We start from the raw sequence: 144179 nt of genomic DNA, 5'->3' as shown, positions 1-144179 counted from the left end.
TTTTGTTGAGTGGCGGATGCAGTGCCGTCTGAGGGATTGAAGATCATGGGCGTTCAGCTTAAGCTTGCGCCCTTGGCCTTTACGCACAAAAATTCCTCCTGATTCCTTGAATCGTTTAATGATATTATGCACTGTAGAGGGAGAAATATGCAAATCCCTTCCAATCTTTCTTTAAGGTACATTGTTTTTAAACATTTCAATAATTTTCTCACGCATTTGTTGAGATCCTCTGCCATCTTTGCTCATCAAAGACTCAGCCTTTCCTGGATGATGCTTTGTACCAAACCATGATTACAATCACTGTCCCAACATTTTCTGATTTGGGGTTGTATATGTACCCCCCAAAAAATGAAATCTGTTACAAAGTAATGTGTTTTTCTGTTTACAGTACTCAGACTGCAGTCGTGCATTTCCAAACAACACAGCCAGAAAAGCTCAGGCAATCCAAAAGGCATTGCAGAAGCCGGAGTAGAAATTATCCTGAATCTGCTCACTTATCTCACCAAGTGTCCCATATTCCCTGGCCTCAGCACACACCCCTGTCACAGCACACACCAATGTCTCAAAACACACCCCGGTTTCAGCACACACCCTGGCCTAAGCACACACCCCAGCCTGTGCACATATCTCGCCTTCAGCACACACCCCAACCCCAACCCCAGGATACATCCCTGCATCAACAATCACTCCTGCTCAAACACACACCTCAGTCTGAGCACACACACCGGCATGAAAACACACCCAGGTCTCGGCACCAGCCCGAAGAGACACAACAGCAAACAGCATGGTGGACTCTACAAAACTCCCTACATGTTATACATCCAGGAAAACTTCTACAGAGGATACTTCCCCCTTCTTTTCGCCTAAGCTCATTCACATCAAGCAGCACAACCATGGGCCAATAACAGACAGGTACACAGACCAAGTACTAGCTTTCAACCTACCTAAAAGTACAAGCAATTACTGTTTACTCCACTGGTTAAAAAAGTGACTTACTTCAATGCACCAACTACAGGACCACTGTGCTGGTCTTACATCCTAGCAAGATCTGTTGCGAGTAAACCTAAAAAGAATGCAAACCAAGCATAACATATTGCCCAAGAGCAATTTAGGCAAAGAGGCATGCAGGATCAGATCACAAACCTCCGGATCATCATCGAGAAAGCAAGAAAAAGAAACCAGGCACTATATTTCACAAAGGCATTCAATATGGTACAACATGACCAGTTATGAATAACCATGCCTGACATAGGTTTCCCCTCACATCTGGTCCAACTACTGACGAATCTGTTTAGTCAACAACAGAACGGCCAATCACACATCAGCATGGTTCAGGGTAAGAAATGGTGTACAACAAAGGTTTAACATCTCACAAGTCTATTTAAATACAGTGGGGCCAAAAAGTATTTAGTCAGCGACTGATTGTGCAAGTTCTCCTACTTAGAAAGATGAGAGAGGTCTGTAATTTTCATCATAGGTACACTTCAACTATGAGAGACAAAATGAGAAAAAATCACATTGTAGAATTTTTAAAGAATTTATTTGTAAATTATGGTGGAAAATAAGTATTTGGTCACCCACAAACAAGCAATATTTCTGGCTCTCACAAACCTGTAACTTCTTCTTTAAGAAGCTCTTCTGTTCTCCACTCGTTACCTGTATTAATGGCACCTGTTTGACCTCGTTATCTGTATAAAAGACACCTGTCCACAGCCTCAAACAGTCAGACTCCAAACTCAACCATGGCCAAGACCAAAGAGCTGTCGAAGGACACCAGGAAGAAAATTGTAGACCTGCACCAGGCTGGGAAGAGTGAACCTACAATAGGCAAGCAGGTTGGTGTGAATAAATTAACTGTGGGAGCAATTGTAAGAAAATGGAAGACTGTATGATAATCAGACCATTGATAATCTTCCTCGATCTGGGGCCCCACGCAAGATCTCATCCCGTGGGGTCAAAATGATCATGAGAACGGTGAGCAAAAATCCCAGAACTACACGGAGGGACCTGATGAATGACCTGCAGAGAGCTGGGACCAAAGTAACAAAGGCTACCATCAGTAACACACTACGCCGAGAGGGACTCAAATCCTGCAGTGCCAGGCGTGTCCCCCTGCTTAAGCCAGTACATGTCCAGGCCCATCTGAAGTTTGCCAGAGAGCATATGGATGATCCAGAAGAGGATTGGGAGAATATCATGTGGTCAGATGAAACCAAAATGGAACTTTTTGGTAAAAACTCAACTCGTCGTGTTTGGAGGAAGAAGAATGCTGAGTTGCATCCCAAGAACACCATACCTACTGTGAAGCATGGGGGTGGAAACAACATGCTTTGGGGCTGTTTTTCTGCAAAGGGGACAGGACGACTGATCCGTGTTAAGGGAAGAATGAACGGGGCCATGTATCGTGAGATTTTAAGCCAAAACCTCCTTCTATCAGTGAGAGCATTGAAGATGGAACGTGGCTGGGTCTTCCAGCATGACAATGATCCCAAACACACCGCTCGGGCAACGAAGGAGTGGCTCCGTAAAAAGCATTTCAAGGTCCTGGAGTGGCCTAGCCAGTCTCCAGACCTCAACCCCATAGAAAATTTGTGGAGGGAGTTGAAAGTCCGTGTTGCCCAGCGACAGCCCCAAAACATCACTGCTCTAGAGGAGATCTGCATGGAGGAATGGGCCAAAATACCAGCTACAGTGTGTGCAAACCTGGTCAAGACTTACAGGAAACGTTTGACCTCTGTCATTGCCAACAAAGGTTATGTTACAAAGTATTGAGTTGAACTTTTGTTATTGACCAAATACTTATTTTCCACCATAATTTACAAATAAATTCTTTAAAAATCCTACAATGTGATTTCCTGGATTTTTTTTTTCTCATTTTGTCTCTTAGTTGAAGTGTACCTATGATGAAAATTACAGACCTCTCTCATCTTTCTAAGTGGGAGAACTTGCACAATCAGTGGCTGACTAAATACTTTTTGGCCCCACTGTAAGTGATGCGAACAATGCTACGATTTGCCAGAGGAAAGATGCAGGAATGGTGTAAATCTTTCAGGTGTGTTGATGGCAATGACATCAAAGATAGCTGAAGGTGATTAATAGAAATAATCTCTTATATCTTCTGCAGGAGAACAATAAAGAGCAATTTTCATGGGGTAAAAGGAAAGAGGTGTGGAATGATATGAAGCTGGTGTCAGGATTGATAGTGGGCCATTTGTAAACACAATTACCAAGACATCTTTTCAGAACACCCTTCTAGTGTGTTTTCCCCAGCTCACAAACAATGATCACCTCTCAATGTCTCACAACTCCATTCCTCATGCAGACCTCTATATCACAGCTGATGAGGTAAGACCGTGCTTTGGAACACCTCCTGCATTGTTCCAGTGCCAAAGACTAAGAACTCAAAGGAAATGAAAAACTACCAAGCAGTAGCACTGACATCACACCTGATGAAGTCAATGGAGAGGCTTGTGCTTGGTCACCTTGGGACACAAGTGGGAACAGCACTGGACCTCTTACAATTTACAATCAGAGCTGGAGGTTGATGATGCTGTTATTTATGTGATGCATAGAGCTTACTCAAAGCTGGAGATAGCAGGTATCACTGTGAGAATCATGTTCTTTGACTTTTACAGTGCTTTCAACACCATCCAGCCCCTGCTGTTGAGTGTGGTGCAGGTAGACTTTGCCCTGGTGTCTTACCTGACCATCAGGCCCCAGTACCTGAGACTTCAGAACTGTTTGTTCGAGCAGGCTGAGAGCAGCACAGAGGCTCCTCAAGGGACTGTTCCTGTTCCCTTTTTCTTCATTTTTACACCTTTGATTTCAGGTATGCATCTGATACACGTCATCTACCAATGTACTTGGTAGGTTAACACATGTGGTTAACACCTACAAGCACCTGGGTATCAAACTGAATGATAAGTTGATAGACTGTATAAGAAGGGACAGAGCCAACTCTACTTCCTGAGGAGGCTTAGGTCCTTTGGTGTGAGAGGCATGCTGATGCAAACTTTCTGAGTCTGTGGTGTCAAGTGCTATCTTTTATGCCACTGTGTGCTGGGGCAGCAGCATCACAGCCAAGGACACCAATAGACTACAGGAAGGAACACTTCTACAGGTCGTTTCTCCCTGTAGCCATCAACCTGAACAACTCTGGACTGTAATTTATCTTATCATCAGTGCATAATTATCTGCATTGTCAGGGATTTCTATGTCATGGCTGTCTTGGGTCCATTTTCTGGAAGAAAATCGTTCAGTTTCTTTGACTAAATGATTTAGTTTCTTTGCTTTGGACTAAACAAAAACTTTCATCAGCTTCTAATTTATGGCAGACCTATTTTTGCTGGTCCATAGATGAAATTTTACTATCTGTACAACTTTTTCCTCAGCACAGTGTGACTGGTTGGGATTCCTTTCCAAACAAACCACTTTTACATGTGCAGCCGTGGTGAAAAAAAAAAAAGTGCTCTGAGCAGTTGTATCTGACCTGAAATAAAGGAACAAGACAGAACGGATTTTGTGTTGAGAAGTGTTCCTAGATTTTCTTTCTTGGATTTTACAGAAAATTACTCAGTGCTGTTTTACAAATGTAATGATAAAGTGTACTTTATTTAGGGTTAGATTTTTCTCATATATTCAGTGTCCAGTTCAGATAAACCTTTTTCATAACTATTTTACACATCTATACTGAAAGTGTCAATAATTCTGTAGCTGACTGTATGTGTTTATAATTAGATTTTTAAATTAGAAAACATTTTTGTAAGCACATTTTTGTACATCTATGTAAAACAATCTTTGTTTAGGATTCGAATGGATGATGGTAATGGAAACACTATAGACTGCAGGCCATGTACAGTAAAAGTCTGTTTGTTTCATGTATTGCATTATAGTGTATATAATTCATTTACTGTTTGAGTCATACATGTAATGCTAGACAGCAGTTATTAAGCTTCCTTTTAACGTCCTATTTTACTGTTGGTGCCAATGTCCCTCCAAACACAGCATTAAATAGTACTTTAATAAACTTCAGGAAAACATTCTGGTGTTCTTATATGAACTTGTCTTGTCTATGTCAAACATATTGTATTTGTTTGAGTTTATACATAAACAAAGGTTTTTTCGCTGTTTATCCTATGTTCACTTTTACCTTTACTAATGCATGCTGTACTCTTAGTCTCTACAGGATTCTCATTCTCATAAACAGTAGCAGCAGTACTGAATTTACTACATTTGTAAACAATTTCTAACCCAAGTCTTCAGAGGTACTTTTGTAATCTTTTTCACTTTATTCATCTTTACATCTCTTATTCTTGAGACCAGTGAATATTGTTTTAATTGGGGCAGACATTTCAGAATGTACATGAACTTTAATTTCTCGAAATTGGTGGAGGAGTTTGTCTAAAGCTCTTTGTGTCATACTCTGGACCACTACATTATTTCTTTCTCTAGTAACCAAAAATGAGTGCACCGTGTCATAGTGGCGGAGATAAAGCACGTACTCTATTCCTATTGGTAATCATCACATTGTTTTGCTCCTAATTAGCATGAAGTTAAACTTTGCTCAGCTTTGTCGTTGCAGACTCTGCCCACTTCATGTCATCAACATTCACCCTGGCCAAGCTCTGAGTGAAAATGAATAACATCAGTCATTGTCACATTGTGTGGCTGCCTGTGTGAATGCAGGGTACTCAGGTAATCAAGCACTGTGATTGATTGCTCAGCCAAGGGTGGGATTAAATGCTCATCAAGCCTGCTTTACATACTGGTCGAGCTTATTTACTTTTTGCACAGCATTGCACCTTTTTGTGCACCATATTCTTAATTATTTAGCTATTATACAACCCGAAGTCAAAAAAGTTGGGACAGTATAAAAATGCTAAATATAAAATGCAGTATTTTTGCCTTTACTTTGACTAAATTCTACTGTAATTCAGACAGAATTAACTCATTTTAAATTGCATTTTATACTGTCCCAACATCACTGGTTTGAGGTTGTAGATAGTATTCATTGTTCTATTGTAGTAAAATGCATATTTTTTCCATTCCCGCAAACAGGGCATCCATTAGTCTAGCACAGGGGTGTCAAACTCATTTTCACCGAGGGCCACATCAGCATTATGGTGGCCCTCAAAGGGCCGATTGTAACGTATCCTGCTGTGATTGCAGTCACATTGCTGTTTTTCTTGGAGGCTGAATTCTGCATTTATATTGTTCTACTTTACCACAGACTCGGCCTCATAACACGAGACGCACCGGTTTCTCTTCCTGAAGCACAAACTTGTTTTCACTTTCATTAAATTTCCTCCTCATGCTTAATTTTCTTAATTATCTTTTTGTACATTTTAGGATCATGTGTAAATATTTGTAACATCATCTACTGGCGGGATGTGTCACTTTGCAGGTCACAAAATCAGCATGCATTTTGAAAGATGCAGTTTATTTAGGATTTTACAGTGTATTTTTAAGACAATCATTCTGCCCTCACTAATAGTTTATCCCCCTTTCTCAGCTAGACAGACAGACAGACAGCTCTCTTCAGAATACAGTCGGTTTATTTGCTCCCCAGCTGTGTGCATCAAAATGAAGTAAAAATACAAACAATAAAAACAATAAAGAACCTAATACAGTAAAAGCACGCAGCTGTAGTCAAGTGTTACATCTGGTACAATATGAGATTTAACCAAACGTAAAATAACGAGTTAAAATTGTGTGTAAAGATACTAATTGCTAAAGTAATGTAACAACAGTATTTAATTACGGTAAATTTGTAACTAAAACGCTGTGATATACTCACTAAACTCTAAAGCTCTCGCGGGCCGGATCAAATGACGCGGCGGGCCGGATCTGGCTCGCGGGCCGTGAGTTTGACACCCCTGGTCTAGCAGGTAAGCTGGCAACCATGACCACTGCAGCTTCAACCAAAGACGAGGAGAAAGTGACTCAGTTGTCTCATCATATCAGCTAATTTCCAAACTGGCTAAACACCATGTTGGCTTACTAGAAAATATTACAGTTATAATTCAAAACCACTTTAAGAATTTACCCTTATCGGAGTGTGACCTTGTCAAGACATTAATCATTTACTGTTGAAAAAGAGCATCTGGTTTCAGCTGTTATACCCAGCCCGATTGTGACTACACTTCAACAAATAGACATTTACTATTGACTTTCCAGACGAAACTACAAGGTTTTACAATGGTCCGATTTCTCCAGTGAAATAATAACACTAAACACAGACTTGTTGGGGCCTACCAGATCAGCTAAATGGTTGTCAAGACAAGTATAAACGGACGTACACAAAGGTAACTCATCAAAATTCTGAATGATCTTGCTTTTTTGTGTATAACAGGATAATTCATGTTTGACATGACACAGTAGGCACTTTATTTTTCTATAGACATTTTAGTATTATTAGGCCTTGTAGTAGCAGAAACTATCATTATTATTATTTGGTGTCTATTATTTTTCCTAATAAAGTAAATGCTAAATCTAACAGGGGTGAAACCGTTTTTCACTGTGATAGTGGGAACAATAAAGGTTTTAATGGACCTGTTAATAGAACAAGGCTTTTACTAATCTTCAAGCACATAAGAATAAGATATGAAGTTATCTTTTTACAAGAAACACAGACTTGGAAAATGCTGGATTGGTTAAATTTTGAATTCCAAATCTAATGCACGGAGTTGAGGTATTGCTATCTAAATACAAAGAAAGTTACTTTTTTTGCTTAAAAAGTCATTTCTGCTCCTCAGGGAAGATTTTTTTATGGTAGTTGGCTTACTGTTTCACACTCCTGTACTCCTAATAAACATTTTACGCCCCAAATTAGAAAACTGTTAACTGAGGCACACAAAATTAAATCACTATTATCTAATAGAAATAGATACTGTCCAATATTTGGAGGCGATTTAAACTGTGTAAAACCCTGCACTAGATTGCTCTAACCCCAAACCATTTACCACATCAAAATTCACTGAGACCATACCAAACATTCCGTTCTCAAATTGGTCACTGATCCATGGTGTTTTCTCTACCATGACCAGAAGTTTTTTTAATTTTTCTTGCATGTACACTATTCCTACTCAAGTATAGATTATTTCTCTGTGGACAAATTATACTATTAAAAGAGCAGAATACCACACAATAGTGGAATCTGATCACGTTCCCATATCCCTTGACCAACTATAAAGCCCACTGTCCTTGGAGACTAAATCTCACATTATTATGAAAACCAAAGATTTTGTCTCTCGATTGGTTGCTTTGGATAACATTGTATTGGAAAATCTCTCCCTTAACTTTGTGGAAACCCTATAAGTAGTAATAAGAGCTTATTCTACAATGCTTAATAGAATGAAAACACTTTAACAAAACACATTCACAGGTGAGGTACGGAAACTAGATCACCAATATTCAGTGTCCCTCTCCACATTTATGTAAGAAATTGATCCAGCGAAAGCGCTGTGATGGACCAGCACCCTATCCAGGGTGTCCCCCCCGAACATAACTTAAACTCTTGAAACACTACCCCTAGTGGTACAGGGACTGGTGCCTAATTTATTTACTTTAAAAAATACTTATTTATATGGAGACGCTGTTGGGTCCTTGAGCAAGGCCCTGAACCCTGTGGCACCATACAGTGGCTGACCCTGCGCTCTGACCACAGCTTCCCAACAAGCTGGGATATGAGGAAAAAGAATTTTGTTGTACTATACATGTGTATATGTATATATATGACATACATATAAATACATACACACACACACTCACAAACACAAACACACATGCATAAACTCACACACACACACACACAACCAACACAGTTTTGTTCCCTGGACTCTGACATATTCAATACATACAATTACTTAGTGACTGTATTACTAGAATCTTTGCTCAATATTGTATTTGCACAATACTGTATTTTTGCACCTTACTCTTGTCATATCTCTGCTGCTATAAAAACCCTACACTGCTAACTCAGATTATGTTTTTTACCTCATTTATCATTTACTGGCCAACACTACTTTTGTCTTTGTATTTATTGTACTGTTTTTACCTGCACTGTGTATATAGTATTGTTTTGCACAGTATTGTTCTGTTGCACCCTGGTCCCTGAAAATCGTTGTTTCGTTGTACTTGTATATATCTGAAATGACAATAAAGCCTCTCTTGAACTCTTGAAAATACATGTATATAAATGCAAACATACATACAGTGGTGTTCAAAAAAATAGCAGTCCAACATCATTAACCTGATAAATCACTGTTTTTAGTAAAAGTGATATTTCTACATAGCAAATAATTTACTTGAAAGTGTAGTAGAGTAATAAAAACAAAACAAACCCAACAATTAGGACATGCATGCCACTCATTCTGAGTAATCGAAGCATTGATTGAAAGGGGCTTGTTCAAAATAATAGCAGTGGGGAGTTTAATTGGTGAAGTCATTCATTCTGCAGAAGAACAGGTGTCAATTTTGGCCCTTATTTAATGTAGGAGGGTGGCAAATGTTGCACTGGTTGGTCATAGCGCATTTCCTTTTGAAATACTGGGTAAAATGGGTTGTTCCAGACATTGTTCTGATGAACAGCGTACTTTGATTAAAAAGTGGATTGTAGAGGGAAAAACATACAGAGAAGTGCAGCAAATTATTGGCTGCTCAACTTAAATGATCTCAAATGCCTTGAAGTGACGACCAAAACCTGAAAGATGCGGAAGGAAGCGTGGAACTGCTGTTCGAATAGATTGAAGAATAGCCAAAATGGCAAAGGCTCAGCCAATGATCACCTCCAGAAAGATCAAGGAACATACCAGTGACAAGTACAGAGTACAGAAGATGATTAAGTGAAGCCAAATTACCAGCAAGAACTCCTTGCAAAGTCCCGTTGTTAAGAAAAAGACATGTCCTGAATGGGTTCAAATTTGCCAAGGAACACATTGACTGGTCCAAAGAGAAATTGCTCAACATTTTGTGGACTGATGAAAGCAAAATTGTTCTTTTTGGGTCTAGTGGCCGTAGACAGTATGTCAGACGACCCCTGAGCACTGAATTCAAGCCAAAGTACACTGTGAAGAAAGTAAAGCATGGTGGTACAAAATTATGATATGGGGATGTTTTTTATACCATGGTGTTACGCCTATTTATCGCATCCGAGGGATCATGGTTTGAATATATCAAAATACTTGAGGAGATCATGTTTCCCTATGTCGAAGAAGAAATGTCCTTAAAATGGGTGTTTCAACATGACAATGACCCAAAACATCTTGGTTACAGACAAACAAGATTGAGGTAATAGAGTGGCCAGCCCAAGCCCCTGACCTCAATCCCATAGAGAACTTGTGGGGTGATATCTGAAGCGCGTTTTTTTTAGGCAAAACCCAAAAATACTGTGGAATACTCATCCTGGACTGGAATACCTGTTCAGAGGTGCCATAAGTTGGTCGACTCCATGCAACACAGATCTCGGAAACAATTGTTATGCCACTAAGTATTAGTTCAGTAATTTAAGTAAAGCGAAACCTTAAACATTTTTTTCAGTTTATACAAACATTTTTTCATGTTATAGATACATTTTTAAAGTTTTTAAAGGAAAAAGCTGGCACTGCTATTTTTTTGAACAGACTAGTATTCATTTTTCTTTACTTTCTGTAAAGGACTAACACAAACTGGCTAAATTTTGTTAATGTTTTGATTTAGAATTGAAAGTGTAGTATTTTCAGTGCATTTGCATTTGTGGAAATAAAAGTTATTAGAATGATTTTGCGCTTTATTCACTTTTTTAAAATCACTGCTATTTTTTGAACACTACTGTATAAATTGAATTCTGAAATCAGTTGAATTGGAATCTTTGACTAAAAATCACTGTTTTCTGACTTTTATTGTATCATACCTTTATTATAGAAAAACCAACAAAAATCCTTTCTTATCTATTATTCCTATAATAGAATTACTTTTGTAATGTCAAGATCATATTGATCTCGACCTAATAGCAACCACAAAATGCTAAATATTTTTTAAACACTTCTTATAGGGAAGTTTTAAAAGGTCTTTTACCAGTTTCAAAGTAATTTTTGATTTAGCATCCACCTCCGTTGACAAGTGAAGCTGCATTTAGTTTTTTTTTTTTTACCCAAGCCAGGTCTGCATCCTCCACACTCATGCTGGTACCTCATGCTGGTACTCATGCTGAGTCGCTGTTGCAGAGGTAATTAGTATCATTATTTCGTGTCTGTTAAGTGCCTGACCAGGCCAGGAACACCTTTGAGACTCGAACTTAAACTAGGCATGGCTGGATTACTGACCGGGCCAGTGGGGCCAGCGCCCAGGGGCCCTTGAGGTCAGGGGGCCCCGGGGGGGCCCTGGCCCAAAACATTTTGCGATGCCTATCAACATTTATGATACAATATATTTTTATTTCCGAGGGCCCTCTATTTTAAGGATCCTCTGACTATTAGGGACTTTGACCCCAGGGCCTCTTGGGGGCCCTAGCCATGCTTTTGGGGCCCCTAGCCATGCTTTTGGGCCCTAGCCATGCTTTTGGGCCCCTTATGAAAATGGATGAGGCGTTGTGGCACTGCTGTGACTTCGACTTCTGGCTATTAGGGGTCCTAGGAAAGAGGGCCCTGGTTATGAGAGCCCCTACCAGGGGGCCCTAGAGAAGAGCAGGGCATACCATTAGAGGGCCCTTGATCACGAGGGCCCCTGCTATGGGGCCCTTGACTTCCATAGAAGTCGTTTACCATGGCTCCTTGACTTTCTAGGGACCTACAAATTGCCAGGCAAGCTACCATATTTCATAACAGACGTTTTGTTGCAAATATGCGATTCAGGCCCTTACTTAATGCTTCTGAATTTATATTGTTTCAAAATTATTATGTTCAATTTCTCTTAAGCACAGAGACACAAATTAATTTAGCAATTTTGCAATTATTTAAATTTAAGACAAGCAATTTGTCTGATGAATGCTATCTTTGACACCGATTAAATTGAGTGAATTTGGCCAAGGGTGTGATTTCACTTATGTGAAAACAACAAGCCATTTGACTAGTTTCATGTTTCCCCTTTAATAAACAACAGTAAAGAGACCAGTGGTCACTCTAGCTCTAAAGCAGGGGTGGGGAACCTTTTATCCACCGAGGGCCAGATTAATAATTACATATCTGGTCACGGGCCACATACTACAATGATGCAACACACAGCCAAATAATACAGGCTTTATAAATTATGCTGATGGCATGTAGTGCTTATATTTGATCCCAGACTTACCTTATCATCATTTCAATGTGACGGTAGTGAACTCACCACATAACTCACCTCAGTCACACTGTCCAGTTCCTTTCTGGGTCGTGTGAAGGAAGTTTGCTGTGCAATCAAATTATGTTTGAGCACCTTTATTTTCTCCGCTCGTTCCGATCCCTGCAGAGTGCTATACTTTGCGTGTTTGGTGGTATGATGTCTTTCAATATTATTTTTCTTTAGAACAGTGAGAGATTCTCCACAAATTAAACATACTGGCTTTCCTTTCACTTCTACAAAAAAGAAATCCGTTGTCCTTTTTTCTTGAAAGAAAACTTTCCTGCGCTTCGACATTTTTACAAACTTAAACCAGAAAGACGCAGCTAACTGGACGAACCTACAGTCACGGTTGTCGCAGCTCATTGGTTAATTTGATATACGCGTCATCATTAATTGCGGAGACAGAGATGCCTGGGCGGCTTTGTTTACCTTGTTGCTACGCGACACTGAAACGGATTATGCAGAGCGGTAGAGAGAACAGAGTGGCGACACTCCCATAGGGAACCGTTGGAAAGGGGGCGGGACATTTTTTCTGCCCAGCTTCCGGGTTGTGGAGCTCTGTATAGTTCCAAACAACCCATAGAGCCCCATTCATTTCCACTACTTATCAAACATTTTTAGCTGTATGTTGCTTTGTTTTAAAAAAATTATGAATTTAATGTCATTAATATACTTAATACTGTTATTGTTTAGCATTTGCTCAGCACTAAATGTTACATGTTTATCTTAATTAATAGGTATAACCCAATTTAGCTTAGTCAGTTAAGCTTAATTAATGACACACGAGTCTTTTCACCTAAAATGAGTTGATTAATCAAGATTCTTGTTACAGAAATGATCATAAAACATTAGAACCACAATAAATCATTATACTTTTACTTTCATACTTAAGTACATTTGAAGGTAAATTTAGTTTAGTACTTTAGTGGAGGTAAAGAGTATTTTTACTTTTACTACTACTTTTACTGGAGTAATATGTTACCTTGGATATCTCTACTTTAACTCAACTACATGGTTTGTCTACCTTGTCCACCACTTACATTAGACAAAATGAACTAGTGCATATTCATAATGAATTCATTAATGTATTACATGTAGGAATCAATTATTAATCACTCATGAAATAAGAGATGAATGAATGCTTTTTCATGTACCTGCACTATAATGTTTTTGGTACGGTAATGTGTTTATCAATCTGTTCATTCAGTGCAGGTAAACCTTATGAATCCAGCACATGACTTAGTGTTTAGCAAAAATGATTATTATTATGAATCCTCAGGAAAGTGAAGGGAGATTAGTTTATGCAAAAATCAAAACATAAAAAACTTTAATGTCTATACTGTATATTGTCTCTACTACTTAAGGATATCGCATTATGTAATGTATGCTAATATAATGTACTGTGTGTTAACAAGAACGACCTATTAACAAGTCATTATAAACATCAATCTTCCACTTTATATACCAAATTGACATTAAAGCAGATGCAGTAAATGTAAACGCAGTTGAAAATACCCAGAAATTGTACAAATGTTTATTATTTGCCGTTTAATATTTCATTTACTGCTGCCTGTCCCATTTGAGAACATGACAGCGCCGGGTTTGTTTGGAACTATTGAGGGTTACATGAACCACGTGACCGCGTAGCGGCGAGATCAAGGAGTGTCGCAACTCTCTCTATCTACGGCTCTGGGATTATGCGGAACAGATGATTATGATCAGGGGCGGATCTAGAAAAATATTTATGGGGTGGCAAGAGGGGGCAGGAATTTTTGAGGGGTGGCAACATATGGCAGACATATTTATACTGAATTTAATCACAGTTATCACAGTTTGACGAGAAATAGTATGTACACACTACAAAAGGGCACGGGCTGCCATTTACTCATACAGACAAACTTAATCTCATGTAATCAATGTCTTGCATTTGAGGTTTCATGTGAAACAGTTCATATTAGAAATAAGTGACCATACAATGTGATCTCACTTAATAGGAGATAGAAGTATGGTAACACTACTGTAGGTGAGGCATTATCAAAGGAAAGGCATTAAGGTAAGACACGGGTGATGAGTGGCAGATGTGTGAGAGGGAAAGCAAACAGTTTTTGACTGTGTCAGAGTGGCAGCGTTGCAGGCAGCATTTGTACAAGAAGAAACTATCCAAAGAAAAACTTACCCATGAAGATCTATGGACTGAGCTGTACTAAGATGAGCATAAATACACTGTGGAAATAAATGGGTCATGGCACTCAAACAAGGTACTGGACATCGCTTTTATTGTTTACTCAGAACACACATTCCCCCCATTTGTCCCTCAGTAGCTTGAACAGATTTATACTGTATATACAAAAGAAGAGACATTAAAAACAACAACAAAAACAACAACACTATAACAGCTGTGTGCTTGTAGTGCTTGTAACTTTTAGTGTTCATTTGTATTCCTGGGTAAGGTAAGCTTCTGGTTAAAGTGTATATTTTTTGCTGTAACTTGTTCTAGACTTGTTATCTTTGTAACTTTGATTATTAACATTGCTAGAATTGAAGTAGCATTTAAGTAGCATTTAACTATTGTTAAAAAATAGTCTGATGCAATAATCTGTGTTTTGCTGATTGGTTAAAGTGGCTTCAGGTGCCTTTTGTTAGAGGCCTAGGTGTGAATTGAGGGGCAGGGCTAAGCTTAGTATAAAATTAAATCTCCGCTACAGACTGGTCTTCTCTATCACTAGGTTTTTTCTACTAATCTAAACTAACTTGGGTAAGTACTATCAGTCTCTGACATTGTTTAATCCATCAAACTTTTTCTCAGCATGTGCTACTCAATTATTCCTGTGCTTATATCTCACAGACCCTGCAGACATCAGAGGGCACATTATAGGAACAGCAACGCCAGCAACCTCATCTACCCCCAACTGTTGCAACAGTCTCAAACAGTGGTGGTAGGTGGGGTCTGGAACTGTCAATCAGCCGTCCAGAAAGCTGACTTTATCTCAGCTTTTGCACTTTCTCACAGCCTTGACTTCCTGGCACTGACTGAGACATGGATCACCACCGAGAACTCAGCAACACCAGCAGCCTTATCCTCTGCCTACACCTTCTCTCATACACCGAGAGGATCTGGTAGGGGTGGTGGTACAGGTTTGCTCCTGACCAGGAAATGGCAATTCACTACTGTGAATGTTTCTCACCTTAACATTTCATCTTTTGAATTTCATGCTATTACTGTTACTTTTCCGATTACTCTTCATATCATTGTCATCTACAGACCACCTGGCGCACTGGGAGACTTCATAGAAGAGCTGGATGTTCTTCTGAGTTTCTTCCCTTCAGATGGAACTCCTCTAACTCTTCTTGGTGACTTTAATCTCCCTACACTTCAGTCCTCCTGCCTTCTTCCTCTTCTTTCATCTTTCGACCTCCTCTTTAACCACAGCCCTCCGACACACAAAGGAGGCAATCTTCTGGACCTGGTCTTCAGCCGTCCAGCTTCTGCTCTGGACCTCACTGTCACCCCACTCCACCTCTCTGACCATCACTTTGTGTCCTTCTCTCTCTGTCTCCCAACTCTTCCTACCTCCAACCACACTTTCACCCTTACAACACGCCCCAATCTTCACTCTTTATCTTCCTCCCTGCTAATCTCCAACATCCTAACTTCACTACCTAACCCTGACATGCTTGCTACCCTTCCACTCAACTCCGCAACTAATACTCTACTCTCTTCTCTTTCAACATCCCTCGATCAGCTCTGTCCTCCTACCCTCAAACGAGGAAAACCTTCTCACCCAGCTCCTTGGCTTTCAGATGCACTGCGCAGCAACAGAAGAGAATTAAGGGCAGCTGAGAGAAAGTGGAGGAAATCTAAGCTCAGTGTTGATCTCCACTCCTACCACGATCTGCTGTCCAGGTTCTCATCTGACGTGACTGCTGCAAAAACATCTTTTTACAAAGCCAAGCTTGAACAATCTGCTGCTGACCCACGTAAGCTTCATGCTATCTTTTCCTCTCTTTTAAACCCTCCTCCCCCTCCCCCTTCTGCCTCTCTCACTGCTACTGACTTTTCAACATTCTTTCAGGACAAGATCGACAGAATCAATCAATCCTTCTCTCCGACTGACCCACTTTCAACTGACTCTCAACCCACCAACACACTCACCAGCTTCACCCCACTCACCATGGATGAGGTTACACAGCTCCTCTCATCCAGCAATCCCACTACATGCGCACTTGACCCTATACCATCCACCATCCTCAAAGACATCTCACAGGACCTAATCCCCTTCATCACACCCATCATCAACAACTCCCTGACATCAGGTGTTGTCCCTACTGCTTTTAAGAAAGCTCAGGTCATTCCCCTTCTTAAGAAACCTACACTAGACACTACAGACATTAACAACTACAGACCTGTCTCACTCCTCTCTTTTCTATCCAAAATTCTTGAACGTGCTGTCTATAACCAACTATCTGCCTTTCTCACTCAGAATGACCTCCACGATCCGTACCAGTCTGGCTTCAAGGCAGCGCATTCTACGGAAACAGCACTTGTAGCTGTTACTGAGAAGCTTCATGCTGCCAAAGCAGCCAAACTGTCATCTGTCCTTATTCTTCTTGACCTCACTGCAGCCTTCGACACAGTGAATCACAGCATTCTCCCGACCACTCTCTCCAACCTTGGAGTAACAGGTTCAGCATGGCAATGGATGGCCTCCTACCTGGAAGGCGCTCCTACCAAGTGTCATGGAGGGGATCCATATCTCCCCCATGCACTCTCTCAACCGGTGTTCCTCAGGGCTCTGTACTTGGCTCACTTCTTTTCTCTATCTACACCTGCTCTCTGGGCAAGGTCATAGCCTCCCATGGCTTCTCCTACCACTCCTATGCAGATGACACTCAGCTCGTTCTGTCATTTCCTCCTTCAGACACGCAAGTCTCAGCTCGCATCTCAGCATGTCTGCAAGATATCTCACAATGGATGTCGGCTCATCATCTAAAACTTAATCCCAGCAAGACAGAGATGTTGCTCATTCCTGGAGATCAGTCTCCAACCCAGGACCTAGTAATTTCTCTGGATGACTCCCAGATCAGACCATCTAATAAGGTAAGAAGTCTTGGTGTTGTCCTTGATAACCAGCTGACATTCTCTCCTCATATAGCCAACATGACAAGATCATGCCGGTTCCTCCTGTACAACATCAGGAAGATTCGTCCATTTCTCTCCAGGGAAGCTACCCAGATTCTGGTGCAATCACTTGTAATCTCACGGTTGGACTACTGCAACTCCCTTCTGGCTGGAGCTCCCATGTCCACGATTAAACCCTTACAGCTCATTCAAAATGCAGCTGCACGTCTGGTTTTTAACCAACCCAAACACTGCCACATCACCCCACTGCTACGTTCTCTTCACTGGCTTCCTGTAGCTGCACGCATTCAGTTTAAAACACTGACGCTCGCCTACAAAGCCAAAAATGGACCAGCCCCAAGCTACCTTCGTGGCCTAATCAAACCCCGCTCTGTACCACGCAACCTCCGAGCCTCTAGTCTCGCTCGACTTGAGCCCCCATCCAGGACTAAAGGAAGACAAGCATCAAGGCTGTTCTCTGTTCTAGCACCGAAGTGGTGGAATGAACTTCCTCTGTCTGTCCGAACATCTGAGTCTCTTGCTGTCTTTAAAAAACGATTAAAAACCCACCTTTTTACTAAACACTTAGGCTGACTTGTACTTATTTACTAACATTTTGTTCCATTCTTTTCCATTAAAAAAAAAAAAAAAAAAAAAAAAAAAGGCACTTTGGTTCTAACAGGTTTTAGCAGATTTGTGTTCTTTGTTGTTTTCCTAAACTTGAGAAATTAAATGTTCACTATAGAAGCACTTCTTCTGTAAGTCGCTCTGGATAAGAGCGTCTGCTAAATGCTGAAAATGTAAATGTAAACAGCTGAATGCGGCGATTTCCATGTTGCTCAGCAAAACGCTTAATGAATTTATCTACAGTTATAAACAGTAAGCTGAATCTTTCGACTGCGAGTATTCTAACCAGGGATGAGATTTGTACCAGTCGCTGTGGAAGCTTCACCCTGCTCCTCCCTGTAGGGAAACTCTCTCGCATTGGCTGCACTGGCACCTCACACCTGGACTTGGATACGTCTAGAAAATGGAGGGGAGGAAAGATTCAAACTGCATTACATCTGAACTAATTATACATTATAACAACTAGTAAAAACATAATCAATTTGGAACAGTCATTGATTAGTTATAACCATCAGACTGTGTTAACACACACTAACATTTTAGCCTGGGAGAGTATTTTTAGGTTCATTTCTGTAAGATTCAAAGTAACTTTACAATGTTTTCCTTGACAGACGTTGAATCAATATTAGCTTTTATAGCCTACTTTACACAGAACTAACGTCAGACCTAGCTAACATTACATGTATAGTTAGCGAAATAACATTCTTCAACCTGATTTTTATCATCTCAATCAGCATTGCGACTATACTAGCACTGTGCTTTCATTATAATTTCATTTCTTGATAGATAGTTAATCAGTTTTTACCTTTTTCCTCCCGTGTCTCCTGGCTCCCTCGCTTTGCGCTACTCTGACGCTTCGCGCAGCTCTGACGTTATCTCGTGCTACGTTCACTGCAGTCGGACATTGGAGATTCGCGCTCGTAAATGTCAAATTGGCCATAACTTTTTTTTTATTCGTTGCTGCCAACTGGGGTGGCAGCAGGGGTGGCAAGGCTTTCTTTTAGGGTGGCATTTGCCACCCTATGCCACCCCGGTAGATCCGCCCATGATTATGATGATTAATAAATTATTAAATTTAAAACAATAACATGTAGGAAATATATGGCAGGCCACATTTGATTGAGCGGGGGGCCGTATACGGCCCGCGGGCCGGAGGTTCCCCACCCAGGCTCTAAAGGAATGCATGAAAGGAAAAGTGCCTTTTCATACAACAGAACTGCAAGCTAATTTTACTGAGTAGCACAATTTTGGTTTGGTGACAGACGATGAAACAGCAAGTGGTTTTGTTGTAGTAGCTGTGGCTGCGTATGCGTGTAACCAAGCCCGGAGTGGCTAATCGGGAGATTCGGGAGGATTCCCGATGGGCCGGTTCATGTCAGTCTCGAGTTTGGGCCGGTTGGATGGAAAAAATAATTTTGACATTTATCTGTTACTTATCTAATCTTCTTCTTACATTCATTCATTCATCTGACAGCGCAGCCCCTACCTACATCGCAGTAGATCAGATGGGTTCTACCATCTGAGGGAATCCCCCCCTCCCAAATGTTTCAGTTGGTTTGGCCCACGAGTCGTCTTTTCTTGAGCTCCGGTAAAAATAAACTTACAACAGAATAGCGCAAACCAACAGTCAGTGGTGATTTTCGCAAATCATCAGTCGGTGTTTTTTTTTAGAACCCAATACGCAGCATTAATCACAAATATCCAGTTTCAAGCTGAAAATAATAAACATAATTTGAAGTGTAATATATTAAATAACCTAACTCATTAATGTAATGTTTTTGTTCCGACGCTGCTGTACTGATGATTCATGACTACTGAAGGGACAGGTAGTCTAACAGAGTTATTTAAACTAAGATAGTTATTTGTAATGTAAAATATAACGTAGAGAATATACGTACATGATATATGTTAAATTGTTCAGACATTCAGAAAGATGTCAGCATGATAGCCTAATTTATTTTAACAAATGGAGACAAATAGCCTAAATCACTATCAATTTTACACCATCATAATATAGGCTAAAAAAAATAAAAAAAACTTCAAGCATGTTATGTTATTCAGCAAAATAAGCTAACCCTTAATGAATTTTTTTTTTAGCCAGTCTGATCCTGCTGGTGAACCGAGTAGGCATGGAGAGGCCAGGACTACAGAGACAGGTAGAGAGGATAAAAATGAACTAAAAAAACTATTTTATGTAACAAGTTGCACACAGAACAGATGTGATGGATAGATTCTAAATGATACCCAGTACCCAGATATTCAGAATGCTGAAAATGCATTAAAATCAGCCCAAATGAAATAGGTAAACAGGAACTCTTGGAGGCCTTCATGTTAATGTACACAGAGAAGGAAATTCTCATGTCTATAGACAATCACACCGTTATTAATAAAGTTGCAGAAACCAGTGCACTGCTTAGGAGGCTTCTGATGCTGTAGGTAGCCTACTAAATATGCATGTAGTGAAGCTACTTAAGAGTTTAGTGTAAACCTAACAATAGACCTCTCTGTGGGGAAGACAAATGCAATTTTAATTTCATATTATTTTTATTTCAATTTATTGCTCCTGTACAAATGTAAATACGTTTTCATATTTATAACATTTTTTACCTTTTAAATCTTTATCTGATTTAAATTAAACATGTTTAAGTCAAGTGTTTTCTGTTAACTTACCAACATATACCTGAACTTATACCCAGTAAAAAGGCATTGTAAGAGCTAGCTGCTGTTTTATTTATTCAAATTCCTCCTCCATGGAAAAAGTGGGCCGGGTTTGGGAATGAAACTCCCGGGCTGAAAAAGGGTCCCACTCCGGCCCTGCGTGTAACCCTGATATTTTGTTTAAGGATTATTTATTAGAAAACATATTTTATTCAGCTTGTTATTCAATGACTATTCAATGACAGTTTGACATGACTTGACATGTTTCAAGGCAGTGTGAAGGGGTCTCGACAATAATTAAACTTGATTTAATATCATTAACACAGCATTTTTAATATACTCAAAACCTTCCCCCTGTCTCCCTCTTCATGCCTCTCTCTCTCTCACACACACACACACACAAAACAGCATTTTTTGTAGTAGATAGTGGCTGCCCCTCCCCCACTCTCTCACTCAGTGGTGAAAAATTGTTACATTGCCCTAAATTCCCACGGGGGCTGAGCCAATCAGGTGTTGCGAGAACTTCCAAGTGAATATGCAAGATCTATATAAAACCCCCTGCCAGTATCAAAACTCCTCACATTCAGACAGTTCAGCTTGCGAACTTGCTCTGTGCTTTTACTACAACTTTTACCTTGCTATTACCAGATCAGCAACCAACAGCCTTTTTAAAGGCTCATTGCCCTTTATACTGCATTATATTATTTTATAATATATATAAATATTTTTATATTATATTATACTATACTATATTGCATATATTCTGTTACATTCTTTTCATAGTCTTTTCAAAGGCTTATATATTATATTATATTATATTACATGATATAATATTATATTACTATATATAATATATTAAACTTTGAAAGGTTCACAGCCTTTTTCAAGGCTAGTGTAACGTTGCTAATTAGCAACTCAGCTTTTTTAAAAGCTTATTGTTATTTGCATATTACATTATTGATAATAGTAGAAGTGTAAGCTTTATAATATTAGTACATACATACAATACATTTACAATAACAACAATTTATAGCTAAATAGTTATAGGTCAGCCTTTTTTTTATTACATATTGTATCTGGTTCTACAATTTTGTGATTGTATTTTTTTCCTGAACATACAACATAGAAACAACATAGTAAGAATTGGATAGGAATAGGAATTTGCAAGACAAGCTTCTATATTTGCATCTTAAGAAACACTTGCCATTAATAACATGGATCCCAAACAAAAAAGTGGTGCCTCAAAAAGAAAAGCAAAAAAGAGTAAGGAAGCAAATCAGGCAGATTTCCTGAAATCTGATCTCAAACTTCTTTGAGAAACCGCTGGATATGAGTGAGACAAGTATTGTTAATGTTAGCAGTGATCAGAGTTCTAGCAATGAAGATGTGATCACCACTGGCTTAGTGTCACCTGTCAGTGACTATGTACCTTTGCAGACCCAGTCAGGTGCAGAGCAGGAATGCCAGCCCTGCCAGGCTACCACAGACCAGCAGCAGAAAGGCCATGAAAGGAAAGTTGCAGGTGTGTCAGACCCACAATCAGACCAGCCAGCTGCATCGTGTGAGTGTCGTTTTTCAAATGAGGTGGGCAAGGACCCCAACTCCTGGTGTGAAACGGTCAACGACCCTGCTTTATGGCCCAGTACCATTACCGACCAAGCCAAGTCGATTCTTGTTAGTAGAGGAGAAGCTGCATTTCAAAACAGAAGTGCTAAGTACCCAGCCTCAGTCAGTGATAGAGGCATTGGGGGTACCAGTAGGAGCTTTACAAATGCTCTACTCAGTTGCTCTCTACCCAACGGGCAAACTGTGACTAGGCAGTGGCTACTTTACTCTCCTTCAACTGGCTGTGTGTATTGTTTTGCTTGCAAACTGTTTTCCAGTAAGCACAATACTTTTGTTCATGGATTTTCTGACTGGAAACATTCAGAGTGGATTGGTGAGCATGAGGGGAGTGTGGAGCATAGGGCTTGCATGCTAGCATTATATAATCGCACAGAGGCACAGCAACAATTGATTCTGATATTGTCAAACAAATTGATGCAGAAAGACAATACTGGCGGGAAGTTTTGAAAAGAGTTGTTGCAGTCATCCAGTTTTTGGGGGAGAGGGGACTTGCTTTCAGGGGAGATGATGAGCTATTAGGATCAGCCCACAATGGTAATTTTTTGGGCATCATAGAACTCTTTTTGAAGAGAAATTCAAAATTCAAAAAAGAAATTTGACCCATTCCTAGCTGAGCACCTCCAAAGGTTTGGAGGTAAGGGAAAAGGTTCTGTGTCTTTCTTATCATCGACAGTGTGTGAAGAATTTATCCATTTGATGGGACAGAGAACAAAGCAGGCAATTGTTAATGAGATCAAAGAATCAAAATACTTCTCTGTTATAGTTGACTCCACTCCAGACCTTGCTCATGTGGACCAACTTACTTTTATTTTCAGGTATTTCAGGTATTTCAGACTATCCTTAATCCGTCCTTGAAACTAGGGCCCATGAGCTCCTAATTACGCCACTGAAATAATGTCTTAAAGCAAATGTGCATTCACAGTTCAATTACAGAAAGTTTAGGGGGAAAAAAACAATAAATTTTATTCCAAGCTGCAGTAAATTGCACCTTTATTGATAAATTTGTGCCCTATTACTTATTTACTATTAAGGTAGGTACACCTAGGTACATTAGGGGGACTGAAAACTGTCTAGTGTTGTGGTGCATCTTATGACCTAACCCTTACCCCACCGTAACATTTATTCTGGTTCAAAAGTCATAGAGGGGTCCTCAGAACCCACTTTTGAGAACCACTGCTAGGAACACCATCAGAAGGCGTGGCAATAACCTGCTTATACCAATAGTGACCAATCAAAGCGATTGCTACCACCATGTTTAACCAATCATATCGCGTTTGCAGGATCGACCTGTCCAGTTAGACCAATCTGCGCGGACAATGACGTCGCTAAATGAAACACATAGCGATTGCAGTGTCTAGTGAAGTATCTTTAAGTGAGAGCAGATGACAGCCGCGAGGGGTTCAATGACTCGGCGAGTGTGTTACTGCTGTTCATGCGTACATTGAGTAACGTAAAAGAACAGCTATCATTTCAGCGTCTATGGAGAGCAAGTACTCAGTTCTGAAAAATGGCGGTGTTCTCTCCCTAGTGTAGCGGCTAGCTGGTTTCCTGGTCCCGGCTTCCCTGTTTGTGATTGGGATTAGCGTGTAGCAGCGAAGGACCTGGCTAATGTAAGTAACCATTCACTTTTAGCACAGTTCATACAGACATGCTAATTGCTAGCTTGTTTTTTTTAGTAACTTATTTGCAGATCCTACAGTCAGGAACCGTTCTTGGTATACCTCAGGGAAAAATATGTATTTGAAATAACACTTCATAAGAAAATGTTTAGGAAAAATGTAAAGTATTTAGACTCTATATACAGTATATTTTAATATAAATACTGAAACGACAAGAAAATGTCATGTGCAAATTGTCCTGTCATTACTGTTCAATTATCTACACATGCAAAGTTACACGAACCACAAATTGCTCTTGGACGGAGTCACCACAGCTTTTCACAGCTGTATCTCAAAGTAATGATAAGGAAGGTAAGAAAAAAAGCTAAAGTCAAAACCTAGTTTGGATATACTCAGTTCCCAAAGCAATCTGGCAACCTCTTCTGGCTACAGACTCCAGCTCATTGGGCAAAAGGTCTTCCACCTACCTCTTTACACAAGCCAGCAGTGGATTTTTTCAGTCAGAGCACGTACCACATACTTATCCACATTATTTTTGTAAAGAAATAAAGTTACATGTGTAGCTAAACATGCAGTCAGAATGTATACTTCTTTTTTCCTTTAATATAAAAAGCAAAAAAAAATCATACTGTTATTGTACCCCTATGTTGTGGGTAATTTTTCCTACAGGCACCCTAAAATGAATTTGCATTTACCAGATAACTATCTGGTATGTTCCAGCTGCTGTTAGAAAGCAGCACTGCAGTTCCACAATCGTGTTTTGTTGGCATAGTTTGGATCTATTTATACCCTTAAGTGCTTTTAAAAGCTGTATGTATTGAAAATATTTCTGACTGAGACAGCTGTCAGAATGTTTATTTGCTAGTGTTGTAGTATCCGTGGACAGCATACATCCTCTTTATTTTAGTAAACATGCTTAAACCACTTCTTATTTCTGTAGGTTTTTGTAACACCTTGCAACACCCCAGCATTAATTTGTTTGCTAAATTTTAAACTCATTCCACAGACTGTAGTACACCTGTCATATAAAGCCCCACTCCAGATGGGGTTAGTTTACTATGGTTTGATGGTTTTTTTTACAGGCGCCCTAAAATGAATTTGCATTTACTAGATAACTATCTGGTATGTTCCACCTGCTGGTGTAGGGGACACTTTGCTGGCAAAGTTTGGATCTATTTATACCCTTATAGTTATATATATTATTGTATAGCTTTTACAAGTTTGGTCTCCAGTGCATGTCCAAAGACTTGTATAATTTATGCCATCAAAACAAGTGGAACAATTGTGTAATGCACAATTTACCAATTTTGGGTAATGTACAACAGATATGATTCTTTTCCAGCATTGCTTCACTTCCTAATAGTGCCTTCTTGTTTTAGTCATATTTTGCAATATACACTTCGCTTTTTGATTTTTTCCAGAATTTCTATTTCATGTTTTGCTGAACCAGTTGCAAAGTTGCTTTCTAGAAGCCACATTCCCAGCTAAAAATCCACTAAGTAGCAATTTCAATAATATCTGTTGTACTTTTCTGCAGAGAACCGATTCAGATGGAGCGTTCCGGTGAGGCAAGCTGCATGTTAAAGTCAGAGACATGCCACTCGAGTTGTGGTGGAAGGGAGACTTCCAATTCTGGAAAGGCCGGTCGGCGTAAAACCAAATCCAGGAGCATGTCCACCTCAGCTGTGTTCAGCTGTGCAGAATATCGGTAAGACCAGGTCAGGCTGGACAGACTGATTCAACTACATGCTAGTAATGAATTAGCAATTTTAATTAATTTAAATAAGCTGACGGTTGAGTTTAATTAACAGTGATCATGCTGATCACACATTAGTAGCATAAAGTTAATCATGGTTTACTAACCAGATATTCAACACCTCTAACGCACATGCTTTTAAAAGCTGTATGTATTGAAAATATTTGTGACTGAGACTCTATATGTTTAATTGCTAGTGCTGTAGTGTCTGTACATCCTCTTTATTTTAGTAAACATGCTAAAACCACTTCCTATTACTAAAACCTGTAGTTTTTCGTAACACCACACCTTGCAACACCCCAGCATTAATTTGTTTGCTAAATTTCAAACTCTTTCCATAGACTGTAGTACACCTGCCAGATAAAGCCTCACTTAGATGGAATTAGTTCACTATGGTTTGATGTAATAACAACCAAACTATCTAAATATTCTAAATCTAAATGCCTTATATACAACCACTGTAACCAAGGTCTGCCAACAGGCCTGATTTATTTAAGACCCTTCTGGTATCATCATATGTCACCTGACCTGCATATACACTGTTTTTAAAAACTTAAGCTCTACTTTCTTCAGATTCAATGTTTTATATATGCTGTTACATATGTTATTTCTTTTTAATTAATATATAAAATTGTACCGTCAACATTTTCAGTCTGATAGTCAAGAAAGATATCAACAATAGAGGCTTCAAAAGGTTTTGTGTTAGTTAAAACAATGAAATTACCACACTTGTAAAATGTTTAGAATAATAAGCTTTCAATAATAACTATGTTGCCTAGACTGAATTTCCCCAATTTACACCTACACGGGTAAGAAGTTAAAGCAGACTAGAAGGTATTGAAAAGCAGCACATGCCATGCTCTGAAGACATTTTAATACAACTGCAAAACAAACTCTGGAAAGGGTTACAAAGTCATTGCTAAAGCTCTGGTACTCCCATTATCCACAAATATTGCCATTATCCACCAATAGAGAAAACTTGGAACTGGAGTGGCTGCCTACCAAATTTTTTATTTCCAAAACTTTTTGGATAACAAATTGACCACAGCCACACTGTTGCTTGTACGAAGGTAATGTCCCTGTATTAAATGCTGCTTTTTCCGCATTAGATGAGAGTTTTTAGACATTGAACCCAGCGATTTTTAACCTTGTTAAGAGTTTTTAAATAAAAACTGTTAATAAATGAAAAATAATACATTTTCAGTTTAAAATGTATTTTAAATGTATTTCCAATCGTTGCCACAACATGGGGCCATGCTTCACCCATGGTAATGCAAAGAGGCCATCTCTCAAACTCTCTTGTTAAATCAGTCCACAAGTCCCTTTTTAGAAAGAATTGTTTGTAGGCAGAGATGTCACTTCAGAAATGTTCATGGCTCAGAGCTAGATAGTGCAATCACAAGTCAGAGAGGAAGTTCCTCTCATAGATAGATAGATTCATAGATATATAGATACAAATATGTATATACATTTATACACAGATATGTAGCATATACATTTAATAATGATGAAGATGATAACAATACTATAAAACAATAATAATAACTGTAAATGAAGAAAACTAGGAAATAAAGTAACATTAGTTAGTATATAAGTGGCCTAAGTTTTAGAAAAAAAAAACCTCAACAGTTTGTCCAGAAAAAAACAGTCCAACCACTAGATGTTTGAGCTGCCTTGGCTGTAGGAAAACTCATTAGAGAGTTTGATGGCTGTGAGTAAAAATGATCCCACAGTAAGTGCACCACAGTAAGTAAGAACACACTTACTTACATGAATAACTTACTTTACAAAACAAATGAGTGATAAGTTTAATTCCTCCTAAGAAAAGTTGGACTTTTGCAGATGTGATTGGTTTACTTTGGTCAGCCTGATGTATCATCAGTATCTCCTCAGTATCTCAGGAGCAGTTTTTGGCTCCCTACAGGACAGGAGGTACTCAACATCATCAGGGACAGTACACACCCCTAACTAGGGCTGGGCGATATATCGAGATTTTATAAAATATCGATATATTTTCATACGCGATATAAGATAAGACAATATCGCATATATCGATATAGATGTTGCGTTCCAGTTAGATCCGACAGTTCGTCTTTCTCTTCTCCCAGTTTGTCTCTGCACATGTTCACCTGCCCCGCCTCTCTCCCTCACTGAACACAACTCGCCCCTCCCCACCGCTTCACCAGTAAGTCCTGCAGGCAGCGATAGCATGGAGACGGATAAAGACACGACAGAAGCTATCGAAGAGGAGCTGCTTACTAAAAAGAAAAATAATGGCTCTTTTTGGAATTATTTGGAGATGGTTCGAATTCAAAGTGTCAGATGAGCAGCAGAATAATGTATTCTGTAGAGAACGCCGAAAACAAGTCCAGACAAAAGGTTCCAGCTCCGTGTACCTTCATTCGTTTTTCACTTCAGATCCCAAAGTTAAAAAAACAAGAAAACGAGTCGTTATTTGTTTTAAAAACCAACACAAGCGCATGCACGTGCTGACATGCACGTATTTACTTCACATTAAGTGTTGAGAAAGTAATAATAACGTAGCGGTGCGTCTCCTGTTGTTCTGACTCTTGTGTTTGTATATGTGATGTGCATATACTTGCTCTATCTGTAAAAACAAACATTATGGGGAGTGATTTCTGTACTGGATGTTGTACGTGGTTGTGTTAGTTTATACTGGATGATCGCCCGACGTCCGACACGTCATTTATTTATTTATCTTCTATTATAGTATTACTTGTTGTCGGCCAGTAAACAACCAAACATTATTAAATTGCATGAACTAACTCTGCAGTAAACAAGGAGCAAACAGCAATTAAACAACAAATAAAGCTGTTAAATAATAATAAAGTGCATGAAGAAGAACGCTGATTAAAATGCATTAAATGTTGTAATAGTTACACAGTAACATGTACGATTAGTTCTGCCTGTATTACAGAACTGAGTTCTATACAGTAAAAGAAAATGTAAATGTTAATGTTGTGGCGACATATACATAAAATAATGTATAAAGTCCAAACATGGGGGGGGGTTAACGAGGGGTTTACTTTAACGGGGTTTTACTTTTAATGTTACACAAGCTCAGCCGGAAACCGTGTCATTCCAACATCTTCCCTACACACTCGCTCCCTGCGCCCTATAGTACACTTAACATTATTAAAGGGCCAGACAATATATTTGTAATTCACATTAGATGACAGGAGATGCCTTAGAAAACAACTTTTTTTTTTTCTTAGAATAGCTCTTTTTTTTTTTTTTTTTAAGGAAAAATAATTCTTGTGTGAAGCTTCCCCAGCATGAATATTAATAAAAGTGCCTGTAAAAAAATTGGAACATGTAGCTTTGTCTCAGAAGTGTCTTTTTGTTATTACCTTATGGGATAAAAAAATATCGAGATATATATCGTATATCGCCATTCAGAAAAAAATATCGAGATATAATTTTTGATCCATATCGCCCAGCCCTACCCCTAACACTGCCTTTTTGCACTTCAGGAGTGTGAAGGCCAGGACAATAAGACTCACAAGCAGTTTTTATCCACGGGCCATCAGGCTTGTAAACAACTCCATCAGCACACAGCTCCTTTCCATCACTCTGACTGGTTGAACTGGTTGGCCGTCTCACACACACACACACACACACACACACACACACACACACACACACACACACACACACACACACACACACACACACACAGACATCATTATTAAACCCAACTATACTTACACACTTACATTTATTGCTGCTGTCATACTACGTTTTGCATAATGCGCAATGGACATGGCAATGTTAACAATACAGACTACCTATTATACCCAGCTTTTATATATCCCTTACTCATGTTCCTGGTTTAATTATGCTTATAGTTTTTAAACTTATGTTATATATTGTATTTATGTCTTAATAGTTGTATGTGCAGGATTAGCAAAGTAATTTATTGTACAGTGTAACTGTCTGTTTACTGTGCATACGACAGCTCTTGAATCATTCATTCATTGTTTTGGAGCTTCACCTACCATACAGATAAAGTTTGTGGATATGCAATTACTTACTGAATTCTATATGTTGCTTTATACCCTTTGTCAACCCCTGTACCCCTTTCATCAATCGAAAAAGACCCCTACTGACAGGATGTTTTTAACCCGATAATGATGTTGCAATGGGTGTTGTAGCGATATGAGTGTATCATGTGTAGAATTGTTGTATAAGAAAATAGAAAAAAGAAAATAGTTCTAGTCTCTAGCTGTACATCTGCAACAGGTGCTAACAGTAAATGTTTCTAATAAGGAGACCATTTTGTGTAAACAGAGTTGCAACAGTGTTGTTAGGATTTTGAAACAGATACACTCATATCAGTACAGCACACAGTACCACGTCATTAACATTTTAGCAGTGCTGTGAACGGTTCACCACCCAAACATTGTCTGGTTTGTGGGTTTCCTATAACGGTCCTTTTTAGTTGATTAATGTAGTACAGATTGTGAGAAAGCATACAGATCAACAGATGAGCTACAATCAGTTCATCTGTATGGTAGGTGTAGCTCATACAATATTCAAGTGTATGAACTAGCTAGGTGTACCTAATAAAGTGCCTAACAATTCCTGCAGGACTAGTAGTGTTCATGTTTGTGTTGGTCATTGTTCTAACCTCTTATTGTTTACCATCATTCAAAATTCAGTCTTTGATCCAGTTTGTCTTTTATTGCAGGGTTTTCATGTGTAACAGGTGTCCTATTGCTCAGTTGCATGCTTAATTACAAGCGTAAAACGTCGTCCTTGTGATGTAATATAGAAAAGGATTTTTTTTGACACGGTAGCACGTTGAATTACAAAATAGAATGCTCTGTTCTCCCTTTTGTTAGCTGTTGTTTGTTGTACACCTGTTTATTTATTTTTGTCTATCAATTTTATTCTCTTAGCTGCTCCTGTATTAGGGGTTGTCACAGCGCACTAATGGGGTATTTCAGCATTTATTATTGTAAGGTGCTCAGCTGAACCAAACTTTATTATGTTGTGTAGTAACTCTGTCCTTCTGTATACTTATTGTACAGTGGACATATAACTTTTGTGTTAACAATGTGAAAAATTAAAAAATTGATTAATTCATAAATCCTCAAAACACACATACATTCGTCTCTGCAGATCCTCTCAAGCTCAGTCAGGTTGGATGGGCAGCGTCAGTAGATAGCCATTTTTAGGTCTTTTCAGAGATGTTCAACTGGATTCAAGTCCGGGCTCTGGCTGGGCCACTCAAGGACATTCACAGACTGCTCCTGAAGCCACTCCTTTGTTATCTTGGCTGTGTGCTTTGGGTCATTGTCATGTTGGAAGATGAATCGTCATCCTAGTCTGAGTTCCAGAGCACTCTGGAGCAGGTTTTCTTGAATAATCTCTCTATATTTGGCTGCTGTCATCTTACCCTCTATGCAGACTAGTCGCCCAGTTCCTGCCGCAGAAAAACATCCCCACAGCATGATGCTGCCACCACCATGCTTGACAGTAGGAATGGTGTTAGCCAGGCGATGAGCAGTGCCTGTTTTTTCTCCAGACTATAGTTCAGGCCAAAAAGTTCTATTTTGATTCTTCTGGTCTGAGAATCCTTAAGCGGGCTGCCATTGCCTTTTAGTGAGGAGTGGCTTCCATCTGGCCACTCTACCATAAAGGCCTGATTGGTGGAGTGTGTTAGCAATGGTTGACCTACTGGATGGTTGTCCTATCTCCACAAGGGAACACTGGAGCTCTGCCTTAGTGACCATTGGGTTGTTGGTCACCTCTCTTACCAAGGCCCTTCTTCCCCGATTACTCAGTTTGATCGGGCGGCCAGATCTAGGGAGGGTTCTGGTGGTTCCAAACTTCTTCCATTTCCGAATAATGGAGACCACGGTGCTTTTCGGGACCTTCAATGCTGCCGGAATTTTTTTGTATGCTTCCCCAGATTTGTGCCTTGACACAATCCGGTCTCGGAGGTCTAGAGACAATTCCTTTGACTTCATTGCTTGGTTTCTGCTCTGATATGCACAGTCAACTGTGAGACCTTTTATAGACAAGTGTGTGCCATTCCAAATTATGTTCAATCAACTGAATTTACCACAGGTGGTCTCCAGTCAAGTTGTAGAAGCATCTCAAGGATGATCAGTGTAAACTGGATGCACCTGAGCTCAATTTTGAGCGTCATAGTAAAGGGTGTGAATACTTATGTACCTATTATGTTTAAATGTTTACATTTTTAAAAGATTTACAAAAATGTCTGAAAACATGTTTTCACTTTGTCATTATGGGCTATTTCGTGTAGATGTTTTAAAAGAAAACTATACTCAAATTGGATTTCGAATATGTCTGTAACAAAATGTGGAAGAAGTGAAGGGGTGTGAATACTTTCTGATGGCACTGTATGTATATATATATACAGTGTATCACAAAAGTGAGTACACCCCTCACATTTCTGCAGATATTTAAGTATATCTTTTCATGGGACAACACTGACAAAATGACACTTTGACACAATGAAAAGTAGTCTGTGTGCAGCTTATATAACAGTGTAAATTTATTCTTCCCTCAAAATAACTCAATATACAGCCATTAATGTCTAAACCACTGGCAACAAAAGTGAGTACACCCCTAAGAGACTACACCCCTAAATGTCCAAATTGAGCACTGCTTGTCATTTTCCCTCCAAAATGTCATGTGACTCGCTAGTGTTACTAGGTCTCGGGTGTGCATAGGGAGCAGGTGTGTTCAATTTAGTAGTACAGCGCTCACACTCTCTCATACTGGTCACTGAAAGTTCCAACATGGCACCTCATGGCAAAGAACTCTCTGAGGATCTTAAAAGACGAATTGTTGCGCTACATGAAGATGGCCAAGGCTACAAGAAGATTGCCAACACCCTGAAACTGAGCTGCAGCACAGTGGCCAAGATCATACAGCGTTTTAAAAGAGCAGGGTCCACTCAGAACAGACCTCACGTTGGTCGTCCAAAGAAGCTGAGTGCACGTGCTCAGCGTCATATCCAACTGCTGTCTTTGAAAGATAGGCGCAGGAGTGCTGTCAGCATTGCTGCAGAGATTGAAAAGGTGGGGGGTCAGCCTGTCAGTGCTCAGACCATACGCCGCACACTACATCAAATTGGTCTGCATGGCTGTCACCCCAGAAGGAAGCCTCTTCTGAAGTCTCTACACAAGAAAGCCCGCAAACAGTTTGCTGAAGACATGTCAACAAAGGACATGGATTACTGGAACCATGTCCTATGGTCTGATGAGACCAAGATTAATTTGTTTTGTTCAGATGGTCTCAAGCATGTGTGGCGGCAATCAGGTGAGGAGTACAAAGATAAGTGTGTCATGCCTACAGTCAAGCATGGTGGTGGGAATGCCATGGTCTGGGGCTGCATGAGTGCAGCAGGTGTTGGGGAGTTACATTTCATTGAGGGACACATGAACTCCAATATGTACTGTGAAATACTGAAGCAGAGCATGATCCCCTCCCTCCGGAAACTGGGTCGCAGGGCAGTGTTCCAGCACGATAATGACCCCAAACACACCTCTAAGACGACCACTGCTTTATTGAAGAGGCTGAGGGTAAAGGTGATGGACTGGCCAAGCATGTCTCCAGACCTAAACCCAATAGAACATCTTTGGGGCATCCTCAAGCGGAAGGTGGAGGAGCGCAAAGTCTCGAATATCCGCCAGCTCCGTGATGTCGTCATGGAGGAGTGGAAAAGCATTCCAGTGGCAACCTGTGAAGCTCTGGTAAACTCCATGCCCAGGAGAGTTAAGGCAGTTCTGGGAAATAATGGTGGCCACACAAAATATTGACACTTCAGGAACTTTCACTAAGGGGTGTACTCACTTTTGTTGCCGGTGGTTTAGACATTAATGGCTGTATATTGAGTTATTTTGAGGCAAGAATAAATTTACACTGTTATATAAGCTGCACACAGACTACTTTTCATTGTGTCAAAGTGTCATTTTGTCAGTGTTGTCCCATGAAAAGATATACTTAAATATCTGCAGAAATGTGAGGGGTGTACTCACTTTTGTGATACACTGTATATATATATATATATATATATATATATATATATATATATATATATATATATATATATTTATATATATTTATATAGATAGATAGAGAGAGAGAGAGAGAGAGAGAGAGAGAGAGAGAGAGAGAGAGAGAGAGAGAGAGAGTCAACTTGTTCGTGACATCACGTGTTTCGTGAATTTCGGTTCGGAATCCCAAATTTGTTCGTATGTTAAGTTGAAAAAGATCGTTCGTAACCCAAAATGTTCGTATGGTAAACCGTTCGTATCTCTGTGTGTGTATGTATGTATGTATGTATGTATGTATGTGTATATATATATATTAGGGCTGTCAAACGATTAAAATTTTTAATCGCGATTAATCTCAGAATTTCATATAGTTAATCGCGATTAATCGCATTAAAAAAAATCTGTGTAAATGTTATAGAAAACAAGGATTTTTAAGTGAAATGTTACAATTAAAATGGTGAACACATTTTATGCTAAATGTACTGATGTTAAAAACTGCTGGGACAAGAGAAAACTGTAAGGGAGATTTATTCACTCACATACTAGGCAGTAAATGTCAGATTGTAGGTTAGAATTTCTCCATCAGCAAACATTGTAGATCAGCGGTGCTTTAGGTGGGATAAGGTGTAGTTATTGTAACAGACTTTTCTGTGGTTGTATCGTGACAATGGTTTGATGGCCGTTTCTACACGAAGTGAGTGTGTTTTGACCCTTTGGGGCTTCCATAGTGCATGGACTAACGTGCTTGACTCAGCTTTCCGGTATTTGGTACCTTAACAGAATAAGTTAATAAAAGTGTTCTGCTCCCGACAACTTGTGAATATAGCGTGTATTTATTTCTTTATAAGTGCATCACTACAACGCTCGGTTACATTATGTTAACAAACCGCAAATGAAAAACGGTGGCAAGTCCGACATTAAAACGTTTGTTCTACCAGTCAAGTCTCAACATGAACTAGAATTTGCGTTAACGGCACTATTATTTTTAATCGCGTTAAATTGAAATTCCGTTAATGCGTTATTATCGCGTTAACTTCGACAGCCCTAATATATATATATCTATATATATATATACGTATATATGTATGTATGTATGTATGTACTGTATGTGTGTGTGTGTAATCGTTTTACAATACATTTAATAGGACGTGTTCACACAATAGAAAAAAAGCAGTCACTTTAAAAAGCTGGCTTTCGAACACCTAATGTGTGGGCCTCACAGATTGTAGATATAATTTTAACACAGGCCAAAATCTGCAAGTTAAATCATATTATCCCCATGTGTATTGCATGTTATGTTTTGCCGTAATGGTGTCTGTCCTTACACTTCCTACAGTAGGTCATGTGACTAAATACTAAACTAAATAATGCTAATGTCAGATGACCTTGCTTGTGTAATGTGATTAGTAAATAAGTAGGTTTTGCAGGATTTGACTCATGCTGTGGTTTGTTATTATGTCATAACCTCTGACATTTGAGAGTGCTTGTAATAATAAACGACGACTTTAGGGTTTGGAAAGGTATTAAAGGATTTACTTTTTCTTTAAGTTATTGGGCGTAATCCCTCTTGACAGTGTGCTTAAACAATCACTTAGTTATGATGGAACATATGTTTTAGTTTTAAGTGTTTATAATAGTAGGTTTAGCATTTGCCAGTATTTTCTGGTAAGTGTGCCCAATAATGAAGTCCATTTTCGTTGAAATTGTATTTTTCTGCTTTGCGCCCAACCTCGTGATGAGTGAAGCGCAACGCATTTCTCATCTGATTGTACCCTAAGGGTTTATTTTTGCACAGTCAAATTATATTTGAGCACCAGATTTCACCACCAGCTGTTGGAAAAAAATTAAAACAAACTTTTGATTTCACAGCGTTAATCAAACAATGACTTTTGTTGGCTCTTGTTTTGTTGAATATTCATTAACATCCCTAGAAATAACACATTAAAAAACATTTATTGCACAGTGCAGAAATGATACACTACTCAATCTGTAGTTTGTAGGGATTTGGCAGTAATCTATGTTAAACAAGCCTGAGTGCACACTCTTGTGTCTGGACCAAGATAAAAACAACTAAATGTTAACGATGAAATAATTTTTCTAACAAAGCCTAATGGTTTGTGTTTTTGTAGTCATTAATGCAGCTTTTTCTTCTTTCTTTCTCTTTTCTTTTAGGCGAACCCAGTCACTGCATGGACCAAGCCCTGTCACAACATTTGGGCCAAAAGCTAGCATGCTGAAAAACCCCAAAGCAGTGATGTAAGTAAGACTGTAAATGTTTTGGCGTTCCTGAATTTTCTGAAAGTTCTGCTTTTATCAGACATTTTTTCACCATACCTGTATCACTCAACTGACTGAATTGTAAGGGTAATAGTTTTCTTAGCTTTTAAAAGTGTAAATCCTGTAAATAATGGGTGGATTGGACATTAAATGTGTTTCGTTGTTGAAGTGCATTTTGAAAGAATGTCATTGGAAGAACCTTTAGAGTTAAACCAGACAGTCATTGCCTTTAATCCAACATTTAAGCAACCTAATGTGAACAACCTAATAATTAAGAGGGGTGTCTACATATTTTTGAGCTTATCGTGTATTTCTTACATTTCTGTGTCCGTTAACCTATTGTGCAATAAGGTGATTAAAGCCTTGGTGCCAGACTTGCTGGATAAAATAGAGGAAATTCTTTTAGAAACAGGTGAAACTAAAACTTCACAAGAGGAAGCAAACGAAGCAAACGTTGTCATCACACCGGGAAGTCCAAGTTACTCGAGCAAAAGTTTCCTTGACATTAATCATTGGAAGTATAATAGCTACGTGACCTTTTTTCAATACCACACTTACCCACTTTCACAGACACTTGTCTGTATCTGGCTTTTTTTTTGTTTGCATCGAGCTGCAAAATATTTTAATGGACTCTGCCCTATTCTGACACTTAAAACAAAAAAAAAACTTATTAACATAAAAATAACATGAATACCATTTCAGAAGTGACTTTTTTGGTCAGTCATGGTGTTTATAAAATAATTTAAAAGATAAAAATTACTGACAAATTTTACTGCTGATCATAAAACTTGCACTCTTTATGTACACCTCTGGTGTATCAATTCCAAAAGATTCAAAGTTTACCAGTTCATAGGGGCGGCACGGTGGCTCGGTGGGTAGCACTGTCGCCTCACAGCAAGAAAGTCCTGGGTTCGATCCCCAAGTGCGGCGGTCTGGGTCCTTTCTGTCTCTGCATGGGTTGTAGATACAAAATTGTCCAGGACTGTGTTTGATATAACCTTGTGAACTGAAGAACCTTGTGTAATGAGTGACTACTGTTCCTGTCATGAATGTAACCAAAGTGTAAAACATGACATTAAAATACCAATAAACAAACAAACAAACAGATCAGTTCATAGTTAGAGATGCAAATGACTATCATTCATCAATAGTTAATAATTACCTGACAAGCTTATAGCATCAACTGTTTGGAAGTGTTTTAGTTACAGTTGCTTGCTTAGATGCAAAAATACTTAGTTTAATGTTTATTTAAGCAATAGAACACGAGAGGGAGTGTGTTATCGCCTTCGGCTCGTGCCTGCGACCAAATCACAGCCGTGATGTTATTCGCGATAACACACGACCTCAAGTGTTCTATTGCTTTTATACAACAGTTTTTACAAAATAAATAAAGAAAATAAATCAAAGAAGCCCTGAATTTCATATTAAATATGCTTTAATATTGACAATACCTTTCGCCAAAAAGTAGTTCCACAACGAATATAAAGTTTAACACTACAAAGCAGACATCCCAAGTTGCAAAACTCATTTCAGGGAGGTAAGAACAACAAGAAGAAAAAGGCAAGAACCTCCGAAGGGAAAAAAAGAAATAAAAAGCTCTCACACACACACACACCAAAGGATATGGGTTATAACAGAACTCTTAGGAGCTGCTAACTGTTCGTGTTACAAACACATTAAAGTTCCCTACATAGTGCACTAGATTGTGTATCAGATCGCGGATTTATGTTCCCTACATAGTGCACTAGATAGTGAATTAGACAATTGGTTATGTTCCCCACACAGATAGTATATCAGATAACGCATTCATGTTCACTACATAGTGCACTAGACAATATATTAGACAATTGATTTATGTTCCCAACACAGTGCGCTAGATTGTATATCAGATAACGGATTTAAAACGCGATTGGGAATAAAGTGTGTGTCGCCTGCGTGCGCGTTTGTGTGCATGAAGCTTGTCGTTACTGGCAACGCGTCAGCGGAGTAATACAGTTGTGGTGTGAAAAGGCCGTGCTGTTATCACGAATAGCAGCACAGTTAGAACGCTTCTCAACCAATCAGATTGTAAGGTCGGAACTAACTGTTGTATAAATGTTTATACAAATGTTTGATCATATGGTGTACCTGTTATATCTCCATGTTTCAAACATCACTCAGCATTCTACCGGTGAGGTTATGTGACAGTTCAGACACTCTTAAATAAAGCTTTTGCATCCAGTTGACATTTCATCTGAAACGACACGGCTATATTTATGTTTACTTTGGTTAACTGACCTTAGACCCATTGGTCCAGTTGGTCAGGATGTACTGGAATGTTCTCTCTTAACTTGACATTGATGTATGAAGTAGGTATTTTGAAATTCAGCCTGGGCTTTGCAGCTGCCATTTTGACATATATGGTTAGGCCTACTCTCAACAGTGTTACCAAGCCTGTTTTTTTCTAATAGGCACACTCTTTCATTGCAGATTATTGATTTGTGTGTAATTTAATAATAAATATTTAAAAAAAAATTCAGAAACAATTATGTTGACGTTTAAACATGTACATTAACATAGACTACAGTTTGGGTCAGGTAAGTCCTAATACATACAGTGCCATCAGAAAGTATTCACACCCCTTCACTTTTTCCACATTTTGTTATGTTACAGACATATTTGAAAACCGATTTGAGTATAGTTTTCTTTTTAAAAAATCTACATGAAATAGTCCATAATGACAAAGTGAAAACATGTTTTCAATTTTCAATTTATTAAAAATGTAAACATTTAAACATAATAGGTACATAAGTATTCACAACCATGGCTTAATATTTTGTTGAAGCATCTTTGGCAGCAATCACAGCCTCAAGTCTTCTTGGGTATGTCTGTACAAGCTTGGCACACCTGTTTTTGGGCATTTTCTCCCATTCTTCTCTGCAGATCCTCTCAAGCTCAGTCAGGTTGGATGGGCAGAGTCAGTAGACAGCCATTTTTAGGTCTTTTCAGAGATGTTCAATTGGCTTCAAGTCTGGGCTCTGGCTGGGCCACTCAAGGACATTCACAGACTGCTCCTGAAGCCACTCCTTTGTTGTTTGGTCGGGCGGCCAGATCTAGGGAGGGTTCTGGTGGTTCCAAACTTCTTCCATTTCCGAATAATGGAGACCACCGTGCTTCTCGGGACTTTCAACGCTGCAAATTATGTTCAATCAACTGAATTTACCACAGGTGGTCTCCAATCAAGTCATAGCAAAGAGTGTGAATACTTATGTACCTATTATGTTTAAATGTTTACATCTTTAAAAGATTTACAAAAATGTCTGAAAACATGTTTTCACTTTGTCATTATGGGCTATTTTGTGTAGATTTTTAAAAAGAAAACTATACTCAAATTGGATTTCGAACGTCTGTAACGTAACAAAATGTGGAAAAAGTGAATACTTTCTGATGGCACTGTAGTTTTTGCCCCAGGAGAGTACTTTAATACTAATTGTGCTACCAATACTGACCCAACACTGGACTACAAATACTGGTGCACAGTTTACACTTGGGGTACATAAGATGTAAAAAAACAAAACAAAAAAACCAAATATACATGTCTGTTTAAACCACATGACCCTTTTGCCCCCCAGCCCCATATCAGACATATGGTTATTTATACACTGTATCTTGTGTTTAGTTAGGTTTATGATATATATGTCTCATATCATTTATTGAAGAAAAAAGGTAGTCAACACCAGCCTGCCATGTGTAGACAGTTATTTTCCACTTATACATAACTGGTTGTGCCACATTTAGGGGGCAACTCTGCTGCAACCAAACACTTTCAGTAAATGCAGATTAGTCCTTCACAACCCTTTTTAGAAATGCTTTAATTCAACCACATTAAAGGGGTTTCAAGCATTAGTTGCCCATTTGGGTATCTCCCACAATATCTCTGTAGGGTTAGACTTTAATTAAGCCATTCTTTTGAGCTATTTTGAAAATGTGCTTTATTTTGTTTGTTGCATAACCCAGTTTCACATGAGCTGCTTATTACAGACAAATGACTAGACAGTCGTGATTCATGGTAGAGGGCAAAATTCATGGTTTTATCAATTATAGCTCATTGTGCAGTTCCTTAAGCATCACACATTATCACAATGCCATCGCCATGTTTAAATGTTAATTACATGATGTGGTAATTTTGTCATGTGTAATCAGATCCATGTCTACCACAGAACATTTTTCCATGATTTTGGGGTGGAAGGCCAATTAAGGGCAAGTCTTTGTTTGTTTTGGTTAGCATTGATTTTTGCCCAACAACTCTTCCATTATTGCCAGCTTTGCTTGGTTCTCATTTTACTTTAGTTTTTCTAATGGTGGAATCATGTTTTTTGAGACAAGTATGGTCTGCAGTTCTGGTCTGGAGATAAGTGTGTTCACTGTGGTTTGCTTTAGTCCCAGTGCCTTAGAAGTTGTTTTAAACCTAAAGTTTCTGAAAAGGTTGGAAGTAATCAAGCCTGATTGTGTGTAACTAAATTAAACCCATTTTTCAGTAATGTTTGGTTAATTGGTTGACAAAGGGACAGTTCTTTTTGATTGTCTCACATAGGACAAATTGATTTGTATTTTTTTTGTAAATAAATAAATAAGAACCTCTACAAATGTTTTGTGTTTAAACTTAAAACTTAAGTTTGCTTTGCTCTTATCATAGATTTCATTTGATGATCTGAAACAATTAAGGGTAGCGTATATCCCAATAAGCCTCAACATTATGACCAACACCTAAAAATGCAAATGGAAACACAAATTTTGTTACGGTCCCTCAAGGTCAGGTGTATATCAGATGTTGGGCTTAAGTTTACTGGTACTAGTGTTGTGAGTGGTCCAAGTAGGGACAAACTGCCGACAGACTGATAGGCAGCCGAGACATTGATGCCTAGGGACAACAATAGCTTTTACATCTGATACAGACTAACAGAGGTGCCAATAATTCTATTCCTGGGCATATGAGGCATGTATCACAACGCACAGTGCATCAAACCGTTTGTGTATGAGGCTGCATAGTCAAAGTGAGTCAAAATGTCCATACCAACTCTTGTTTATTGTTGAAAGCTCCTGCAGAAGGCACATGAACATTGGAACTGGACATTAAAACAATGAAAGAAGGTTGCCTAGTTTGATGAAACTTGTGGTACTCCTTGATGACTACTAAAATAGGCTTTTTCTTTTGGTAAAACTCTTGTTCCCACCTGTCATTAGTATGGTAATGAAGGATTTAGCATTTGACTGAGTTTGCTAAGCATGCACACTTGGGAAAAGGATTATTTCAGACACAACATCAACAGTGTTTACAAATGTGTGCCAATAAAAGTATACAACAGTATTTGCCCCTCTCTAGTTTCTTCTACTTTCTACCTGCATTTTTGTCACACTTATGTTTCAGATCATCAAACTGCTTTTAATATTAAAAATGATAACCCAAGTAACATAAATTGTTTTTAATGATGATTTCATTTATTGAAGGAAAAATGCTGCACTACCTGGCCCTATGTAAAATAAAAATAGTTTCCTGCTTAGCTATTAAATCAGCCAGTAACCAAATTCAGTTAACAGTTGGGTTCGGTTTCTCTAATTTTGCATAATTTTGCTGCCAGACCTGTTAAATGTAAGCACCAGTTAAATAGAACTTGTCTGGCAATGTGAAGCAGGCTAAAGGCCCTAAAAGCAGCACATGATACCATGTTCAAAAGAGATACAAATACAGGTGTGAAACAAAGCCATTGAAATCTACCACTCCAAAAAGTTGTACCTAACTATTGCTAAGGCTCTGGGACTCGCAGAATCAAAGTATTCAAAAATTGAGAAAACAGGGAGTGGCTGGCCTCTTAAAATGTTGCCAAGAACGCATTGAACCCAGACGACTATCTAAAGGAATGCAGACCTTACTTGCCTCATTTGAGGTCAGTGTATACAATTCCCCAAAAAGAAAGACTCTTAGCAAAAATGGCACCTTGGAAGAGTTGCAAGCTGCAAAGCACTGCTGACCAAAAAGAACACAAAAATTAACCTTACATTTGCCAAAATAAAATATGTAGATGACTCGTAAGACTTAAGACTGCAATAATAGTCTGTGCAGTAGTCAAAGGTAAAACTTTTTGAAGACATGGGTTTTGTTACATCTGGCATAATGTAACTGCATTCCACCATTACACCATAAGAACATCATACCAAAAGTCAAGCATGATGGTGTTAGTGATACAGCTCTCTGTGAGACTTCGCCTCTGGCTGGTGAAAATAGGCAGCTGGTGACTGCATATGTGTCAGAGGGGCTGTGTGATGGTCTAGAGCTCCACTTTGTCAGTGCAAGCAGCAAGGAAATAGCAATGGGGAATTGGCAACAACTAGAGAAAATTGGGAGGTAAAGCTTGTCATTTTTATTTATGTTGTTTTGTTTTTGATTTAAAAAGTATTTGATGCAATTTCTGTTGGAAGTGACATGGGTGGACAGAATTAGGTACAAGTTTATTAGAGGCAGAATGTTTTGAAGACAGAGTTAGAGAGGAGAGATTGAGATGGTTTGAACATGTGCCGAGGAGGGATGAGAGTTCCATTGGGAGAAGGGTGCTGAGGATAGAGCCACCAGGCATTTTACTTTATGACCAAAAGTATATAGGCACCTTTCCTAGTTGTTGAGTTCTGGTGTTGGTTATGTGCATTGCCAACAGGTGTGTAAAATCCAGTATATATTTTAATCTTTGTGGAACAGCATTTTGGGAGTTTTTAAATTGCATCAATTTGGAATGAAGAAACAGTTATGGTTTTGTACCTTTTAATGGGTCCAGTTAAACTATTTTTTTGTGGGGAAAATTTTTTACCGTACAAGTGTATGTAAAGTTTTGACCTCAACTTAAGTGCATTTTATGTTTTATGTATAAGTCTTCTTATTACTGCCCTGCTTCCTCTATTCAAAAGCTTAATTTATCCTGTGTTAGGGCCAATGTCCGATAAAAACCAACCCACTTTTGCTTGTAGGTACTTTATCAGCTGTGGACTTTAAACTGTCTCATCTCTTTATTTAGCTTGCATTGTTCCAGCTTTCAATATTGTAAAACAATTCACTGTGTTAAAATAATAGTATGCATATTTGTTATATAATGGACTTATAAAAGAAAAGATTATCAGTTGGTATCTTGTTTCTTTTAAAAAAGTCACTTTTTTCCACACAAACACAGCCTATTGAGGTTATGCAACTAGGTAGAAAAACCTTTAGGGAAAATCCAGCAGAACAATGCCAACCAATCCCAGGCTGTTTGGGGTTGGACCATGTGTTGTGTGGGCAGGGCTTAGATGGCATGGTCAGTGAAGGGTTGTTTTAGGGATCAGTCAAGAGGGTTTTCTCAGTCAGAGAATCCTCTTTAGAAAGCAATCAGATAGGTATGCATGTGCTGAACTGGTTGTATGGAATTAGAAAAGGAAAAAAGGATCAAAACGCCATGCTAAAGTCACTTGCTGATAAAAGCAGGTGGAAGGGGATGGTTGTTTCTCAACCATTACTCAACCAGAAGTAGATGGAAGAAATGGAAACTGTCTAAAGCAACTGAAGAGCTTCTTGAAGTCAGTATTTTGACAGCTGTAAATGTGCACTGCACTTGGCACTTTGACTGGTAGCTACACTGGATGCTGAACACCATGAAGTTCAACATGTGTGTCCAGCAGCAAGCTCAAACCAGCGGCAACAGATGCATGTGGAATTGGTAAGAATATCTGCTTTCTTATCTGCCAGATCTACCTGGGAGTTTTATGTTACCTGTAGACACTGTAGACCTGTAGACAGAAATCATGATTTAAAAAAAATCAATGGTCTAACAAGAGTGGGGGACCATTCCCAGCACAGTAATGACACTAACATGGTATTAACATGTTAGTATGTGTTATACTGGTATAAAACTATACTGGTATATTGAGTGCATCAAGTGCAGCAGTGTTGTTGGGATACCTAAGCAACTCCCTGTCAATTCTGGTAAGAGAAAAGTGCTCCAATCTGAAATATAAAGCCAACAGCGTCCTGTGATCAGAAAGTGTTTGTTTATAAAAAGACTAGAGGAAGATTAACACACATTGAGCATGAAACTAGAAAATAGTTCGTCTTTAACCCTGCTCTCACATTGGCAGCAACACAGCAAAGCAACCGTCAACTGTCATTCTTTTTGATTAGAGCTGGTGATTTCAGGCAACTAGGGAGCACGAGCGTTGTTGACAGGAAGTGGGCAGAGTCAAAATGGAACAAGTCGAGCAAAGTTTAACTTTACGCAAATTAGGAGTAAAGTAAAGTGGCAATTACTAATAGGAATTGATCATTGAGGAGCATGCTTTTCTGTCTCCGCCAACGTGAAACAGTACTCTTCATTCCTAGATGATTGTTTCTACCAGAGATAGAAGAGAAACTTATTGTTGTGGCGTCTTACTTCTGCAAATAGACAGCAGCAATCACAATTCCCATTTCTATTCGCTCTGTAGATACTTGTAGGCGACAAGAGACAAAAAGTCACTGCTGTTTAAGCACAGGGTAACTGTACACCTACAACGAGTGCAGGGAGTGTGTGTTGCTAATAAGAAGGCCAGTATGTTTTAAAAATTCCAAAAACACTGCTGCTCCTAATACACTCATACAGAACAACACACACATCTATGTCATTACCTGGTTGGCGTCATTGCAGTTTTAAAAATTGTTCACCACACAAACAGCATCATGTAAATTGAATTTAAACTGTGCTTGCATCTACCTCTTTTGGAGTAACCTTCTAAATATGGATGACTAAATGGCTTGCAAGCCAGATCCATGAGATGTTTCATGTAGAATAAGAAGTAACTGTTTAAGCAAAAAGACAGAAATAAACATTTCTTTCTTAACAGTAATTGTATTTATAAATAAATCTATACAGGGCCAAAAATTTTTAGGAATGTAGAAACTGTTTTTAGATGGTTGTAGAAACATTGCAGTTTTCTAAGGAAATGCTGGTCCAAATGTCTGTTTGGTTGTCAGATGAGACTGCTGGCTTTTCCTTTCTTCCTTATTATTAGTCTGAGAGCATGTTGGAAATCTTGTTTGTTGTACCTTTTCAGTCTTTGGGTTAATTCACGTATTAATCAGGGATCATAGAACTCGTAAACGATAGGACCCGGTGTACCAGCAGGGATGTTTTAGCTGTTTGCTGTGTCTATGTAAATTGTTATGCATTATATGGGCAAAGGTATTGCGGCACTCCATCTAATGATTAAACATATGTGTTTCAGCCACAACAGTTGCTAACAGGTATCATAAATCAATCATATAAAGAAAATTTAATGCTTTGAACTTTGCAGCATCAGTTAAAGCTTTCTTGACCAACATCATTGCCCAGCCATACAAATGCTGTTTTAAGTTAATAGGCACAAAGTCTTGTGAAAAACATTCTTAGAAGAGGGGCTGATTATAGCTGAAAAGATCACATAGAGGTCACTCTAATACAGTTTGTTTTTGATGGGTTGTCCAACAAGCTCATGGTTAGGTGTCCAAATATGGCTTTTGGACATATAGTATAGTGAATTGAGTGTTTTAAAAACCTTATGATTTCTACTCGTTGTGTGAAAAGAGTTTAACATTCAGAATGCAGATTTATACAGAGTTGGTAGAGAACTGTTCATTAGAAGCACTAAAGTTTTACCTTAATACTAGAACATAATACAAAATATCAAACAAGAAATAATATCAGTATGTGTAGCATAGTCAGACTCCGTTCTGATGCTAACTTGGCTTACCGTTTGTGATTTTATTGTGTAATATTGTAATAGTTATAATTAATTATAAATTAAACCAATCCTGTTTGGATTAGAATTTCTGAATGCAGCTGTACACAGGGCTGGTGCATAGCATACATACTTAAGATCTGTACAGACTGTAGCTGCGCTTGTAATTGGAATGAATATAAATGACATTTTTAACTGACAGCATTAATCAAATTCTTTGTTGGTTAATCATTGATGTTCATAGAAATAGAATCTAAAATCTGATTTATCTTGATGTACTATTTACAGAAATCATTTTCATAATAAAAGCCTATAGTGATTGAATCCATGTTCACACTTTATCTGTTTGCTTTTTGGAGCACATTTCTGTGTTTGCTTAAGAATAGCTACCTTTTGGTTTTGATATTAAAGTATAAAGCGAAAGGCACAAAGTGCAAATTTGAAGTAGGTATATGCACCGGAACTATACTAAATAATGAAAACAAGCATTTAAATGCTTGTTTTTTTTCATTGTAAATTACTGTGAGTCATTGGTACCTTATTTGTGTTTGTGGTAGAGAGTTAATACTGATTAGTGTTGTGTAATAGTCACGTTTTTGTCCAGGCTTAAACGTCTGTAGGGCCACTTGAAGGCTAAGCCACAGGCTTGAATCTGTCTGTGTTTAGCTGCAGGGATTTGTCAAACCAGGCATGGTACAAAGTTCGTAATGTTAAGGTTTCTACAGTTTTAGCATTCTTTTTGCAAAACTCATTTCACTGGTGTACATAAATCCAGTGTCAGATTATTGCAGAAATAAAATAATTGTATTTGTAATGACTTAATACTTGAAAATATATTAAACTAATATGGATTCTGAGGTTGTTGCCCATGTAGTGTTTTTCACTTCATTTAAATGAGGGGGAATTATTAGAAAAAATCTGAGTTTCTTTTTGAGCCTTGTTTTATGTGGATTATATTTTAAGATTATGCCCAAGAGATCTATGTATATTTACATTAATGTGAAATTGTATTGCCCCTCACCCGATTTTTTTCTATTTTTCTAATTTGTCACATTTTAATGTTTTACGTTTAATGTTTAAACAAATTTTAATATATGATTAAGTTTTTAAAAACTTGGGTTATTCCAGATCTATAGCACCCATGTGAAAAAGTAATTTCCCCCTAACTCTTAATAACTGATTGTGTCACCCTTGGCAGTAACAACTTTTACATCACTGTGGAGGAATAAACTGTCTGTTTAAGGTCTTGCCACAGCATCTCAATGGAATTTAAGTCCAGACTTAAGTTCAGAAGTGGACCTGGTTGTGTGCATCGGTTCATTGTCCCGCTGCATAACTCAACTGCGCTTCAGCATTAGGTCACAAACTGACACGCACACATTCTCTTTCAGGATTTTCTAAAAGAAAACAAAATTCATGGTTCCATTAGTTGACAAGTAATCCAGGCCCAGCAGAAGCAAAGCAGTCTTAGACCATCACACCACCACCATGTTTAACTGTTGGTATACGCAAACTTGTACTCAACTAGCTTTACACCAGATGTAACAGGACATTATATGTCTTCCAAAAAAGGTTTCACCTTTGACTTATCAGTCCATAGAATATTATATCTTAAGTGTTGTGGGACATCTAGACATTTTGCAAATGCTAAACAAGTCTTTTTGTTCTTCATGGTCAGCAGCAGTTTGCGCCTCGCAACTCCCCATGGATGTCATTGTTGCCCAGTCTCTTTCTTAATGTGGAAACATGTACATTGACCTTAACTGAGGCAAATGAGGCTTGCAGTTCTTTTGTTGTTTTTCGAATGAGTCACTGTTGTGTGTATAATGGCTTTTACTGTGGTTTGTGTTGTATCTGTGTTTAAGTCTCTTCAGAACATAATATCACATTTAGGGATGTCCCGATTCAATCTCAAAGATCGGAATCGGGCCCGATCAAGGCATTTTTTAACTGATCGGTATCGACTTTACTAGGCCCGATCCTAAGCCCGATCCTTCGTTTTACGTCAGCGGTCAAGCAGGTGTCGTAAACGGAGAGTCCAACAGCGAAGTGTAATGTCTGCAATGCGAGCGTTTCACGAGGCGGTAGTAGCAGAGCTGCGTTCATTACTGTAGAATTTTACTATTTATATGGTGTGTGAGTCAAGAATCACACCGGTTTACAAAACAATAACTTTTAATCCGAGTATGAAAGGAGCATAACATAGAGCACGAGTTACAAGACTGAACGACATCTCAGTATCAAGCACTCAAGCTTAGTTACAACACGCCTACAAGTACGGTGGCTCATAAGAAACAAATCAGATATCATTTAACCAAACGATCTACCAATTTGATACGGCACCTAAGAAATAAACACTCAGCCGAATACAGCGAGTTTATTATTATGTGATGAGAAGAGGAACCGGCTGTCCGCTAACACGGCAGAGATGCTGATTTTCCTCAAAAAGAACCTTCACTTTATTTTGAGTGTTCTAGTTTTACTACTACAATGCTGCACTAAGTTTGTTTACTTTTATTTTGTAAAAATAAATGAATATTAAGCAATAGCTTGGATGCAGGCAATTTTTTTCCTACAGCACTGCAGAGCTATTCAGTTGTTAAACATATACAGTGGGGGAAATAAGTATTTGATCCCCTGCTGATTTTGTAAGTTTACCCCCTTACAAAGACTTGAACAGTCTATAATTTTTATGGAAGGTTTATTTTAACAGAGAGAGACAGAATATCAACAAAAAATCCAGAAAAATTTTGTTTTAATTTGTATTTAATTAAGGGAAATAAGTATTTGATCCCCTACCAACCAGCAAGAATTCTGACCCCCACAGACCGGTTATGTGCCCATGAGGCACACAAATTAGTCCTGTCCCTGTATAAAAGACTCCTGTCACAGAATCAGTTTCTTCCGTTCAAATCTCTCGACCACCATGGGCAAGACCAAAGAGCTATCAAAGGACGTCAGGGACAAGATTGTAGACCTGCACAAGGCTGGAATGGGATACAAGACCATCAGCAAGAAGCTTGGTGAGAAAGAGACCACTGTTGGTGCGGTAATTCGAAAATGGAAGAAATACAAGATCACAGTCAATCACTCTCACTCTGGAGCTCCATGCAAGATCTCACCTGGTGGGGTAAGAATGATTCTGAGAAAGGTGAGGTCAGTCCAGAATTACACGGGAGGAGCTTGTCAATGATCTCAAGGGAGCTGGGAGCACAGTCACCAAGAAAACCATTAGTAACACACTTCGCTGTAATGGATTGAGATCCTGCAGTGCCCGCAAAGTCCCTTTGCTCAAGAAGGCTCATGTACAGGCCCGTCTGAAGTTTGCCAATGAACACCTGAATGATTCAGAGAAAGCTTGGGAGAATGTGATATGGTCAGATGAGACCAAAATTGAGCTCTTTGGCATCAACTCCACTCGCCGTGTTTGGAGGCAAAGAAATGCCCGGTGGGGATGGTGTTCTTGGGGTCATATCCAGCATTTCTCTGCTCCCAGCTCCCTTGAGATCATTGACAAGCTCCTCCCGTGTAATTCTGGACTGACCTCACCTTTCTCAGAATCATTCTTACCCCACCAGGTGAGCTCTTGCATGGAGCTCCAGAGTGAGGGTGATTGACTGTGATCTTGTATTTCTTCCATTTTCGAATTATCGCACCAACAGTGGTCTCTTTCTCACCAAGCTTCTTGCTGATGGTCTTGTATCCCATTCCAGCCTTGTGCAGGTCTACAATCTTGTCCCTGACGTCCTTTGATAGCTCTTTGGTCTTGCCCATGGTGGTCGAGAGATTTGAACGGAAGAAACTGGTTCTGTGACAGGAGTCTTTTATACAGGGACAGGACTAATTTGTGTGCCTCATGGGCACATAACCGGTCTGTGGGGGTTAGAATTCTTGCTGGTTGGTAGGGGATCAAATACTTATTTCCCTTAATTAAATACAAATTAATTTATAACTTTTAATGTTTTTTTTCTGGATTTTTTGTTGATATTCTGTCTCTCTCTGTTAAAATAAACCTTCCATAAAAATTATAGACTGTTCAAGTCTTTGTAAGGGGGTAAACTTACAAAATCAGCAAAGGATCAAATACTTATTTCCCCCACTGTACATTGGATTAATTTGAATAACTGTAATGTACTTGAAGTGTGTACTGTGTGAACAGTATTATCCAGTTCTTATCTAGACAATATCTAGAAAATACAAGTATCGGTTTGAGGCTCGGTGTCGGATCGGGATCAAAATTAATGATCGGGATCGGGAACAAAAAAAACGTGATCGGGACATCCCTAATCACATTATGCTTTCTAAGACGTTCTAGCCTGTTTCACATTACCAGACATGTTTTATTTAAATGGTTTATTATGGTAAATAATATGGTAAATGAAATAAATAAAATTAAAATGGTAAATTAAAGTTGGGAGAGAAGCCTTTTACCACTGTGTTATCTTTCCTATTAGATAAATAGATACATACTTTATTGATCCTTTGCAGGAAATTTCTTACAGTTACAGCAGCTCACATCAGACAAACATACATCCACAAACACAGTATAAAAAACAACATTTACGGAAATATCTATGTACATGTAAGCATTAGACGTTGATGTATGCATAGCATACAATAATGGTAGGTATTTATTATAAATTAATATGATTTATTAAAGAGTCTGATTGCAGCTGTTAGGAAAGACTTCCTGTAGTGTTCAGTCCTGCATCTAGGTGGAATCAGCCTATGACTGAAGGTGATCTGTCGAAACACCTCCAGGCCATGAAGTGGGTGTGGATGATTTGTTATTATTGAGTTTAATTTTATGAGCATTCTTAACTCTGCTACCTGCTGAACTGAATCCTGTTCGGACCCAATTTTGGAGCTGTTTTTTTTTTTGTTTGTTTTTTGTTAATTAATTAATTGATTTTGAATTTGTTAAGTTTGTTAATTCTGTGTCCATTGTTCGAGCACCCTCACCCCAGCAAACCACTCCAAAGAAAAGAGCACTGACCACCACAGACTGATATAAGGTGCACAAAAAGGGCCTGCTGATCCAAGATGGCTTTCCATGATGGTTAGGACAGTGGGTAGGGTACTGGACTAGTATTCAGATAGTTGCTGGTTTAATCCCCACTACCCTTCTAAGTTCTACCACCTCAGTTGCTTGCATGGTATTCAGTCATAACTGTAAGTCGCTAAATGCTATGAATGTAAATATAATATACATGATATGCTATTCATTGTCAATAAAAGACAGATCTGGAATGCTGGCAGGCGGTCAAGCACACACGCTCTGTCTACAAAGCCATGCTGTTGTTGTTTGTCCTTATTGAGATCTGGCATTGTCTTGCTAAAATAACCATGAACTTACCAGGAAAAGATGGCAGCATGTGTTTCTTTAAAATCACAATATATGCCTCCATGTCAATGGTGACTTCACGCATATGCAAATCACCATGCTGTGGCACTGATGCCCCCCCATACAATTACATGACAATTTTATTCAAAGTATCTTTGCAGTTGTGAACAAATACAGTGCAAGCAATTAAGGGTTAGGGGCCTTGCTCAGGGAATCAACACTGGCAACTTTGCAGTAGTGGGGCTTGAACCAACATCCTTCTGATCATTAGTCCAGTACCTTGATCACTGAGCTTTCTAAGTAGCAAACATTTCATTTCACTGGGTAGCAGTGGGTCTGGTTCGACTGGAAACCAGACCCAGAAACTTGTCCAGGAACCAGAACCTTGTCCAGAGTAGAAATACTCTGAAAAAGGTTCCAGTCAATCACAAGGCCCGGCCAGCCGACAGCACCTCCAAGACTCGAACCTGGATCTCAGTTGTGGCGGGCTAGCGTAATAGACTGCTTTGCCATCCGAGCACCCCCATAGCAAACATTTCATTACAGGTACTAACTAAAATGCTAATCATAATTAATAATAGTATGGCTATTATAAGCAGAGTTCTACCTTTTTACTAGAGCATGGTGCTAAATATCCACAGTTTTGTTAAGGTTATTAAGGTCTCATGTTCATAGTTAATCAGTGTGTTTGTGTGTGTGTTTTACAGGCACATTCAGGACCCAGCAAGTCAAAGGTTGACCTGGAACAAGCCGCCCAAAAGTGTCCTTGTAATTAAAAAGATCCAGGATGTCAGTTTACTGCAGCCTTTTAAAGAGCTCTGCATTTTTCTTACTGAGGTATGAATACTTGTGGCTTTGCAAGGCCATTTAGGGCTGTGAAATTGTGATGTGTAAGTCAAGCTGGTGCATCATGCTAGTCGTTGTGGTGGAATTTTTGCTGCCAATAATTGTCACACAAATGTATATGGTTAATTTTTTGTCCCCTTGCACTTTTCCCCCCGTCATATTGTCCCAGTTTGTGCAGGGGGGCTGCAAGGTAGCGCGCCTCCTTTGCTGTAAGTGAAGCCTTTGGTCAATTATTTACACCCACACACACACAGTGGGAGCTTTAACACATATTGAAGAACACAATATGCTTTTCATATTCCTTTACCACTCCTGCTGGTGCGTCGACCAGACGGTAAGGGGTATGATTCCCTGTCAAAGTCACACAGCTGAGACTTGTACTTGGGTCTACTCTGTGGTGGTTAGAATGCAGTGTACTATGCAATGGACCCTAATAGACCAGTTTTTGTTTTTTTTTCATTTATAACAATAGTATACTGTTAAATTAAAGGGCCTGCGTTTTAGGACATGGTGTATGGGTGGCAGCAGTGACAGAAGAGAGATAGGCTTTAATTGGACACAACTGGATTGAGTGCAATGTGGAAAAATAAATAAATAGACGAAATAAAAAAAAAACCCACAACGTAATATTACACATGTAAAACTAAAAATATAGCTTTCACTTTGTGATAAAACATTCTCACCCAGGTCATTTATTACATTAGTTCTTTGATATTTATTTTCCATCTTTAAATATGAAAGTAGATAATACTTTCCAGCCGTGTATACTGTATTCCTAAAAAATATCAATGACATCATTAGCACTCATGCTGTGTTTATTTATAATATTTAGAGCATGTAGCAAATGGTTTTGCAGAATTGAACTCATGCCTCTTTTCTGTCTTGAATTGATGTACCTCAGCAGAAAAAGATGATTGTTTACCTAGAGAGGAAAGTCCTGGAAGATCCCGCGATTGCTAACGATGAGAGCTTTGTGGCTGTAAAAAAAAACTTTTGCACTTTTAGAGAAGGTACATCATTGTTTATTTCTCATCTAACAGTCCACTAATTTTCACTTAAAAATTAAATGATCTGTTGTGTATTGTTTAATTAAGCTGCTGTATTACCCACAGATTACGATGACATCTCCAATCGGGTAGACTTTATCATTTGCCTGGGAGGCGATGGAACATTGCTGTATGCTTCCTCGCTGTTTCAGGTGTTTATAAAAGACTTGTTACTTAATTTTCGTTTCATATCGTTTGGAGAATTTTGGATTAATTTACGAATGCCATTTATGCAAAACGATTGCTTTCAGTTAAGGTTATGCAATCATTTTTAATTGTGTATTAGGTGTGTTGATAAGTGTTTGAGTACATTTGAGAAGGACGCTTTAAGGGTAAAACGTTCCTTATATAAGATAAGATAAGATGAGACTTTATTGATCCCCTTGGGAAAATTAACTTGTTACAGCAGAAATGAAGGCAGGGAAAAAAACTGAAAAAAATACAACTAAGTGAAAGATATTGCACACATAGTATGTAGTTATTTACTTAAAAAATATGTGCGTTTGTGTGTTTTAGGAAAGTGTTCCACCAGTCATGCCCTTTCATTTGGGCTCCCTTGGCTTTCTAACACCCTTCAGCTTTGACACCTATCAATCTCAGGTTACGCAGGTTATTGAAGGTAAGTGTCGCAGGTTTTTGCTCACTGTGCTTAGGGTGTTATTTGTCCCATTTGTTCTACAATTACAAGTTCCTGGGGTTTTTCTCAGATATACAAGGTGTTTACTTTTTTATCGTATCCCTTCCTGGTTTGGTGTCTTTCCAGGAAGTTTTAACTATTTAATTACTTCTTTCCCAAGTCTTTAGTGTTATTTTTGATTCACAGTGTGCTTTTACACAAACAGCTATTACTCATTAACTAAAATATACTACCAAACAATGACAAGGAGATCAATAGCCATCTGAGCCTGGTTGCTGTTTTGCTGATGTTTATGAGACAGTGCTTAGTTTAAACTTTATTAAGCAGCATGTCTGCCAAGACACCTGCCATCAAGTTCACACTACCATTACCAACGCAAATCTGTGAGTGCTTTGTTGCAAAATTACCATCAAAGTCTAAAAAAAGCTGTTTTTTCATTATTACAATTTCTTAAGGCTTAAGACAATTAAGGCACCAGAGAATACAGTTTGTTATCTAGCGAACAACTGCAATTTTATTTAATTGTTTTAAGGTAAAACTGTGGTTCCTGTTCCTTATTCCACTTAGTAGTAGAAATAGAAGCAGAAATAACTCATAGCACCAATAAAGATCAATGTATACAAAGCACATCTGAATTTACCTTTAATAGTTATTTTATGGCACTGTTTACTCAATTGAAAAGTACTCAAAGACTACATTACAAAATTCAGCATTCAAAATTTATTATATTATACAAATCTAATTTACAAAAATGTTAGAACATTGTAAAATGTAATAAAACAAGTAAAGTCATTTCTTTCTACATCTGTCAGTTAAAGATTCAAGAGAATTTTTTGCTATTGACATTTTTGTTTTTACCATGATGGTGATAATGAATTGGTAGAGAGAATCAACAGACTTTACTGCTGTTGGAATTAATTAGGAATATGACAGTGGTTTAGTGGAAAGTGCTGTCGTCTCACAGCAAGAATGGTATGGGCTCAATTCCCCAGCCGTGTGCAGGGTCCTTTCTGTGTGGAGTTTTCATGTTCTCTCTGTGTCTGTGATTTTCCTCTGGGTCCTCTGGTTTCCTCCCACAAGTCCAAAGACATGCAAACAGGCCCATTTTTAGTAACCAGTTGGCCTTAGTGTGAGTGTATGTGTGTATGTTAATCTTTCTGCTCTGTGATGGACTGGCGACCTACCTGGTATTTCGTGACTCTTACCCAACGTGACCCTGACCAGGGTAAAGCAGTGTTAAAACAGTAAATGAATGGTACTGATTAGCAAATGTTTTGTGTCAACTGTATCTATATACAAACTGGTCCAGAGAGTACATCCATATGTAATCAAACAAAATGAATTCATAAACTTTACCATTATTTACTGTAAATCCACTTTTTACTGGTGTTGAACTCGGCCAAACAAAAGTACTTTTTTTGTTGTACATCATTGACACTTTTTGCCACTTTTTGTGTTGTAACACAGCATGTTGTGTAGTTTTTATTTATTTATTCTTTTCTTAAGATAAGACAAGGATTGTATTTACAACCCTCAGTCTGTAACTAAAATAACAAAAAACTTAAGCTTGTATTTTTTTCCCTTAAGTATTCGGAGACAGCAACTAAAAATTAAGTGAAGGAAACTAATATTAAATACAAAGCATCCAATGTTTGGTTTTCTCATTTGTTTTTGTTTTTTTTTTCTTCATTTTTGTTAACAGCTGTGTATTCACTGTCTCACATCAAAGTTATTGATATATTTTTGTAGTATTTTTAGTACCGCGGTGCTCAGGTGATGCAGCGGTAAATTGCGCTAGCCCATTACCACTGGGGATTAGAACCTTTGATTGGCCAGTCGGGCATCTACATACAGACATAATTGGGATGGTCAAGGCAGTGTTAAAACATAAAAAAACATGAAAATGAAAAATGTTTGTGCCATAATTCAACCCTGGTTTAAAGATTATTTGTCCATTTGTCAGTGGTTTGTAAATGTGTCTACAGGCAACGCAGCCATAATCCTGCGAAGCAGACTCAAAGTAAAGGTGGCAAGAGAATGCAAAGATAAAGACCGATCGATGGAGAAAAATGGGATCATTGCCAATGGGGATTCTGAGTCTGGCCATAAAACTATGCAATATCAAGTAAGTGGCAGCAGTGACATTCTCTTTAGACTACTAAAGTATAGCATTGCATTTCAGTGGACAGTTACAAATTTTTAACATGACCCCTATGTAAGTGCACTATTTGTAGTTGCCCACAGATTTCAGGAAGATGATAAAATAAGAGATTAAAATCTATCCTGTTCTATAAATAAATTTAAAAAAATGGCAGCAAGGACATCAAAAAATATAACATGCAAACTGCACACCTTGCAATTATGCAGCCTTTGATCATTCACTGTTTTAAACAGTATATGCAAATTGCTGTATTTAATATTGTGGATTTTTACTGGGCCTGAAAAAACAAGACAATTTTGCCAAGATTAGGCGTGGTTAGTTTGTGGTGTGACTTTTACCAATATGAATGTTAAAATTATGTTATATACAAACTCCGTTTTAAAAAAGTTGGGTAAGTTTTTGTAAAACACAATAAAGAGAAGAATTTGTATTTTGTTAATTCTCTGGAATCTTTCTGTAACTGACAAAAGTTGTCCAATGTTTTCACTGATCAACTTCATTGTATTTTGTAAATAGAAACATATATAGAATTTGCCTGTAAAACACTCCAAAAAGTTGGGACAGAGGCAAAAAAAGGGTAAAAACTTAATTAAGTAAAAAATATTTAAGTTACAAGTTGTCGAATAGGATTTACACAAATCATACCTACACAAAATGAAATTAAACAAGTTATAACCAGCAAAAAAATTATAATAAACAATTGGATTTCTTTATTATTTACTAGTGTCACTGCAGTGCTGAAAAAAGACGATTACCCAGATAGGTAGGTAAGGGTGGGTAGAAATTATGGTCAGCCATTGGATGCCGACAAAGTGCATCTTAATGTAGGGGTAGCTTATAAAGTAAGTGTGAATCTAGTAAAGCAATTGGTGAGTGTACTTTGGGTATGTGTGGTGTGGTTGGGGAAAAAGTGTGTTTAAAAAGCATTACCAACATATGTTTTCATATCTAGTCACCATGGTGTTTTCAGGTTAATGTGTATGTAGGCACTAATCTAATAAATAAAAAACATGATGTGGGGGCCGTTTCCTCCTGAAAAAGATTTGGTTTACCACTTTCATCTAATTTCTTTTGCTGGGTTTGTGCTTTTCAAAAGAATTGAATCCCAGGGCATTATGCTGAAGAAACATCCTCTTCCTTTTTAGGTGCTAAATGAAGTCGTTGTGGATCGAGGTCCCTCTTCCTACCTCTCTAACGTTGACCTTTTTCTGGATGGACACCTGATCACCACCGTTCAAGGGGATGGTCAGTCCTTATGTCATGCCCTACCTGTTTAGCACTTACTTTACTTTAAGTTATCTTGATTCTGTATTAAATTGTGTCCTGTGTTTTGTAGGAGTGATTGTGTCCACTCCAACTGGCAGTACCGCATACGCAGTGGCAGCAGGGGCCTCTATGATCCACCCTAATGTTCCCGCCATTATGATCACCCCCATCTGCCCTCATTCACTGTCTTTCAGACCCATTGTAGTTCCTGCTGGTGTCGAACTTAAGGTACTACAACATTTTTACAGTCGTAAATTGTGTCTGCTTTAGTTTTCATGGGATAACAGTTGCAGCTTAGTAAAAGTAAGGAACAGGTACACTGTATGTCCAAAAGTATGTGCATATCTGGCAGTGAGCGTGTTAGATATCCCATTACAAAACTATAGGCATTAATATGGTGAACTGTTATAAATTATTAATGTTGTGGTGCAGAAAGTTCTATTATTTAAACTTGGTGCGTGACGACCCAATTATAACTTAGACATTATTGTGTTTTTATTGTGTCTGTATAAATAGGGTAAGTTTGACTTGGGAAGCCCATGTCTTAAAAACTACTGTACAAGAAAATATGCTTACATTTTGCAATTTCTCAGCTTTCAATGTTTTATTACAAATCATATAATCACCATAACAATGAGTGAAAGGTATTTTTTTAAAATACTAATATTTCCGACTTTCTTACTATGTTACACTACTGAAAAAGCAAGTAAGAGCATTTGTGCAATTGAATAAGTCAGTTCCTTTGTTCTTATCCTTTCTATTGAAGCACATTCTCAGACATGTTCAGAGCAGGTGGATTTGTTTTTTTGCATCAAAAGCTTGTTTAAGCAAAAAAGTTGCAGCCCATACCAAATGCTAAAAGAAACTATAAATGTATGTAAGTTTTTTTTTTTTTTTTTTTTTACATTAACATTTTTATTCAAATTGTTTTGCTGCTGAAATTATTTGTAGAGAAAAAAAATCTTGTGTTAAATTGGGAGGGGGGGGTTGTGTGGTAAAAGAGAAGCTTGAGACTTTTGCCCCCATTGTATGTTCCAGCAGCTCTTCATTTCTGGGAGCCCTGTGTTTTGGAGGTTCTTGGATTACATTTGATGACTTTTACCAATTACCTCTTGGCCTATTGTGACAGTTTGGGTTTTCTTGCTGACCTTGGCAGGAGACCACTTTTCATGTAGTTTTCAATTGGTGCAGACAAACTAGGCACAGAAAAGTCACCAGCTTTAGTCAATAATAGCCACTAACATAGAATTAAAGGAGCTTGCCACAGATTTAAAAAACATTAAAGATTCTGCACCACCAAATTATAATCTTAAATTGCAGTATGTATAGTCGTTATAAAGGGTTTTGTAATACTGTGTGAGTAATATCATGCTACATTAATAAATCCCTTTAATTTGTACCTCTGGCCTTGGTTGATGAAATGCAAAAAGTTATAAAACTTCCTGGAATAAAACAGGCAGGAAAAGTGTATTTCCAAAGATAACGACTGTTTAAACAGAACAAAATGTCAATAAAACCAGAACAAGTGTAGATTGAAAACCTAAATTAATTATTACCTTATTATCAGGATGAGGACAACCATGTTAGTCACTCATCCTTTATTGTACATGTTGCTATAATATCATAGTTCCTGGTCTTTTAATATTATAAAAGCTTAAGGCCAGAAGTCCACTATATGTCAACACTTAACCATTGGATTGTAAACCAGATTTCTGTGGAAATTTGTGCCCATTCAGTGAAACCAGCATTTGTGAGATCAGATACTGATGTTCCTTATAAATGCTTCCCAGAAAGTGTGAAGCCAGTTTTAGCTGCAGCTGGGCAATTGAATGTTTAATGCTCATGGTTTTGGAATAGGATGTGTTCATGGTTTTAACAATCATGTTTTTAAAAATGTCCACAATCCATGTTATTTTTTTCTTTATTTCAATGTCAGATGTGGTATTAGTATGAAAAACTGCTGGACAGTTACTGACATGGCCTTATGTTCTTGATTTTTAGATTATGTTGTCCCCTGAGGCTAGAAGTAATGCCTGGGTTTCCTTTGATGGAAGGAAACGGCAAGAGATTGGACGTGGCGATAGGTGAGTCATTTCTCGAACTATTCAAAAGTACTGTTAGTGCTCTATAGAACAAATATAATTGTAAAAAACACACACACAAAAAAACTAATTTAAAAACCACTTTGACTTATTTTATTGCAGACAGTATGAACCCAAAATATTTCATGTTCTGATCAGGTTTTATTTGTAAATATCCATCCATTCCTGCATGTCAGGCCTGCAACACATTCCAGAAAATGTTAGGATGGTTTCAGTTACTACTTTGTAATTTTGCCATTCTTTCTCACAACACTTAAAAGACATTTTGGCACTGAGGATACCTGGCGATGAAGTGTTACAGCTGTTATTTTGTCTAATTCTACTGTCTTAACTTGTTTAACAGTATGGCGTTGCCGTCGTCACTTTTTTTGTTTCAAAATTCTCCACACACTTTTGGAGACAGGTCAGCACTGCAAGAAGTACCCTCTTCTTCCACAGCCATGCCTTGTGGTTTTGCATCACAGAAGTGTAAATTATCTTTGCCAAGGTCACTGACACAGCCCTATACCATGACAGACCCTGGCTTTGGACTTTGGTTGGTCCTTTTGTCTTAGGTAGAGAGCAGACAGCATCCGTTTCTTTCAAAAAAGACCTGGAATACTAGTTTGTCAGCGTACACAATACATGTTTCCACTGTGTGATGGTCTATACCAGATGCCCTTACTCTGATTCTGGGCATGGTTAACAAAGCTTCTTTTTTTACAAGTTTCAAGTGGCAGTTGTGAATGTAACTATGTATTGTAATTTTTGACAAAGGTTTGCCCATTACAAAGTAATCCCTTGCCCATGTGGATCCATCAGCTATTGATGAATGATATTTCAGATGGCACTGCATCATGGGTGTTCAGCATAGGCTTGCGTTTTTGCCCTTTACAAATAGGAAATTTCACCCGATTCCTTAAATTGTTTAATGATATTATGCACTGTACAGGGAGCAAAATGCTTATCCTTTCCATTCTTTCTTTGAGGTACATTGTTTTTAAACATGTCTATGTCAATGTTTTTTTCACACATTTTTTGACAAACTGGAGATCACTGGAGATCAGTCTTGCTCCTCAAAGTCTCAGCCTTTTGTGGACATTGCTCTTGTACCAAATCATAATTACGATTACCTGTTGACATCACGTGGTTTAAATCACATAAATATAATTTTTTTTTTACAAGCCCGAAATTGCTACCATCCAAACTTTTTGGAATATGTTGCAGGCCTGAAATGCTGCAATAGATATATTAACAAACAAAATGAAGCTGACCTGACAAAAAAAAACATGAAATATCATGAGTTTATACTGTCTGCAATAAAATTAAAGTCAGAGTAAATGTAAGAAACTCTGTGGGCTTTTTTTCATTTTTCATACTGTCACAACTTTTTTCTGATTGATTAGATTAGTTTTAGTAAAAAAAAATGCACTACATTGCCAAAAGTAAGTGAACACCTGACCATGAGCTTGTTGGACATCCCCTTTGAATGTGTGGTTAATAATTTTCCATAAACTTGTTAACAGTTTTATTTCATTTGTTTCATTTTCTATAACTCATTGATCCTAGTTGGGGTCGCGATGGGTCTGGTTTCACCAGGAAACACTGGGCAGAAGGCAGTATACTGAACAGGGTGTCAATCCATCACTAGGCTTTGTGCAAAGAGGGCCAAAAGACACAGTTTAAGCAGATTGGTATAGAAGGAGTCCAGTGGTCTTCACAGAGCCCTAACATCAACAGTATTTTATATCTTTTAAATAGTTATTCCAAAGATGTGAAATAAATGACTCCTCCAGTCCAACCTGACACATGCTATTTTGATGGAATTGGCACAAACCCCCGCACACACTCCAGACTCTTTCGGTAATCCCTCCCAGAAGACTGATTATGGCAACAAAAGGGTGTCACATTAATGCCTATGGATTTGTCTATTAGATGTCTACATACATTTCTGCTTAAAGTCTATGCAATCAAATCTCATTTTTAATTCAGCAATTTATGTTTTATTTCTCTTTTTTCCAGCATCACAATCACTACTTCATGCTTCCCTGTTCCATGTATCTGTTTCCGGGACCCAGTAAATGACTGGTTTGAGAGCCTGGCTCAGTGTTTACACTGGAACGTGCGCAAGAAGCAGAGTCACTTGAATTTGGAGGAAGAAGAGTACTAAAGCTAAACCTTGCCATGAAGCACTTACTTTGATTTTTTTTCAGGCCTCTCTGGGACCATTTATCCTAACTTTGATGACAGGCTTTTGTGAAGCTTTTTCAGTAATCTTTTGTGCTTTCTATGTAACAATCTTTTTTTAATCTAATTTGTAGAATGTTAAGGACTTTTGACAGTCATAAGCTGCCAGTAAGTCAGGAGTCATAGTGGGGTTTTATGATTGGACAGCATGATGGGTCCAAAAAGAAATGGCAGGTAAAGTCAACTCATGCACAGAGCAATAACCAATATTAATTGTGCCTTAACACAGGTGTGAGTAAGAATGTCTTATATTTGTCTTGAAGGTACAGATATTCTGTAAATGTGTGAAAGGAACTTTGGGGTGGGGTGGGGGGGGGGGCAGCCCATCTACACATTTGTTTTAGTCTGAAGTGGTAAAACTGTTTCCTTTTGAAAGTCTTACAGGTAGACAGCTGAAATTCAATATCTGATTCCCAGTATTACAGCTGTTCCATTCCAGGTCTATGAGGATAATGTTTTTTGTTGCTGTAGTTTTTTTTTTATTATTATTTGATCAGAGTTTAACAAGATAATGAGCAATATTTTATTAAGAATCATATATCTTAATGGCTTTATCCATTCCATCAAATATGTATGTAATCTAATTTATATATTTTCGTGAGTTATAGTTAGCTATTTAAAGTGTCCTTCAACTGATGAACTTTTCATGCGTCATGCCTATCCACAGGATGAAGACTTATCAAAGGGACAAATTTCATGTTACTACTTTTTTTGGGATCACGTGCACTTTGTCTGGTTTACCACTACAGAAAAAGAAAACTTTTACAGGTAATTTTAGCCATGAAAACTTGTGGAACAAGAAAATGACAACTATGTTTACACTTAGCTGAATAATGAAATATTGTGTGAATATTTTGGGTTTAGGTTTTTTTTTCTTCTTTTTTTTTTACTCAGTGTTTAGACCAGTCTTTCTCAGCCGTGGTGCCATCAAAAATATTCTGACATTAATTCCAAAAATCAATATTTACACAATTTTGTAGTCTCATACATGGGCAACATATTTTGCATGCCCTTTCTTAATGTGATATTTTCATATCACAATATCAGCACTGGGGTCAGTCTATGACTAAGTAAAGCCAGTTGTAAATAGCCAAAAAAAAAAAAAAAAAATTTCCCCAAAACCACACGATGAGTGTTTTATGAAGCACACAAACTAGCATGGAACGTTTTTTGAAAAAAAGGCTAGTCAATCTGAGCCGTGAACTTCATCATCCAGTGGTCTTAGGCTCTGGTTTCTGATTGATAGTAGTGTCATTTGCCCAACACTTTTGACCACTTACTTGTGGTGTGTGTTTGTTTGTTTGTGTGTGTGTGTGTATTTGTTGAACGACAGACTGATGCAGTGTAAATTTTTTTAATACAATGTAGACTGGGGTGACTCCAGAGTTTGCATACTTTTAAAGGGGTCCGTTCTGTGTCTGAAAAAAGGTTGAGAAACGCTGGTTTAGACCACAGATGAAGTTACATAAGTTCTTAAATACAAACGTACAACTTTAGGCAGTGGTAGCTCAGTGTGTAAGGTACTGGAATAGTTATCAGAAGTATAGTTGTCAGTTGCTGGTTCAAGCCTCACTAGTGGCAGTTAACAGGGCACTTAACTCTCGGTTGCTTGAATTTATTCAGTCACAGTTGTTTGTCGCTATGTCGTATGTGTAGTAAGACCATTTTAGTTAGATAAACTTATTATTGTTATTTATTTAGTGTACCCCTCAGTTTACACTAGCTGGTGACAAATCATTAATGTCTCTTATGGTTTGTCTTCAAAGGCCTTGCAGAGAGCTTTTGCTGTTTTGTAGCGAATAGGTGAAAGACCAAAAGGAAAAAAAACAGCAATACATAACATGATTTATTTAAATACATGAGATGCAATTTAAGTAAACTTTCTTTTTTGTTTACATTTTCGTCACCTTTTTTTTTTTTGTATTCATGCATTTTCCCACAACTTTCTCTTAATTTAGTTGTATCCAATTGCCTGATAATATTTCACCTCTACTGTTGCAAACCTCCACTTCTGACTGAGGGGTGCCAGAACTAACTCTGACACGTGTGCAGTAAGCCAATGTTAAGGTGAATGTGTCAATGCATCAAATCCAGTTCGCTGTCTAAAGCATTTTAGTGGACATACAGGCATCAAAACTTTATTTTGTGGATGACAATTTGTACAGGGTGAGTCAAAAGTCGCAGGACACTCTTTTATTTCAGAAACGAAAGGGAAAATGACATATCTGAATACCCCAGCAAGTAATGGGTGCGGGGGCCTATTTTTTAGGCTATGTCCAGAACATGGCCACCATCTTGAAAGCCGCCATATTGGATCAAGGGCAAGTTTTTCCAATGGGAAGGTGGTCATGTAGCATATCAACGAAGATCAGAATTTGCAATATCTCTTGTGGTTCAAAAGTTATCAACACAGAAAGTTGCAACAACAACCGGGAACGTTCCCTGTGATGCACAGCTATTTGACGTGTTCAATGTGTTGTCCCTGGTGCTGAACACAGAGCTGAAGGCGCTGGATCCAATCGTTATGAACCCGCATGAGAATCTCTGGAGAAATGCTGTCACAAGCCTCCACGATGCGGTGCTGAGGTGGTGTTTGTTGCGCATATTCTCAGCATACACAATTTGTTTGAGATTACCCCAGAGATAAAAATTGAGTGGTGTGAGATCAGGTGATCTGGGCAGCCATTCCACAGGACCACAACGGCCAATCCAATGACCAGGGAATTGAATATCCAGCCACTGACGAACACCTGTTTCGTAGTGTGGTGGAGCCCCATCCTGTTAGAAATAACTGGGGAAACTGCCATCTTCAGTCACAATGGATGGGAACACTGTTTCCTGTAGCATTGTCAGGTAGCGCTGAGCATTTAGGGTCTGGTCGATGAAAATGGGTCCGATTACACGGGTGCCCCATATTCCACACCATAACCTTCACATCACCTACAACTTTGGTGTCTGCCGTCCAGTGAGGGTTTTCGTCACTCCAGTATCTCATGTTCTGGTGGTTGACCTCACCACTGACATAAAAATTGGCCTCATCGCTGAACAGAATGCCCTGTGCGAATGCGGGATCCTGTTGATGTTGGTCTAACGCCCAGGTGCAGAACTCGACACGTCTATCAGGGTCATCCTCTGATAGTTTCTGCTGCAGCTGGATCTTGAAGGGGTTATTGGTATGAAGAATCTGTACAAGGGATGACTGGCTGACACCACATTCTGCTGTGAGACGTCGCGTGCTGCTTCGTGAACTTTTCGCAAAGACCATTGACCAAAACCATTGTTGAGGTTTCTTCGTTGGTAGCAGTCTTCGGACGACCACTACGTGACTTTTTTGACCACAGTCCCGGTTTCTCAGAGTTTGGCTATGAGGGATGCAACAGTGCTGTGTGGAATTGGTGGTCTTTCTGGGTGTCGGTTGTTGAAGTCTGCGGCTATGATACAGCAGCTGTGTTCCCTGGAATCCTCTCTTCTTTCATCATCTTCAGTTACCTGTAACGAACAACAAAAGTTTTGAACTTTCTGTGTTGATAACTTTTGAACCACAAGAGATATTGCAAATCTGATTGTGGCAATCGATTTCTGAGAAAATTCTGGTCTTCTTTAATATGCTACATCAGGGGTCATCAAACTACGGCCCGCGGGCCGTATACGGCCCCATTCTTTAATTTGACCGGCCCCTTTAACCACAGCAGCAATACATGTTGTCTGGCCACTGTTCATCTTCGAACTCACAGTATTATAACAGGGAAAAAATAACAGAGGAAAAAAAAATTGGCCACCCGGAGTCTCAGTAGATTATACGGCAGCGATCCAACGGGTGGCGTTCCAAGCATGAGGGGAGTGATTGGCGCATCAATAGAGAGATGAGTGACCGCAGCCACTGAACTGTGTTGCAAAGCAGTTAAGTGGGATTTCGTTATGAAAATCCTCATGTCCTGTGTTAATTTCATTAAAGATAATGCTCTTGACTACAGGCAGTTTCAGGAACTCTTGTCTGAGCTGAAGATGTGCTTTACTGAGAGTCGGGGCGAGTTTTGAAATGTTTTAACGACCTGCTCCCGGCGATCAACGCATTTATGCAGTCCAAAATCAAAACTCAAGCACATTGTTTAATTTTTATGCTTCTCTTTCCATTGCTCCCCGATCTCAATAAAACATGCACTCAAAGTAACTACCGTTTTCGGGAGCATCTATTTCTGTGTGCAGACTTTTTCGAAGTTGAAACACCTTAAATCTCCAACCAGATCCAGACTCACTGATCAACATTTATTAGCTATTATGACATTATGGCAGTAACAAATATGGAACCTGACGCTTACTGCCGTCAGGCAAAAGCAGGCTCACAGTTCACACTGATTTTTTAAGGAAACACTATGAGGTAGGATAATGGAAATTATTAAAATAAATAAAATGTCTGCATTATCATTATGAACTACAATTATACAAAGCACAGACAATACATCCAGTATACAAAGTAAATAGCTTTTTGGGTGTGTTTACTATTTCACCTGCGGTCCAGCCCCCCGAAACACTGAAGAACAGTAATCTGGCCCTTTGGTTAAAAAGTTTGAGGACCCCTGTGCTACATGACCACCTTCCCATTGGAAAAACTTGCCCTTGATCCAATATGGCGGCTTTCAAGATGGTGGCCATGTTCCGAACATAGCCTAAAAGATAGGCCCCCTCACCCATTACTTGCTGGGGTGTTCAGTTATATCATTTTCCCTTTTGTTTCTGAAATAATAGTATAAAAAATAATTACATTTATTACAATTTTGGCTTTATTTACCACTCATATTTGCAGATGAATTAAGCAAAATAAAAAAATATATAAGTCCACAAAGTTGAATCAGTTCATCTGGACACAAGCTTGTGTCCAGATGAACTGATTCAACTTTGTGGATTTCTGTACCTGGATTATTGAGCATGCATCAAGAGATAAAAATATAAGAAATCCTGCTTATATTGCAGTGCAACTGTTTAAGGGATTTACTTTGAAGGAAAAAAGGTAAGTGTTTTATGTTGGTTTTCTGCACTGCACTGGTCTATTAAACTGGTTCGAATTTCTGCAATGCTATCGGCCAGGTGGGTGTCTACACAGACATTATTGGCTATGGATAGGTGCCTTGTCTAGGGGATCCCTGCAATATGCCTAGTGTTTCCCAGTGGACCCGGACCTGCTTCAACCTTGATCAGGATGAATGTAAGAAAAAAGGAGAAACAGAGAGGTATACCTAATCTTTGTAATTCCTATTTTTGCAAAAACATTCCAAAAATATGACCGTTGTTTATGAGCAAGGATGGATCAAGGTTTCAGCACTTTGCAAAAAAAAACTGAGCAAATAGTCCAAGTTAATTTTACTATCTACAGTTTATATAATATTATATATAAACTGTAGATAGTTTATATAATATTTTAATGCCTGTGACCTTTGAGCCCTATGGCAACACCAGTAAAAAGTAACATGGTTATGTAAAAAAAAAAAAAAAAACACAGATCATTGCTGCATATGGACGTGCAAGTTAAAGACTTACACAAAATGAAAGCCACATATCAACCACATCTAGAAATGCTGAAACTTCTACTTATCTGAGATGAAAAGTGGAAATGTGTTGTGGTCTAACATGTCCACCTTATGAAAATAGTGCATGTTGTGTAATCCTTGTCAGAAAGGAAAAGTACTAGCCTTACAATTACCAATGCAAAGTTTAAAATCCAGTTTCTGTCATGACAGTGTAAGAGTACAGGTGCTAGACCAATCTGTTGGAAATTCAGACCTGTCTACTGAACACTGATGGTTACTCTAATCTGACCACATTTTTCAGTAACGAGTAATCTAACGCGTTACTATTTCCAATCCAGTAATCAGATTAAAGTTACTTATCCAAGTTACTGTGCGTTACTATTTTTGTCATTTTCCTTGGTAAAGATATATTTTTGCTTTCTTCTTGCGTCTCGGGGAGTGACGTCTGTCCTATGCGACAACTAAGTCACGGGCTGCGTCCGGAATCGCATACTTACAGAGTCTGTACTACAGTAGATTGGAGGAAGTATGCACTACTCGGCTGGTAAAGAAGTACATCTTACCCAGAGCGGTAGAGAGAACAGAGTGGCGACACTCCCATAGGGAACCGTTGGAAAGGGGGCGGGACATATTTTCTGTGCAGCTTCCGGGTTGTGGAGCTCTGTATAGTTCCAAACATCCCATAGAGCCCCATTCATTTCCACTACTTATCAAGCATTTTTAGCTGTTTGTTGCTTTGTTTTAAAAAAAATAATGAATTTGATGTCATTAATATACTTAATACTGTTATTGTTTAGCATTTGCTCAGCACTAAATGTTACATGTTTATCTTAATTAATAGGTATAACTGAATTTAGCTTAGTCAGCTAAGCTAAATTATTGACACTAGAGTCTTTTCACCTAAAATTGATTAATTAAAAGTTGATTAATCAAGAGTCTTGTTACAGAAATGATAATAAAACATCAGAGCCATAATAAATCATTATACTTTTACTTTCATTCTTAAGTACATTTGAAGGTAAATTTAGTTTAGTACTTTAGTGGAGGTAAAGAGTATTTTTACTTTTACTACTACTTTTACTGGAGTAATATGTTACCTTGGATATCTCTACTTCAACTCAACTACATGGTTTGTGTACCTTGTCCACCACTTACATTAGACAAAATGAACTAGTGCATATTAATTATGAATTAATTCATGTATTACATGTAGGAATAAATTATTACTTACTCATGAAATAAGACATGAATTAATGCTATTTCATGTACCTGCACTATAATGTTAAAGGTATTGGTACGGTAGTGTGTTTATGAATCTGTTCATTCAGTGCAGGTAAACCTTATGAATCCAGCCACATGGCTTAGTGTTTAACCAAAATGATTATTATTATGAATCCTCAGGAAAGTGAAGGGAGATTAGTTTATGTAAAAAACAAAACATAAAAAACTGTCTAATCTCTGTACTGTATATTGTCTCTACTACTTAATGATATCGCATTATGTAATGTATGCTAATATAATGTACTGTGTGTTAACAAGAACGACCTATTAAGTCATTATAAACATCAATCTTCCACTTCATATACCAAATTGATATTAAAGCAGATGCAGTAAATGTAAACGCAGTTGAAAATACCCAGAAATTGTACAAATGTTTATTATTTACTGTTTAATATTTCACTCACTGCTGCCTGTCCCATATGAGAACATGACAGCGCCGGGTTTGTTTGGAACTATTGGAGGGTTACATGAACCACGTGACCGCGTAGCGGCGAGATCAAGGAGTGTCGCAACTCTCTCTATCTACGGCTCTGATCTTACCAACGTCAAGTGAGGACGTGATGACGTAATATCACCATAGTTACAGACTCATTACAAACCCCACTCGCCAAAATTTAGGATATTTATCGTCTTTTTATTATTTATTTGTCTTTAAAAAAAATTATTTTATTTATCTTACTTACACTTGTGAACAGAGGACTCCGTTTTCCGCTATCTTTCTTGTTTCTTATTCCGCTTCAATCGCCTACGCAGCTCCAGTTGCATTATGGGATACATTAGCGGACCGCATTATATAACTAATAAAGTAACTTGTAATCTAATTTAGTTACTTTTAAAATCAAGTAATCCATAAAGTAACTAAGTTACTTTTTAAAGGAGTAATCAGTAATCAGATTACTTTTTCAAGGTAACTATGCCATCACTGCTACCGACCACCTAAGCATAATACTGATTTTATAAATGATTTTTCTACTTTCCTAACTTCACTCTGCTCTATGTCACCGAACACAATAGTTCTGGGAGACTTCAACATCCACATTGACAACAAAAACAATACATTTACAAAAGATTTCTTGTCATGCATCGATGGTTTTGGCCTGCAGCAACATGTGGACTTTCCAACCCACTGCAAGGGGCATACTCTAGATCTCATCTGCTGTTCTGGAGTAACCCCTCTGAATTGTACAGCTTCAGATCTTCCTATCTCTGATCATCACCTGATTTCTTTTACTGTGACACTGTCATCAGCTAAAACGAGTCCTCGGGCCATCTCATTTCGTAATATCAAGAACATCGATCATACTGCCCTATCATCGGGAGTCAGTGCTCTCCATTGGAACTATGGATCTGCTTCTACCCAAGACCTCATCTCTCATTACAACACAGAGCTGCATAATCTCTTGGATAATCGCACTGCACCATGGTACACTACTGAACTACGACAACTAAAAATCAAGGGCACGACAGCTCGAACGCCTATATAGGAAAAGTGGACTTACTGTGCACAAGGAAATGTACATAATAATCACCTACTGCATTATAAAGATGCTATCTTGGCTTCCAAATCTACCTACTATGGATCACTATTTAGGGCGTTTGAGGGTAACACCCGTGCACTTTTTTCTACTGTGAATAACATTTTGCAGCCACCGGACACTTCACCTAACCACATGTACTCAACTGAACTGTATGACAAGTTTATGTCATTCTTCAATTCCAAAATACAAAATATTCACCAGCAGCTGTACTCTCCACCTGTTAATATTATAAGCTATGACTGTATACAACAGCTCATGTACTATGTTCTTGTTCCCTATCTACTTTTGAACTTCCTACTATAACTGAAATAACCCGCCTTATCCATAAATCTAAACCTTCAACCTGCATTCTTGATCCTCTCCCTACAAACCTTGTCAAATCTTGCGTTTCCTCTCTGTGTACTCCTATTACTGCCATTGTTCAATCATCTCTTCTTTCTGGTTCTCTTCCTGCCCCTCTCAAGATGGCAACTATTACACCCATACTTAAGAAACCTAGCTTGGATCCCAATGACCTAAATAACTTTCGTCCTATTTCTAATCTACCTTTTATTTGGAAAATTGAGAAAGTTGTTTTTTGCTCAAGTTCATAAATATCTAATAGACAACAATTTATATGAGGCTTTCCAGTCTGGTTTTCTACATAGCACAGAAACGGCACTTCTTAAAATAACTAATGACCTTCTAGTGGCAGCTGACTCTAGTGGTTTGCTAACCATTCTCATTCTTCTAGATCTGAAGGCGGCCTTCGATACTATCTCACACAAAATCTTGCTGGACCGCCTCAAATCAATTGGACTTACTGATACTGTTTTTGCATGGTTTTTCTCCTATATTAATGGTCGTAGCCAGTTCATTCAACTCAAACATTTTCAGTCTCACCCATCTCTCTTATTTATAATTTACCTTCTACCTGTTGGTCAAATATTTAGGAAACATAAAATCCAATTCCACTGTTATGCTGATGACACCCAACTATACTTATCCACTAAACCTAATGCCTTCCTCCCACCTTCTACCCTATCTGACTGCTTAGACGAAACTAAAAACTGGTTCTCTAAAAACTTCCTGAAGGTTAATACAGATAAAACCCAAATTCTCCTTGTAGGAACTAAGACCACTCTCACCAAGACCAAATCGTTTACTTTGAACTTTGAAAACTCCGTCATTTCGCCTTCTTCCCAGGTTAAAAGCCTGGGTGTTGTTCTTGACAGTCATCTTTCTTTCAAAGCACACATCAATAACATTACACGATCTGCCTACTTCCACTTAAGGAATATCAACCGCCTACGCCCGTTCCTCAGTCAAACAAGTACTGCCATTCTCGTCCATGCGCTGGTAACATCCCGAATTGACTACTGTAATTCAATCCTATTCGGTTTACCTCATAAATCATTACAAAAACTCCAACTAGTCCAAAACTCCACTGCACGGATTATCTCTAGCTCACCCTCAACTAATCACATCACTCCAGTTCTCCGACAGCTTCACTGGCTCCCCGTAAATTATCGCATACACTTTAAGATCTTGTTATTCACATTCAAAGCTCTACATGGTCTAGCATCCTCTTACATCTCCGATTTACTCCAATTCTACAATTCTACAATCCCACCCGCACTCTTAGGTCTTCCTCAGCCTTCCAGCTTTCTATTCTTTCTGTCCGCCTATTTGTCGACTATGGGTGCAAGGGCTTTTTGCCACTCTGCCCCTTCTCTCTGGAACACCCTCCCAATGCATATTCGTACTATCGATTGTTTCTCTACTTTTAAATCCCAACTTAAAACTCACCTCTTCAAGCTAGCCTACTACTACTCTTTCAAACTTGATTGGTACTACTACCCCAATATTTGTTTTATAGTGATTACATTTGACTGTTTAGAGATTGTATTGATTTTATTGTATTTATCTTTATTGATTTTTCTATTAGATTTTAATGGTTTATTGATGTCTGTTACTTTCTTGCTTTTGTAAGGTGTCCTTGAGTGTTTTGAAAGGTGCCATAAATAAAATGGATTATTATTATTATCCCAAACTACTACTGTACTAAAAGTTAGTATTAGTTAGTCCACTTCTAATGGGTTAATTTGTTTTCTGACACACTATGTAGAACACAGTTTGACATTTAAAAAGGAGCTTTTTATTACAGCTGATAAGTGCTAACTATCTAGCTTGCATCTGTAAAATCTCTAAGTAATGTATTATATAGTAGCCAAAGTTGTTGAAATATACAATAATAACTGTAATTTTCTTGTTAATGTTAGCATAGAGCTAACAGGCTGGTAGATAGCAGGCCAGCTAAGTGTTGATGAAGTAGTTCAAATGTTTAGGAAGACTTTGTTGTCAAAATTTCATTATCAAATATATGAAGTCTCAAGTGAAGATGGACCGGTCATTTGTAAGGTCGATACAGAATCTGGACATGACACAATAGTGCAAGACTAGTTAGGCCAAAAGGCCAAAAGCCCAAAATTTACTGATTAAAACAGTAAGTAGCACAGCAGAGTAGCATTTTGTTGTGCAGTGCTAACTACCTGAATCATAAGATATTATTTATGGATAAACATTGATGTCAGCAGCTCATTGACATTTTAACACAACAGCTTCCTAGTTTGATTTCCTAGTCTGTTATTCTGGCAGACATTCCAGTTCTCACCAACAGCAAACAATACATTTATTAATTGTCTGTTTTACCACTGCTTCATCCTGTTTGGGGTCACTGTGGGTACAATTTACCAAGCAAAAGGTACGAAACAACCTGGTTTAAACCAACAACATTTTACTGGTTAGATCAAAAGTTGTTAAATCATGAATAAAAACATTTATTTTGAAAACATTTATTTTCTGACTAACTAATGAAACATGTTAAAAGAGTTACTAATATGCATAAGTTAAAAAAATAAAGCATAACAAGCCAGTAACTGATAACATGTGAGGTTCTCTGTATTGGTCAAATGAAAAAAAAATAGTGGTGGATCACTGATTGCATATTTTGCATCTGCTTGATCTGTAACCACTCAAATCTCCCTCCCTATATTAGAGTGACAATATTACTTAAGATCATAATATAACACACCTAAAATGATTCCTTTTAGCTTTTAAATACTAAAAGTTTGTTAATTTGGACAGCCACACATCACTGTATAAAATTAAAGCTTTTGAAATTGGGGTACTTTTTTAGTATGCAGGTGATTGAATCCCATAAGAAGTCAGGGTGATTAATCTATGACACTCCATTAGTTAAATTCATCAGATGAGTAGCAAAACTAAACCTGGGTGACCTTATATATTACTCATTAATAAAACAAAAGCAGCTGTGCTAAGACTTTTTGAGAGAGAATTAAGTACACAATTATTTTTATTCTTAAGCTTTGTAATTTATCTTTGCATTAGAATATTATTTTCAACACATTTCAAGAAGAAATTCATACATTATTTAAAATACAGTTTAAGAAGAAAATGTCTTTGTGACTAAATGGGAGAAATGGACACAATATGACACAGTGAATGATGCCTAAGGATTGACTGATTTACCTCTATGTACAGTGTATCACAAAAGTGAGTACACCCCTCACATTTCTGAAGATATTTAAGTATATCTTTTCATGGGACAACACTGACAAAATGACACTTTGACACAATGAAAAGTAGTCTGTGTGCAGCTTATATAACAGTGTAAATTTATTCTTCCCTCAAAATAACTCAATATACAGCCATTAATGTCTAAACCACCGGTAACAAAAGTGAGTACACCCCTAAGAGACTACACCCCTAAATGTCCAAATTGAGCACCGCTTGTCATTTTCCCTCCAAAATGTCATGTGACTCGTTAGTGTTACTAGGTCTCAGGTGTGCATAGGGAGCAGGTGTGTTCAATTTAGTAGTACAGCTCTCACACTCTCTCATACTGGTCACTGAAAGTTCCAACATGGCACCTCATGGCAAATAACTCTCTGAGGATCTTAAAAGACGAATTGTTGCGCTACATGAAGATGGCCAAGGCTACAAGAAGATTGCCAACACCCTGAAACTGAGCTGCAGCATAGTGGCCAAGATCATCCAGCGTTTTAAAAGAGCAGGGTCCACTCAGAACAGACCTTGCGTTGGTCGTCCAAAGAAGCTGAGTGCACGTGCTCAGCGTCACATCCAACTGCTGTCTTTGAAAGATAGGCGCAGGAGTGCTGTCAGCATTGCTGCAGAGATTGAAAAGGTGGAGGGTCAGCCTGTCAGTGCTCAGACCATACGCCGCACACTACATCAAATTGGTCTGCATGGCTGTCACCCCAGAAGGAAGCCTCTTCTGAAGTCTCTACACAAGAAAGCCCGCAAACAGTTTGCTGAAGACATGTCAACAAAGGACATGGATTACTGGAACCATGTCCTATGGTCTGATGAGACCAAGATTAATTTGTTTGGTTCAGATGGTCTCAAGCATGTGTGGCGGCAATCAGGTGAGGAGTACAAAGATAAGTGTGTCATGCCTACAGTCAAGCATGGTGGTGGGAATGCCATGGTCTGGGGCTGCATGAGTGCAGCAGGTGTTGGGGAGTTACATTTCATTGAGGGACACATGAACTCCAATATGTACTGTGAAATACTGAAGCAGAGCATGATCCCCTCCCTCCGGAAACTGGGTCGCAGGGCAGTGTTCCAGCATGATAATGACCCCAAACACACCTCTAAGACGACCACTGCTTTATTGAAGAGGCTGAGGGTAAAGGTGATGGACTGGCCAAGCATGTCTCCAGACCTAAACCCAATAGAACATCTTTGGGGCATCCTCAAGCGGAAGGTGGAGGAGCGCAAAGTCTCGAATATCCGCCAGCTCCGTGATGTCGTCATGGAGGAGTGGAAAAGCATTCCAGTGGCAACCTGTGAAGCTCTGGTAAACTCCATGCCCAGGAGAGTTAAGGCAGTTCTGGGAAATAATGGTGGCCACACAAAATATTGACACTTCAGGAACTTTCACTAAGGGGTGTACTCACTTTTGTTGCCGGTGGTTTAGACATTAATGGCTGTATATTGAGTTATTTTGAGGGAAGAATAAATTTACACTGTTATATAAGCTGCACACAGACTACTTTTCATTGTGTCAAAGTGTCATTTTGTCAGTGTTGTCCCATGAAAAGATATACTTAAATATCTGAAGAAATGTGAGGGGTGTACTCACTTTTGTGATACACTGTATTTGTATTTTGATTAGGGATACCTGTAACCATGACTGTTATGTTTTTGTTTTTCAATTTCTGTTTGCAACATATGTTCTAATTTTCTCTGTGACTGAATACATACCTCAAATATGTATCTCTTGCTGTATGTAAACATTTCAATAAAAATGTGAGTTTAAAAAAATAAAAATAAAATAAAATACAGTTTAAGTCAAACATTTTTATAAATATTGGGACGGTATATGATTTCTGCATTTGTTCTTTTGTGGGAATGAAACACTTCTTCATTACAATTTCTGCAAATAGCGTGTATATTGGGTAAAAAAAAATAGACATACAACTTAAAATATGAACTTGCTGGTATTTGATTGTGTAACTCAGTATTGTGGCATTGGCTTTTGTAATTCCTTGTTTGTGATTATGATTGACTATACCTGGTGACTCTGCAGTTTCATTTAAGTACATGAAACAGTGAGAAGGAAAAGCCAAACTGTGATCTTGTGCAGAAAGAAAGTTATGAATGGACATTTTAAACTACTCCAAGAATTTATAAACTACCATTATTTAAAAGCTGTTGCACAACAAAAAGAAGTCAATTAGAATGAACAGATCATGAGCTTCTGTCCAGCATGACAGTCATAGTCAAACATACTCACTTACATAAAATTTGGAGGCCATACCACCAAGTAAAATGTACACAACCAACTGTAAAAAACTGCAGCAGATTTTTGGAAAACACAATAATGCTATAAAAGTACTCCTTGTTAAGAAAAGTATGTAATCCAATCATTCAGTCACATAAAAAAACATTATAGAAATCTCTAGATTTTCATGACATACATGTGCCTTATGAGTGCATGTAAACTTTTTTTATTTACATTTAAAACAACTGAAATCAAAAGTGCTGCATTTAAATTTAGACCTCTGTCACCATGAATGCGATATATACACATATAGTTTTGTACATTTTAGGCACTTGGCTGCAATATATTCAAATAAATAAAAGCATATAAAATCACAGTCATTAGTTTAAAAGAAACATTCTGTTAAAGTAATTTGTTGTTAGCTACACAATAACAATGATTAAAAAATAAGATTTGTCATTGTTTGCAAAGCTAATATTTTAAAGCACAGTGATAAACATAAACAGATTATGTGGCTAATTTGTTTTTGTTCCTTGGCCCTGCAGCATAATTGATTTTGCACTTAATCCAACCTGACCAGGTTAAGAAAAGAACAGAGTTTCAGAGTATTTGTTTCCTTCACTGATTAAAATAAATTGAGTCAAGTTAAGTTAAATTAAAGATAAATTAACTGTGAACTGTGTGCTTTTAAATGCACTGCAATTTAAGCAGTTGAGTTGGAATTGGCACAAGTTTTTAGACATGTGTCATCCATTATCCCTGATGACACTATAATCTATGAAAAGACTCAGATTCCACACTGTTATCATACTTCTGTCATGGATAAACCAAGGACAGAAAATATTTAGAAGCCAGACCATAATGAATGGTAATCAAATACCTCCGAACTAGGCACTAGTTAAATGGGAGAATCTGCAACTGTTATTTTAAATAAAATCTAAACTAGTTTGTAAATGTTCTAGTCAGCAATGCTGTTTTATCTAAGCATTTAGTACATTTTAGGCAGTAAGTGCTCTCAAATTTGTTCTATTGCATCCAAAATTATAAGTTTATAAAATGTACCACAAGCTAAACTTCTGTGTTGTTTGCTCACGATCACTTTGTGTCTAAAACTAATTTCAAAACTCTTTTTCAGTGATGAACGTAGCCAATAAAAGTTTCGGAAGCCAGCACTAAGTGCATTAGTAACAGCAATATTGAAAACATTAAAAACAAATCGGGCGCATTGTAGTACTTCAGGCTGGCTGGTCTTAGCGCAGATCTCATGCTAGACCTCCACAGAAGGATTTTCACTGCCTGTCTGAAGCAAACACTAAAAAGAAAGATAAAGACACAAAATGATCAAACATTACATACATTCTGGAAATAGAATGAAAATTAATTCCTTTAAACACTGTTTTAAATTCTAGAGCAAATCTGTTGCTCGGGTGGCACAGCTATGTTTAATAGCCTGGTCAAGTGCTCTACAGACACAACTGGCAGTGTCTGACAGAGAAAAGGCCAAATTAAAAGTCAACAGCAACATTCACTGCCTGGTTGAAAAATACAAAGAGCATTGCGTGTTCCTCCATACAGCTGTTTGTGTTAAGACTCTCTGCAGGAATCTGTCTGCTGGTGCTAGCCAACAACGCTCCTTGGCTAGCATAATGGTTGTGCATGCAGAAAAAAGTGCCACAGGGAATTGGATATAGGGAATTTAAACAAAAATGGAAAAAGCTGTACAAACTTAACAATCACAGGGCACCTAGAGTATTTCAGAAACATATCAGATACAAAGACAACTCGTATTAAAAAACTTATTTCTTCAAAACCACAGGGTAACTCTGACCATTTTCAGTTACATACGTCAGAGTAACATGAATGGTTTTAAGTTTTTACCCCTTAATTTCCTATCATGTTTCTCATTTTTCTGTGTTGAAAATGGAGAATAGCTCTTACTTCTCTCATGCAGGCCTTGACCAAAGCTGCGATACAGGCGGAACAGGCTCCAGAACAGCACACCTTTGATGGTCACTGAGATCACACAGCCTGTTATCGCAGCAGCCTCCAGTGTGAAAGTCTTACTTTGTCCCCACTCCGAAATGATCTGTGTGGGAAAAACTAATTCAGTCCACAACAAAACTTCTAAGAATTTAGTCAAATCCTAGTCTCGCAGAGCTATACCCCCATACTGCACACTACTGTACTGTGTTATTTTTGCACCTTAAATGGTTGTTACACATTATGTAGCACACATAACGTGGTTTAGGACACAGACAGGTAGTCACTTTCAAATAATGCGTGCATTGTTTGTATGAAGTATAAAGTTGTATATCAGAAGCAAAAACAGATGTGCAAATCTTTCAATCATTCGAAATACTGCTGAACCAGTTCTTCCACAAAATTCATCTTATAGTTTTTGTTTCAATTATTCAAAGACTTTTCCAGAAATAAATAAGGAAGGCTTCAGAAAGCCTTTTTACTTCTTATTGTAAACTTTTCCTCAGATATAACCTTGTTCAGACTCTTATCAGCTCTGCAATAAATAAATTTACCCTAATAACTACAGTATAATAAATTCACACTACATTGTGCTCACAATTATCTGACAAATTGTACTCCTAATGATTAATTTTATTAATGAACACATGCACCGTTTTCAGTCAATCCAAAATGTTATTAAACCTCAAGCTTGTTAAACGTTTAACAAATGAAACGTTTTGTCATCCTCAGAGGAATATATAGGCATGCAGAATTTCTTTTCCAACTCACTTGTTTATTCCCAATTTTTAATGTACAATGTACATGTACACCCAGGTAACTAAAAATGATAAACAACATTTTTTGGCCTTTCAAAAATATTCAGTGACTATATTAATCATTGTTCCTTTCAGTAATTAACACAAGTCTTTCATACGTTGAGTCAATTTCTTAAGGATTTCTCAGGTGAGGAAGAGGGTCAGGTTTTTATTTGTTCATCTTTGAGGCCTTTAACAGCCCGAGTGCTAACAGCAGCCCGAGTGCTAACCAGAACTAGAAAGTTTGATCATATTAGTTCTGTTCTATCATCTCTACACTGGTTGCCAGTTAAATTCCGAATTAATTACAAAATAAATTTACTAACTTATAAAGCACTACAAGGTCTGGCTTCACAGTATGAGTGAGTGAACTTGATTACTGCAACCCATTTGATTAGTCTTTTCAAACTAGGGGTATGTGGCTCCGGTCCTGGATGTCTGGGGTCTGGACAGTCTGGTGCTCTTATGTTCGTCAGATTTGCTGGTGCTGCGTGTTGGCTTCTGGCTGCATCTGATTTCTGACCTCTAGGACCAGAGCTGCCCACCCCAAATATAGACAAAGGCACAGAGCTTGGGGGTTCTTGGTTATAGAAACTTGTGGTGATCAGGGATGTTGGGTTGTTGTCGTTCTGCCTCTCTAGTCCGATCACTCAGGTTTGTTGACGGTGGGGGAGGTGGATGCTGATGTCCTGTGAAAGCCTTCATGACTTTGTTACCTGCTCGCTCTCCCTTTTAGTTATGCTGTAATAATTAGGAGTGCCGGAGTCTAAAGCTACTCTCTGCAAAACTGACATTTTACTCTTAACGATTTCACATTTTAACTAGATCTTCTGTCGTTTTACCCCGAGGCTGAAGACTGCACATCAAGACTGCTGTGCCAACAATGCTGCTCCTGCTAGATGTGACGGAACCATGCACCAAAAATGTCAAGAACTCACTACGGACTTTATCACAGACAAATAATTCCAAAACTCCAATTATTTGTTGCTGTATGCATTATGTATTATTTGTGTAAATCCTATTTATTCAAATTATTCTCCAGGCCACCCAAGGAGGTTGGGTCCCTGCTGAGTCTGGTTCCTCTCAAGGTTTCTTCCTGTAATTTTAAGGGAGTTTTTCCTTGCCACTGTTGCCCTCGGCTTGCTCAACAGTGGTTTTTGGTCTGTAGGTCCTGGATTCTGTAAAGTTGCTTTGAGACAATGTTCATTGTAAAAAGCGCTATACAAATAAAATTGACTTGACTTGACTTTGATGGCTAGCTAAGCAGTGGGGTACTTGGATCCAAGTAATAGAGCACCATCCTGCAAAAACATCATAGTCTTTTGAATGCTGCTGACTTCTTTCTGTATACTGCTTGTACTGTATATAGTATGTTCCAGAAAATGGCAGTAGATTTGGTAATGGATTAGCAGCTCATACAGTACCCCTCCTCCACCATGTTGGCACCTCTCAAAGTAGTGCCTTGTGTCCATTAGTAATCACTTTCATTTTATCTGTCCACTTCTTCTACTTATTGTTTCAGCTGTTTCCCTTAGGGGTTGCCACAGTGAATCATCTTTATTATGCCCTGTCCTGAACATCCTCCTCAGTCACTCCAACCACCTGAATGTCCTTTCTCACTGCATCCATAAACCTCCTCTTCATCATTTTGTACAATAATTTAGTTTAAAAAATCTAGTGCCATCTCTTCTTAACATGTCTGTGCCTCTATTGGTATGTCATCTGGGCCAACTGCCTTTTCACTTTTCATTTTCTTTATAGCTGCCCTCACTTCCTACTTGCTAATCCGAACCACTTCCTTTCTCTACATCATTCAACCTTAAATTAGCAGCTCCTCAAACTACTTATTCCACCTCAGTGCACTCTCCTTATTTTTCAGCACATACGTATCGGCATCAGCCTTTCCAGCTTTGTTCCTGTCTGGCCAACAGGTACTTTTTACCTTCCTCAGTGACCAACTACTTATACAGCTTGCCATACGCGTTTTTTACCTTATACTCCTGTGTACTCTATTTGTCTCTTTGGGGATCCTAGTTCATTTTGCCAACCTCTTCCTTCTTAAACTTACCTGCAGTTCCCTCATTCCACACACAGTCTCTTTTTCTTCCTTCCTCTGTCTAGACATCACACTAAGTGCCTTCCTAGCTGATTCTCTTACCACCCCTTTACTATCATCCAGCACCTGTCTCACCTCTTCTCTTAATGTCCTAGCGCTGCCTTCTTCGTATAACCTCCTCCATCCAGTTCTTGGATCTGCCCTCACTCTCTTTCTTCTCTTCATCTTCAAAGACAACTCACAGACCACCATCTGATGCTGTCTTACTACAACTCTCGCCTGCTACCACCTTACAGTCTCAAATCTCTTTCAGGTTGCATCTCCTGCACAGGTTATAGTCCACCTGTGTGGACCATACCCCGCTCTTATGTCACCCTGTGTTCCTCCTTCTTGTTAAAATGTGTATTTACTACAGCCATTATATATTTTTTCACCTTTATATGATGTGTTTACCACATTAGGCCACATACTCCTTAATTACACAAATACATAACACCTGCATTACATTTTAAGTATTACCGTGTACAGGAGGTAGATGAAATAAGCCAGCTGAGGCAAGTTCAGTAGATAGAAAATCCAAACTAGAGGCTTCACTTCTTTTAAAACCTAAGAACAGGAAAAAAAACAAGCCATAGTTAATTAGCAGACCATAACATACCATTTTTTTACATTTGACAGATGTAGAATGCTAAGGATGAGAGGTACGAGCTGTGGCCCATCCTGAAATGTGTATTACTATTCACAGACCCCACCTTAGCAAAAACCTTATAAAGTGGGGGTGATTAAAACAGTCATTTGAAAGGAACTTGCTATGTCCGTTACAATAAAATTTAAGATGATAAACACAGTTTAACACCCAAACTGTTCTTATGAGTTTATACATTGATAACTGCTGCCATTTTTTATTTAAAGGAAAAATTTACCATATGGCCAAAAGTATGTGGACACACCTAATTACTGAGCTGAAGCGTTTCAGCCATCCACACGCACATGCTAAGAGTGTATAAAATCAAAATTTTTCACAGTGACAAATGTTCTGTTTTGTTGACTACAGCAGAAAACATCACATCTTCGTGTCAGTCATTGAGAGTTGCTATTTCTAATGACACGGCAGCTTTTGAAAATATCACCAGATGGCACTAGAGACATTTTAAGTAATTCATTTACTCATTGTGACTTCATCCTGGTGTAATACCTCTTTGACTAATTCCTATTTGTAAAATTATTTTAACTTTTTTTAAACATATTGTGTAGGCTAGAGAAACACAGTACTTTACAGTACCATTGCATGCTGTATCTTAAGCTCTAGACCTAAAAAGTATAGCATTATGTCATGGCTAAAGGTAACAAATGACAAAACAAAATACAAATTTGATGGATAATACACTGTGTACATTGTCCATGAAATATTGGATTATAGAAGTGCACAAACTGTAATTAGGTTTAGGATTTATTTGAACTAGAGTGGAGTAAAAGCTCAATGCTAAACAGCCTCAATGTATCTTACTCAAATGTTAAGTACACTCAAACTGTTATGTACATGAATGCCTACTGTGTACATGTAATGCTAAACAGCCTCAGTGTATCTTACTCAAATGTTAAGTACACTCAAACTGTTATGTACATGAATGCCTACTGTGTACATTCCTGTAAGATACCTTATGGATGGGACTTAAGGATTACAGTTTGTTTGGGAGTGGGGAAGAACTACTGCTACAGTTTTCTTTCACTTTTTTGTGATAATGCAGTCCTAATTTACTCACAGAAATAGCTCCAGTCGCAGCAGTGATGCAGGCCCAGGCGACTCCAATTCCTAGAATAATGGTGTGGGTGTAGGACACAGAGGTACCTGAGGTAAGGATCAGGATGCACAGGCACAGCTAGTAAATGGAGTAAAACAACACATTTAAATAGACATTTCAAAATGTCAAAAACAGGCAAAACTGCTTTTGTGCTGATTGTATCTTTGTTTTCTATGGAGCATTCCTGCATTCCTGCTTACTTGCGCTAACTTGCACACTGCACAGACTTGCCGGTGACCTTTCCAAAATGCCGCCAATAAGAGATTGTTTATATGACGTAGTCTAAAATAAAGCACAGAGAGAAACTGATTCTCACTGTTTCACTACAACCTGAACTGTTGTATCCTACTTTACATTAGAAACTTGGTGGTTTCTCATTGTAAGAAACCACAGCTTAACAACTAGAGAGATGTGAAATTGAGAGAACAAATTTGCATTTTAGATAGCAATCCTGCACTTACTAATACTGGAATTACTAGTTGTAGCTTCGTAGCCATACAGAATTGCATGTAAATAAACTGCTATTACTGTCAGTCAATATTGTCAATATTATGGTTTGTTTTTACGTTTTTTATTGCCAAAAATGGTGCTGCCTAAAAAGTTTAATGTTATTCCTATCAGACAAGAGAATCTTTGTGTTGCTAAAGTCCTTGCTGATTAGCAAATTCCAAGCATTCTACCTTATGTATTTTACTAAATTGTCATTTCCAACCTGACACTCTACCATAAAGGCCTTGTATTTTGAGTGCTGCTAACATGGTTATCTGTCAGGTTCTCCCACCTTTTAACAAAGCTTCTAGAGTGACCAATGGGTTTTTCTTATCTTTTTGCCACTTTTTTTCCATGGGAAAACAATACACACATGATCTTGAAGAAAACAGGATTGACGACCAGTCAACCTGCTTCAATTGCTCTGACGTCTAGTTCTGATGCCTGTGTGCGCATTGTAGGTGTTTTTGACAGTGGACAGGAGATAGCATGGGCACTTAGATTGGCCTGCGACTACACAGCCCCATACATAAACGAGTTTAATGTACTGTGTGACACATTTACCTCATGCCCAGTATTAAAATTATTTATTTCTATCAGACACCACTGCCTGTATGTCATCTGGCATCAATGACTCCCATCAATGTCCAACAACATGTTGGTGGTTTGTGGCTTGTCCCTCCTTGGGCCACTGTTGTTGAGTACTAAGCATGGCTGCCTGAGCACACCCATTGTTGTTTCTGAAATACTTTACCCCAGCCATCTGGCCATAACAATTTGGCCCAATCAAGGGCATTCAGAGACTTGCCACAAAGCCACTCCACAGAAAAGTTTTGGCTGCTGAAAAGTTAACTATTGCACCGGTATGTGTCTGTGTGCATAAGAGACAGGGTTTTCTTCAAAGATTTTCCTTTATGTGGGCGCATTCATTCATCCATCAATTCTTACCAATTTCCCCTCCCCCATTTGGCAACCTCCAAAGTGGGCTGTCAAATGGCTTTTAATCAACAGTGGCTTCTCACTTAGCACCCTGACATGAAAGCCACTTTTAAAAGTATTAAAAGTATTATGTTGTGGCAAAGTGTAAACTGTGGGCCTTTCCAAATTGTGTTCAATTAATTCAAATTAAAACAGATGGACACAGAGTTCTAAACATATATCAAGGTTAATTAAAGCCAATAAGATGCACACAAACACTGTCATTATGTGGGCAAAAATGGCAAATATACAAGTCAAAATGCAATGCACAACAAAATAATGTGTGCAAAAGGTCAAGAGGTGTGAACACTTTTTGAATTTACACCTTTATGTGATTGTGTTATGCCTGAGCTTTTTCTGCCATTATGGATGAGCTTGTGTTATGCCTGAAATAAAACAATTTTAAAATTATGTAATAAAATTAGGGTAATAACCTGGTCCTGGAGATCAAAAGTAACCATTGAAAAGCAAAGGTTCACTTGGAAGTATTGTTCCTGGAGGCTCTCCAAAGCTCCGCCCACCCTAAAGGCCATCATGTTGGGCCTTCTGATGAGCAGCAAGCCACAAATCACATGCAGGCCACCAACAGACAGAACACATACAAAACGCACCTAAAATACACAAAAAAATAACAACATGAGAACCTGAAGACGTTTAAACTAAATTACAAATAATTGGTAAAATATCAAAACAGAACACAGTGACTTGTAACCTGTAATTTACAGGTAATATATTAAAAGCAGCACATGGATATTTGACATTTTACCATATCAGCTTAATTGAACAGAACACATTTTTAAAATGTTGGGACCAGAGCAATGACCAAAACATCTGTTTAGAAATATTCCACAGGTGATGCTATGTCTTTGGAAGTCACTCTTCTATGAAAGCTGGACTACTGCAACTCCCTTCAGGCAGATCTTCCAAGGTCCACAATTAAAATTCTGCAGTTGAATCAAAATGCAGCCTCCCACTGCTGTGCTCTATTCAACGGTTTCATGTAGCTGCCCACAATTCAGTTCAATTTAAAATAATGATGCTTGCCTACAAAGCTAAAAACAGACCAGCCCCCACCTACCTTAGAGAACCTATCAAACCCAATTCTGTACCATGCAACCTTCAAGCTTCAAGTCTGGCTCATCTTGATCCACCAATCTCAACAAAGAGAGGCATTAAGGCTCTTTTCTGTAGTAGCACTCAGGTGGTGGAATGAACATCCCCTGTCTGTTCGAACAGCTAAGTCTCTTGCCCTCTTTAGCAGACAACTGTAGACCTACCACTTCACTGCGCACTTAAAAGACTACACTATCAATAAATGTTTTTCTACATTTACTTTTGTTCTAATAGGGTTTTAACAGATTTGCGTGCGTAGGCTGTTGTTTATTTGTACTAGAATAGGGAAATGTTTTTTGAGGAAGTCACTCTGCTAAATGCTAAACGTTAATGTGACCTTTGAATACTCAGGCTGCACCAAAATGCTGTATTTATGATTATAACCACATGGGACACTTGTCAATGAACAATGTACTGCTGCATTTACAAAAGCAAGTTTAGACTATATGTAAAGCAAAACTCATATGTTAACAATGTCTCTGGGCTTAAGTTCAACTGAGATGGATTGAGGTCCACAACTGAAATTGTTTTTGGAACTTATAGATGTTGTGTTCTACAGGCCAAATAGGAAAAGGCCCATCCTGATTGTTTCCAATGCACATTGTTTGTTTGTTTATTAGGATTTTAACGTCATGTTTTACAGCGGAAGACAGATTGACTATGCTAAATCAGGAGAAAAAAAAACATTATGTCCAGTGTCATATACCATTATGATTTGTAAACAGTTGATTTCCTAAAAATGAGTCGAGAAGCTGTCAAGACCCTTTTAGATACTGGTAAAATAATACTGTTATAATACCCGACATCAAATGTTATGACCACCCACGACTGCGTATTACATTTGGGTGATGATACACTTATGTCAGTGTCATAAAGAAGGACTAAAGTAAAACATTATTTACTTCTTTTACTAATAACCCACACACTGACTTCAGAGGATGAGCACTCGTTACAGACACTGTAACAGTATCAACTAACTGGATGGTAATCAAAAGACTTTTGTGCAACGTGCTCATCATGTGCATGAAGCCTGTTCCCATTCTGACATCCTGTTCCATGTCCAACTTCCTCAAATTTTCTCACATGCTCTGGTTGAGCTTTTGAAACTTCTCTCTGGCCAAATTCCATTTTAGGTGCAAGATCTGTTGCACTTGTGAAACCTACAGCTAAAACAAACCGACCAGCCTCACCCAAGGAAGAGGCTTACTGGAGTTCAGTTTTCTGAAGCCAAGATGAAAGTTACCAGTAGCAGGGTATCGTAGACTTTGAGTACGATGAAGTTGACCACAGAGCGCACTATTACCACGATTACGCTCAGCACAAACACAATCAGCTCCTGCCTGTTCTCCTGCAGAATGCCTCGTGTGATGTAGTACCCACAAAACACTGGGGAAACATTAAAAAACACAGACAATATGTTAGGTAAACAAGCTGCTTAATTTGCATAGACATAAATGTTTAATAATTTTTTTAAACCTTAAAATCTATTACTACTGTATTTTGTCACTATTCACTATTCTTTTGAAAAAATCACTATTCTTTTGAATGCTCACAAAACCAGCTGCAGTGCTAAAACCATTTCTGTAGGTACACAATACATGTCAAATATATTTTAATAATAAATAATATGCTCTATTATGTCCAAATGTACTATATTTAAAATCCAAAAAAGGAATTGGATGATAAATCATTATTCGGTAATAATTTTCTACAAAGCATTATACAATTAAAAATATATACACTTACATAAAGATAGTTTGGCTGTCTAAACAACTGCCAAAAGTGAAATTAAACAAGTTTTATATGTGCTCTTTATAGCACCATAAAACCGGTTAAAATTATTTTTGTAATAATTTACACCAATAGATATTTAAAAAGCAGGTTACATTCTACAGAGCACCTATACTCCCTTACAGATGCTCACAAGCTGGATGAGGGAGACAGTCAAGTCATCATTGTCACTGCCCTTCTTCCAGGACTCTCTGTTGATGTTGATAACAGTGAGGATCAACAGGGCCATCAAGGAGACCACTGTAAAGCAGTAGTAGAGCTTCACCAAGCAAGGGAGCTCCGACCACCGTTTTATCTAAAAAGTACACAGGATATAAGGTGTTAAATGGAATGGAAGAAGGTAAATTAACATTACCATGTCTCCAAATTTGGAAGACTTACTGGTCCACATGGTGTGGGTAGCAGATCCCTGTGCCTCGGTGTCAGGTTTGGAGAAGGGAGTTCGACACTCTGTTGATGCTGAGGCACCAGCAATGGACTGCAAAATCGATGGTGACAATAATCTGGTAAATGCTAATCTAGTTGCTAAAATAAACAACGTAGTAAAAATTTTTATGGACTTTTGACACAGATGCTAAAATTACAAAATACTAGGAAGAGTAGTCTCCCTGATGGCAGCATATATCTCTTTAAATTTTAACAAACCTCCGTATCAGTGGTGCCTTTACACATATAGAAGACAGGTCTTCTCGTTCATCATTAGTGCCTAATCTTACAAATGCTCTTTTAACCCAACGGACACGAATTCCCTCTGTGACCTTTAAAACATTTTAGGGAAAGTCAAAAGAGTGAAGCCTGTTACAGATGCTGGTCGAAAAGACATGATCATGGACGAATGTCTACATATTTTTGACCATGCAGTATTTATTTGCCTGTTTTACGAGAATCAGAATAACTTCCTTTTGAATTCTTACGTTTTACAGTCTAAACCCGAATTGTCATGTGCTCTCTAAGCACTTGCGCAAAGTTAAGTGATACATAGTAACTTCTGCAGCCTACCTAGTGGACTATATGGTTAAATACAACCTATTTGGGTTGATATCACTGTTGTGCTTAGCCTGCTGCTAACAACAGTTTGAGATCTAGCATCGCAACAGTTGGATTTTAATGCGGACTTACCGAGTTTCGTCCATTGCAGCCGGATCGGAAACGCTGATGGCGATTTCTAATCATACATTACACTGGTCAAGTAAACCCAAGCGTCGCCTTCATCTTGACAAACGTAAACGCACGGAACATGGGCGGGGCCACAACAACACTACTCTACCAACAAGCACAGGCTGCGTCTAATGTCACACTTTATTCAATAAATAGTGCACTAAATTCTAGTTTGGCTATTTTTATTCAGAATTATTATTGTGCAATATCCAGAGTAGTCCTGAAATAGTACTTTTAGTCCTAAAAGTACACTAAAGTGGGTAAGTGTCCAATATCGTAATACACAATTTAGTGTGTAGGGCTTAAGCATTAAGATCGAAATTAAAAACAGCCAGTGACGTTGGATGCGCTTTTCCTATTTTAGTTTTATTAATGAATAATTATTCCCGTGTTTAGAACAACACATAAACATAAAAGTATTTGTTAATATTTGCTTGAGTTCAAAACCAAATGCATTAATATTGCATACTTTGAGAAGCTATTATATCATAACCTTTTCGGGCTAGTTTTTCTAATATCCTAAAATATGAAATATATTCTATTATATTCTTTTAATCTTATAGTATGTTTAAATGCCTCTTAAATGGGAATGCCAGTAAGCCATAAAGCACTTTTCAGTGTGCAGAGCGTAGGGAGTAATGTTATTTCGGACACAGCCAGTGACCAACGGGCTCTTCCAATCATTTCTGTGTGAAAAAAGCCACTTTAATAAAGTTGTATATTGATAATGTATTAATTATGATATAGTTTTAACAACAAATAAGTACTGGCACGTTGTTTTAATACATCACCAAATAAAAAAAATGTAAAATGTAAAAAAAATTATTTATTTAAAATGGTGAAATATCATAATAACAACAATTAAAGCCGTACTGCGCAAAACCGCGCAGTTAGAAATGATAAAATTGAACACTGCCCTTTTACCAAGGCAGCCACAGTAAAGCAGCCGACCAAAGCCGAAATGCATTTATTTCTCATCAACCGCTTGTCCTGGTCATGATCGCGGCGGGTCCGGTTCCACTGGGCTGTAGTGTTAATTTTTATTTTTTATTTTTATTTTTATTTTATTTTTTTGTTAATTAAAGTTATAACAACCACAAATCAGAAGAACGTTAAAACAGTATGGAACTGCTAATTTTAAAAAGGCAGTGTTGTTTTACAATTACCAACTGTTTATGGATAAAAAGAACACAGCTGTAGGTATTTGTAAATTACCTACCTAGACCACCACCAACCACATGTGCACACGCACACACACACCAGCTTCATGAATACACATTGCCACGGTGCCACCAAAACTTGGTGCCAAGTTTAAGCATAACCATGATCTTCTGTCTAACTTTTTTGAAAACCAAAATATACTCACCATAAGAAATGCAATTTAGATATTAAACACGCTGTTTCATAGATTTTAAATAGTAATTATTCTCTAGTTTTGAAAATGACATTTTAAAAATATTGTTAAACGCTGTTTTTTATTCCTCTTTTGTAAGAGTCCTTTAGAGTCCCCACTACAGATGAGTAATATTGGTTAATTTAGAATCAACAACAGTCCTGTCGTCTGAAAGCCAGCTGTAGAATAGGACGTCTGACATACCACATCAGACTACAAGATGTTACAGAATGCAGCAGAGTGCAGGACAGAAGAAATGCATTAAATTATTTATTTTCGACGTTTCCTATCATCACTTCGCGCGTTTTCAATTTTAAAATATGTTGAATGGTATTTTATTTGTTTGTTATATATTAGTTAAGTTAATTTATCTGTACCTATATTAGAAATGCATTAAATCAACATTTACAATTCATATTTTTTTTATTCCGCGCAAAAGTGCGCAGTTTTAAAATACAAAACACTTTTTCCTTTAAAGTAGGCAGTCTCTGATTGGACGATTTTTAGTACAACAAATGCTTTCATACACTAAATGTAGTCTGCTTTGTAGCGTACAGAACCCTTTGTTTTGTTCCTTCTCTAGTGCACAGAGGTAGGGAAGTAAAGGGCCATTGAGGATGTTAGATGTACAGCATCGGCACTGACGCCGTCGTCAGAAGGGAAGTGCAGTGGCGGTGTGGTTAGTTCTTAGTATGAAAGCGAACTAGAGCGGGTCAGATTTGAATATAATTTATTAAACATGTAACTGTGCAGTTCACAGCTGTTTTATTGGATTTAACAACGCGGATAGACGGAGCTCCCCTATAATTTATCTACACAATGCTAAAGTGGTGCAGTTTGTTGGAGAGCTCATTTGATTTGAACACTGTCACTTTAGCATTGCCAATGTGGCAAAAGGTAACATGCTTTATTCTGTTTTATTTATGAGTTTAGTCGAATTCTGTTATTTGCTAATGAATTTAATTAATTAATTTGGCACATCATGAAGTTCAAAAGTAACGTGACTGTCCTCTCATATTGTCGATGTGGAAAGTATACACACCAGACCTGCAATTTTCTGATTTCTTTTACCCGGTAACCGGACTGTCATTAGTCGACTGAACCGCTTATAGCGCCCCATTCATTATAAAACACATGAAACAGTTCATTTCAGCAAGTATTTAATCAACGGAGGGTGACAGTAAACGTGGCAGCAAAGCAGAACAAAAAGAGGATCATAAACAATAATCAGTAACTGCTAATCAGAATGCTAATCAGAATTGACTCCATATGGACATTAAACAGCTTTCTGTTGTGATTTTATGTTTAATAGTTTTATTGTTAAAGTTTTTTCTCCTGTTTGGCTTAGTGCTTTCAGTAAATGAAAACACGTAAGAAAACGTGTATATATATATATACAGTACAGTGGGGGAAATAAGTATTTGATCCCCTGCTGATTTTGTAAGTTTACCCCCTTACAAAGACTTGAATAATTTTTATGGAAGGTTTATTTTAACAGAGAGAGACAGAATATCAACAAAAAATCCAGAAAAAAAACATTAAATAAAAGTTATAAATTAATTTGTATTTAATTAAGGGAAATAAGTATTTGATCCCCTACCAACCAGCAAGAATTCTGACCCCCACAGACCGGTTATGTGCCCATGAGGCACACAAATTAGTCCTGTCCCTGTATAAAAGACTCCTGTCACAGAATCAGTTTCTTCCGTTCAAATCTCTCGACCACCATGGGCAAGACCAAAGAGCTATCAAAGGACATTAGGGACAAGATTGTAGACCTGCACAAGTCTGGAATGGGCTACAAGACCATCAGCAAGAAGCTTGGTGAGAAAGAGACCACTGTTGGTGCGATAATTCGAAAATGGAAGAAATACAAGATCACAGTCAATCACCCTCACTCTGGAGCTCCATGCAAGATCTCACCTGGTGGGGTAAGAATGATTCTGAGAAAGGTGAGGTCAGTCCAGAATTACACGGTAGGAGCTTGTCAATGATCTCAAGGGAGCTGGGAGCACAGTCACCAAGAAAACCATTAGTAACACACTTCGCCGTAATGGATTGAGATCCTGCAGTGCACACAAAGTCCCTTTGCTCAAGAAGGCTCATGTACAGGCCCGTCTGAAGTTTGCCAATGAACACCTGAATGATTCAGAGAAAGCTTGGGAGAATGTGATATGGTCAGATGAGACCAAAATTGAGCTCTTTGGCATCAACTCCACTCGCCGTGTTTGGAGGCAAAGAAATGCCCGGTGGGGATGGTGTTCTTGGGGTCATATCCAGCATTTCTCTGCTCCCAGCTCCCTTGAGATCATTGACAAGCTCCTCCCGTGTAATTCTGGACTGACCTCACCTTTCTCAGAATCATTCTTACCCCACCAGGTGAGATCTTTTCTGGATTTTTTGTTGATATTCTGTCTCTCTCTGTTAAAATAAAGTCTTTGTCAGGGGGTAAACTTACAAAATCAGCAGGGGATTAAATACTTATTTCCCCCACTGTGTATATATATATATATATATACAGTGTATCACAAAAGTGAGTACACCCCTCACATTTCTGCAGATATTTAAGTATATCTTTTCATGGGACAACACTGACAAAATGACACTTTGACACAATGAAAAGTAGTCTGTGTGCAGCTTATATAACAGTGTAAATTTATTCTTCCCTCAAAATAACTCAATATACAGCCATTAATGTCTAAACCACCGGCAACAAAAGTGAGTACACCCCTTAGTGAAAGTTCCTGAAGTGTCAATATTTTGTGTGGCCACCATTATTTCCCAGAACTGCCTTAACTCTCCTGGGCATGGAGTTTACCAGAGCTTCACAGGTTGCCACTGGAATACTTTTCCACTCCTCCATGACGACATCACGGAGCTGGCGGATATTCGAGACTTTGCGCTCCTCCACCTTCCGCTTGAGGATGCCCCAAAGATGTTCTATTGGGTTTAGGTCTGGAGACATGCTTGGCCAGTCCATCACCTTTACCCTCAGCCTCTTCAATAAAGCAGTGGTCGTCTTAGAGGTGTGTTTGGGGTCATTATCATGCTGGAACACTGCCCTGCGACCCAGTTTCCGGAGGGAGGGGATCATGCTCTGCTTCAGTATTTCACAGTACATATTGGAGTTCATGTGTCCCTCAATGAAATGTAACTCCCCAACACCTGCTGCACTCATGCAGCCCCAGACCATGGCATTCCCACCACCATGCTTGACTGTAGGCATGACACACTTATCTTTGTACTCCTCACCTGATTGCCGCCACACATGCTTGAGACCATCTGAACCAAACAAATTAATCTTGGTCTCATCAGACCATAGGACATGGTTCCAGTAATCCATGTCCTTTGTTGACATGTCTTCAGCAAACTGTTTGCGGGCTTTCTTGTGTAGAGACTTCAGAAGAGGCCTCCTTCTGGGGTGACAGCCATGCAGACCAATTTGATGTAGTGTGCGGCGTATGGTCTGAGCACTGACAGGCTGACCCCCCACCTTTTCAATCTCTGCAGCAATGCTGACAGCACTCCTGCGCCTATCTTTCAAAGACAGCAGTTGGATGTGACGCTGAGCACGTGCACTCAGCTTCTTTGGACGACCAACGCGAGGTCTGTTCTGAGTGGACCCTGCTCTTTTAAAACGCTGGATGATCTTGGCCACTGTGCTGCAGCTCAGTTTCAGGGTGTTGGCAATCTTCTTGTAGCCTTGGCCATCTTCATGTAGTGCAACAATTCGTCTTTTAAGATCCTCAGAGAGTTCTTTGCCATGAGGTGCCATGTTGGAACTTTCAGTGACCAGTATGAGAGAGTGTGAGAGCTGTACTACTAAATTGAACACACCTGCTCCCTATGCACACCTGAGACCTAGTAACACTAACAAATCACATGACATTTTGGAGGGAAAATGACAAGCAGTGCTCAATTTGGACATTTAGGGGTGTAGTCTCTTAGGGGTGTACTCACTTTTGTTGCCGGTGGTTTAGACATTAATGGCTGTATATTGAGTTATTTTGAGGGAAGAATAAATTTACACTGTTATATAAGCTGCACACAGACTACTTTTCATTGTGTCAAAGTGTCATTTTGTCAGTGTTGTCCCATGAAAAGATATACTTAAATATCTGCAGAAATGTGAGGGGTGTACTCACTTTTGAGATACACTGTATATAATGTATATGTATATGTATATACAGTGTATCACAAAAGTGAGTACACCCCTCACATTTCTGAAAATATTTTATTATATCTTTTTATGGGACAACACTATAGAAATAAAACTTGGATATAACTTAGAGTAGTCAGTGTACAACTTGTATAGCAGTGTAGATTTACTGTCTTCTGAAAATAACTCAACACACAGCCATTAATGTCTAAATAGCTGGCAACATAAGTGAGTACACCCCACAGTAAACATGTCCAAATTGTGCCCAAAGTGTCAATATTTTGTGTGACCACCATTATTATCCAGCACTGCCTTAACCCTCCTGGGCATGGAATTCACCAGAGCTGCACAGGTTGCTACTGGAATCCTCTTCCACTCCTCCATGATGACATCACGGAGCTGGTGGATGTTAGACACCTTGAACTCCTCCACCTTCCACTTGAGGATGCGCCACAGGTGCTCAATTGGGTTTAGTCCATCACCTTTACCTTCAGCTTCCTCAGCAAGGCAGTTGTCATCTTGGAGGTTGTGTTTGGGGTCGTTATCCTGTTGGAAAACTGCCATGAGGCCCAATTTTCGAAGGGAGGGGATCATGCTCTGTTTCAGAATGTCACAGTACATGTTGGAATTCATGTTTCCCTCAATGAACTGCAGCTCCCCAGTGCCAGCAACACTCATGCAGCCCAAGACCATGATGCTACCACCACCATGCTTGACTGTAGGCAAGATACAGTTGTCTTGGTACTTCTCACCAGGGCGCCGCCACACATGCTGGACACCATCTGAGCCAACCAAGTTTATCTTGGTCTCGTCAGACCACAGGGCATTCCAGTAATCCATGTTCTTGGACTGCTTGTCTTCAGCAAACTGTTTGCGGGCTTTCTTGTGCGTCAGCTTCCTTCTGGGATGACGACCATGCAGACCGAGTTGATGCAGTGTGCGGCGTATGGTCTGAGCACTGACAGGCTGACCTCCCACGTCTTCAACCTCTGCAGCAATGCTGGCACCACTCATGTGTCTATTTTTTAAAGCCAACCTCTGGATATGACGCCGAACACGTGGACTCAACTTTTTTGGTCGACCCTGGCGAAGCCTGTTCCGAGTGGAACCTGTCCTGGAAAACCGCTGTATGACCATGGCCACCATGCTGTAGCTCAGTTTCAGGGTGTTAGCAATCTTCTTATAGCCCAGGCCATCTTTGTGGAGAGCAACAATTCTATTTCTCACATCCTCAGAGAGTTCTTTGCCATGAGGTGTCATGTTGAATATCCAGTGGCCAGTATGAGAGAATTGTACCCAAAACACCAAATTTAACAGCCCTGCTCCCCATTTACACCTGGGACCTTGATACATGACACCAGGGAGGGACAACGACACATTTGGGCACAATTTGGACATGTTCACTGTGGGGTGTACTCACTTATGTTGCCAGCTATTTAGACATTAATGGCTGTGTGTTGAGTTATTTTCAGAAGACAGTAAATCTACACTGCTATACAAGCTGTACACTGACTACTCTAAGTTATATCCAAGTTTTATGTCTATAGTGTTGTCCCATGAAAAGATATAATGAAATATTTGCAGAAATGTGAGGGGTGTACTCACTTTTGTGATACACTGTATATATGTATGTATATATATATATATATGTATATATATATTTAGACATTAATGGCTGTGTTGAGTTATTTTCAGAAGACAGTAAATCTACACTGCTATACAAGTTGTACACTGACTACTCTAAGTTATATACAAGTTTCATGTCTATAGTGTTGTCCCATGAAAAGATATAATGAAATATTTGCAAAAATGTGAGGGGTGTACTCACTTTTGTGATACACTGTATATGTACAGGGGTTGGACAAAATAACTGAAACACCTGTCATTTTAGTGTGGGAGGTTTCTTGGCTAAATTGGACCAGTCTGGTGGCCAATCTTCATTAATTGCACATTGCACCAGTAAGAGCAGAGTGTGAAGGTTCAATTAGCAGGGTAAGAGCACAGTTTTGCTCAAAATATTGCAATGCACACAACATTATGGGTGACATACCAGAGTTCAAAAGAGGACAAATTGTTGGTGCACGTCTTGCTGGCGCATCTGTGACCAAGACAGCAAGTCTTTGTGATGTATCAAGAGCCACGGTATCCAGGGTAATGTCAGCATACCACCAAGAAGGACAAACCACATCCAACAGGATTAACTGTGGACGCAAGAGGAAGCTGTCTGAAAGGGATGTTCGGGTGCTAACCCGGATTGTATCCAAAAAACATAAAACCACGGCTGCCCAAATCACGGCAAAATTAAATGTGCACCTCAACTCTCCTGTTTCCACCAGAACTGTCCGTCGGGAGCTCCACAGGGTCAATATACACGGCCGGGCTGCTATAGCCAAACCTTTGGTCACTCGTGCCAATGCCAAACGTCGGTTTCAATGGTGCAAGGAGCGCAAATCTTGGGCTGTGGACAATGTGAAACATGTATTGTTCTCTGATGAGTCCACCTTTACTGTTTTCCCCACATCCGGGAGAGTTACGGTGTGGAGAAGCCCCAAAGAAGCGTACCACCCAGACTGTTGCATGCCCAGAGTGAAGCATGGGGGTGGATCAGTGATGGTTTGGGCTGCCATATCATGGCATTCCCTTGGCCCAATACTTGTGCTAGATGGGCGCGTCACTGCCAAGGACTACCGAACCATTCTGGAGGACCATGTGCATCCAATGGCGGTGCCGTGTATCAGGATGACAATGCACCAATACACACAGCAAGACTGGTGAAAGATTGGTTTGATGAACATGAAAGTGAAGTTGAACATCTCCCATGGCCTGCCAGGGCTCTAGACTAACGTTTTGCACTGGTTGCACTGGTGCACCTAACTTTTTTTCTTAGGTGCACCAGCACAAAAGTTAGGTGCACCCAAATTTTCGACCGCATCGCATTTAACACCGCAGTTTTACAGGTTCACTTTTTTTTTTTTTTTTTTTTTAATCACTGTCCATACAGGCAATATTGACTTGTAAATAACTAACAATCTGGTCAACATGGTTTCGTCTGATGATCTGTTTGCTGCTGCCTGCCGCTGAAAGGCAGTGGGGAGAGGGGACACTTGGGCAGTGCATTTATCGAGGCATGTAATGTGTTTTATAGATGCATTGGGCTTTTTTAGCCTTTCAATTCAAAATGTATTAGAACCAGTCACAAATATACTATTGCCGGCCACTGTCTTCTTTACAGTTAATTATAGTATTACAGACTAATTATAGCACACTTATAAAAATGATAAAAATAATAGAGTAAATGTGTATGTATGTGTGTATATCTATTTATATGTGTGTGTATATTTAAAATGATATGTATATGTTTGTGTGTGTGTTAGAGTGTAATCTTAAATGCAGTGCATTATATTATCGGCTTTACTGTATCTTTTACACAGATTCCCAAAATCGCTTGCGGTGCACTCACTGCGTATTTTGACTACATGTATTGTAATATATTTTGGTCTTTTAGTTATTTTTATATTTTACTTAACGAAAATATTGTCGTGTTTTTACTTTCACTATCGCGGCACTTTACCGCTAGCATTAGCCCCTTGCTACTGTAGAGGGTCGGCTCACCTAGCCGCTGTCCGGTGGGGATGCTGCGGGTCTTTTGCTGTGCGGTGGTGGAGGTGTGGGAATAAAGGCACACGGCAGGGTAGAGTCACTTTAACTGTTTAGTCAGGACTTAAGTGAGCGTTACAACACTTTACACCGCCGAGCTCCAGAACCCGAACTTCCATTCTGGAACATCCGGCAAGTCTCATATACAAAACTAAACTTACAGCAGAACGTCCGAACGCACATGTATAAACCTGGTGCTGCATTCTGATTGGCTGAGCTGAATGTCGCTCACATATCACCGCTACAATATTGTCCCGCCCTTCACTATCTCTGATTGGTTTAGACCATGATATTGGCCTAATGTGTGTCTGTTGTTTTTTTTTCCCTCGGACGCCTGGTCGCACCGGTGCGACCTGAGATTTTTTGTAGTCGCACCATTGAGAAATTAGGTCGCATGTGCGACCAAATTGGTCGCACTCTAGAGCCCTGCCTGCACAGTCACCAGATCTAAATATTATTGAGCCACTTTGGGGTGTTTTGGAGAAGCGAGTCAGGAAACGTTTTCCTCCACCAGCATCATGTAGTGACCTGGCCACTATCCTGCAAGAAGAATGGCTTAAAATCCCTCTGACCACTGTGCAGGACTTGTATATGTCATTTCCAAGACGAATTGACGCTGTATTGGCCGCAAAAGGAGGCCCTACACCATACTAATAAATTATTGTGGTCTAAAACCAGGTGTTTCAGTTATTTTGTCCAACCCCTGTGTATATATATATATGTGTGTATATATATATATATATATATATATATATATATATATATATGTGTATATATATATATATATATATATATATATATATACAGTGTATCACAAAAGTGAGTACACCCCTCACATTTCTGCAGATATTTAAGTATATCTTTTCATGGGACAACACTGACAAAATGACACTTTGACACAATGAAAAGTAGTCTGTGTGCAGCTTATATAACAGTGTAAATTTATTCTTCCCTCAAAATAACTCAATATACAGCCATTAATGTCTAAACCACCGGCAACAAAAGTGAGTACACCCCTAAGAGACTACACCCCTAAATGTCCAAATTGAGCACTGCTTGTCATTTTCCCTCCAAAATGTCATGTGATTTGTTAGTGTTACTAGGTGTCGGGTGTGCATAGGGAGCAGGTGTGTTCAATTTAGTAGTACAGCTCTCACACTCTCTCATACTGGTCACTGAAAGTTCCAACATGGCACCTCATGGCAAAGAACTCTCTGAGGATCTTAAAAGACGAATTGTTGCGCTACATGAAGATGGCCAAGGCTACAAGAAGATTGCCAACACCCTGAAACTGAGCTGCAGCACAGTGGCCAAGATCATCCAGCGTTTTAAAAGAGCAGGGTCCACTCAGAACAGACCTCGCGTTGGTCGTCCAAAGAAGCTGAGTGCACGTGCTCAGCGTCACATCCAACTGCTGTCTTTGAAAGATAGGCGCAGGAGTGCTGTCAGCATTGCTGCAGAGATTGAAAAGGTGGGGGGTCAGCCTGTCAGTGCTCAGACCATACGCCGCACACTACATCAAATTGGTCTGCATGGCTGTCACCCCAGAAGGAAGCCTCTTCTGAAGTCTCTACACAAGAAAGCCCGCAAACAGTTTGCTGAAGACATGTCAACAAAGGACATGGATTACTGGAACCATGTCCTATGGTCTGATGAGACCAAGATTAATTTGTTTGGTTCAGATGGTCTCAAGCATGTGTGGCGGCAATCAGGTGAGGAGTACAAAGATAAGTGTGTCATGCCTACAGTCAAGCATGGTGGTGGGAATGCCATGGTCTGGGGCTGCATGAGTGCAGCAGGTGTTGGGGAGTTACATTTCATTGAGGGACACATGAACTCCAATATGTACTGTGAAATACTGAAGCAGAGCATGATCCCCTCCCTCCGGAAACTGGGTCGCAGGGCAGTGTTCCAGCATGATAATGACCCCAAACACACCTCTAAGACGACCACTGCTTTATTGAAGAGGCTGAGGGTAAAGGTGATGGACTGGCCAAGCATGTCTCCAGACCTAAACCCAAGAGAACATCTTTGGGGCATCCTCAAGCGGAAGGTGGAGGAGCGCAAAGTCTCGAATATCCGCCAGCTCCGTGATGTCGTCATGGAGGAGTGGAAAAGCATTTCAGTGGCAACCTGTGAAGCTCTGGTAAACTCCATGCCCAGGAGAGTTAAGGCAGTTCTGTGAAATAATGGTGGCCACACAAAATATTGACACTTCAGGAACTTTCACTAAGGGGTGTACTCACTTTTGTTGCCGGTGGTTTAGACATTAATGGCTGTATATTGAGTTATTTTAAGGGAAGAATAAATTTACACTGTTATATAAGCTGCACACAGACTACTTTTCATTGTGTCAAAGTGTCATTTTGTCAGTGTTGTCCCATGAAAAGATATACTTAAATATCTGCAGAAATGTGAGGGGTGTACTCACTTTTGTGATACACTGTATATATATATATACATACAGTATATATATATATATATGTATATATATATATATATATATATATATATATATATATATATATATATATGTATATATATATATATATACAGTGTATCACAAAAGTGAGTACACCCCTCACATTTCTGCAGATATTTAAGTATATCTTTTCATGGAACAACACTGACAAAATGACACTTTGACACAATGAAAAGTAGTCTGTGTGCAGCTTATATAACAGTGTAAATTTATTCTTCCCTCAAAATAACTCAATATACAGCCATTAATGTCTAAACCACCGGCAACAAAAGTGAGTACACCCCTAAGAGACTACACCCCTAAATGTCCAAATTGAGCACTGCTTGTCATTTTCCCTCCAAAATGTCATGTGATTTGTTAGTGTTACTAGGTCTCAGGTGTGCATAGGGAGCAGGTGTGTTTAATTTAGTAGTACAGCTCTCACACTCTCTCATACTGGTCACTGAAAGTTCCAACATGGCACCTCATGGCAAAGAACTCTCTGAGGATCTTAAAAGACGAATTGTTGCGCTACATGAAGATGGCCAAGGCTACAAGAAGATTGCCAACACCCTGAAACTGAGCTGCAGCACAGTGGCCAAGATCATCCAGCATTTTAAAGAAGCAGGGTCCACTCAGAACAGACCTCGCGTTGGTCGTCCAAAGAAGCTGAGTGCACGTGCTCAGCGTCACATCCAACTGCTGTCTTTGAAAGATAGGCGCAGGAGTGCTGTCAGCATTGCTGCAGAGATTGAAAAGGTGGGGGGTCAGCCAGTCAGTGCTCAGACCATACGCCGCACACTACATCAAATTGGTCTGCATGGCTGTCACCCCAGAAGGAAGCCTCTTCTGAAGTCTCTACACAAGAAAGCCTGCAAACAGTTTGCTGAAGACATGTCAACAAAGGACATGGATTACTGGAACCATGTCCTATGGTCTGATGAGACCAAGATTAATTTGTTTGGTTCAGATGGTCTCAAGCATGTGTGGCGGCAATCAGTTGAGGAGTACAAAGATAAGTGTGTCATGCCTACAGTCAAGCATGGTGGTGGGAATGCCATGGTCTGGGGCTGCATGAGTGCAGCAGGTGTTGGGGAGTTACATTTCATTGCGGGACACATGCACTCCAATAAGTACTGTGAAATACTGAAGCAGAGCATGATCCCCTCCCTCCGGAAACTGGGTCGCAGGGCAGTGTTCCAGCATGATAATGACCCCAAACACACCTCTAAGATGACCACTGCTTTATTGAAGAGGCTGAGGGTAAAGGTGATGGACTGGCCAAGCATGTCTCCAGACCTAAACCCAATAGAACATCTTTGGGGCATCCTCAAGCGGAAGGTGGAGGAGCGCAAAGTCTCGAATATCCGCCAGCTCCGTGATGTCATCATGGAGGAGTGGAAAAGCATTCCAGTGGCAACCTGTGAAGCTCTGGTAAACTCCATGCCCAGGAGAGTTAAGGCTATATATATGTATATATATATATATATATATACAGTGTATCACAAAAGTGAGTACACCCCTCACATTTCTGCAGATATTTAAGTATATCTTTTCATGGGACAACACTGACAAAATGACACTTTGACACAATGAAAAGTAGTCTGTGTGCAGCTTATATAACAGTGTAAATTTATTCTTCCCTCAAAATAACTCAATATACAGCCATTAATGTCTAAACCACCAGCAACAAAAGTGAGTACACCCCTTAGTGAAAGTTCCTGAAGTGTCAATATTTTGTGTGGCCACCATTATTTCCCAGAACTGCCTTAACTCTCCTGGGCATGGAGTTTACCAGAGCTTCACAGGTTGCCACTGGAATGCTTTTCCACTCCTCCATGACGACATCACGGAGCTGGCGGATATTCGAGACTTTGCGCTCCTCCACCTTCCGCTTGAGGATGCCCCAAAGATGTTCTATTGGGTTTAGGTCTGGAGACATGCTTGGCCAGTCCATCACCTTTACCCTCAGCCTCTTCAATAAAGCAGTGGTCGTCTTAGAGGTGTGTTTGGGGTCATTATCAAAAACTCTCTGAGGATCTTAAAAGACGAATTGTTGCGCTACATGAAGATGGCCAAGGCTACAAGAAGATTGCCAACACCCTGAAACTGAGCTGCAGCACAGTGGCCAAGATCATCCAGCGTTTTAAAAGAGCAGGGTCCACTCAGAACAGACCTCGCGTTGGTCGTCCAAAGAAGCTGAGTGCACATGCTCAGCGTCACAACCAACTGCTGTCTTTGAAAGATAGGCGCAGGAGTGCTGTCAGCATTGCTGCAGAGATTGAAAAGGTGGGGGGTCAGCCTGTCAGTGCTCAGACCATACGCCGCACACTACATCAAATTGGTCACCCCAGAAGGAAGCCTCTTCTGAAGTCTCTACACAAGAAAACCCGCAAACAGTTTGCTGAAGACATGTCAACAAAGGACATGGATTACTGGAACCATGTCCTATGGTCTGATGAGACCAAGATTAATTTGTTTGGTTCAGATGGTCTCAAGCATGTGTGGCAGCAATCAGGTGAGGAGTACAAAGATAAGTGTGTCATGCCTACAGTCAAGCATGGTGGTGGGAATGCCATGGTCTGGGGCTGCATGAGTGCAGCAGGTGTTGGGGAGTTACATTTCATTGAGGGACACATGAACTCCAATATGTACTGTGAAATACTGAAGCAGAGCATGATCCCCTCCCTCCGGAAACTGGGTCGCAGGGCAGTGTTTCAGCATGATAATGACCCCAAACACACCTCTAAGACGACCACTGCTTTATTGAAGAGGCTGAGGGTAAAGGTGATGGACTGGCCAAGCATGTCTCCAGACCTAAACCCAATAGAACATCTTTGGGGCATCCTCAAGCGGAAGGTGGAGGAGCGCAAAGTCTTGAATATCCGCCAGCTCCGTGATGTCGTCATGGAGGAGTGGAAAAGCATTCCAGTGGCAACCTGTGAAGCTGTGGTAAACTCCATGCCCAGGAGAGTTAAGGCAGTTCTGGGAAATAATGGTGGCCACACAAAATATTGACACTTCAGGAACTTTCACTAAGGGGTGTACTCACTTTTGTTGCCGGTGGTTTAGACATTAGTGGCTGTATATTGAGTTATTTTGAGGGAAGAATAAATTTACACTGTTATATAAGCTGCACACAGACTACTTTTCATTGTGTCAAAGTGTCATTTTGTCAGTGTTGTCCCATGAAAAGATATACTTAAATATCTGCAGAAATGTGAGGGGTGTACTCACTTTTGTGATACACTGTATATATATACTGTATATATACTGTATATATATATATATAATCACTGTGACCACTAATGAAGGTTTAGAAGATGACCAACTTAAACAGCAGCAATAGATGAGCAATCGTCTCTGACTTTACATCTACAAGGTGGACAAACTAGGTAGGAGTGTCTAAGTGGACAGTGAGTGGACACAGTATTTAAAAACTCCATCAGGGCTGCTGTGTCTGATCCACTCATACCAGCACAACACACACTAACACACCACCACTATGTCATTGTCACTGCAGTGCTGAGAATGATCCACCACCCAAATAATACCTGCTCTGTTATGATCCTGACCATTGAAGAAGGGTGAAAGCAGGCGTAAGTGGCGCTGATAAAATGGACAGTGAGTGTAGAAACAAGGAGGTGGTTTTAATGTTATGGCTGATCAGTGTGGCTACAGTGATTAACTTTATGGTATGCTATTTTTTAAATAGATATACATCTTCATGGTGCACCATACGTTTTCAAAAGGAGACAGATCTGCACCATGACATACAGTGTATCACAAAAGTGAGTACACCCCTCACATTTCTGCAAATATTTCATTATATCTTTTCATGGGACAACACTATAGACATGAAACTTGTATATAACTTAGAGTAGTCAGTGTACAACTTGTATAGCAGTGTAGATTTACTGTCTTCTGAAAATAACTCAACACACAGCCATTAATGTCTAAATAGCTGGCAACATAAGTGAGTACACCCCACAGTGAACATGTCCAAATTGTGCCCAAATGTGTCGTTGTCCCTCCCTGGTGTCATGTGTCAAGGTCCCAGGTGTAAATGGGGAGCAGGGCTGTTAAATTTGGTGTTTTGGGTACAATTCTCTCATACTGGCCACTGGATATTCAACATGGCACCTCATGGCAAAGAACTCTCTGAGGATGTGAGAAATAGAATTGTTGCTCTCCACAAAGATGGCCTGGGCTATAAGAAGATTGCTAACACCCTGAAACTGAGCTACAGCATGGTGGCCAAGGTCATACAGCGGTTTTCCAGGACAGGTTCCACTCGGAACAGGCTTCGCCAGGGTCGACCAAAGAAGTTGAGTCCACGTGTTCGGCATCATATCCAGAGGTTGGCTTTAAAAAATAGACACATGAGTGCTGCCAGCATTGCTGCAGAGGTTGAAGACGTGGGAGGTCAGCCTGTCAGTGCTCAGACCATACGCCGCACACTGCATCAACTCGGTCTGCATGGTCGTCGTCCCAGAAGGAAGCTGACGCACAAGAAAGCCCGCAAACAGTTTGCTGAAGACAAGCAGTCCAAGAACATGGATTACTGGAATGCCCTGTGGTCTGACGAGACCAAGATAAACTTGTTTGGCTCAGATGGTGTCCAGCATGTGTAGCGGCGCCCTGGTGAGAAGTACCAAGACAACTGTATCTTGCCTACAGTCAAGCATGGTGATGGTAGCATCATGGTCTTAAGCTGCATGAGTGTTGCTGGCACTGGGGAGCTGCGGTTCATTGAGGGAAACATGAATTCCAACATGTACTGTGACATTCTGAAACAGAGCATGATCCCCTCCCTTCGAAAGCTGGGCCTCATGGCAGTTTTCCAACAGGATAACGACCCCAAACACAACCTCCAAGATGACAACTGCCTTGCTGAGGAAGCTGAAGGTAAAGGTGATGGACTAAACCCAATTGAGCACCTGTGGCGCATCCTCAAGTGGAAGGTGGAGGAGTTCAAGGTGTCTAACATCCACCAGCTCCGTGATGTCATCATGGAGGAGTGGAAGAGGATTCCAGTAGCCACCTGTGCAGCTCTGGTGAACTCCATGCCCAGGAGGGTTAAGGCAGTGCTGGATAATAATGGTGGTCACACAAAATATTGACACTTTGGGCACAATTTGGACATGTTCACTGTGGGGTGTACTCACTTATGTTGCCAGCCATTTAGACATTAATGGCTGTGTGTTGAGTTATTTTCAGAAGACAGTAAATCTACACTGCTATACAAGTTGTACACTGACTACTCTAAGTTATATCCAAGTTTTATTTCTATAGTGTTGTCCCATGAAAAGATATAATAAAATATTTGCAGAAATGTGAGGGGTGTACTCACTTTTGTGATACACTGTACATTGGCTTTTGACAGATTGTCACTCATCTTTGGCATAGAGAACTCAATGTCCTTTTTTTTTTTTTCAAAAACAAGCTGAACTGTGGACTTGTTGACCACATCACATGTTTTCACTGTCTTTCGTACCATCTGAGATGAGCTTGGGGCCCAGAGAACTCTGAGTCGCTTGTATAATAGAGGTTTAGGTTGCGTGTCCTGATGCAACGGTAGACTGTGTTAAGTGACAAAGGTTTTCTCCCAAGCCCACGTGGCTGTATTTATCACTGTAGCATGCTATGCTGTCTGAGAGCTCAAAGGTCTTGTACATTCAACAGTGGTTTCTGGCTTTGCCCTACATGGACTGAGATCACTTCAGATTCCCTGAAGCTTTTTATAATGTTATGAATGGTAGATGGTGAAAGACGTAAAAAAAAATGGTCTTTTTGAACTGGTTTACAATCATCTCCTGAAGTTTGAGTATAGTTTTTTTTTTTTTGGCAAAGCCTATACGCAGTGATGATTCCCTCAGCAATTCACTTGCCTATTGTTGAACCTTTCACTCTTATTTTGCTTTTGAAGGTCATCAGTAAAATCCTTGGAAAACTTGAAACTCTTTCTACTATACATACATACACACTTTACAGATATTTAAAAAAATAGAACACCCCATTAAAACCTTTGTCTTTTCAACGATTTAAAATTTAGGAAATCTTTATTTCAACAAAATTGAAAGATGGAGGTAATATAAATAATTTAACTGAAGAAACAACTTTTAAAAATAATTTTTCAAATGTATTTAATAGAAACACAATTTTTTCGTGAGGGAAGAAGTTAGACATCTTCACATTTATTACTGCTTAGAATGCCTAAAATTGGAATTAAGTTCTCCACATTCGCTGCAGTTGATAAGAATATCTTTTATTAGAATATTGACAGAGGATTTTTTATTGTTGAACACTTACTCATCTGGAATGGCAGTAATTGTGGAGGGGACTGTATACCCCGAAAATGTGCATGGCAATGTCTATTTTGTACCAGTTTTAAATGTCATCATCAGCATAAAGAACAGAGCGACTTCAATAAAGGCCAAATTTTTATAGCCAAGCAACTGGGTTGAAGTACCTTCAAAACAACAAGGGATACTTACAGGCAGCACTGCTGAGTACATACTGACAGTGGTCCAAGAAGGGACCAGCCACGATCTGGGTTATTGTTGGTTGACCATGACTCACTGATGCCAGAGGGCATGGAGGCTATGGCATCTGGTACTGACCAACAAAAAGGCTACTGTGATTTAAATGAAAGTTTTTAGAGTACTGCTGATGTGCTGAATGTGTCATAGGACTCTCTTAGTTGTCTTGGCAGATCAGTGTTGTTTTGACAGCATATTAGATGATTGATCCTAACGTTTTAGTTGATCAGTGTACAATAGGTGGTACTTCGAGGTTTTAAATTGATTAGTGGTGTTCCTTAATCTAAATTTATTTGAGAACCATTTAGGGCTGGGCGGTATGACCAAAAATTTGTATCACAGTATTTTTTAAGATTCTGAAGGTTTCATGGTATATCATGGTATGTTTTATTTTTTGTATGACTGGGATTTTTTATGTCTGTGGCTTATTCTACTGTCATAAGTACACATAATATAAAACATTTTCATTTCACCATGTATATAATGAAGGTTTTGAGTACTATAAGCTTTGCTTGGCCCCACAAAATGACACAATATACAGTGGGGCCAAAAAGTATTTAGTCAGCCACTGATTGTGCAAGTTCTCCTACTTGGAAAGATGAGAGAGGTCTGTAATTTTCATCATAGGTACACTTCAACTATGAGAGACAAAATGAGAAAAAAAATCCAGGAAATCACATTGTAGGATTTTTAAAGAATTTATTTGTAAATTATGGTGGAAAATAAGTATTTGGTCACCCACAAACAAGCAAGATTTCTGGCTCTCACAGACCTGTAACTTCTTCTTTAAGAAGCTCTTCTGTCCTCCACTCGTTACCTGTATTAATGGCACCTGTTTGACCTCGTTATCTGTATAAAAGACACCTGTCCACAGCCTCAAACAGTCAGACTCCAAACTCAACCATGGCCAAGACCAAAGAGCTGTCGAAGGACACCAGGAAGAAAATTGTAGACCTGCACCAGGCTGGGAAGAGTGAATCTACAATAGGCAAGCAGGTTGGTGTGAATAAATCAACTGTGGGAGCAATTGTAAGAAAATGGAAGACATACAAGACCATTGATAATCTCCCTCGATCTGGGGCCCCACGCAAGATCTCATCCCGTGGGGTCAAAATGATCATGAGAACGGTGAGCAAAAATCCCAGAACTACACGGAGGGACCTGATGAATGACCTGCAGAGAGCTGGGACCAAAGTAACAAAGGCTACCATCAGTAACACACTACACCGAGAGGGACTCAAATCCTGCAGTGCCAGGCGTGTCCCCCTGCTTAAGCCAGTACATGTCCAGGCCCGTCTAAAGTTTGCCAGAGAGCATATGGATGATCCAGAAGAGGATTGGGAGAATATCATGTGGTCAGATGAAACCAAAATGGAACTTTTTGGTAAAAACTCAACTCGTCGTGTTTGGAGGAAGAAGAATGCTGAGTTGCATCCCAAGAACACCATACCTACTGTGAAGCATGGGGGTGGAAACATCATGCTTTGGGGCTGTTTTTCTGCAAAGGGGACAGGACGACGGATCCTTGTTAAGGGAAGAATGAACGGGGCCATGTATCGTGAGATTTTAAGCCAAAACCTCCTTCCATCAGTGAGAGCATTGAAGATGGAACGTGGCTGGGTCTTCCAGCATGACAATTATCCCAAACACACCGCTCGGGCAACGAAGGAGTGGCGCCGTATAAAGCATTTCAAGGTCCTGGAGTGACCTAGCCAGTCTCCAGACCTCAACCCCATAGAAAATTTGTGGAGGGAGTTGAAAGTCCATGTTGCCCAGCGACAGCCCCAAAACATCACTGCTCTAGAGGAGATCTGCATGGAGGAATGGGCCAAAATATCAGCTACAGTGTGTGCAAACCTGGTGAAGACTTACAGGAAACGTTTGACCTCTGTCATTGCCAACAAAGGTTATGTTACAAAGTATTGAGTTGAACTTTTGTTATTGACCAAATACTTATTTTCTACCATAATTTACAAATAAATTCTTTAAAAATCCTACAATGTGATTTCCTGGATTTTTTTCTCATTTTGTCTTTCATAGTTGAAGTGTACCTATGATGAAAATTACAGACCTCTCTCATCTTTCTAAGTAGGAGAACTTGCACAATCAGTGACTGATTAAATACTTTTTTGCCCCACTGTATGATGGAATCAGTACACATAAAACAGTTGCAATAAATAAAATTTATGTTGTTTATTTAATATTTAAGTATTGTACGATTACCCTTAGCTCTCTCTTACAAATAAAACGACGTTTGCAAACTCCACTGTACAACCTGACTACATGTCTGTTGTAGAAAAGTGGACTACTTTAAATATCTCTGCTTCCAGTTTGCTTATAACGTTGAAATAGTGACTAACATGAAGTATTTTCGCCCAGTAAGACATACCTGAAACTGGTGCATATTCGTCTTCCATCTTTTTTTTTTTTTACCATATTGGGGCAACCTCTCTCATCTGTCATGCTAATGCTAACTGGCTAACTACTTAATCTGCTCAGCACTCCATAGCGTTTTTAGCGGCAAACAATAATATAAAGTTTGCTGCCTTTTGAAGCCTACAGCTGTTAAAATTATCTATGTTACTGTATGACAGTATATGAAAAATCCATACCGTGTGAGGAATAAAAGTTGGTATACCGAATGAACCGTCATACCGCCCAGCCCTAGAACCACTTATAATAGTGAGATTATATTTGAGAACATAGTAGGGCTAGAGCTGGTATTTTTAGATCGTCAGGTTTTTTTTTTATATACACATGCCTGCATTAATTATTTCTTAAAAATTTCTTCTTTCTTTAAATTTGGCATCTACCCTTGTGTTGTATTTTCTGTATTAGTTACAGTAACTAAAGTTCCTGTGGATATGAAAACTCAGTTCAAATACCAACAGAATGATTTTCATCGTGGTTTCAACCCGCTGTTTTACAAAACAGAAGGAAATAGTATATTCCAGCATAATTTACAACACTTGACAGTAAATTTAACCACATATTTTGAATAAACAGGCCTACAGTCAGACTTATTTTGTGTCAGGGAACTACTAAAAAAAATCTGCTTAGCCCTGGGACTAGTTTGCTGGATACCCTAACCCCCACCCCCACAGGATGACAAGCCTGAGTAATTGTTCCAATCACCGTTCAGTCACAGAAAAAGAACAGTTGTAGAAATTATTAATACCCAAAGATGGCAGCTAGACTCGTCATGGGGGCTTATGTGTTTACATAAACAGTGGATGGTGCAATAATACCGTAATTGTGTACCGCAGTGGTGTTTACATTTTGTTTACCAAAGCAATTTACTGCTGTTCTTATTGTAGCAGTGTACATAGCTTCCAGTGCTAATGCTAAAGTAGCACCAGATGGACTCTGTGGAGCTACATGAAGCTGCAGACTGCATTTACTGATGATATTTTCAACCACTTGATTTTAAAGACAGTACTTCTAAATTTGACCTACATGTGGATTATGCCGTTTGTGGGAAAAACAAGTTTGACACTTTTTTTTTTTTTTTTTTTTCATCAACGTTCACACTTTGTATAAGGCTTTGCCCCGCCCCCTCCTGGTCTCCTCTGACCACAGGTCTTTCTGGCACCAGCCTACAGACCACTACTGAGGCGGACAGCGCCAGTTCTGAAGCAAGTGGAAACCTGGCTTGAAGGTGCAATTACCTAAGCACTTTAAGACTGTTTTGAATTTACAGATTAAAAGAATTGTGGGCATCTCTCTGCTTAACATGAAGAACATCTATAAGGGACGCTGCATCTGCAGAGCCACCAGCATTGCGGATGACCTCACTCACAGATATTTTATCATGCTGCCATCTGGTCATAGATACTGGAGCATCCGGGCCAGTGACTGGTGACGCTAAACATGTGTGAGTGGGGAAAAAGGTCACAGAAATAGGAATAATGACTACTGCATGGCCCTTAATATTGAGACTGTCAGATCCTGTTTAACTTTATGACTCAAACTTTGTTTTGTTAGTAAACTATAATTATTATATGAAACAAGGCAATAAATTAGGAGTGAGCATATGCTTACAAAAATAAAAACATTGATAAGATGCTGCTCAGGTGGTGCAGTGGTAAAATACGCTAGCACACCAGAGCTGGGATTTTGCAGACATTGTATCGGATCTCAGCTCTGCCATGTGGCTGGGCTGGGAGGCCACATGAACAACGATTGGCTGTTGTTCAGAGTGGGATAAGCTGGACCAGGGTTCCGCATAACTGGTGCAATTACGACTTCTGCTGGCTGATTGATGAGGAGACGTACTGATTATTCTGATTTGTAGGACTGATCCAGCCCTGCTCACTGCCAAAACGAAAAACAAAAAGCATGATGGATGATAAGTGTAAAATGATTTGTTACTAAGAAATGTGGGACAAATTTATAACATCTGTTGTTGCAATTGAGAAAATTCACCCTGCAAAATACTTCAACAGGAGCATGAACCGACACCTAACACATGTTAATGTATTTCTCCCAGTTGTATGAAAACAGATGAAGCATTCTGTGACATCTTCATGCAATGGCTTGATAGATGGGGCCCTCTGCATTTCTGACTACAACATACAAAATTATGATATGTACAAAAAAAAACTGTTTTTTATCCAAATTTTTGCATTCCTCTATGTTGTTTAACTGTCTATGTTGTTGACAGTTAAAGTGATTAGTGACACTACTCTGCTCTTAATTATCAGGTATCATAGCAGTTAAAAATGGGTATTTCTTTGTTTTAAGAACCTACTAAAGTGGTGCATGTGAAATTTTGCCCAGGGCACTTGGTCGGCACAATCTGGGGCTAAAAAAAAATACAACATTTTGAAATGGTGTTCCTTCTCCAATTACCTTTCATTATAAATCCTGAGAATCTCCAGATCCTCCAGGCACCTAGGTCCTCTCTTGTGGACATACATTTGGAATGGGCAAAATACACTTTTCTGACAGATTAATTACAGTTTTTTTCCGTTATTTCCATACCAGTTGATATGGAAATTTTAGATATTGTAGCCACTGCATGAAGATAATCCTACCTCTAATATAGTTATAAATAAATCAAAAGGGAATTTTTTTGTCATGTTGTATTTGTACATCAGTCAAACAGGATGTAATGAAAAACCAAAAGAATTCTTACAAATTAGAAATGGATTTTGTTACATTTGTTGAAAAGAATTTGTAGGTGTGACAATAATGGTTTTGTTAAAGAAAAGTATTAAACACATCATATCAAGTTTCATATCAACACATCTTTATGCTTTATTCAACGAAAAACAGCATAACATAATAAACGTGTCAGCAATACAGTAAGATAAATATAAACATCATGAGCAGAACCAGTTTAACATTAACAATGTAGGTTTTAAACAGATTCGGTATCGAACAGCTCATTACAAGTGCTAACTAAACATGCTAAGTTGGATAAGCTGGTAAGCCGTGTTCTGTCTTTGTAATGGTATATGATGCAAAATATCCACATCATTTCTGTCCACAGAACACAGACACAGAACAGCTTCCCTTTGTGATTTTAATGCATAATAGTAAAATTATTCCTGATTTAAATAATATAATTGATCTTGATAATAATCTAATTATAATTGATATTATTGATTATAATCATTAATAATAAATTATTTTATTAATATAATTATATTTATATATAATGTCTATCTTGTGTGGAGACATTTGTAGCTTCACTCTTTAAATCAACCATCAGCTGTTGAAAATGAATTGAAATGTTCTTTTTGTTGAGTCTTTAGTTGGTTATTGGTTAACACATTAATTATTGACATCCCTAATATAATTTTTTTCTTTTTATTGCAGGGCACTTCCGACTTTCACCACTAGCCTCCTCAACACAGAACTTTTAATCCTTTGAGAGGCCACAAGCTATATAAGATGGAATAAAATTTTCAGATCTCTATACATTGCCCCCTTTCTCCAGAAGACTGGGTGCTTGTTGCATGCCTAGTCCCCACCGCTCAGAGCAGCATGGCAGGCAATGGCCGAACGGGGAGGTCCATGTTCTCAAAGCTTGCTGTGCTGTTCAAGAGACCACGTCATGAGAGAGTGATCCTAGCACGCAGCGAGAGCGTGCCCAACGAGCATGTGCTGAAGGTCACAATTACAGAGACTACTGTGATTGAGGCTGACTCTGGCATCTTGAACTCTAAATCGCTGGCATATCTCTGCCTGTGGTACTTCTTCAGCTTCTGCACACTCTTTCTCAACAAGTACATCCTTTCCCTTTTGGAGGGAGAGCCAACTTTGCTGGGTAAGCAGCTGGTTCTTCTCTAAGAGCCTGCTCACAGTAATGTGTTCTTGAATATCCTGTCGGTTTTGTCTTAAACTTGCATGACCAGTGAGGACTTCAAGTCAGTGAAGCTTTTTAAATGCCATAAATCTACTGTTTATTAGTCTTGCAAGGCCAGGCTTATCTCAAGCAAGATAGTCTGTACAGTCTTGAGAGAGATTTTGGCTTAAAGGTGGATAACAACCAGAATGCCTTAGAGCAGGAAGAAACTTATTTTGATAGGCTAATCACAGCTGAAGGGAGGAGGTTCAAAATAACAAAAACGGTTGATGTGGCTATGTCTCAAATTGCACACTACTGTACAAAAATGCTTACTTAGTGGTCTGCTAATGGTGTAGTTACATACTAGGTAAAAATACAGTAAAATATCATTTATTTTTCCAAGCATTAGAAGAAACATCTGTCCAAGGATGTTACAGTGAATATCAGTGCATTGGAGCTAAAACTGTGTAACCCATTTGAGAGAACTGTATAAATGGCAAATCTATTTCTAAAACATTTACTTTGGTGTGTTGTGTATTTAACTGTTTCAGTATTGGGGAAAGGTTTTAGAAAACCTGTAGGTGTGGCCGTAGTTAATTTCAGCTCAGTTCATAGCCAAGTTTTCCACTGACCTTTCTGACTTTTCACAAGCCATTTTGATCAAGACAGCATTTGGACCAATAACAGCTAACCCATTAATGGGACCTTCAACCGTTGAAGTACAGATAATATAAGAAAAGACTACTTTTGTGTAACCCTAATTTCTTAATTCCAACCTGCCTCTGGAAGCCACCTTATCATCACGTGTGTTTGATTGGAGCTGTATAGATTTGGGTTTCCCTGGCTGAGTAGCAGCACTCATGCCAAACATTACCACATCACCATTGCACTCAATAATCTGAAGAAGAAATTCTTTTTATCTGTTTGGTCTAACAGTCAATTTTGGATTTTTGAATACCAGAAGAAATTGACTTGCCTAAATTCACAGTGCCAAGAAGGTTGAATGAGGAACTATGGACTGGGACTTTAAGTGAATAAATTGGGATGCTGTCTGCAAGCCAGGTCATATCTCCAATGATTGATCTTGCAAAGGCTCTTGTAGCTGAAAGGGAGCAATGTATGCAGTCCTGCTCCAAAAACTTTTGAAAAGAATAAAGTTTCTTACTGTAACCGGAGACCACACCCAGTGCCCATGAAGCTGAGATGGTGAAGGGCCCCCAATAGTGGCTACATGGCAAAGCTGGGATTCAAACCCACAACATGTTTGTCTTTTAAATGCGATGTTCAGCAAGCTTAAATAGTGATCTGTGATGTTCTGGTGTTTATTTTTAGTTATGTAGGGTGTTTATCCATGTCAGCTGTTCAGCATTCATTTTATTTTGTAGCCCCAGTCAAAAAGTGTGTCCAGTTTTAAAGTGCGACTTCTCAACGATGACTGTCTTTATTTATTTGAGACAGTGGTAGTAGTGGGTAGAGGTTTGGGCTGCCGATCAAAAGGTTGTGGGTTTGAATCCCAGCTCTGAAATGTAGCCATTGTTGGGGCATTGAGCAAGGCCCTTAACCATCTTGGCTTCATGGGCACTGTACAATGGCTGATCTTCCAAAGCTTTCGTACAAGCTGGGATATGTGGAAAAACATTTTAAATGTACTGTAAATGTGTATGTGTATATATGACAAAAGCATTTTATTTGCCCTAGATTATTATTATTATTATTATTATTAATGTTTTTGCAGGTGCTGTTCAGATGCTCTCCACCACTGTGATCGGCTGCATCAAGATGTTCGTGCCCTGCTGCCTGTATCAGCACAAATCCCGATCCGAATACCCACCCAACTTTCTCATGATCATGCTCTTTGTGGGTTTAATGAGGTAATAGAAGCAATAGAAGTTTTAAAGCGCCTATCTTCCTGTATAAAACCTTGACTCTGTGTACACACACCTCACAACAAAGCAACCGACTGTCATTTATTTTCAGTGACAGGATGCAGTGTAAACGTTGGCAACACAAAGTGGGCGGAGAAGTTTAGCAAAGTTCAACTTTGTGCAAATTACAATAGGAATTAAGCATTAAGCAGTACACACTCTATTTCTGCAACAGTAAGGCTATGCACTTCTTTTTTGGTTCCAAGGTAATTGTTCCTACTTGAGATGGAAGAGAAACTTTTGTTCACTGTGTTTTCTTGTCATGTTGACTGCACAGACAGTGATGAGACAGTGAAATTTATAGACAAGCAATTTCCCTCCATCTTTTTTTGGAGGGAACACATCTGATTTGTGGTGAAACCTGAGTGGGAAGGTATCTAATTTGTGTTTGAGTGAGTTTAAGTTTTTTTTCTATATGGTCTGTAGATACCAGCCAGTAAGGTATGCTGTACTGCCATGGCATTTGCTTTTTTTTTTTTTTCTTTTGCTTGGCATCAGTAAAACCATGGTAACCACATGCCCACAGGCAATGATTACGCTGTGGATGTGAACACAGGGCAATGAGTGATCAGCTGTTTGAGTGAAAAAGGCGTACATTTGCTGCTGGTGTGAGCTCAGGATAATACTCATGTGATTAGTGCAAATAGGTGATGCATGTTTACCTGCCATATCTGTCTGGGTTTGTGTGCATAGAGAACATTGGATGAGAACTCTTGAATGACTAATGGAAATAATGTGGTTAAAAGTTACATTTCACCGTCAAGTTACATTTACATGTAACATTATGCCAACTATATAACAGTATTGGACAGCATTGTTGTTAAGCTACAGTTAAGGTTAAGACATTAAGTGTATGTCACGACAGTCTTGGGAATTTAATGATTTCTGCAACTGTTTATTTCCTGTGATTAAATGCTCTGTCTAGTTTATTTATGATTTCATTATTGGACTGTTTCTGAAATACTAATACCTGTAGCAACTTGAGTTTTAGATCTGGGGGTGTAGAAAGTTCTGTAACGTCATTACCCTCTAGCTCAGGCTGCTACCAACCTGAGAGGGTGAAGGCTGGCACCTACCTCCTCTGGGATATTTGAGGCATGAAACAGCCTCTTTCGAACTGCTGCTTATGCAACATCTTTGGGCCTATACATGTACCTAAATGAGATGCTGATTGATTTTGCATCATTGTGGCTCAAACTGCTATCAGGATAAACACTTTACTGTTTGATGAATTGGATGTTTCTGTACTTAGAGTTTTGAATTGTTTATTTAGGTGCGTATTTAAGCAATAGAACACGAGAGGGAGTGTGTTATCGCGAATAACATCACGGCTGTGATTTGTAGATCATCACAGCCGTGATGTTATTCGCGATAACACACGACCTCAAGTGTTCTATTGCTTTTATACAACAGTTTTTACAAAATAAAGAAAGAAAATAAATCAAAGAAGCCCTGAATTTCATAATAAATATGCTTTAATATTGACAATACCTTTCGCCAAAAAGTAGTTCCACAACGAATATAAAGTTTAACACTACAAAGCAGACATCCCAAGTTGCAAAAACTCATTTCAGGGAGGTAAGAACAACAAGAAGAAAAAGTCAAGAACCTCCGAAGAGAAAAAAAAGAAATAAAAAACATCTTGCACACACCAAAGGATATGGGTGATAACAGAACTCTTAGGAGCTGCTAACTGGGCTATTAAGCTAACTGTTTGCGTTACAAACACATTAATGTTCCCTACATAGTGCACTAGATTGTGTATCGGATAACGCATTCATGTTCACTACATAGTGCACTAGACAATATATTAGACAATTGATTTATGTTCCCTACACAGTGCGCTAGATTGTATATCAGATAACGGATTTAAAACGCGATCGGGAAAAAAAGGCTGTGTCGCCTGCGTGCGCGTTTGTGTGCGTGAAGCTTGTCGTTACTGGCAACGCGTCAGCGGAGTAATACCATTGTGGTGTGAAAAGACCGTGCTGTTATCACGAATATCAGCACAGTTAGAACGTTTCTCAACCAATCAGATTGTAAGGTCGGAACTACCTGTTGTATAATTGAAAAAAAACCAATGCACTTAAACAGTAGTACCTTAAAACTCGATGTCAATTGGTTCTGGGACTTGTGTCGAGTTTTAAAGGCGTTGAGTTTCAATTCGCCTTTACTGAACAGAATACGGTATTCCAAGATCAAGCATCTTCACGATTAAGAACGTAAGGTAATAATAAAGAAGTAAAGGTAAATTGCTATTTTTATTGTATTTTTATATTGTTTATTTTAGTGCTTTTATATAGACTTATTGTACTAAAACATCGAGCGAGAAATTTCGTTAGTGGAGTGAACTTATGAGCAGTAATAATTAAGGGAAGTTTAGTGTTCCTTTGTTGTTCTTTTAGTACATTAAGCTTTTCTTTTTTTGTTTTTTTTAAGATAAGCATTTTAAACTTGAAAAAGGTGATTCTCACAATTTCTCAGAACCCCCAGCTATAAGACAGATTCGTCTCATATGCGCACTTAGCTTGAGCGGTGCAGTAATACGTCATCAGAGCGCTAAACAAAGCAAATTAAAGAGTACAACTTCCTCCACGAAGGGCATCGAGTTTCAAATATTTCGAGTTTAGGGGACGTTACAAGGTACCACTGTATAGCCAAATATATGCAGACCTGACTGTGAGCTTGTTGGACAGCCCAGTAAGAGTTAGCCCTATGTTTTGTGCTGATTACAACTATTATTATTACAGCTCCACAAGATTTGTGATTGGGTGGATGTCAGGGCAGGTCACTTTCCTAACAACAAACTTGTCAAACCATCTTTTTTATAACACAGGACACAGTTAAGCTGGAACTGGAATGAAACTTTGTCAAACTGTTTCCACAAAGTGATACCAAGTAATTTAGATGCGTATAATTTATTTTACATACACCTCCTAGCAATTATTGTAGGTAAAGCAATATACTGCAGTAATTAGAGAGGCTGTTCACATACTTTTGGTGGCCTGATGCGTTAACCGCTCTTTGTAGCTTCTGGAAATAAGGTTGTTTTTTAAAATATTTAATTATTTCTCTTCTCTGTCTTGACAGGTTCACGACTGTGGTGTTAGGGCTGGTTAGCCTGAAAAGCATAGCTGTGTCATTTGCAGAGACTGTGAAAAGCTCAGCACCCATCTTCACTGTTATAATGTCCAGACTGATACTCGGTGAATACACAGGTAACATACAGATGTTTAAGCAGCTTTTGTTTATTTTATTTTTGAAAAATGCTGAGTTTTAAGTGAAGCACGTTAACATGCAACCAGCATGGGATGATAACAAGGACTACAAACCGAGTTACAATTCTGCTACTATTCCTTACAATAACAATTAAGTGATGAAATGGTAAAGCATTTTCTGCTTTGGAGCTTAGCGTTGCTTTCCATACAAGATATGGCTCTGTGTGGGAACCCAGCACCAGCAGGTGATAAAAAGTGGCCTCAGATTGGACACATGTTGGACTCGCCGTGACCCTGACCAGGTTGATGAAAATTAAATAAAAAACTAATGTTGGTTCTTTCTGTGCGGAGTTTGCATGTTCTCCCCGTGTCTGCATTAGTTTCCTCCGGGAGCTCCAGTTTCCTCCCACAGTCCAAAAACATGCATTTAGGTTAATTGGAGACACTGAATTGTCATATAGGTGAATGGGTGTGTGTATGTGTGTGTGCGTATGTATGTGCGTCTGCCCTGCAATGGACTGACGCCCCGTCCAGGGTGTTACTTTGTGCCTTGCGCCCACTGAAAAGCTGGGATAGGCTCCAGCACCCCCTCTTGCGACCCCAATTGGATAAGCGGTTGAATTCATGTTGGTGCCTTATGAATGACAGGATCCCTTGTAGAACCTGGTACTAAATTACCTGGTAATTACCTGCTTGTCAGGACCAAGTTTGTCAGGACCTTATTGTTTGCTGTTGCACAATATGCAAACATTTGCCTTATTTACTATATGGCAAAAAGTATGTGCACTCCTCTCCTAATTAAGTTCAGCCACAACCATTGCTAAATGCTGTGAAAATAAATTAACTATATAAAAAAATCACATACTTCCAACTTGTGCACACTGGCACAATTATGATGAGACAGAAAAAGTCATTCCAACAACTGTTGCAACAAAGCTAGATTCATAAAAAGATGTGGTTTGCGGAGTAGAAAAAATGGATGTTGATTGCAAGTCAGAATTTCATGTTTAACATCAGGGCCACAAAGGTGGAACCAATTCCAAGGGATGTCCAACAAGCTCATGGCCAGCTGTCCACATACATTTAGGCCTGGAGTGAATTTTCTGTAATTATACAGTATGTATGTATGTACGTGTGTGTTTATGTATATCCCCTTTTTTCAAACTAGTCATTTCTGAATCTCTGTTGTATGTCCACTGCCTTACTGCCACAGACCATCACCCCTTACCAGTACCACATTCGGCAGGCATACAGTTGTCGTACACTTTTTATCACAGTATTCCCACACAGAGTTGTGCCATGTACAAAGATTGGTTAGACAAATTAATAATTTCATACAGCTGCTTTCTGCCATATCAGTATGAAAGGTCAGTGGTAATGATTAACAAGCTGTTATTCAGCACTATCACACACTCACTGCCCCGGTACACAGAGCTTGTTTTAGAGCTCAATGTGATTTGTTTACAATGATATGCTTCAAAGAACAGACCAGGACCAGAGGCGACTGTATCAGGTTTCCTTAAATGTTAGACTGCTTTCCCTGTTTGTTATTTCCGATACTAATAAAATGCCAGTCATGGATGTGATAATGTGATCCCTAAATCCTTTTAACATTTGTAAGCAAACCATCTACAATGCTGTAGAAAAGTTAATGCACCATTTTTTTTTTAGCCTTTTTGCATTATAGTCACACTAAAACTTTTTCATTTCATTTTCATGTTTTACAACCTCTTCATCATGGTCAGTGTCCCAGTGGGTCTGGCTTACCCAGAATCACTGGGCGCAATACAGCAACACAACCGGAACAGGTTCCCAATCCATCACAGAGCCTTGGCCACTCTCCCTCCAGTCATAGCCAATTATGTTTGGGGATGCCTGACCGGTCTATAGGACCGATGGGGATTGGAACCTTGGATACCTGAGTTATTGAGCTAGCAAAATTAATGCTGTGCCTCCCAGACGCACACATTAAATCAGGGGTTTTCAACCTTTTTGGACATGCGCCCCCCTTCGTGTGCCAACCGTGAACTTGCGCCCCCTCCCCTTCGTCAACCACCGCACAGAAATCATTGAGAAAGCTTCTGACAAGCTAAAAGAACGTAATTAATGTTGTGCACATTATATAATTTTGCTGATTGAAAATATTATTTTAAAAAGATAATACAGTCCGTCCCCATCTGAGCCGATTCTATCAGCACGTTATATAAATTCGTGGTTCACTTTGGTAAATCATAAGCGGTTCTTGCTTTTTGATGAGAGCAGAAAACGTTACTTCACAGAGCATAGACAAAAGTTCATCAATTACTAAGTTGGTTAGTTCGGGATCATCTGCTCTGACTGAAAACGTTTAGCTCCACAGGCAGAACGACTCTGACTCTGTGGTAATATGCAGTATAATTAAGCCTGAGCTTTTTAAGGTAAGCAAGTCACACAAAATGTTCTGTAGTAGTTGGTGTTTATTTACAACCGCAACATTCATTATAACAGTAAACACGGAGAGATGACTGAGAAAAGAAACTTACGCTGCGCTTAAAATGAATTGACTCCCGAGTCACTTATAATCGATACTGTGAACAGAGCGTCTCTCTTAAAGACACAAACACGTCCTATAACAGCGGTCGTTGCTTTTGACACCGGTTATCTTCGCTGTGAGCCCTATTTTGAAGGTTTTTTTCAGACGGAACTGAATAACATTAAACGTGCGTGTGAGCTTGGTCAGTTAGAGTAATGAAATATGTCTCCCGTGGGTGAAAAATGAATTGCTTTAGTTTTAGAAGTAAAGAAATCTCGTAATGCCACGCCCCCCCCCGGTCAGGCACTCGTGCCCCCCCAGACAAGTACTCCACAGGTTGAAAACCCCTGCATTAAATGATCACTTCATTAAATAAAACTTTTAAGTCGCTGATTTTTGCACTACAACCTTTAAGTTCTTGCTCATGTAAAGTTTGCTTGACTGTAAAAAGTAACAGCTGTGTTTTGACAGCCTTTAAGTTTTGGCTTACCTGTTTTGGTAGTTCTTGGATAGCAAACTTCAGGCACATGTCCTCACAGCATAAAGTGACAATTCAAGATGTCTTGCCAACATTAGCAAAAAGTCCATGGTTTCCACTATTGGTTTCCACTACTAATTTATGTCTTTAAACTAGCGCTATTTATAAGAGCATAGAGAAGTCACTGGCTGTAGTCAATTATAATCCCTGAGAGGATTTAGAAGGCCTTGTCACAAAGTTGAATCATGTTAGAGAACCTCCTACACCACTGAATTACATTGATTTATTGTTCTGCTCCCTCCTCCTCTTCAGTTAAGTCCTTTTCAATTCTCTTTTGCATTTGCTTTGCTGAATGCACCACTCCCATGTTGGCTGAGAGAGGCTGCAGGCTAGCACACTCCTGCTCCTCCATAAAACTGGAGGCAAATGGCCGTATTAAGGAGCCCATATAGTTGGTCCATAGTTGGTGTGCTTTTACGCCACTTCAGTTTAGCATCTTAGGCATATAAACAGAGGTTGCATTCAAGATCCTAAGTAAGCACCAGCAGGCACTGACTTCACAAACAGCAGACCTGGATAGAGTGACGGCTGATTATTTTAATGCACGTTAACAATAGGTCTTGCTAAAACAGTCAGATGTACCACTCAGAAGACATACATCTTTTCAAGTTTATGACATTGTCCTAACTTGCTTTTGGATTCATTGTATCGTGCTTGAACATAACCAGTTGAGGTCTGTGTTGGTAAACAGGTATGTGGGTGAACTTGTCGCTGTTTCCTGTAATGGCTGGTCTGGCTCTCTGCACAGCCACTGAAATCAGCTTCAACCTGCTGGGTTTCTCTGCTGCTCTCTCCACAAACATCATGGACTGGTATGTAGCATATCTAAAAGTTCTAATGTTTTTATGGAAATAAAAAAAAGATTCACATTGTACAGACATGTAATTAATATTATTTCTGTTTATGTCAGTTGTATAATTACAGTGGTACATTGTAACTTGACGTCCCCTAAACTCAATTTTTTTTTAAACTCGACGCACTTCAGGGAAAAATTTGTACCCTTAAACTCGACATGTTCAGCCTTAAAAAAACAACAACATTTATTTAGTTTTAAATTAATAATGTTCAGCGATTGAGCAGTGCGGTGAAACATCATCAAAGTGTAAATATGAGACAAATAATAAAATTCACCCTTGTGTTATAGCGAGGGTTTCTGAGAAATTGTGAGAATCAGCTTTTCTGGGTCTTAAACACTTATCGTAAAAAAAAACTTAAGCTTAACGTGGATTAATTTACTAAAAGAATGACACTGGAACACTAAACTTCTCTTATTTATTACTGCTCATACAGTGGGGCCAAAAAGTATTTAGTCAGCCACTGATTGTGCAAGTTCTCCTACTTAGAAAGATGAGAGAGGTCTGTAATTTTCATCATAGGTACACTTCAACTATGAGAGACAAAATGAGAAAAAAAATCCAGGAAATCACATTGTAGGATTTTTAAAGAATTTATTTGTAAATTATGGTGGAAAATAAGTATTTGGTCAATAACAAAAGTTCAACTCAATACTTTGTAACATAACCTTTGTTGGCAATGACAGAGGTCAAACGTTTCCTGTAAGTCTTCACCAGGTTTGCACACACTGTAGCTGGTATTTTGGCCCATTTCTCCATGCAGATCTCCTCTAGAGCAGTGATGTTTTGGGGCTGTCGCTGGGCAACACGGACTTTCAACTCCCTCCACAAATTTTCTATGGGGTTGAGGTCTGGAGACTGGCTAGGCCACTCCAGGACCTTGAAATGCTTTTTACGGAGCCACTCCTTCGTTGCCCGAGCGGTGTGTTTGGGATCATTGTCATGCTGGAAGACCCAGCCACGTTCCATCTTCAATGCTCTCACTGATAGAAGGAGGTTTTGGCTTAAAATCTCACGATACATGGCCCCGTTCATTCTTCCCTTAACACGGATCAGTCGTCCTGTCCCCTTTGCAGAAAAACAGCCCCAAAGCATGTTGTTTCCACCCCCATGCTTCACAGTAGGTATGGTGTTCTTGGGATGCAACTCAGCATTCTTCTTCCTCCAAACACGACGAGTTGAGTTTTTACCAAAAAGTTCCATTTTGGTTTCATCTGACCACATGATATTCTCCCAAACCTCTTCTGGATCATCCATATGCTCTCTGGCAAACTTCAGATGGGCCTGGACATGTACTGGCTTAAGCAGGGGGACACGCCTGGCACTGCAGGATTTGAGTCCCTCTCGGCGTAGTGTGTTACTGATGGTAGCCTTTGTTACTTTGGTCCCAGCTCTCTGCAGGTCATTCATCAGGTCCCTCCGTGTAGTTCTGGGATTTTTGCTCACCGTTCTCATGATCATTTTGACCCCACGGGATGAGATCTTGACCCCAAGGGAGATTATCAATGGTCTTGTATGTCTTCCATTTTCTTACAATTGTTCCCACAGTTGATTTATTCACACCAACCTGCTTGCCTATTGTAGATTCACTCTTCCCAGCCTGGTGCAGGTCTACAATTTTCTTCCTGGTGTCCTTCGACAGCTCTTTGGTCTTGGCCATGGTTGAGTTTGGAGTCTGACTGTTTGAGGCTGTGGACAGGTGTCTTTTATACAGATAACGAGGTCAAACAGGTGCCATTAATACAGGTAACGAGTGGAGGACAGAAGAGCTTCTTAAAGAAGAAGTTACAGGTCTGTGAGAGCCAGAAATCTTGCTTGTTTGTGGGTGACCAAATACTTATTTTCCACCATAATTTACAAATAAATTCTTTAAAAATCCTACAATGTGATTTCCTGGATTTTTTTTTCTCATTTTGTCTCTCATAGTTGAAGTGATGAAAATTACAGACCTCTCTCATCTTTCTAAGTAGGAGAACTTGCACAATCAGTGGCTGACTAAATACTTTTTGGCCCCACTGTAAGTTCTCTCTTCTAATGAAATTCCTCGCTCGTTGTTTTAGTACAATAAGTCTATACAAAAACACTGAAATACAGTTAAAAAATAGTAAAAAATCAATATAAAAATACAATAAAACTTGCACTTTACCTTTACTTCTTGATCTTAAAATACCGTATTCCGTTCAGTAAACACTCAAAAAAAAAATTCGTTGGCTGAACTTAATTGAATTATGGAAAGTATTTCCACACAATTGTATTTATTTCTTTGGACATAAGGCAATTTTGTTTATCCAACACAATTTATTTAAGTAGTCTAAACTTAATTTGATCTGTTAAGTTTAACTCAACTCATTAAGGTAATCTGGACAAGATTTTCTAGTCCAACTTATTTTCCTTAAATTGATGCAACTTATTTCATTTAAGTTGTTCCAAACCCAATGTACCATGTTGATTTAACTTATTTTACTTATGTTGGTTCTACTAATTGTACTAAAATTGATGTAACAATTGAGTTATTTTGTTGATTTAACTTATGATTTTTAAACATTAAGTTATTACACATAAATGGCAAGTTGATTAAACTCTTTTTTTGTTATACCAACTGCTTTTCCCAATAATTCTACTTATCTTGAGCTCAATTAAAAAAAATAGTTTAAAATAGTTTGTTAAATACATTTTAAATATCAATTAGAAATGTTTATTTATAGAAAAACAATCATAAAATTCTTCTCTTTTTTATTTCACTTCAGAAGTATTTACTTAAAATACAACATGTCAAGGAAACATTAAAAACTGTACAGACTGTATGAAAGCACAAACAGCTCTTTACAGTAATCATGAACCTGTACTGTTTCACACGGCAAGCTGATTTCTTAACGTTTGGCTGGCAGCTCTCTAAAACAAAACAAAGAAACAAGAAACAAAAATATTAATATAAACATTAATAGCGTTCATTTAAGGATTACAATAAAACAAGCCAGCAAACTCTTTGCTTCGTATGAAGGCTAGCATGCTAGCATGTAGCCTAAATACAGCAAATAAAGCAGCGCTGTTTGATTATTTATTTAGTGTCAACATTAAGATCATTTATTTTAAACAAAATTGTTAAGTAAAGTACAACACTTACCAACATTAGACTGGAGTTGGGTTAACGGATGAAAGATGAAAAAGCTCCGTCAGACTGGTGTACATGCTACTCAAACACAGCACAGTCGGGGGAATAAAGTCCGTCGACTTAGTTTAACAAAGGTTCTACTTTCCAAAAGATATTCGAGAAAGACAAGTTTACTTTTACAAAAAGCCTTAAATGAAAAGTAAAAAGTAATTTGAACACAAGAAAAAATGGCTACACTAAGACAAGAAAATCAGCTGAAAAGGGGCGGACTTACACGTTTATGGGAGGGGTTTTCTGTTCAATTACTTAACTTTTCAAGTTAATCAAAAGTAATTTTTTTTTTGTTTAATGAACTTAAAACCTCACGAGAGTTTGATAAACTCAATTTATTCTCTTTTGTTTCAGTTGATTGATTTAGGTCAATTTAACAATTAGGATAATTACGTTGTATTAACACAGATATTTTAAGTACATTTTAAAAATGGGTCAAATCAATTAATATCAATTTGATTTGTTTGCTTAACAAGAACGAATGCCAATTCTTTGTTTTTTGAGTGAAGGCGCATTCACATGAGAAGTTTTTCAGTTGTTTTTCAGTGTTTTTATATTATACTTATGTTGTTTTCAGTGTATAAGTGTCAAAAACAACCCCAATATTTTACATAAGCCTAAAATATATGCAGGTCCATGGGACCATGGAATGCATTAACAGGTTTCCCATACATCCTTATGGGAAAAATACCTTAAAACTCAACATATTTTAAACTAAACACCAATTAACAGCAGTTTCAAAGTACCACTGTATTATTGTTTCTAACAAGACGGTTCTTACCAAATTTATCCACATTTAGTTCCTTTTCTGTATCAGTTCTTACATCTGAAGTAACATTTATTAGTACAGTTTTATTCTTGGATTCTGGATTAATTCAAGGTCTAATTCGATTGTTCTGTTCTGGCCAATTTTTTTGAAGGCGGTCATGACAGCACCTCAAAGTAAAATACATTGATTTTAGGGTTTTATGCATAGTTTTAATGCCAGGGTGGGAAAGGGTAAATATTATATATATTCTTAGAAATATTTCTCGTCTTTGTATTGTAGCTTACAGAATGTATTCTCCAAGAAGCTTCTAAGTGGAGACAAATATAAATTCAGGTGAGTGATTATTTTTTTGTTCTCTGTGACAATATTTTCCAAATGTAAAGACATTGGCATCTCTGCCACTACTTTCCTGTCCAACAGGTTTTTAAGCAACAAAGGCTCCTGTCGTCCTAGGCCTCATTTACTAACTTGGAAAAACATGCGCAAACTCAATTGTACTAAAACCAAGCAATCGTATTCCCTAGCAGAGTGTACTTAAGGGAGCAGAGCATCCTTTGAATAAGGGAAAATAAGTTTCTATTTTAGGAAGAAAATACAGGCATAATGCATAAAAAATCTGCTGCAATTGTACAGTTATAGAAGTATGGCCATAAACATTCACCATCTACTTCACATACATTTATTGATTATTTAATAGCTACCATACAGATATACTTTTTACAAAGCAACAGATAGGCTATACTCATTAATTGTGTACCCATAGTTCAATGTTACAACATACGCTAACAGTCTATTGAGGTCCAGGTTTACAGTAAGAAAGTTCAGGACACCAAGCTCAGTAAGAGTACAGGAGATGCATTTCTTTTGATTGGAGCAAAATTTCTGAACAGATGCAAATTTTCCACAGGCATGCAAAGTATGCAGAACAAACAAGGTGTGCTAATTTACAAAGGTTCCAAAAAAAAGATCTTTAATAAAGATAGGACAACAGATGCACTGAAGGTGTAAACAAAGTTTGCAGATGAGGTGTGTGTGTGTTAATTTTGGTATGGGGCATTGATAGCTCAGCAGTTAACTTACTGGCCTAGTAATTGGTTTAAGAAACACCCTCACACAATTAACCCTCACATGCTTGGATAATAGTTTTAATAGTTCCTGCTAAATGCCATAACTGTAAATGGACATGTGGGACACGCCCCTTCCAATCTAAAAGGTAGTAGTTGTAGTAGTTATCATTTACTGTAATCTTAGATGATTGTTTAAATACAGCAAAAGTTTGGGCACCCTTGGTCATTTTACATGTTGACTTTCTGGAGTCACTACCCCCCATGTTACACTTTAGTTGTTCATTAAATTATGCAGAATATATTCTCTGTAAGGTTTGATCACTTATTTTTACTTAGCAAACCAACAAAAATTGGATTTTGACCATATGTCTCTAAAGTAAATTGTAAGTATAAACATTTTATTTTTAGCTTAAAACCCAGCGCAGGTGTCAAATGTTCACAAGTCAGAAAAATACAAGTCACAGGTCTAGGGCTAGGCTACAGTACAAGTCAAGTCGCTCCGCAAGTCTTTAGGCTAGCGTAGGCAAGCTTTGAATGAGTTTGAATCTCAGCTCTGTTACTGGCAGGCTGGGCACCTACACGAACAATTATTGGCTTGTCCGTCATGGTTGGATGTCGAAGGGGATTCCTCATACATGCAATTACGATCTCTGATGGCTGATCGATGGTGCCTGAATTGGAGATGAGAGATAATGGAGATCAGTGTGTGGCTCTCCGTGCTCAAAACTGAGCCCCATATAAACTTGTCTCGCGCAAGTGAAAAAATGCAGTCAGCTACTGCACTCGTGTCTGAGGGGGCGTGTGTTAGTTACGGCTCTCCTCAGTCAGCAATAGAGGTCTGCAGCAATAGAGAGAGTGAAATGCAATCAGGTAATTGAATACGACTAGATTGGGAGGAAAAATTGGGAAAAGTAAAAATATTAAGCCTACAGCATACTGTGATAAAAAAATTAAAAAAAAGTATGTGAATTAACATTAACATTAAAATTTAACTACAGCGCCCAGGTGGTGCAGTGGGATATTCCACTAGCACACCAGTGCCAAGATTCTAAACTTCTCGGTTTGAAACTCGGCGTTGACACACTAGCAGGCATAATTGGCAGTGCCTGTAGCAGACACAGTTCTGCTAGGGCAGGATGACCGGATTATGTGGGTGGGGTCTTCAAACGCTGTGTAAGAACCCTGATTGGCAGATAGATGCATGGGTGAAAAAGGGTTTCGCTAAGGGCTGCACATGGGTTGGAGAAGGCGTGAGCAGCAATAAACCCACCTCGACTGCAATCAGGGATCCCCAGCAGCGGAAGACATTTGACTATGGTAAATTGGGGAGAAAGTGGGAGAAAATGCAGAAATAAAAATTAAATTTAACTACCTCTAGTCTCCAACTGGAAACCTACAACATCTGCAAACATGGTATGTGTTCCTAATGAAGAGGTTTAAACAGCATTTAAAAATCCCAACAACACTGTTGCACTCATACCAGAACAACACACACTACAATGGCATTACCAGGTTAGTGTCATTGCAGTACTGAGAATGGTCCATCGCCTAAACATCATCTGGTTAGTGTAAGTCCTGCAGCCCCTTTCAGTTAATAAATGGCATGAGGGGAGTGACAAATTTTCCAGAGCACAAATGGTCTACAGTGAGTAAATTGTAAATGCACAAATGACCAGATAGGTCTACCTGATAAAGTCATTGGTGAGTGTATAACAAAAGCAGATGTTGGTAAATGTATTTACCCTTACGGGAAATTAACTGATAGAAAAGAAACTTTATTGATCCCAAACAGAAACTGTTTTGTCATAGCAGCAAAAAAGTAATATTAAAAGATAACAAACATAGACATACATACAGTAGTTCTTACAAGGACAAAAAAAAGCATAACCAGGATAACACATAGAAAATGCACAGTGACTTTTAGCTGGCCTGCAATCAGTGGTCTAATTCATCCCAAAGCTGAGTTTCTTCTTACCAAACCAGTTAAACCATTTCTTAAGAGACCTTACTTTGTGTAGATGCGCACAGCCTTGCTGGAACATGAAATGACCTTCTCAAAACTTGGAAGTGTATAATTTTTTTATACAGCTAATTTTATACACCCCTTAGCAATGGGTGTGGCTAAAACACCTGCACCACATGTTTAGGAGGGTTGTCTATTTTACACACACACGTTTGATTTGCTGACTGGTTACATTTTTATTTTGGTAGTGTAGTTGGTTAATGTTTTTTTTTTTTTTTTTTTTTTTTTTTTTTTTCCCTTCATTTCAGCCCTCCAGAACTGCAATTCTTCACCAGCGCAGCTGCTGTCATCATGCTCATTCCAGCCTGGGTCTTCCTTATGGTCAGTCAATGCTGTGGGTGAAAAAGCCTGCATATCCAACACTTTTTCACATAATTGTTGCAACCTGGAATTTGACTAAATATTTGTATTTAAACCAGGTTTGGATTTGTGCTGTTTATATGGTCAAATAAAATTGGCTCAGTTGCAGCCACACCCAAATGTTCATGCTTTTGTTCTGCTCCCTTGGTGCTTATTGAACATAAAACCTGTTGCACTCAGTAATTCTTTTAAAATGTTGGCAGTTACATTGTGTCCCTTTGACAAACATACTAACAAGTTATTTGTCAGATACAATTCAAATGGAAAGGTAGTCTAATATATCCCATCACTGCTAATACCTGAGTTTGAGTTTCAGAGGTGGTCATGTCTAATGGACAAAAGGCAGGATGGGGTATCGCCTCATTGCTACAACAGCAACACATGCTGCCTTGTCAATGTGTCTGCAAGTGTATAGAAAGAATACTATGTATTCTATGTGTATAGAAAGCCTAGAAAGTATTTTTTTTATCTACCTCTGACTAGGGTTGTGCGATATTACTAAAAAAAACTCATGTCTCGATATGCTTTTGAGAAGTGGTGATAAACAATACGATATAATGTAAACTTAAAGTACAATGGCAGGCCACTGCCTGTATTTTAGCTTATATTGTTTATAAGTTATCTTAAAAACACAAAATACTGTAGTTCTGATACATTCTGACAGAATTACAGTGTTTATATTTTGTATTACTACAAGGCTGTATTTGTATTAATACTGACCATATTAATATTACATTTATATTATATATATACAGTATATCGACAATATTAAACAAACCAGCAGAATCGGGTCAAACCTCAAGTTGGAAAGTCTGTTTTGTACTATTATTTTAGAAAATGTTTAAAAAATATAGGCACACTATATGGCCAAAAGTATGTGGACCTCTGACCATAAGCTTGTTAAACATCTCATTTCATTGCTATGTTCTTGGTTCATGATAAACTAGTATTTATGATGTTTAACAAACTCATCAAACCATATGTTTATGGACCTTGCTTTGTGGGACAGTCATTCTGAAACAGGAAAGAGCGTTTTGCAAACTTTTGCCACTGAAGTTAGAAACATATAGTTCATTTTACATAGTTAATTTTATACACTGGGTCACAATGGCTGTGGCTGAAACACCTGACCTCAATATTTAGAGGGGTGTCTTTTGACAATGCTAAATACATTCAAGCCGGATACTGTACACACCCTTAGCCTAATACTTGGTTAATGCACTATGGCAGCAATTACAGCCTCAAGGTGTCTTGGGAAAGAAGCTACGAGCTTGACACACTTGTTTCTGGACATTTTGCTCATTCCTCTTGGCATATCCTTGCAAGCTCCTGCAGGTTGGATGATGAGCGTCGGTACACAGCCATTTTTAGCTCATTCCACAGATATTTGATTGGATTCAGGTCTGGGCTCTGGCTGGGCCACTCAAGGACATTCACAGACTTTCTCCGAAGCCACTCCTTTGTTCTCTTGGCTGTGTGCTTCAGGTTGTATTTATGTTGGGAGGTAAACCTTTGACCCAGTCTGAGGTCCAGAGCGCTCTAGAGCAGGTTTTCTTCAAGGATCTTGGTGTACTTAGCTGCAGTCATCTTTCCCTCTATCAGGCCCGTCTTCCCTGATCGTTCAGTTTGGCCGGGTGGTCAGGTCTAGGAAGATTTTTGGTGGTTCCAAACTTCTTTCATTTATGAATGATGGTGGCCACTGTGCTCTTTAAGACCTGTAAAGCTGCAGCCATTTTTCTGTACCCCTCTCCAGATCTATGCCTTGACACGATCCTGTTTCTGCAGATAATTCCTTTGACCCCATGGCTTGGAGATTGCTCTGATACGCACTGTCAACTCTGGGACCTTATATAGGCAGGTGTTGGCAATCCCCAATGTCCAATCAATTGAATTCACCACAGGTGGACTCCAATTAAATTGTAGAAACATCTCAAGTAGTGTCAGTGAAAACAAAATGCACCTCAGCTCACTTTTGGATGTCATATCAAAGGGTGTGCACACTTGTGTACCTATGATATTTTACATTTTGATTTTTAATATATTAGCACAAATGTCTTAAAACCTGCTTTTACTTTGTCATTGTGGACTATTTTGTGTAGAAATTTGTGACAAAAAAAGAACTCAATCTATTAAAGAATGAGTCTGTAATGTAATAAAACATGGAGAAGGTGAAAGGAGTGTGCAGACTTTCCGGCTTGACTGTATGTCAGAATAGTGTAGCAACCTAGAGTTCGAATCTTAACTGTGCTGTCAACCTGGCCAGGCATCTAAACTGAGAGAAGGTTGACTTGGTTCATCATTGCCATTGCAAACGTGGCCTGTGTACTAGTCTGTGGCTTTTCTCTGTCAGAGCAGGGGTGGAGCAGTTAGTCATTGGAAACAATTAGACAGGAGTACTTAGTGAAATGTAACCCTTGGTCAAACACTGAAATCACTTATCTGATTTTTTTCTGACTTGTTTTGAAAGAGCAAAAAACAACTTAACAAATGCCCCAACATCACAAAAAATAAGTTGCATCGGGTCAAACCTCAAGCTTGAAAGTCTGTTTTGTACTATTATTTCAGAAAATATTTTAAAATATAAGCACACTATATGGCCAAAAGTATGTGGACATCTGACCATAAGCTTGTTAGACATCTCAGATAAAGATAAAACTATAGTGTAGCACCTGTGGTACATGCTAAACTTTTTACTCTTGCTATCGAATGGAACCGGAGACATGATTTGTGCACTGATCAGCTGTTTTGTATCCTCAGGATGTTCCTCAGATTGGGAAGAGTAAAAGTAGTTTCTCCATAAGTCAGGACATTGTGGTGTTGTTGCTGCTCGACGGAGTCCTGTTTCATCTGCAGAGTGTCACGGCCTACGCTCTCATGGGACGCATATCACCTGTCACCTTCAGGTTGGAACCTTACTCATATCTTAGGAATGACCTTTTTTAAACTGTTGAATGTTAAACTGTTAAATGTTAAAAATGAAAAAAATTGCCCTCTTAATAACTAGTTACATCATTTTTACCTGCAACGACTACAATTAAACGCTTTCTTACATTTAATAAAAGTCTTTTACATCACTTTTAAGTCATTTTAGCCCCCACTTATTGCAGAACTGTTTTAATATATAGTGGTTGTTAAGCATGAAATGCTTGTTTTATGTCTTAAGTCAGGACTTGAATAAGACCACTCTAAAACTAAAATTCTGTTTCTTTTCAGATATAAAATATATGTTTTGGCTGATTGTGCATGCATAAACCAGACTTAACAGACTCACATTGATATTACTTTACTTTTTTCTCAAAACGTTTTCTTTCCTTAAAGCAGCAAGTTGGCCAAGTCCTGAGGCAGCACCACAGTTTTTGACTGTTGGTATAACATTCTTACTATAAAATGCAATATTTGCTTTTCAGCAAACATAATAAGACTCTTGTTGAATACAAATGTTAGTTTTTATTCTTATTATACAAAATTACTTGTCCAGTAGAACATAAGGAAAGGAAATCACCAAGGCAGGGCTCTAGACTAACTTTTTGCACTGGTTGCACTGCTGCGCCTAACTTTTTTTCCTAGGTGCACCAGCACAAAAGTTAGGTGCACCCAAATTTTCGACCACATCGCATTTAACACCTCAGTTTTACAGGTTCACTTTTTTTTTTTATCGCTGTTCATATAGGCAATATTGACTATTGGCACCGGTGCAACCTCATATTTTTTTTCAGTCGCACCATTGAGAAATTAGGTCGCATGTGCGACCAAATTGGTCGCACTCTAGAGCCCTGCAAGGTATTTTTCCCTAACTGTTAAATGAGGTGTTTCCCTTTGGTAGTTTCCTAGGGTAGTTTACTTTTGCAATTCCCTCACATGAATGCCATTTTGCTATATCACTTTTATTTTGTGTATTCATGAATCTACACCTTAGCTGAGCCTTTTTTCGGGGATCTTTTGTAACTTCCTGATAAATTGTTAATAAGGCCTTGAACAAATCATTCCTGTGTTTATTAACCACTCATTTGAGTTTCATCAATCTAAAGAGAATTTCTCTCACTGTGGTTTGTTGGAGTCCTGGAGCCTTAGATTCGACTTTCCAGAGACTAGCTTTTCCAGACCAATACAGTTCAACAGCATTTTGCTAAGCTCCTCTTCAGCAACTGCTTGGCTTTTGCAGGGTAAAATAAAAATAAAGCTATTTATTGGATTTTCTTTTCTACCCTTGGCAAAGAAATCACTGTTTCTTGTACTTTGTACTTTTGGACAGTTGTTTGTACAGCTAATTGTGGGACCTAAAGCTGCTTTATGGCTCCTGTAAAATAAACTATGATTTGCTTTCTGAGATTTGTACATAGCTTTGTAGATGTTCCCATTGTAAAGATTGTGGCTCGGTCATTGGATGTAGTCAAACTATCCATATGTATTTGGGCACAGAGTAGTAATCAGTTATAGTCAAACATTATTACTAACAAGTAATAAGAGGACCATATGCCACAAAGTTATATGATATTACAGAACTTTGGACACCAGCAAATCAATTCAAGTTGCTGTGTATGTTTTTATAAACATGTCAAGTCAAATGTATTTATATAGCGCTTTTTACAATAGACATTGTCTCAAAGCAACTTTACAAAATCCAGGACCAACAGATACAAAAACCCCTGTTGAGCAAGCCGAGGGCGACATATATTGTTCTGTCTTAGAAATCCTACAATAAACATTTTACAACTGCTTTATCCTGGTCAGGGTCACGGTGGTAACAATTCTTCTGGAATCCGTTGGCACAATGCAGTAACATGAGGCCTCTACCACCCCTTTCCCCCTGACATAACTAATCATGTATGTATGTTGACGCCTGACCGGCCAATAGCACTGCTGGGGATTTAAATCCTGGATCTCGGCGGTAGTGGGATAGTGTAATAAACTTAAAGCTCTTTTGGATAAAAAGTGTTTTAATTATTCACTCACAAACAGTAGAGTTGGTGAAATGTTTTGACTTCAGTTGTCTAAAGTCATATTGCCCAGTCGTTTTATAAAGCATGAATGTCCCATTTGTTCCATTTTCACCTTCAGTAGGTAAAAATAACAAGTAGATAACTGTTTATACTGTATTAATAGTCACAGTTAATAAAGGAGTTGTTATAATGTAATGTTTCACTAAATGTGTTTTATGTTTATACTAGTTTCTTTTGTCTAAAATTATGTTGTATCAAAATCAGCCACCCACCCCAATTGTTTAAGAGTTTAGGAGTTTAAGAGAGGCTTTATTGTCATTTCAGCTATATACAAGTACATATTGAAATGAAACAACCTTCCTCAGAATGGGCAAACACCATTGACAAGTCTACCATTCTGGGAACTCTGATACATTCGTCCTCTAGGTCCTGGTCTGTACTTGAAAGCATATCATTCTAAACAACTCACATCAAGCTCTAAAACGACAGTTTGTGTACTCTAAGCAGTGTAATGTGTGTGCTGGATAACAGCTTGTTAATCATTACCACTGACCTTTCATAAAAGATATGGCAGAAGGTTGCTGTTTGTATATTTTGAAAAAAACATTTATGTTTTTCACAAGTGTCTGAAAAGCTTAACCTCAACTGTAATTCTAATATCTGTTATGTCTGTTTTTCTTCTCAGTGTGGCGAGCACAGTGAAGCATGCAATGTCCATCTGGTTAAGCATCATTGTGTTCAGTAATCCCATCACATTGCTTTCTGCTGTAGGCACTGTGTTGGTATTTATAGGCGTTATTCTGTACAACAAGGCTAAAAAAGTCCAGAGAAATGCACTGCAGGCACTTGCCCAAGCAGCTGAGTCAGACCAGAGACCCTTGCTTCAGGAGTCCAGTGTTAAAGCAGCAGATTGAATCAGATAATTCCAAAATCTTTGGAAAGTAATGTTTCCATGTTTATTTTTGCTTTTCAAATTGTGAAGAAAAGCATTCTATTACTTCCTCCAGCTCAGCTTTGTTTTGTGACACATTAACGTAATTGCATCACACGAATGGTCACTTGCAGCACAACGGAGGAAGGATCCAACGGCAAGTGGATGGTTTACTTCGATTGTATTTTGGTGGTTGGTGATTTGTCTGGTTGGGTGGCTTGCTGACCAGCTGGTGTGCAGTTTAGTTAGTTTGCTAACTGGTTGGCAGAATATCTAAATAATTTGTATTAACTGACATTTCTAAATAATTGAATTAGTATTCTAAGTAATTGAATAAGTTACAAGGTACACATCTTACATATTGGAAAAGCTGGCAAATTTACATCAGCTTTGCTGTAATTCTGTGTAAATGGACTGTTCTTCATGTTGAAGGACATGCTGACCTTAGCTGGGCACAGTCAGAGAGTTTATATGTTATGTATTAGTGTTTCTTAAAAAATGACTCAGTAAAATGTATTGATGTGATTTACAATCATTTTCAGGCTGGATTAGATTATAAATGTCTTCTACATTTGTGTTTTTTATTGTACACAGATGCCATGCTAGCCAGGCTTGGTTAACAAGGTTAGCCAGCAAGACCGATTGCCAACAACATTTTTTTATTTGGTTTGCCATAATTATTTTTGATTGTTAATTTGCATTCACAAGGCAGGCAAAACGAGAATTGAATTTTTAAATTGCAAGGCAACCATAACTAAAATGCTAAGTCATGGTATAATTATAATTAATAACTGCAGTTATTAACTGACCTACTAGTTTTACTGCGGCTTTAAAAAGCTGTTCTGTTAATCCTCAAGAAACACATAATTCCATAATTTAAAGGTTCTGCTTAATCATATGGAAGTTTGTACATTATATACCTTTGTGAATGTCATTAAGTTGTTTTTTGTGTTTCTAAACACTTTTTTGTTACCAGACAAACCAGACCAATGGCCTTATAGGGAAAGTTGATTCTCCATTTTTTTCCACACATGAGCTAGTGAAGTTTTGGAATGTTGTTCTAGATGGTTACATCTTACAAGAGTCTGTTATGAAATTACCACCCCTAAATTTACATCAGACCAAAATGGTGATGAGCTGCTCTTGAAAGAAAACAAAACTTTATGAGGGAATATTTTCTTCACATGCCTTATTATTTATATATGTATTATTCCAAACTGTGCTACAGCTAGTATAGAGTAAGCAATTAAGTATTTTAGAACAGAAAAAATGCTGTCACATATAATAAATACACTTTTTTAAAGCTTTTTAAATGACATGAACAATATTGCCAGAGGCTCTTGGAATTGGCTCTCCAACAAGGTCATGGTCAGGTTTGTCCATTCAAAAGTGTTATAGTGCTCAATGAACAAGTGGAGCTACCAAAATGTTACTACCTCTTATGATATATTTTCTGTTCTAAGCAAGTTATAACTGACTTGAACTTAAGACTGACTTGAACCTGAAAAAAGCTTATGCCATGAAACTATCAAAAGCATGGTGGAATGGGCGCTCAGGTGGCACAGCGTGATAAGTTGCTAGCACACCAGCTCCGAGATTCTGAACTCTGCTCTGCTACTGGTTGGCTGAGCACCCTCTAGCAGGCATAATTGGCTAATGCCTGCAGCAGACAAATTGGCCTTCAGTCTGCTTGGGTGGGAAATGACCGGATTAAACAGAGGAGTGGGGCTGTGAAAGGAACCTGGTTTCCCAGGGCGCTTGCACTGCGGTGGAAGAGCACAGAGGTCGAGGCTTGGCTGTCCGTGCACGAAGCCGGCCTCACACCCAATTCACTGACGTGTGGGTGGATAAGAAGGGATCAGTAGACTGTGCACACATCGGAGTGTGTGCCCCCCCCGGGCACCACTAGGGGTCCCCAGCAGCAGATTGACTGTGCTAAATTGGGAGAAAATGGGGTAAAATTCAAATTATAGAAAAAAAAGCATGGTGGAATAGCTCAGTGTCCTGGGGACCTGCCAGCAGTTAGAGAAAATCAGGTACTCCAGTGTCCTTCCACCTCCTGTTTGTGTGTGTGTGTGTGTCTCTGTGTGTGTGTGTGTGTTTCCCAGTGATTAATTAGGCACATTCATTTCCGAGATTACCAACCCTTATCTGTTTAAGCAGCTTGCAAGTAACCTTTAATTCTCATCAGTAATAAATAATAATCAACAACAATACCAATAATGAGGAATTGTTTACACATTAAAATTGTGCAGCACTTTGTCATATTAGAAGCTTTTTTCATTGTTCATGCAGGGCAAGATATGGAATACAATAAAGACCCTTGTTTGTCAGAATACACGTATAGTGTAAAGTGTCCAGAATTCAGTTCTGCTATCATTGTTTCAGTGGTTAAATGAGCTTTCTTGTAAGTAGGGGTGTAATGATGCTCATTTAAGTTTTTAAAAAATCAGTGGGGAGAACATGAATCAGCATCACATATCAAAGACATAAAAACAGTGTCCCGATACTTGTTTTTACTTTTTACAGCTAAATTTCTATTTCCACACTGCTTACTTGTCTGTGTGTGCATTGCTATGTTGGGTTACTAGCTTTATGAATCTCTTGTAAATAATCAAACTGATTAACATCAGGTACTTTGATTAACTCACTGTATCTGGATAACTCATTAATACAGTTCATCAAACAGCATTTGTACTGCAGTTCCTTTGTGGCTCCTTGCAGCTTGTCTGTATTGAAAATGTTTATATCATACATTGAAACAAATTGACATGTAGAATTTGTTCATTATACCTCTACTTGAGAGTAACTCAGTATAAAGGTACGGTTGTCTTTTCACCATACACTAAACATGATGAACAATTTTTAGGGGACAGCAATGTGATAGAAAAGGCTTCTGCACAGCAAGCTGGGTCCTTATGAACGGGGTTTGTTTTTAGCCCCTGATGACTGTAAGTAGCTTCACATTGTTCCCACGTCTGCATGTTTTTATCCATCGTAACAACATACAGAAGTTTAATTTGCTGCTTCAAATTGGCCTTATGTGTGAATGGATAAGTCCAAAGTGTATTCCTGCCTTGCACCCAATGTTCCTGGGTGGCATTCGACAGTGGAAAATATAAAACGCTCATTCAAACTAATGGAGTCATTTATGTGGACTCTTATCAAACAATGTTTTACAGAGTCACATAGTGATAATAAAACTACTTTTACTGTGTGAAACTGAGAATAAAAATGTGTGAAGGCCAAAATATTCAGTGACCAATTGATTTCAAGCTCATATGTTTTTAATGTTCTTTAATGTGCCACATATTTTTTTTACTCTATTTTTTGGTTATTGTAAATGACTAGATGTTTGTTCTTTAATCAGATCAATGTCTCAAATCAAATATGATACTGACAATACAGTGTATACATCTAAATTAACGATAATTGCATCTATATTTTTGGTTATTTTTATTTTGTAGATTTTTTTTCTGCATTTTTGCTTCTTTTTTTTTTCACAATCTAGTCATATCCATTCCCTCCACTGCTGTAGACCCCTATCTTGACCAAGTACTTTACACTTGCCTCCTTGCGCGTCTCTTCCTTTTGACCAGCCAGCAGATGCCACAGTTGCAGCAGTAATGAGGAATCCTTTTGACCACTTCTCCCAACAGACAAAGCCTATCATTTCTGTGTAGGCCCCCGGCTAGTTGGACTCTGATCTCCCATCAGTGATGGTCTAGCACATTAGACCGCTGCACCACCCAAGTGCCCATAGTATTTGTATTTTATCAGGTGTTTAACACTTCAAGGACCAGTATGAGTTTCATCTTTGCTTTGTGATGTATTCAATGCAAGTTGTTAATCCCATGCCAAATTTCATGTTAAATTGATAAGAAAGAACCTTTCTGGTATGACATTTTCCCCTGTGCACAAAGTGAGGGTTCTGACCTCAACCCTCAACACTTTAGAAACTAATTAGAGCACAACTGCAAGGCCTTGTCATATAACATCAGTGCCTGCTCTGTAGACGATATGGACACAAATTTCCGTAGACACTCTCCAAATTGTGTTCCCAGAAGAACTGAGCCTGCGTATGTGCAGAGGTTAGGCCAATATGCTAATTTCAGCAAACACATTGTTTGTATCCAGGTGAGAATATGATAACTTTATTTTAACTGAATTAACTAAACATGGAATTTGACTGTGGTGTCAACTGTTGTATAAAACTGTACAAAACAGAATGTGTTTCCTAAACTACTGACCAATGTACATATCCTATTTCATTTTACACTCAGCCATGAGCCTCTGATGCTTCTTCTAGATTAGGAAAATGTTTGGTTTTATACCTGTGGACAGTTGGATATATTTCTAAAACCACATTTTTAATCTTAACCTTACTAAAAGGGAACCGGAAAAATCTTTATCCTTAAGAGCAGGAAAAAAGATCGTGTTTCTATAATGATTAATAATGAGTCATTTTCATACTCTTAATTGTTTTAAGATGATAAAGCTTGGTTTAATCTGTGTATAAAGGTGCTACATTTGCATTAATGAGGTGTATAGTCATACATATTTGTCCCTGTTTTTAAACAAATCTTTAATAAATTTCTATGAAATAAAATATTTGTGTTTATTTCTCTGTAGTTGGTATCCACTTTTTTGTTCATGGGTCCAAACAGCTTTTGGGTGGTTATCTGTGTATTACAAAGTAATTTTCTCCAATGTTGACAGGTTTTATATTTTTTGGAGTAAATAGGACTTAACCCCTCAGCATAAAGTAAACCAAATGTACTTTAAATTGTGTTGGATTACAAAATGTTAATATAAGTCATATTTTTTTTTAAAGTTTAAAGATTTTCTTGCCAGTGTATTATAGCATATTGAGTATTGCATAAAAGCTATGGCTTTTTTTCCAAACTAGATCTTTTATTTGTGTTGTTCAAGCCCTCTTACTATCTTAATACTGCAGTAGCTAATATTAGTAACTTAATCCCATGTAAACAGTTTCATACTACAAAAAACATTTGTTCACAGACTATGAGAAGCTGACACTCATGAAGAAATTTCTGAGATTTACAAGAAAGCTTGACCTTGAACAGACATGAAACCACTGATAAATACCTACATCAGGGACAAATGGCAAACCAAATGGAAGATCACAATAAACAAATCCTGACAGAATAATATTCAAATGCAGCTACACATGCCTTGATCCATGAAAAGCTGTTTAGCTTCCTCTCATGCCTAGCGTAGGTTGTCCAAGTCTCACTACCATAGAGGAGTGTGCTTAACACGCACGCCTGGTAGACACGCAGCTTGGTTTTTACAGTAAGGTTGGAGTTTTGCCACACTCTGTGATTTAGTCTGGCCATAACTGCTGCAGCCTTGGCAATCCTGCGATTTACCTCTGCATCGGCGGAGAGTGAACAGGATATAGTCGAACCGAGGTAGGTAAAGCTCTCCACAATTTCCAGGTTGCATCCATCTATGGCAATGCTGGGAGGATGGTCTGTACCCTGAGCCATGATGTTGGTCTTCTTGAGGCTAATGGTCAGCCCAAACTCCTTGCAGGCGTGGGAGAGGCGACTGACAAGCTGCTGCAAACCTTCCTCCGTATGTGAGATCAAGGCTGCGTCGTCGGCGAAAAGCATCTCGCGTAGAAGTAACTCAACGACTTTGGTCTTGGCGCGAAGGCGGGCGATGTTAAAGGGCTTGCCGTCAGACCTGGTGTGTATGTAGACTCCCTCACTGCAGTCTCTGAAGGCATATTGGAGGAGCATGGAGAAGAAGATACCAAAAAGTGTGGGCGCAAGGACACAACCTTGTTTCACTCCGCTGCTAACTGGAAAAGCGTCAGACGTTGCACCGTTGAAGCAGACTGTGCTGTGCATGTCCTCATGGAATGCAGTGATGACTGCCAAAAGTTGTGGCGGACAGCCGATCTTCTTCAGTAGTTTGAAAAGTCCACTCCGGCTAACCAGGTCAAACGCCTTGGTCAAATCTATGAAGGCAATGAAGAGGGGCATCTGCTGTTCTTGACATTTCTCCTGAAGCTGGCGTAGTGAGAATATCATGTCTATGGTTGACCGGCCAGCTCGGAAGCCACACTGAGACTCTGGGTAGACTCGGGACGCTAGGACCTGCAGGCGTGTCAGGACAACCCGTGCAAACACCTTTCCAATGACGCTCAGTAGGGAGATGCCCCGATAGCTGTTGCAACCGCTGCGGTCCCCTTTGTTTTTATATACTGTGACGATGTTTGCGTCTCGCATGTCATGCGGGATATATCCCTGTTCCCAACACAAGCAGAGGAGTTCGTGCAGGGGCTATAGTAGTGCAGGTTTCCCGCTTTTCAAGATTTCTGCCGGGATGCCATCGCTCCCTGCCATGGAGCCTTCTCGCAGGCGAGGCGGTCTATGGCTGTTCTGAGCTCTTCCATGGTTGGCATTGTGTCTAGCTCCTCCATGGCTGTCAGGTCTGGGATGACATCCAGAGCGGTGTTCGTGACAACATTCTGGGTTGCGTACAACTCGTGGTAATGCTCCACCCAGCGCTGCAGTTTCTTCCCCTGGTCAGTAATGACCTCTCCTGTCTTGGACTTGAGTGGGGCAGTCTTGGTGATACAGGGACTTGTTGCTTTCTTGATGCCTTCGTACATCGCTCTTGCATCCCCAGTATCGGCAGCTGCCTGTATACTGCTGCAGAGGTTCAGCCAGTAGGTGTTTGCGCAGTGGCGGGCAGTCTGCTGGGCATTTTTTCTAGCAACCCTGAGGGCTTCCAATGTGCTGGGGTTTGGCGCAGCCTTGTATGCCAGGAGAGCTTTCCTCTTCGCATTGGTTACAGGTTCCATATCCTCCCAGTGGGCTTCGTACCAGTCGGCACTTTTCTGCTCCTTCTTACCATAGGTGTTAATCGCTGAGTTGTACACAGCTTCATGGATGTGAGACCATTTTGAGTCAATAGTACCATGCGGTGGCTTCTTTGCGAGGGCTTCTTGCAGCATACTGACGTACCGCTGAGATTTTTCTGGATTGTTTGCACAGCAGGTGTTAATGCGAGGGCGACCTTTCTTCTTGGAATGGTGCAGTTTCTTTGGCGATACACGCACCTGGCTGGCCACAAGGGAGTGGTCGGTGTTGCAATCAGCACTGTGATAACTGCGGGTGAGGAGAACGCTTGCAAGGTCCGCACGTCTGGTGATGACTAAATCTAACTGGTGCCAATGGCGGGAGCGTGGGTGCCTCCAAGACACCTTGTGAATCTCCTTACACTTGAAAAATGTGTTTGTAATGCAGAGGCCATGGAAGCAGCACAATTCTAGCAGTCGCTGACCATTTTCGTTGATCTTTCCACATCCGTGAGAACCAAGGCAGATGGGCCAGGCCTCATGGTCAGCTCCTACCCTAGCATTAAAGTCCCCAAGCAGGTAAAGGCTTTCGGTACTGGGTATCCTGGAAATCACTACATGTAAGGCCTCGTAGAACTGGTCCTTCTCATCTGGAGCTGAGCATAGTGTCGGGGCGTACGCGCTGATAATGCTGGCTAGGCCAGCGTTTGTGGACAACCGGAAGGAGAGGATTCTTTCTGTGCCTGATGATGGTGGCTCTATGAAGGGGACGAGCGAATTCTTCACAGCAAAGCCAACGCCATGCTGACGAGATTCGTGCGATGACTTTCCTTGCCAAAAGAACGTGTAATTTGCTTCTCTTATGGTGCCGCTGTCAGCCAGTCGAGTTTCCTGTAGGCAGGCCACATCGACGTTGAGCCTTGAGAGTTCTTTATCAATGACGGCAGTCTGGCGTGCGTCGTCGATATGCTGCAGATTAGCAGTGAGGCCAGGACACATGGTCCTGACGTTCCAGCTTGCAAAGCGAAGAGCTGGAGTCTTCTTGTTTTTTCCTTGCTTGCCTGGTGCACAATTTATGGCCTACTTGTCGAGATGATTCTCTAAGCTTCACGCACCCAAGTGAAGCAGGCAAGCCATGGCGGGACAGCACCTTACTGGCTGGGGGCTGCCCCGTTTTTTTCGCCAATCAAATAAGCTTATAACCGGTAACTGCCGCTTCCCGTGTTGTGTCGGTGCCTTGCGGTGTCGCTGGAGTGTCCTCTCCAGTGGAGCTACAAAAGCCTGGGCAGGATGATATGGAGGATCAGCTGTTGCCCATGCAACAGACCCCCCCTCTCCACGCAGCTGGTGGATCCAAGGGAACGACGAAAGCCGATACAGCTTGGCACCAACAACGTCGCAGGAGTTGCCGGGACAAGACCACATTTGGCCTTAAACCGCCTTTGGGACTCCGACTCCTGATTTTTTATTTGACCTCGAGGTTTACTCCTGAAGCCTTTTCCATGCCTAAGATGGATGTAGCCGCAAGGCAGCGGAGGTTTGAAGTTTTCCTTCTTTCTACATTATTATAACAATCCTAAATAAACATGTTAAACCCTGATCTACACTACATTACTTTAACAATCCTAAATAAACATGTTTAACCCTGATCTACACTATATTACCATAACAATTCTAAATAAACATGTTAAACCCTGATCTACACTACATTACTATAACAAGCCTAAATAAACATGTTAAACCCTGATCTACACTACATTACCATAACAATTCTAAATAAACATGTTAAGCCCTGATCTACACTACATTACTATAACAATTCTAAATAAACATGTTAAACCCTGATCTACACTACATTACTATAACAAGCCTAAATAAACATGTTAAGCCCTGATCTACACTACATTACTATAACAATTCTAAATAAACGTTAAACCCTGATCTACACTACATTACTATAACAATCCTAAATAAACATGTTAAACCCTGATCTACACTACATTACCATAACAATCCTAAATAAACATGTTAAACCCTGATCTACACTACATTACCATAACAAGCCTAAATAAACATGTTAAACCCTGATCTACACTACATTACTATAACAGCCCTAAATAAACATGTTAAACCCTGATCTACACTACATTACCATAACAATTCTAAATAAACATGTTAAGCCCTGATCTACACTACATTACTATAACAATTCTAAATAAACATGTTAAACCCTGATCTACACTACATTACTATAACAAGCCTAAATAAACATGTTAAACCCTGATCTACACTACATTACCATAACAAATCTAAATAAACATGTTAAACCCTGATCTACACTACATTACTATAACAAATCTAAATAAACATGTTAAACCCTGATCTACACTACATTACCATAACAATTCTAAATAAACATGTTAAACCCTGATCTACACTACATTACCATAACAATTCTAAATAAACATGTTAAACCCTGATCTACACTACATTACTATAACAAATCTAAATAAACATGTTAAACCCTGATCTACACTACATTACTATAACAAATCTAAATAAACATTTTAAACCCTGATCTACACAACATTACTAGAACAACCCTAAATAAATAAACATATTTAACCCTGATCTACACTACATTACTATAACAACCCTAAATAAACATATTTAACCCTGATCTACACTACATTACTATAACAATCCTAAATAAACATGTTAAACCCTGATCTACACTACATTACTATAACAAGCCTAAATAAACATGTTAAACCCTGATCTACATTACATTACCATAACAATTCTAAATAAA

The 144179-nt window shown here is 38.9% G+C and overlaps 4 protein-coding genes across 6 annotated transcripts; 3 read left to right on the top strand and 1 right to left on the bottom strand.

Annotated features, from left to right (window-relative positions):
- Positions 1-14805: 14805 nt before the first annotated feature.
- LOC134318319 (uncharacterized) lies at positions 14806-16856 on the top strand. The gene is made up of 2 exons (XM_062999178.1): positions 14806-16272; positions 16776-16856. Exons 1-2 carry the CDS (start codon positions 15102-15104, stop codon positions 16778-16780), a joined length of 1176 nt encoding a protein of 391 aa, XP_062855248.1. The 5' UTR covers positions 14806-15101; the 3' UTR covers positions 16781-16856.
- A 6881-nt stretch (positions 16857-23737) lies between these two features.
- On the top strand, positions 23738-62552 carry LOC134318318 (NAD kinase-like). Of its 3 annotated transcripts, none has more exons than XM_062999176.1 (12): positions 23738-23934; positions 25481-25651; positions 35926-36009; positions 51832-51961; positions 52875-52980; positions 53083-53168; positions 53533-53635; positions 55639-55778; positions 56960-57059; positions 57151-57308; positions 59082-59164; positions 61184-62552. In XM_062999176.1, exons 2-12 carry the CDS (start codon positions 25494-25496, stop codon positions 61329-61331), a joined length of 1296 nt encoding a protein of 431 aa, XP_062855246.1. In that variant the 5' UTR covers positions 23738-23934; positions 25481-25493; the 3' UTR covers positions 61332-62552. The 3 variants fall into 3 exon arrangements, with proteins under 3 accessions (XP_062855246.1, XP_062855245.1, XP_062855247.1); XM_062999175.1 differs by having other exon boundaries at positions 52872-52980; XM_062999177.1 differs by lacking the exons at positions 23738-23934; positions 25481-25651; positions 35926-36009 and adding an exon at positions 43669-43748 and having other exon boundaries at positions 52872-52980.
- A 12584-nt stretch (positions 62553-75136) lies between these two features.
- Positions 75137-87911, bottom strand: LOC134317824 (uncharacterized). The gene is made up of 9 exons (XM_062998551.1): positions 87687-87911; positions 86949-87045; positions 86691-86862; positions 86020-86162; positions 84098-84274; positions 82158-82274; positions 80914-81000; positions 77500-77647; positions 75137-76873 (listed from the first exon to the last, which is right to left on the bottom strand). The coding sequence occupies exons 1-9, from the start codon at positions 87698-87700 to the stop codon at positions 76851-76853; spliced, it is 978 nt and encodes a 325-aa protein (XP_062854621.1). The 5' UTR covers positions 87701-87911; the 3' UTR covers positions 75137-76850.
- Positions 87912-89859: 1948 nt separating this feature from the next.
- Positions 89860-139163, top strand: si:ch73-236j9.2 (solute carrier family 35 member E2A). The gene is made up of 9 exons (XM_062999174.1): positions 89860-90015; positions 111761-112211; positions 113968-114103; positions 117248-117375; positions 121117-121237; positions 125491-125544; positions 128550-128622; positions 131419-131564; positions 134287-139163. Exons 2-9 carry the CDS (start codon positions 111929-111931, stop codon positions 134513-134515), a joined length of 1170 nt encoding a protein of 389 aa, XP_062855244.1. The 5' UTR covers positions 89860-90015; positions 111761-111928; the 3' UTR covers positions 134516-139163.
- Positions 139164-144179: the final 5016 nt, after the last annotated feature.

The sequence above is a fragment of the Trichomycterus rosablanca genome, chromosome 7 (assembly GCF_030014385.1).
Source record: "Trichomycterus rosablanca isolate fTriRos1 chromosome 7, fTriRos1.hap1, whole genome shotgun sequence".
Classification (NCBI taxonomy): domain Eukaryota; kingdom Metazoa; phylum Chordata; class Actinopteri; order Siluriformes; family Trichomycteridae; genus Trichomycterus; species Trichomycterus rosablanca.
This window is presented reverse-complemented; position numbering and strand designations above follow the sequence as displayed.

What these genes read in the sequence shown, in the direction of transcription:
- LOC134318318 (XM_062999175.1), top strand. Translation starts at nt 25,494, where the DNA reads ATGGAGCGTTCCGGTGAGGCAAGCTGCATGTTAAAGTCAGAGACATGC. An exon ending in ATGCTTCCTCGCTGTTTCAG is followed by an intron (nt 53,169 to 53,532) that starts GTGTTTATAAAA and finishes TGTGTGTTTTAG; the next exon opens with GAAAGTGTTCCACCAGTCAT. An exon ending in CACCACCGTTCAAGGGGATG is followed by an intron (nt 57,060 to 57,150) that starts GTCAGTCCTTAT and finishes TGTGTTTTGTAG; the next exon opens with GAGTGATTGTGTCCACTCCA.
- si:ch73-236j9.2 (XM_062999174.1), top strand. Translation starts at nt 111,929, where the DNA reads ATGGCAGGCAATGGCCGAACGGGGAGGTCCATGTTCTCAAAGCTTGCT. An exon ending in GGGAGAGCCAACTTTGCTGG is followed by an intron (nt 112,212 to 113,967) that starts GTAAGCAGCTGG and finishes ATGTTTTTGCAG; the next exon opens with GTGCTGTTCAGATGCTCTCC. An exon ending in GATACTCGGTGAATACACAG is followed by an intron (nt 117,376 to 121,116) that starts GTAACATACAGA and finishes GTTGGTAAACAG; the next exon opens with GTATGTGGGTGAACTTGTCG.
- LOC134318319 (XM_062999178.1), top strand. Translation starts at nt 15,102, where the DNA reads ATGTGCTACTCAATTATTCCTGTGCTTATATCTCACAGACCCTGCAGA.
- LOC134317824 (XM_062998551.1), bottom strand. An exon ending in CTGCGACTGGAGCTATTTCT is followed by an intron (nt 81,001 to 82,157) that starts GTGAGTAAATTA and finishes TCCTGTTCTTAG; the next exon opens with GTTTTAAAAGAAGTGAAGCC. An exon ending in TCATCTACCTCCTGTACACG is followed by an intron (nt 77,648 to 80,913) that starts GTAATACTTAAA and finishes TTTCCCACACAG; the next exon opens with ATCATTTCGGAGTGGGGACA.